Source organism: Anolis carolinensis, chromosome 1 (assembly GCF_035594765.1).
Source record: "Anolis carolinensis isolate JA03-04 chromosome 1, rAnoCar3.1.pri, whole genome shotgun sequence".
NCBI classification, from domain to species: domain Eukaryota; kingdom Metazoa; phylum Chordata; class Lepidosauria; order Squamata; family Dactyloidae; genus Anolis; species Anolis carolinensis.
In genome coordinates, this window is record NC_085841.1 from 116,601,424 (window position 1) to 116,745,602 (window position 144,179).

A 144,179-nucleotide genomic window follows, 5' to 3' on the forward strand; every position below is an offset into this window, starting at 1 on the left:
GGCATGGCTGCTCAACTGGTCTGACCCATTTGCTACCCACCTTCGATGGTGCTGCCCTATCTCCTTCGCCTACCGTTAAGAGCCTGGGTGTCGTTTTAGATTCGCAGCTGACAATGGAAGCTCAGGTCGCTGCTGCCAGCAAACAGGCCTTTTTCCACCTACGACAAGCGAGGCAACTGGCACCCTATCTATCTGATGAGGCGCTGGCAACAGTCATCCATGCCACGGTCACGTCTAGGCTGGACTATTGCAATGTCCACGACCGATGTCCACGACCCAAAAGCTCCGTATTGTTCAGAATGCGGCAGCCTGGCTACTCACAAGAATACCCATGAAATGCCACATAACACCAGTGCTGCAGCGTCTGCATTGACTTCCAACCGATTACCGTGGTCTATATAAGATGCTAGTTCTGACCTTTAAAACTCTTTACGGCCTGGGCCCATCGTACCTTAGGGACCGTCTCTCCTTCTCCCATCATCGGAGGTCGCAACGATCATCCCAACGAGACTTACTTTATGTACCAGGTCCTAGAGAAGTGCACTTGGAAAGGACCAGACACAGAGCTTTTTCTATTTCTGCCCCTGCCTTATGGAATGCCTTGCCACCTTATATGAGAGCCATGCGTGAGTTAGGGCCTTTCACCCTAGCACTCAAGACCTGGCTCTTTACTAAAGCTTTTAATCTATGTTAATTTTATCAATATTTGTATGTATGTATTTTTATCCTTTACAATTTTATCTTGTAAATCGCCTAGAGCATCGTGGATGGAGGGCGATTAATAAGTAATTAAATGATGATGATGATGATGATGATGATGATGATGATGATGAATAAATGGTAAAATTATACGGGAACAAAAGAATTGTTTAAAAATACATTTCTTTATTATTTATTATCAGTAAACATTTGATTTCATATATCCAGAATCCAGAATATATATCTAGAATCCTGTAAAAATTTATCAGGCAAAAAGAAATCATGAGTAGAAAAAGCTGAAGAAGCCCTGATCTACAGAACCAGCTTGATGTTGTGGTTTGAGCATAAGACTATGGTGGCCCTGGTTCAAAGCCCCACTCAGCCATGGTAACCCACTATGTGACCTTGGACAAGTCACTCACCCACAGCTGCAAAGGGAGGCAAAGGCAAGCCCTCTCTGGACAAATACTGCCTGCCAAGAAAATCCCAAGATAGCTTTGTACTCGGGTCACAATAAGTCAAGATTGACTTGAAGGAACACAACAATGCAGCAATTGGCTATCTATGTATCCATCTACCCACCTGCCCACCTATCCATCCATCTATCAATCTGAAAAAACTTGAAGCAGCCCAGAATCGCAAGTGCAATGCAAATGCAAAAATAGTAATGCAACTCAATTAAAAGAAAAAAATAAAGACAGAAAACCAGGAGCGGGAAATCAAAATGAAACAAAATGAAACAGTAAAGTCAGTTGTAAAATAAACAAAGCAGACACAGGATCAAAGGCAAAATGCTTTTTCCTAGAACAGAAAATCTTTGCCATTTGCCTAAAATCCAGTAAAGCGAGCGAAAGCCTCCCTTGTGAGAGAATTCTAAATGCTCAGCATGACTCTGGAGAAGACGCAATATCTCCTTCCAGAGAGATGGACAACAGGACTATCTCATAGAATATAAATAAGTTTCTCTGTTTAGACTGTGTGCTTTCCTGCCCCATTTTGCTTTAGAAGTGGCATGTATCACAGGAAGTAAACAGCCCATTTTTGCTGGTACAGTGTTCCCTCGCTACTTCTCGGTTCTCTTTTAGCTTCCTCACTGTTTTGCGGGTTTTCAATTAATATTAATGTACACATTTATCACAGTATTTTCGCTGTTTCACGGGTTTTTGTAGTTTGCAAAGGGTTTTGTAAGGGGGAAAAGGGGGAAATAAAGGGAGAGGGGAGAAGGGAGGGGAGGGTTGGAAATAAAAAAGGGTTATTTAGCTTCCATTCTTCTTCTCTGCCGGTGTACTGTATATACCGTAACTGCTAAAATACAGACTGCATTGTAGTAAGTGGTCTGTGGTTTGCTCTCCTCCACACATAGAATATAGTGTCCCTACTACGCGGATTTTCACTTATTGCAGGTGGTCCTGGAACGTAACCCCCACAATAAGTGAGGGAACACTAATTAATTACATGAAATGTGACCTGGAAATGTATTTATGTTTCACACATGCCATATACACTTAACCTGAAAGTAATTTTATATTAAATATTATTAAAAAATTGTCCATGAAATAAAGTTTTTGCACACTGAACCATAAGAAAGTAAAGGTGTTATTATCTCAGCCAACTATGTGGACAATTTGGGGGTTTTGAGTATTTCAGATTTCAGAATTCTGGATAAGGGATGCTCAAATTATTCCTTACAGTGGAGTCAAATCAGGCCACCAATAGGCCACTTAAACAACCCAGGCCCCTTCCACACAGCTGTATAAAATCCACATTGAACTGGATTATATGACAGTGTGGACTCAGATAATCCAGTTCAAAGCAGATATTGTGGATTATCTACCTTGATATTCTGGGTTATATGGCAGTGTGGAAGGGCCCTCACTCTCACTAGTGACATTGTTTTACCACAACATTCAAGGAGAAATCCCTAGACTCATGACAAAAGCATGCTTACATAAGGAAATTTGATACGAAGACATTTATGTCCATGCCAACAACTTTAATTTTATATAAAAGACAAAATTAAAAGGTCTTGATCAAATCAACATTAAAAAATCTTGATCAAAGTATATAACTAAATGATCAAATGAGATTTTGATCAAAACAAGAATCTCATTCAGTCATTTAGTTATTTACTCCTGAATGAGCCATTATAGTGAGCCTAGAAACAAAACTTTCTTTTTAATGTTTTTTTTTCCATTTTAATTTTTCCAGATCTGGCTTGTTCCCTTTTTGATATAAGTAATTATTAGGAGTGATAGACATTGTTCATGTAGTAAACCTTACTGAAAGCAATGGGAAAAGAGCCCTTATTCAAAGCAGCTCTCCTCAACCTCTTCCCTTCCCTCTCCCAGGTCACCAGCTGAAGACACAAGCCAAGTTGAGAGCCTCAGCTTGCACTGTAGAAGTCTTTCATCTATTGTGTGTCTTGGACAAATAAATTGTCTTCTCTGTAAACAGCTTTGATATCCTACTCACCCGGACCAGCTACTTTTTGCCCAGCTCATAAGAGTCTCTCAGAACAGAGATAAATTGTATGTTTCCCTTAGTTTAAAAATTGCAACAAATAACCAAATCAATTCAGTCAATTAATGAGGTCATATATATTTGGCTCTTTCTACACTACCATATAAAATCCAGATGATCTGCTTTGAACTGGATTATATGGCAACGTAGACTCATTTATTCCAGTTCAAAGCAGATAATGTGGACAATCAGTGAAAAGGTTTGTTTAGTGGTCTTTGGAAAGAGGATTATTTATAACATACACAGCTTCAGAAAGTTGAGGATTTTGTGCTACTGCTCTTAAGAAATTTGTAGCAGCAAGCAAGCAAGAATTTCACACCATGTTGACTAGGGAATGTTGTCAAAAGAACACGAGTTTCCTTAATTCTGGTAATATGCAACATATTCAAATGTCTTCTTCATTTGGCTAGGCAACATACCAGGTTTTCCATAATCTCAGTAGTTTTATCCCTTAATAGGAGAGGATCCAGGAAATGATGCTGATGGACCTTGCCATGTTATTAGGTTTGAAACCTGTTCCAGCCTCATGAGGGCATCTGATTGTTAATGCTCTTTTGCCACCCTTGGTCTTTAAGAATATAATTTGCATGGTTTCTTAATCCACATTAATGATGTCATTCTCCACGCCTGTACTCCATTGCTTGCTTTGTGATTGGTTCATCTAATTTAAAAAAGAAAACAATTGTAGCCATAATAGGAGTATGACAACACAATATTATCATGGTAGGATGTTCTAAAACATTATGATGATATAACAGAAAAGAAAAAATTTAGAAAAATAGAAGAGGAGATGTAAAAGGGTTTCAACATACAAGAAAAGTAATCTTCCTCATGGAAGTGGTCTGCGGCCTCACTGCTAGAGATTTCCTTGAGAATATTTGAGGTAGAGATAATCTGATGAAATGCACACTGTGCCCACTAGTGGGTCATTCACAGAAAAAAGTACTATGAGACATCCACACACGAACCGGTTACTGAATTGTTGCGGGAAAGAAGGGGGGTTATTGATGGATTTTTTCAGTGTAAAAAAAAACATTTAAATTTTTCCTGTCATTCAACAATGTCTGGAGAGCAACAACATTGTGAAAGAAACTGAGGCGAAAACCGAACTAATGCAGTGACATGATAGTATAACAGCATGGTATGATAAGTAAAGGTAAAGGTTTCCCCTTATCATTAAGTCTAATCGAGTCTGACTTTGGGGGTGGTGCTCATCTCCATTTCTAAGCCAGCATTATCTGTAGACACCTCCAAGATCATGTGGCCAGCATGATGGCATGGAGCGCCATTACCTTCCCAACGAAGCGGTACCTATTGATCTACTTACATTTGCATTTTTTCAAACTGCTAAGTTGGCAGAAGCTGGGCTAACAATGGGAGCTCACCCGTCCTGTGGATTCAAACTGCCGAACTATCGGTCAGCAAGTTCTGCAGCTTAGCGGTTTAATCTGCTGCACCACTGCAGCCCATATGGTGTGATAATACCCACAGAATTCCTTCACAGGGCTCTATAAATTGTATCACAGATTCTGCCTGTATTTTTACCACAGAAAATTCTGATCAGCCACAACACTTGCTATCAAATCTTGAAAATGTCACTTTTGTGTTGAATTTAGCCGCAGTTGTGTCTTTACCTTTGCAATTGTGCCTTTACCTTTAACCAGAATTAAGCAATTGCCTCAAACAACTGGAAGGTGACTTGATACTGAAGGAGAGAGATATGGTTCACACTATCTGCCCTATGTGTCCTGAGCTAACCTGCTCCTCAGATGCAGCAGAAGACACTACTGTACCTCTTCATCAGCTGGGGGGGGGGGGACGACGGACCCTGAACTGGCAGTCTTTTTGACCAGCATATACAATGTGAGTACTGCCATCTTGCCCTTTGCCGCAGGGCCCTTCCACATAGCTATATAACCCAGAATATCAAGGCAGATAATCCACAATATCTGCTTTGAACTGGGTTATCAGAGTCTACACTGCCATATCATCCAGTTCAATGTGGATTTTATATAGCTATGTGGAAGGGGCCTCGGGTAACAATTTGACTCAAGCTGGCTGTGGGTGGGAATTTCATGTGTTTAAACACAGACCCAGATCACTATCAGAAAAAATGAGTACGACCTATATTAGGATGGAGGTTGGCTTTTTAAAACATGTGATATTGTTTGCATCTATACAATCACCCATAAGTGGACATATTAGTGAATTCTAAATATCAATCTTGGGTCCCTAGAAATTGTTGTCAGAAATGACAGTAATCTATTGATCCACCAATTCATCCTTCCATGTCATTTTCACATTTGATGTGTTTCTCAGTCATCTTGGTGGGAGTTGATGTACCGGTAGCTGGAAATCCAAGACAGTGACAAGCAGGTAAGCAATGCCTGCACAAATATATTCAAGAAAACTGTAATTTAATAATTTAATATTATTTTTTCTTGCATGAACTTTGCCCAAACCCTGTGAAATTATTTACATCTTCCAAGGTCATATACAATTAAGCAGATCCTGTTTATTCATCATGGCCATTTACAAGCTAAAAGTGGGGAAATAACACATTAAAATTCCTGGAAATTATTAAAAAATGAATTATACCAAGGCTCATCTAGAGGTTTCCAGAAATGTCTTTTAAGGAACACTGCAGTTAAATTTAGGAGAATTCGTTTGGAAAATATTCTCAAAGAAAGGGGAGAATGTGACTCTTCATTTATTCCAGTAATTGAAGACCATTTGAAGTCACGATCTAATTAATTTTCTTTGGCTGGATGACTTCTTTTAGAAAGTAAAGGTCCATAGAATACACACCTCATGACATACTAGGAATCAGATAGTTTGCATGCTAGGAGTAATTATAACTATGCTAAAAATATATAGTTTTCCATGGTTTAATTTGTGTGTGCATGCAGATACACAGGGACATGGACAAATAATGGGTTAAACCGTTTTGCCTTCATGACTGCTGACTGACAGGCCCGCAGTTCGAATCCGAGGACATCGGGTGAGCTCCCTCTGTCAGCTCCAGCTCCTCATGTGGGGACATAAGAGAAGCCTCCGACAAAATGGTAAAAATATCAAACATCCAGGTATCCCCTGGGCCACTTCCTTGCAGACAGCCAATTCTCTCACACCAGAAGCGACTTGCAGTTTCTCATGTCACTCCTGACACAAAAAAAGACAAACATATTCTGATTCATTATGGTAACATCTTTTGATGAATAATATGAATGCTGAATTTGGAAAAGTTACATTTTTGGACAACAATTCCTTAAATCCCATAGGCTCGGATTCTCAATGCTTTTCCACTGAACTATGTGACAGATTCACCAAGTAAATATGCAATGTGCCCAGTGTCTATTAAGATACATTAATTTCTCCTTACTTGATTTAAAACTTAGCAGTTATCAGTGCCAGGAAAAATACTAGAGGAACAGCCCATTTTGATGACTCTGCAGATAAAATTGCTTGGATTTGTTCTGACTTGGTTTCTGTAGTTGAGAGAGGTTTAGCGGAAGTCTATTAGAAATAGCAACCACCCAAACCTTTCACTATTTGCTTGTTAATGTATATATTTGCTAACCTGTATTCTATGTGCATGTTGATTTGCCAGTTTAACTGTACCTCTTTGGTGAGAGAGGGGTTATAGACATGTGATTGTACTGAGCATGTTCAGACTCAGGACTCAGTTTTGTATTCAATATTTGATTTACACCTCAGTGGAGGTGGAGGCAAGTAGCTGTTTGGACTTCAGTAGAGAAGTATGACTTTTGGACTTCAGTGAGTACAATTATACCTAAAGACTATGGTCTATTGATTAAGAATATCATGTGTCCTCAACACAGAGAAGCTATATCCTTCAATAAGTTCAGTTACGTATGTCTGTATGGTGAACAAATACCAGATGTTTATGAGTAAACAAGATATGCTATTTTCCAAAGAAGACTTCGTTTTTATCTCTGAGTGCATATTTTAGACTAAGAAGTTTCAAGGGAGTGTATATCTTTTTGGGTAACTGAAATTTCAACTTCAAAGAAACAACCATCCTCTGCTAACCAAATATATTTTTGTAGTGGCATGTCGTTGTCCTTGGCAATTCAAAGACAAGGTTCTTCAGTTTAATAGTTGAGTTATCTGTGTGCCATTACATGAATGCTTATGAATATCACTTGTTCAAAGGGTTGACTTCTAACAAGGCCATGCTTTTCTTGACTAATGGTTTTCAAAAGATGGTCTCCACATGTTCATGGAGATTCAGATTTGCCAAACGATATAACAGCATTTTTCCTTTTCAATAAGGTTATGATTGCCATTTTTTCCAAAGGGATACATGGCCAGAGACTAGATGAAGTTATTTTCAATAATGTCATCTTAGTGCCTGCTTGTCCTGTATTATTGGATACATTTCAATTTGTACAGACTGAGGATGTGAACAAGATACCTGGCCAGGTGAGAGATTCTACAAGTATATTAGATTCTTGCCATTCTTACCTTCTGAAAGCCGCTAGATGAGGACTGGCCAATCAGGTAAGGGAAATGGTGAATACCTCACTAAAGCAAGGAAAGTTTCCACCTTTTCAGAAAAGAGGCTATCACTGAAAAAGTCCTCCTTGGACCCTGCCATTCTGAATAATTACCGTCCAGTCTCCCACATTCTGTTTTTGAACAAGGTTCTCAAGTATATGATGGCCTCCCAATTCATTCATCCATTAATTTCTTTATACCTCAACACCAGTAATGCCAAGGAGCCATTAGTTCAACTGACCTACCATTTACAAAGCAGAAAGGCTCAGGAACAAGAGGATGTTTTGGAGCTTGAGTGGAGGGTCAATAGCCACATAAAAGATTTGTTCCCGATCAAAAGTAAACTTGAGTTGGATTTCTAGTCACACAATTCATTGAGATTTATCAGATTTTCAATGCAAGGAAAGAACTAATATATTTGAACTAATCAATTATCCTTGCAGATTCTAGATAGAAACACATCAGTCAAGGAGAGACTCCATTTTAAAAAGTGTGCTGACATGGCAAAGCTACTCTACAGGCTAATGTGGAGACAATATGCTTCCTGGGCCATTATGAACAGATTAAATGGTCCCAAGTCACCATTTTCCTTCAGGCTGAAGTAGGGTATTAAAGAGACACATATTAGACCTTAGACCTTTGGGCCTTACAAATTCTAAATTCTGTTCATGATTAGTGCAACTTATGAAGACAATGCTCTGGAGAACAGTTATACCCAAGTGGAGAGCTAGTGAGATGGTTTAAAGCAGGGGTCTTCAAACCTTTAAAGCAGAGGGCCAGTTCACAGTCCCCCAAACTGTTGGGGGAGGGGAAAGCTATAGTTTGGGAAAAAAGAACTCCTATGCACAGTGCATAAAAACCCATGAAAGAACAATAAAATATTTTAAATTAAGAACAATTGTAACCAACATAAACTTATCAGCATTTCAACGGGAAATGTGGGCCTTTTGGGTGATGAGACAGTCAAATTAATTAGGATTGTTGTTGCAGTGGTGTGCCTTCAAGTCGTTTCAGACTCAGGACAACCCTATGTCTAAGGTTTAGGGCAGGGGTCGGGTAAATGATCTTGGAGGGCCACATCTGGCTTGCGAGCCTTAGTTTGGGAACCCCTGGTTTAAAGAGGACATTCTTCATAACATAAGAGGCCCAAGAAAATAATATGTGATAACCTACCTTTCACATCTCAATGTAATCTACTTCAGTCCCATCCTTCATCCACCTACAGTCTAAGTCTACTAATTTATAATAATGTATTATTCAGCTCAGGGGTGGTTCAACCATTAGGCGAACTAGGTGGTTGCCTAAGGCGCCATGAGTTGGAAGGGCGCAGCCTGCCTCCCTCCCCCTCTCTGGTTCCCCCGCCCTCTTTGCACCCTCTGACCTCCTTCCTCTTGGAATAGGCGGAGGCAGGGGGGACAAAGCATCGGAAGGAGAGGAAGGCCGCGCCTGGGCCTCCCTCCTGGTACTCCACCCACAGTGCCCTCCGTGGCCTGGGCCGCCTCTGTGGCCTGGCCTGGGCCCGCCTCTCAGCAGCAAGTAGGCAAAGGAGGGTCAGAGGAGGAGGAAGGAGGAGGGGCTGGCAGCGCCTCGCACCACCCAGGAAGCCCCTCGCCCCCTCACACTCCCTCCCTCCACTCCCTCCCCTTCCCCCTCAGCCCACCCAGGTGCCACCGAGCTTCCCAAGGCCAGCCCAAAGCCGCCACCTCTCAAGGCCAGGGACTGAGGGGGAAAGGAGGGAGTGGAGGGAGGGAGTGGGAGGGGGCGAGGGGCTTCCTGGGTGGCGTGAGGCGCTGCCAGCCCCTCCTCCTTCCTCCTCCTCCGACCCTCCTTCGCCTACCTGCTGCCAGTGCCCCCCTCTCTCTTCAGAAGCGTACCGGCCGGTGGGCTGTTGGGCGAGCACCATGGCTGAGGCAGTGAGGCTGGGACTGCTCCACCTCCTGTGCAGCCTGCCGGCGCCTGGGGGGAGCCATCCAATGCCGGACCCAGGCAAGCCCTCTCTCCTGCTGCTGCACGCCGAGCCGCTGCTTGTGTGGGTGCCCTTCAGAAAGGGGGTTGCTCTTGCCCTCCATCTCCTCCCCTTCCTCCTCCTGCTCCTGACCACTGGAGGGATATGGGGTTTTTTTCCCTTTATTGCAGTGGCTGGCTCTTTCCCTTTCTTTGCTCCAGGGCAAGCCATTCGCTTTCTGAAGTCACCCCACCGCTCTTGTGTTGGTTGGTCCCACAGGTAAGAAAGCAGCAACGATCTGGGCCCCTTCCACACAGCTGGATAAAAATCCCACGTTTTCTGCTTTGAACTCTAATATGTGGCAATGTGGACTCAGATACCCCACTTCAAAGCAGATATAACCCACAATATCTGCCATGATCTGGGTTATCTGAGTCCACACTGCCATATAATCCAGTTCAAAGCAGCTATTGTGGATTATCTGCCTTGATATTCTGGGTTATATGGCTGCGTGGAAGGACCCTCAGGGCTCTTCCACACATCCATATAACCCAGAATATCAAGGCAGAATAACCCACAATATTTGCTTTGAACTGAGTTATCTGAGTCCACACTGCCCTATATCAGAGTTCAATGTTTGGTGCTAAATTCGCAAATATAGTAATTCCTACATAACATTACCATGTATTTAACTGCTTTTTCTGTTGATTTGTTGTAAAACATGATGTTTTGGTGCTTAATTTGTAAAATCATAATGTAATTTGATGTTTAATAGGCTTTTCCTTAATCCCTCCTTATTATCCAACATTTTCGCTTATCCGACACTTTTATTTTTCAGTGATTGATTTGGTGGGGGGGGGGGGCGCAAAATTCTGTTCGCCTACACTTGAAAATTACCTAGGGCCGGCCCTGATTCAGCTTCAGAGTCCTGCTCTTTTTAAGTATGGTTCTGTTACAACATAAAGTGTATGAACTCACTTTTTGTGGCATAAATGGCTTGAAAACTGTTATTTTCCAGTATTTTGCAATGAATTGCATAGAGATGGCATAATTACCATCAATACCGTCTATAAACAGAATTATATAAGGCGGTCTCCTTTAGAACATTGGCTTGTTCAACCTAATTCAACATTTAAATCAATCTTTTTCTTAAGACATCCTTCTCCTGGTAAGGTGGCATTTTGCAATCCAATGTTAGACCTGATAGATCTTGACCTTTGCTAAACTGGTGGGTTCTTTTATCCCCTTGGCTGCACCAACTGGCTTACTTAGTTGGACATCGTTATGTCAAATAATGAACTCATGCCGCAGGTCTTTAGCTCTGAAACTCTATGTTAGATTCAATTAAATTTCTGAGAGTAGGCAAAAGGCCACTGAAACGTTGTTTTTTCCTCCAGTTTAATGGGTTTTGGCCTAGAAGGCTAGCGTTATAACAGTTTATCCAGCATAATAGAGGTCTTTAAAACACCCCCCTTGAGATCTCACTAGTTATATTCCCCATCCGAAGACGAGGGTATGATGAAAGTGCTACATATTTCTAACTCTGGACAAAAATATTGCAGTGCGAATAGGGAGATTTTTTTTCCTCTTCGTAATTAGAGTATTTTGAAGTAATGAAAAACCAGTGGATAGCCAAAACCCATAGCCAAACCTTGAGTAGTTGAGCAAAAAGACCCATTGTAATGTAATGGATAGAGCAGTGGAAAGAGGTTGGAAAAGCCCGTGTTTCAGTCCCCCTCTCCTAGAATGAAATGCTGCCATTATTTCATAGTTTAGAATAAAAGCAATGAGCTGAGAAGTGTCTCATTCAAATCACCATTCAGCCATGATCTGTTGGTTTACTTTTCTGTTTTAAACTCAAGGCAGCTAAGCAAACCAATATTGCAAAGAGCCATTATGAGGATCAGGGGAATTCTCAAACTTTCTCTTTTAATTCTTTCAAAAAAATTATGCGTAAAGTGATTTGTATTGCCGTGACTATTCTTATGAATGATAAATACTGATGGAAGACTATCACATAATTTAACTAGATCAATGAAACTTTATTTAGTATGCCGGAGTGGACAATTAATAATTAATTAAACAATATGTAAAATAACACATGTTTGTTAAGAAAAATTATTATTATTATTATGGAACAGAACATGGAGTGCAAGTTGCTTTCTCTATTCTGGAGGAAGATATTGATAGCAATAAATCCCAGATCTTAAAGATCATTTATTATAAATACCTAATTAACTTTTTCTTGAAAAATGTACTGTATTTTTCTAAGTTACCTTGTGATGGAACTGAATAAGTCCCAGTTCCTTTTGTCAGGCTGCCTCACTTACAGTTTGAGAATAGTCACTTTTCTGTTAGTTTTATGAGGGTGTAATTTAAGAAAACCCTTCCTGGTTTGTATCAGTGAGTTTGCCCACCCCTTTGCCTGGGGAAAGCAAGCCATTTTGGATTAGAGTTACTACCACCAGGGAATCTTGGAAGCAAGACGTGTCGGCAGTCGGTCCCAGTGAGATCCAGGCTTGGACAAGCCATTTCAAGTCAATAAACCAATAATTAGTTAACCAATAACTAATTAACGCCTTGGGCATTGGGTGCTCCAGAGGCCCCTATACCAGAGAAAGTGAACAAGGAAAACTTCAATCTGTTCTTCTTCTCAGGAATCATCCATGACCAACAACTTCAGGAACAACCAGTTACCTTCAAACGTTAAGTATGGACAATGTTGTGGGGAAATCAAGTTAGTGCCTGGGTAGAGATAAACCCAAGACCAATCAATAAATCGTTACCATTGCTTGAATACAATAGTGTAGACCTTGATTATGTGGGGTTCCTTGATCAAATAGGAAGGCATTCCAGCATCCCCCAAGCTGACAGAAAGTTAGGACACGTTAATGCTAAAGACATTTAAAGCAGCTTAGGTGCGATAGCACAAGCCCTATGTCTCATTTCTGATCAGAAGCAGCAGGAATGGAGAAATCAATTAATTTATTTCAAATATGTGTTTAATTGGGAAACAACATTGACACATGCTAATTATAATTACTTTTGATGTGTAAAGAAAAATGCCATATGGATACAGACAAAATTAATCCCTTGATCATGTACATCTACCATTGATGTAAGAATGGATGGATTTTTAGTCTTCATTTCAGTTAGTTTCTCCTTTTTCCAAACATGAGCTGGATCTTTTTAATTCAGACGAAAACATTGTTTGCTTTTTTACTTCATTTATCTTAAATTTCAAGACTTAAAACATGCAAGTTTGTCCAACATGCACACTTTTGTCAGCTATTTCCTGACATTTTAGTTTGTATTTTTATGTAATGCATACAATTTTCCAAGAAATAAGCAAAATTTGGAAAACGGGGAACTTTGTAGGATAACTGAGTTCATATGTTGATCTAAAGTGAGGAATGAGGTAAGAGTTCATTAAAATATGAAGAGAACCATTTTATCCCTTTCCGAGATTAAACGGAGAACAAATGTATAGTTCAGGCAGAATTGTCTTTCTTCCTGAAGATAGTCTGGAGGCGCTCCAAGGACAGCACCAACGTGTTCCTAGTTTTTGGATTGCTTTAAGAGACTTTCCATGGAAGGGATATGTGGAGGCAACAGGAAGCATTCTCTGCCAAGTGTAACATTAGGGCAGCTTTTATTTTTAAAAAATTAAAATTAAAAAATTATGCCCAAGCCAAGATGAAAAGGTACTTCTAGGCTAGACAGAGGGAGAACAGAGCTTTGTCATAGACCCATAAGGTCCTCTGGGTGGCCTTGAAACAGGTCTCCATGGCTCAGCTTAATTTATTTCATAGGATTATTGAGAAACCTCAAATGCTGCTCTGATGTCTTTAAGGAAGAGTGAGATTAAAATACTGCAAATACACAGAGGCTGAAATCCTGTTGCTGTGATACGCTAGTGATTTCACTTTTTCCAAGGTTTTGCAGTGGTGCCAAGGAAAGGCAAACTAAATCAGTTGGGTTCTGAGCTGTCGTTTTCTCCAGTCCTTTATTGCTTCCTTCATGTCTGCTTCATTCATAGCCTGTCGCTTGAGAAATGGTGCTTTCCTCTTGCCACCACCTCCTGCACCCATGTAGTTAAACTGGTGCAATGTACCAACAGGACTCCTGCCGGGGACTTTTAGGGCAGATGATTTAATATAATGTCAAAATACATCACAGCAGAAGGCACCACGCAAACTACAAGCCAACATCATTGCTGGACAAATACTCCATAGATTCTCCATGCATTTCTTGAAGACAAACAATAGGGAAATACTTCCTTAGACTGTTTTAGAATCTCTGTGATTATTTTATCTCAGAGATAAAAGTCACATCACTTGTATTTCCAAACACCTCACTATTCCTAAAGTAGTAGAATGGGCCATTTAAATCAGAGCTTCTGATTCCCCTGAGATTCCTTTTGGCATAAGAAATGTTTGCACAAACCCAAGAATATAAAATAGGCATAACAATCAAACAAAAATCAGCATTTGCAAGGCTTGCTAAACAGACTGATTTTCCTTTTTATGAAGAACAGCTGAAGCATCTTCTGTGGAGCCCACTGTAAATACTGCATATTGTTTGTTTAATGTCTACCATTGCCAATTTTTTCATGACCCCAACATTGAGCTAATTTTCTGCAGAGTCCATTGTAAACACTGCACAACACATTCATGTAAATGTCTAAAACAGCTACTAGATGACACTCAGAAAACATTTACTGTAGTCAAATTTTGCGGACCCCAACATTGAGCTAAAACAGTGGTTCCCAACCTTTGGGCCTCCAGGTGTTTTGGACTTTAACTCCCAGAAATCCCAGCCAACTTACCAGCTGTTAGGAACTATGGGAGCTGATGTCCAAAACATCTGGAGGTCCAAAGATTGGGAACCACTGAGCTAAAGGGATCCCATTTGCACTTCAGACCCACAGTTTAAGAAGCAGTGATTTAAATCACCTAAATACTATGCAGTATGGGGGTGGGGGTGGTTAAAAGATAGATCATTGTACAACATTGGCAGCTGCTCAGTAGTAAATGGTATCTGACACTTGGCATGTACATCTCCCTTCCTCATAAACAAATAAATAAATCCAATTGGGACAAAAATGTCATTAAAGATTACTGATTTTGCTTCTGTCCCAGTCTATGTTACACCGTTAGAAACCCATCAACTCCACAAAAAGCCATTTTGGAGCAAACCTTTTGGAAAAATACAAAGCGGAGAAGTGGGTGGTATTCTGTTTCAGCACATCGGGTCTGAAAGGAAGATTAATTATCTCCCTCATCAGTAAGATATTGGAAAATCACTGGGCTTAGGAAATATTCCACAATATAGAAAGTGTGTGATATTTTGTTTTATTACAAGAGATGTACCTCTGGCACATATAGATATGTGCCAAAAGTACGTATCTATCTATAGCTATGTCCTCTGGTGCTATGTCTTCTGGCACTACTCCCAGAACTCCATATTTAAGGGGCCTCATCCTATACAGTCATGTCCATATCACTGGAGAGCAGGGGAGATGAGCAAAAACACATCCAGCTATTTTCCTATGTGATAGCATACCTTGGGAGTTTATTGCAGTCGATGTTCTTGCAATACATTCTGCTATAAGAAAATATTTGGGCATATTTACCCTGATCCTCCCACTTTTCACTCACCCCCATTATTAACTCATTTGTAAATTGGATATTTGAAACTTGGAGACTGTCTGTTTACAGGCAGTCCCTGAGTTAGAAACATCAGACTTACAAATGACTCATAGTTAAAAATGAGAGTGAGGCAACAGGAAGTGACAGAAATATGCCCCTTTGTCAAGACCCAGGCTGCAGAACACCAATAACCATGCGCAGAGACCAGAAACTATCTAATATCTTTATTAAGGAAATATATAAAGTTAATAAAAACTAGTGTAGAATATAGTTCAGAAGTAGACCTTTCAGGAAAGGTCAAATATAGTCCAGGAAAACAATGTCCAATATGAGATATTAAAGTCCAAAGTTGTAATCCAATAACCGAAACACACACTTTGCCAAGCAAAGTGAGGGGAAATGACAAGGTCCTTTAGTCCATGGAACTTGATGCAAGGCTGGAGAGCAAACTAGATTCTTGGCAAACAAGGCTTGATTCAAGGCAACAAGAAACAAGGAACAAGAACAGGGTCCGTGGCGAAATCCGTGGCGAGGTCCGGGGAACAAGGCAGGGCTGGAACGAGAGCAAGGTCCTGGAAACTGGAGTAGCATAGTCCACACACAATCTACTCCCGAAGCTGACGAATTGACTCCGCAAGGATTCCTTTGCGGCCAAACATCTATATAGGATCTTGTTTTCCCGCCAAGGAACACTTTCTCTGGGGAACAAGAAACGAAACCTATACTGTCCAGATGCATGACTCCTTAAAGTTTCCCAAGGGAAGCAGACTTAATCAGCTAATTGTCTGGCAGCTATCCTGGCGCTCCGGCGAGTCGCCTCCCGAGCGCTTCTATCTTGATTATAATAAACCCGGCGAGAAAATGGGGGAGATTTCTGCTCAAGGCTTGTTTGGCTGTCTTCTTGTGGGCAAACATCTTGCAGGTGCAAGGGCTCCAATTCTGGCAGAAACGGTGGGAAACCCAAGTTTTCCTCTTCATCTGCCACAATAGTACTTGGAACAGGACTACATGGCCCATGAGTCATCACACCCTTGGATTCGAAATTCACTCCTAAGAGAGGTATCATGGGGAAAAGCTGTCTCCACTGAAGTTTTCTCAACAATCCTTGTTTCAACGGCAAGCCACATTTTTCAAAATCTAATTATGACAGGGACAGAAAGTGAAGTGAAACCTTCTGAACAAGGGGCACAGATAGCAAATCAAGCACCACAGGGGTGTTCACCCTCCCCTATGCTATCCAAAGCACTCTCTTCTCCCCCCCCCCTCTATATATATGTAGGTAAAGGTAAAGGTAAAGGGTTTCCCCTGACATTAGGTCTAGTTGTGTCTAACTCTGCGGGTTGGTACTCACCTCCATTTCTAAGCCAAAGAGCTGGCGTTGTCCATAGATGCCGGCAAGGTCATGTGGCTACCATGACAGCATGAAGCACCATTACCTTCCCGCCAGAGTGGTACTATTTATCTACTTGCATGTTTTCGAACTGCTAGGTTGGCAGAATCTGGGGCTAACAGCAGGAGCTCACCCCACTCCCCAGATTCGAATCACCAACCTTTAGGTCAGCATGTTCAGCAGCTCAGTGGTTTAATCCACTGAACTACACTTTTAAAAAGTACCTGTTCCAACTTACAAACAATTTCAACTTAAGTACAAACCTACAGAACCTATCTTGTTCATAACTTGGGGACTGCCTCTGTGTGTGTGTATGTTTTCTGGCTGTTAGTGTTTGTGGTATGGAACACTTTTGATCATGTACATACAAATCTTTCTTGAGATGAGGGACAGTTTTATATCTCACAAGACAATACAATTTTCATACAATTTTCATACAATACAATTTTTAAAAAAACAGTGTGTGTGTGTGTGTGTGTGTGTGTATTCTAGAGAGTGTGTGCAATTTATATGCAACACTGGTCACCTAAAGAGTATTGAGCTAATATATACAAGATCAATTCAAAAAAGGATACTGGCTATGAAGAATCATTCTTTCTATATTTGGAGTAGTTTGATTCCAAGCTGGATCAAACATCTCAGATTTTAAGAGAAAGAAGTGCAGTGAAGTGAAAAGAAGCAGACAACAAGATGAGGCATATGAAAAGGATCCTAGAACTCTCATCTTCTGACCCTGCAATGACTCCAAAAGTGGTAATTTTAAGTAAGCACAAAAAACATTCATGAAATATCCCATGTCCTTTTATATCAAAGCATCACAAAAATGTTCACAGTGAGGATCAGAAACCACCTCTTTCCCAGTCTTTTTTATGTAGCACTATTTCCATTGGAAGCTTAGATGACACCATCATCATGCACCAGGCAGCAAAACTCCCACGTATTTTGATGCTTTATAAGGGGGGAAAAACCGTGTATTACTGCCTGATCTAAAGGAACTCATTATTTTCATACAAACAAAGCAGTTATTGTATTTAATAGTCTGGAATGCCTTTCTTCAAAGATCAACTACGTATGTTTCCAAAATCCATGGCACACATCTAAGGGCAGAGAAGGAGTCAGTCAGACCTTTTGCTTACTCGGGTGCCCACAAAACCCTGCCAAATATTCTTTTCCTATTCTCCAGTACTGTCTTACAGAACATAAACAAAGTGCCATCTGGCTCTTCTTTAATTCTATTAGGCTTCCTTTGATCTTATGTAAACTCTGATCAGGAAACGATCTAAGGCACTCCCCCCCCCCCCCCCCCCCCGCTTTAAACATATGCATAACTTCCATCAATGTCAATGTGCCTGTGGAGAGAGAAATAGAAGCTCTGTAATGCATACTGCACTTTGGCATCTTTGCATCGGGTGACTTGGAGTAAGAGAGGAAATGTAAATAATCCCATTTAGACGCTTGCACAGTAGAGATAAGGAACCAAAGAAACTTCAGCTTTCTTTGAATGATCTGTGTGGCTTGCGCGACACTGCCACACAGTGAACTGCATTATATGGCAGTGTAGATCCAGCCTCAGGAAAGACAAGTCTGAAATCACGATCCCAGTTGCAGTAGATGAATAAACACCATCAAATAGATAGATGGATAAACCAGCGATGAGGGGAATGCAGGGAAAGACAGGGGGTTTAATGGCCCAAATTTGGTAAGGCCCAACTATGCTAAACTCATTGAATCAATTAGATTTATCCATTGTATCATCTCATCATTTAACAACTGATTCAAGGGGTTCTAGTCTAGTTGGGGCTAATAGGATTCAAAACAACAATCTTAGGGAAGAGATACAATGAAGTTATGAACATTATGTCATTTTGAAATACATTTGGGAGATGTTTTATTATTATAATTGTTGTTCTTGTTGTCTTTATACCCTGTTTTTCTCTCTTGATGAAACCACAAAACATCTCTTTTGTTTTGCTGAGCGAGATCTTTGGCTCCCTCCCCTTTAACTGCCTGGTTTACAACTACCTGCTGATCCATGTGAGATGTATCTCACTCCATCTTGTTATTAGTCTTACACTTTTGAGTGTTTTTGCTCATGTAGTACTAGCCACAGAGGCCCCATCTACACTGTCATATAATGCAGCTCAATGTAGTTAGACTGCATTATATAAGTCTACGCTGACTGTAAATCCAATCTCAAATTGCATTATATGATAGTATAGATTGGGAGGGGGGAGCTAAGACACTTTTCAAAACAGAGCCCAAATGGCAGGTCCTCATACCTACCCATCTACACATTGAAGCACCTCACCAGAGCCACATTTTTAAGGATTTTCTTCCTGTGAACTCTTCTTTGTGCCCCATGGCACCACCTGCAGGAAATTACTGCAAATCAGAGGTAACCCTGCTCAGATTAATCCCAGTTAGTTCTCACACTGCTCAGCAAACATTTCACCGGTAGTACTTAGATGAAGTAGTTGTATTGATTGTCACGGCTGCAGCTAAGGAATATTGGGAATTATAATTTGGTAAAAGCATTCCTGGGGTGCATCTATACTGTAGAGTTAATGCAGTTTGACACCACTTTAATTGCCATGGCTCAATGCTATGGAATCCCGGGATATGTTGTTTGGTGAGGCACCAGCATTCCTTGGCAGAGAAGGCTAAAGACTTTGCAAAACTACAGGTCCCATGATTCCATAGCATTGATTCCATAGCAAATTAGGCTAGCCCCCACCCTCCAATGTTTTCAGTCCAACCTGAAAACTTGGCTCTTTAACCAAGCTTTCCATTAGATATAGAGCCCAAAAGGTTTAAATTGTAGACCCATTGGTTTTCACTGAAAGCACTTTATATGACTGGTTGGTTGTTATTCATTTTATGGCTATGATTACCGTAATATTTTATCAATGTCTATTTTAGAGTTGATTGATTTTATTGTGGTATTGTTTTATGTATTGACATTGTAAATTATATTGTCCTTTGATACTGATGTATCTGTATTTATTGCACCGTATGTATTGTTACATTACAAGTTCTTGTAAGCCGCCCCGAGTCCCTTTTGGGAGATGGTGGCAGGGTAGAAATAAAATTTATTATTAAATTTATTATTATTGAACCATGACAGTGAACGTGGTGCATTATTTCTTCATTGTCGATGAACCCAGACTCTCAGTGATGTTAACATTAAGTCACCAAGATGACACAAGCCACAGGCTGAAATCTAAGCCCATTTACTAGGGAGTAAACCACACTGAATTTATGTCTGAAAAAAGTATGTAAGATTGGAAGATGATCCATTTTCAGTAATCTGCTTCTTTCTGATATGTATACATTGCATGTTTAAGCCACAGTGGAGTAGTTCTGAAAATTTCATATGCATGCTATTTTTTTTAAAGCATGGCAAAAACATGAGTGGCTTATGCAGTTTATCCCACATGAGTGCTAATAAATATCTTTATTCTGTGCCACTCTGTGTGTTCTGCACATTCCACATGTTTCAGAAATAGGAGGGGATTTTTATTGGATTTTTTTTTGTTTAAAAAAGAAGTTGCTGCACCCATAAAGCCAGGTGCTTTACTTACGACAAGCCCAACTGTTCAGGATTCAGAGGGAAAACTAACTAATAAATCCAAAACACCTTTTAAAATGACCTTAAATTGCTATTTAGTGTATTAAAATGTCACAGCTTGATAGGTGACAGTTTGAGGCTTTTCAAGGATGTGGGCATAGTTTTGTAAAGCAGGCATGTCATTATGCGTGGTGGGAGTGTATTTGCAGACAGGCTGTGAACCCCCTCACTCTTTGCCTGTTAAATTCACAAAGGCAATATTGGCATAGACACTTTTGCAGCCAGTCTCTGCCAGTCCAAACGGGCAGAGTCAGAAGTGTAAATGCTCTAGCTTCCATGAATCAATGGGGCCAACAAAAAGAAGGAGAAAATTGCCAGGAACAACTGATGTCTTCCAGGTCCACAGGGCAGTGAATCCACTCCTGGGTATAATCTTCCCTTACAAAGAGTGCTATCCAGGGAGCCAGGATGGCATAGTGGTTTGAGCACTGGACTACAACTCTGGAGATCAGCATTCAATTCTACACTCCAACATGGAAGCCTACAATATGACCTTGGGCATGCTCTCAGCTCCAGAAAGTACTGTGACCCATTCACCATAGAGTTGATGTAAGTCAGGAATTACTTAAAGGCACACAAGAACAACAATGAACTCTATCCTTAGGGGCCAATTTCCAGGGATGTAGCAAGAAAGACAAGAGAATAGCCCCCCATGTGACAGACACCATTATTGGTGAAAGAACCACAATACTTTCCCACACATCTCTTTGTGGCTCACATTTTTTGGAGTCCACACAGCCAATTACACTATGTAACATGATTTTTGGATCATGTGATTTTAATATTTATATTAGGATGTTTTTAATTCTTTGTCTTAGTGTTTACATGTTGTATATGCCTATGTGTAATGCTTTTAATTATTTTAATTTTTAGTTATATGTCAGTGTTTAGTTATTATGATTTTTTAAATCATATGTATGTTAGTATTGAATTCTTTCCATTTATATGTTGTAAACCACCTTGAGTCCCCACAGGGGTGAGAAAGGCGGTATATAAATACACTAAATAAATAAATAATTTTTGTTCCTAAGTTATAAATGTCATCTCCTAATTGATTCTGTCATAAAAACATGGCAAAAGTTGATTAAACTGCAAAAACTTTGTTTTGGTGAGACATCCTGCAACACATTTTGCTCTAGTTTTTCAATGAATATCTCATAGAGTCTCAACCAAGTCAACATAGTTTGTGGCAGCCACAAAAATGAAGTTTCTAGAGTATAGCAACTACTTTCAAAGTAAGGACCACACTATTAAACAGAAAATAACACTTTTAAACCCAAGAACAGAAAATCTCACATTTTGTTACATAGTATTATTTGTGAGTAAGCCTCATGGTCTATCATGACAGGAACAAATCAGAATTGAGACGCAAATGAAGATTAATTGGTCATTTGGATTTGGAGGAACTATGGGTAACAGATACAGATGATTATCAACTTTGAATTAAAATTATTACCTGCATAATTGCGATACTGCCAAATGTGTAATCAGGGTGCATCTATACTGTAGAATCAGTGCAGTTTGACACTAGTTTAACTGCCATGTCTCAATGCTATAGAAACCTGGAAGTTATAGTTTGATAAAGCACCAGTAGTCTTTGGCAGAGAAGGCAAAAGTCCTTGTAAAACTCCAGTTTCCATGATTCTATACCAGTGGTTCTCAACCTGTGGCCAGTTTACCAGCTGTTAGGATTTCTGGGAGTTGAAGTTCAAAACATCTGGGGACCCACAGTTTGAGAACCACTGCTCTATACAGTTGAATTATAGCAGAGTACCAGGAGTACCTCACAACCTCTGAGGATGCCTGTCATAGATGTGGGCGAAACGTCAGGAGATAATACTTCTGGAACATGGCCACACAGCCCGAAAGACATACAACAACCATGCATAGAAATGTGTGTGTGTGTGGGGGGGGGGGAGGAATCCCTCAGCTCATACTTATTGAGGACTAGAAACTTGATGGCACAAAAACTTGTGCAGGCCAGAGATGAAACCCAACACCCCGCAAGTGCATTCTTACTGCTTTTTTCTAAGGACAAGGATTTAAGCACTTGTTTATGGAGGAATCTGTTGGACCTGGGAATTTTTCTTATTAGCGCCTGGTTTAGAAGGTGCTCATATCTGTCTTCTTCCCCTTTGGTGTCTGTTGAGCAGTAGACAACAACAACACTTCTGAAATTGTTTTCCATTTATGCCAACACCTTTTGCATTTAGGACAAATCTGTGGTGGCCGAAATCCTCTAAAAGCACCAGATCTGATCTTGGATGGTAAGCAGGGTCAGACTGAGTCACTTACTCCCTCTCTCACACAAACACACATCTATGAGGTAAGTGTGTCCAGGGCTGCAAAACGTCTTACAACTATTCTTCTGAAACTTGGCAGGCTTCAGCCTGTTAAGAAAGGAGAAAACCATTACAAATTTCAACCAGTTCTACCAGGAAATTAAAAAGTTACTAGCGATTCCGATTTTTTATAAAAGGAAAATTAATATTTAAAAACATACATCACTACCAATGTAAACTATCCATCTGTTTGCAAACATGTGTGCAAATTTCATTTAATTGTTGCTGTTGAGGCCAAAAAGATAACTGTGTGTTAATTCACAACTAAACAATTTTCTTTCTTAGTGTCTTGGTTTTTAGGCCTGTTCCTGGGGTTACTTGGGGTGGCGATTCAGATAATTGCATTGGATATATTGCACCAGCTCTGTTTCTTAGATATAGCTATCATGACTTTCTATGGGTGAGCAGATGGTGACTGGTAGATGGCATATGTTCTGTATCTCAAAAACTAGAGCTGGTGGGGATGGGGGCAGGGACAGGTGCTGTTTTTGGAATCAGCAAGTCAAACATATCCAGAAACAGGGTTAACATTTGAGGCACCAAAAGGTCTGTTGGGCATTGGAGTCTGGTTCCTCTGTGTAGGGATTTGGAGAAGAGGAGAAGGAAAAAAGGAGGAAGAGAAGAAGAGGAGGAGATGGTGGAAGAGGAGGAGAAGGAAGAAGAGGAAGGGGAAGAAGAAGAGGAGAATAGAAGAAGAGGGAGAAGAGGATGAGAAGAACAGGAGGATGAAGAGGAATAATAATAATAATAATAATAATAATAATAATAATAATAATAATAATAATACACTTTATTTATATTCCACCTTTCTTCCCATGGGACTCAGGGCGGATTACAGTATCATAGAGCAGACAAAGGCAAACATTCCATGCCTTATTTACAAACATACCATGAGACATACAACACTGACAAAGGCAAAAACTTCTTTCATTTCTGGCTTTGGAGGCAGGGTCATCTCTGGCTCTGGGAAGTGCTCTTTCTCCATTTTCAAGCCAAGGAGCCTGCAATGTTACTTCCTGGTCATGTGGCCACAAGTCTCTTTGCTTTTTCCAGCTGTAGCAGCACTTATTTATCTACTCACATTTGCATGTTTTCAGATTGCTAGGATGGCAAGAAGCTTCAACTGACAGGGAGAAGAATAGGAGAAGAAAAGGAGGGGCAAGGGAGGAGGGGGAAGAGAAGAGAAAGAGCAGAAGAAGAAAAGGAAGAGGAAGAAGAGGAGGAGGAAGAAGGGGAGGAGGAGGTGAACCAGGAGGAAGAAGAGGAAAAGGATAAAAAGAGGAGCAGAAGAATGAGGAGGAAGAAGAGGAAGAGAAGAACAAAAAGAGGAGGAGGAGAGGAGGTGCAGGAGAAAGAGGAAGAAGAGAGAACAAAAAGAAGAGGAGGAGGAGGAGAAAACACAGAGTGGCTTCCAACCAGTGCAAATAGTACCCATCTATTTTCTGAATCACTAAACCAGGGCCCCAATCCAAAAGTGGAGAAGACAAAATGTGCTTGGAAATCTGATGGAGGGAACGGTGAGATCTCGATGCGACCAAAGTAAAAAGCAGCCCTGGGCGTGTGTGCGACTCTCTCCTGGATGGGACCGGGCTGTCCTTCAGCGCGATGGCACACGGGGTTGCATTTCCTCACGCGTGCAGCCGCCCTTCCTCGTCTTCTGGCTCTTGGTTTTCCGAAGCAGGACGGGAGCCCTCTGGGAAATTGGTCCGGCTGATTGCAGAGGAATGTCAGTTTTGGCAGGCCTTACCGGGAGGAAAGAAAAAGAAAGAAAGAATGCTTTCGTCCAGATGATAAGAGAAAATTAGACTCCGTGCCTTCAGCTCCAGATCGGAGGGCGGAGGCGGCGAAGAGAAAGGAGAAAAAAACAATAAGAACTGGCGCGGCGCGGTGAAAAGAAATGCGGCCCATCTCCCGAGCCTGGCGACCAGATGGCCTTGAGGTCCCTTTCCCTTGCGCCCACGCCTCCCTCGAGGGATATTATGCAGCATGCCCTGCGTGTCAGGTGTGGACTGGAGACCAAGGGGCCTTTGGAATGACAGCGAATGGGAGTCAGACCTCGGGAGCATCCAAAGAGTGCTGGGGCCTCAACAAACTACAAACCCCAGGATCCCATAGCATTGCGCCTTGGCAGTGAAAGTGATGCCAAATTGCATTCATTCTTTGGTTGCTGTGAGTTCTCCGGGCTGTATGGCCATGTTCCAAAAGCATTCCCTCCTGACGTTTCACCCACATCTATGGCAGGCATTCTCAGAGGTTGTTGAGGTCTGTTGGAAACTAAGCAAGTGAGATTTCTATATCTGTGGAAGGTCCAGGGTGGGGGAAAGAATTATTGTCTGTTGGAGGCCATTGTGAATGTTGCAATTAATCACCTTGATTAGCATTGAAAAGTCTTACAGCTTCAACGCCTGGCTGCTTCCTGACTGGGGGAATCCATTGTTAGGAGGTGTTAGCTGGCCCTGATTGTTTCTTGTCTAGACTTCCCCTGTTTTTTTAGTGTTGTTCTTTATTTACTGTCCTGATTTTAGAGATTTTTAAATGTTGGTGGCCAGATTTTGTTCATTTTCATGGTTTCCTCTTCCTTTCTCTTGAAATTGTCCTCATGCTTGTGGATTTCAATGGCTTCTCTGTGTAGTCTGACATGGTGGTTGTGAGAGTGGTCCAGCATTTCTGTGTTCTCAAATAATATCCCGTGTCCACCAAATGCTTTGCTATGGCTCACTTCTCTGGCTGAGTGAGTCTAGTGCCCTTCATCTTCCTTGATTCGTGTTTGGGAAATGCTGCGTTCGGTAGTCCCTTGTTCATTTTCATGTTTGGGCAGAAACTATGAAAATGAACAAAATCTAGCTACCAGTATTTTTTTTTAAAAAAAACTCTAAACTCGGGACAGTGAATAAAGAACAACACTCTGAAGACAGGGGAATTCCAGACATGAATCAATCAGGGCCAGCTAACACCTACCAACGAAAGATTCCCCTAGACAAGAAGCAGCCAGGCTTTGAAGCTGCAAGGCTATTCATTGCTAATCAAGGAGGTCAGTTGCCACATTCACCCATGCCTCAAGCAGGCAAGAGTTGTTTCTCCCACCCTGGACCTTCCACAGATATATAAACCCCACTGGCCTAGTTTTCAAGAGAACTCACAACCTCTGAGGATGCCTGCCATAGATGTGGATGAAACGTCAGGAAAGAATGATTCTAGAGCATGGCCATACAGCCCGGAAAACTCACAGCAACCTTTAAAGTATTGGCCTTCCCCGCCTGCAGTTCGCCTCTCCTTGGCCCACCACGTCTAGAGGCTGAATCCACGTTGCCGTATAACGCGGTTCCAAACTGCATCAGATGGCAGGCCTTCTGCCAGCCTTCGAGCCAGCCCAGGTATCTCTCAAGGAAAGTTATATTGCAGAAATTAACAGTATAGATGTCCTACGCGCTGCGAAGCCTATAAAAACGCGTTTACAGTGGTTATTTAAAAAAAAAAACCCAGAAATTTATAACTTTCATATGGCCCTTTTCTGGGGCGATGGACGCCCTCCATGTGTTTCCGAGTTCCATAATTCGGTTCTTTCCTTTCTTTTTTCTTTGAAGCCCCCTCCCTCCCTCCCTCTCTCCCTGGACAGCTGGAGCAGGTAGGACTTCGAGGGGGAAAGTGTGTTTCATGTAACACGAGAACCCGCTTTGGCTCCAGGGAGGCTTCCCATTAAACACACACCCAACACAGGCACACACAGGTTGGGCAGGAGGACTTGCAGGTCCCTGGACTCCGCATGCCTCACGGATGGCTGGTAGAGAGAGGGCAACTACCGGTGGACTTCATGCCATTTGGCCCTACTTTTGGACTGCCATCGCTCAGTTCTATGGAATCATGGGAGTTGTATTGGTTTGCTGTGAGTTTTCCGGGCTGTATGGCCATGTTCCAGAAGCATTCTCTCCTGATGTTTCGCCCGCATCTATGGCAGACATCCTCAGAGGTTGTGAAGTATTTTAAGAACTATATATAATTTATATATAAACCACCCTTGCTCAGTTTCCAGTATACCACAGAACCCCGAAAGAACCAATTTTTTCAGGGCTGAAATTCAGGGCTTGTGCTACTCATATACTTACATATGCTATCAAGGCTTTTATATATAGACAGCAAAACAAACACCACAGGGGTGTTAGCTCCTCCCTATGCTATCCAGTGATTTACGCTAAAACCTTTATTTACTCTAAAAACTCTAAAATTAGGCCAGTAAATAAAATCAGGCCAGTAAATAAAGCACAACACTCAGAAGACAGGGGAATCCCAGACAAAAAAACAATCAGGGCCAGCTAACACCTCCTAACAAAGGATTCCCCCCAGGCAAGAAGCGTCCAGGCTTTGAAGCTGCAAAACTATTCCATGCTAATCAATTGCAACATTCACACTTGCCTAAAGCAAAGGAGCGTTCTTTCTCTCACCCTGGACGTTCCACAGATCTATAAACCCCACTTGCCTAGTTTTCAACAGACCTCACAGCCTCTGAGGAGGACTGCCATAGATGTGGGTGAAACATCAGGAGAAAATGCTTCTGGAACATGGCCTGGAAAATTCACAGCAACGCAATAATTCCGGCCATGAAAGCCTTTGACAACACACTAAGAAATGATGTTTTCATGTTTAGTGAGCCGCCTTAAATCCCAACTCTGGAAAAAGTATCACACTATTAATAATAATAATAATAATAATAATAATAATAATAATAATAATAATAATAATAATAATAATGTTTATCCTACTTTTCTCCCCATAGGGATTTAAGGTGACTAACAGTGTCATGACATACGATGATGAAGATGCTGCCTGTCATGGAGAATGGAATAATTCGCCCTTTACAGGGTATTGGCCGTCTGCAAGGAGGTTGCCCAGGGTGTTTTATGTTTAACCATTCTGTGGGGGGCTTCTCTTGTGTCAGTCTATACCAGTGGTTCTCAGAGGGCTGAGATTTCTGCGAGTTGTAGGCCAAAAAACCTGGGGATCCACAGGTTGAGAACCACCGGTCAAGACGGTGATATTATGCCAGTCAGCGGCAAGGTAATCACTCTTCTTTTTCCAACACGGCTGCGCTTTAGGCGTCACGTCGGATTCCAGCCTTTCCCCTCCTCTTCGCAGTTCTGGTTTATTCTGTTCCCTCGGATAGAAGTTTGGACTGAGCTCCTTGGGGTTTATTTTTGAGGACGCGCGTTCAAGCACAGCACCTTTCCTTCCTTCACTGCAGAACAGAAACAGAAACGGATTTCCTGGTCACAACCCCGTTCCCACGTCACGGCACCGCTTGGCAGGTGTGGAAACACCTTCAGTTGTGGATTTCCGAGGCTGGGATAGATCCGCCGCACGAACGGCGCTCTGTGCGCCAGATTCCCATGGATTTCATTCCATGAGAATCGCCTTCGCTGGCACTCAACGGGAGTTTGACTCTAAAATAATGTAAAGGAGGCTCTCTACGGGAATGAATGAGAAAGGAGGTGAAGCCACACCAGGCGTGGGCAAACTTGGGCCTCCCTCCAGATGTTTTGGGCTCAGAGACGGTGAGGTCTGTTGGAAACTAGGCAAGTGGGGTTTCTGTATCTGCGGAAGGCCCAGCGTGGGAGAAAGAACTCTTGCCTATTGGAGGCAGGTGTGAATGTTTCAATTGACCGCCTTGATTAGCACTGAATAGCCTTTCAGCTTCAAGGACTGGCTCATTCCTGCCTGGGGGAATCCTTTGTTGGGAGGTGTTAGCTGGCCCTGATTGATTCCTGTCTGGAATTCCTCTGGTTTCTGAGTGTTGTTCTTTCTTTACTGTCCTGATTTTAAAGCTTTTTAAAAAATACTGCATTGATTCTACAGAGTGGATGTACTTTCAGTGGTCTTTTCAGTAGTGCAGTGGTTCTCAACTTGTGGGTCCCCAGATGTTTTTGTTGGGAATCTCTGAGAGGTTAGACTCAAAATAACCCCCTCTAGGGGTGGGTGATTCCACTTAAAATACAGCAGGGTGCTGGAAGCACACTTCACAAACAGCAGAAACCTACTGTGTGATGAGCTGGGATAAACTTCTGTTCCTTAGGATGGCAAGGGATGGCAGAGTCACAATTATAGGTTCAAAATATTTATTGTGGTAAAAATAAATCCATTCCAGATATAGAAAAGCACACTAAGCTATCTTCTAAGGAAGGTAAAAAGTAAAAATATCAAGAAAAGATCCATGCTGTTACATCTTGCCTGGAGAATGGCAAGATCCTACTCACAGGGCGAGACAAAAGGCAGAATAGGAAAGTAATGGAGGCTGAGCAAGTGGTCAAAGCCTGGGGACAATCAAAATACCAATAAAGAGGGAATTCCCTCATACCTCAAAGAGATCACCTTGCTACATCTTCAAATGGGGGAGGAGACAATAAACAAACAGGAAGAGTAGGGACAAGAAAGCTCCTTCTAGGAAGGCATGCATGGGATTAGAGAAAGGAATCCCTCATTGTAATCCTGTTTTCTTAGTCTAGCTACTCATTAGGGACTGGATACTTGTGGAGTCCAGGATGGCACAGAACAGTTTTGGCCTTCAACTCCTAACAGTTGGTAAACTGGCTGGGATTTTGGGAGTTGCGGGCCAAAACACCTGGGGACACACAGCAAGTAGTGAGAGCCCTCCCATAGCAGAGGAGGATGAAAATATAAATGTCCTGACAAAGCATGAGGAAACAGCGATTAGAAGGATAATAAAATAAAGTCAATGAGGATTAACATGTATTTAAGTGTGCGGGATGGAGGAAGTAGACAGTGACCAGCAGTTACATCCAAGTTCTAACTCCAGATCAGACCCGCGAGAGAAGGGAGATGAAGAGGGGAAAGGATGAAGGCAAGGGGTGAAGTCAGAAACCCACCCCCTGCCTTGAGGGGCAGGAAATGTCCCCCCCCCCCGAGGAAGGGGGCGTTTGCTCTGGGCCGCCCCTGGATCAGGCTGCCTGGGCCTCTCTTGGGAAGGGGGCCGTGCTGCGACTGAAGCCAAAGGACTGGGGCCAACTGGGGCTTCCTGCTGAGCCAAGCAGCAACTGAAGAGCGCGGGGGATGCGAATTAAAACTCATGCTGAGTGCATGGGTCCAAGGCCCCTGTTGGCAGCCGAGGAAGCCCGGGCTCTGGGGCGTCTGTCCTGGCGCCTGGGAGGGCCATAGGGCTTGGCCATCAGAGGGAGACATGGTCCAAACCAGGATGGAAGGGAGCTCCTGCCAAGGGTGACTCATAGCGAGAGGCCTGTACAGCCTTGGGGCGCCTCTATATTGGGCATGGGCAAACTTCGGCCTCCTCTTGCTCTACACCGTGGAATGAGTACAGTTTGGCCCCACTTTAAGTACCGTGCTTCAGTGCTATGGCATCTTGGGAGTTGCAGTTTGACGAGGCAGAGAAGGCTACAGACTGCCTTGAAGGCCACAGCCTTCAGCCGTGGCAGTGAAGCCCCCCTGGCGAGATGGGTTAAACTAGTGGTTCTCAACCTGTGGGTCCCCAGATGTTTTTGGCCTACAACTCCCAGAAATCCCAGCCAGTTTACCAGCTGTTAGGATTTCTGGGAGTTGAAGACCATAACGTCTGGGGACCCACAGGTTGAGAACCACTGGGTTAAACCCTTGTGTCGCCAGGACTGCCGTCGGCGGTTCAAATCCGGGGAGAGCGGGGTGAGCTCCCGTCTGTCAGCTCCAGCTTCCCATGCGGGGATATGAGAGAAGCCTCCCACGGGATGGTAAAACATCAAACAACCCAGACGTCCCCTGGGCAACATCCTTGCAGACGGCCAATTCTCTCACACCAGAATTAATTCTCTCACACCACCAGAAGCGACTTGCAGTTTCTCAAGCCGCTCCTGACAGAGGGGGAAAAGCCATGGCAGTAAAAGTGGGGTCAAGCTGTACTAATTTTGCAGTATCGATGCAGCCTGAGTTCAACCAGCATTACCTTTCACACAGAAATTCTTGTCACGGCCGGGGCAGAGAAGCTCACCAGCGCCTCTTCCTGAAAGCAAAGATACAAGCCAGGCTGTCATTTGAGAATGCTAAAAAGCCGGCAGTTCTTAGGAGAGACCTATATTGAGACTCTCTTTTTAATAACCCGGTGCCTTTTGATTCCGTGCAGTGGTAAGGGGCGTGGAAACTTACTGAGCATAATTGTTAAAATATTTGTTGTTGTTGTTGTTGTTGTTGTTGTTGTTGTTGTTGTTGTTGTTTGTATTCTAATCATTTCTGACTTCTAATTACAAGATGTGCTTGGCAGGATTTATTCAGAGGGGGTTTCCTTGGCCTTCCTCTGAGGCTGAGAGAGAGTGACTTGCCCACGGTCACCCGGTGAGTTTCCATGGGCAAAAAGAGGCTTCAGTCCTGGTCCTGAAATACACACCAGGTGTGACGAGCTAGGCAGAACCAGCAGGGCCTGACTTAAATCACATGCTCTCGGCCTCCGACAAGCAACGGTTGCACTGGGATGGAATAAACACACAAAAAAGGGGAAATTAAAAAAAATGTATTAACATCTAGCTGACTCTGTGCTCCAGGGTTACATCATTGAAAATAAAAAATAAGTATATAAACAAACAGATATCATATGGGGAACTGGATCTTGAATTGGAAATTATTGACAGCCAAAGTGAAGGGGAAAACGAAATATAAGGAACTAAATCAAACTATACCCATGATCCAGCAATTAGAAAAAACAGGGGAATTCCAGACAAGAAACAATCAAAGCCAGTTAACACCCCTCAGCAAAGGATTCCCCCAGGCAGGAAGCAGCCAGACCTTGAAGCTGAAAGGTTATTCAATGCTAACCAAGGTGTCCAATTGAAACATTTACACCTGCCTCAAACAGACAAGAGTTCTTTCTTTCTCCCACCCTGGACCTTCCACAGATATAGAAACCCCACTTGCCTACTTTCCAACAAACCTCACAACCGCTAATGATGCCTGCCATAGGTGCAGGCGAAACGTCAAAAGAGTGATTCTGAAATATGGTCATACAGCCCGGAAAACTCACGACAACCCAGAATAAAATTCAATTTGATCCCACTTTAATTGCCACGGCTCAATGCACTGGGATCATGGGACTTGTCGTTTTACAGAGTGCTATTGTCTCACCGAACTACAATGGCAGAGAAGGCGAAACACATTGTGAAACTACAATTCCCAGCATTCCATAGCACTGAGCCATGCCATAAATCCTTAGCACAAAGGGGGAATTTCCTTTGGTAAAATACAAACATTCAGAGAGACCAATGGCTGGATCTATACTGTCGAAGTGTGGAGCTTGAACTGCGTTATTCGGTCAGTATAGAACTGTGGAAAATGCAGTTCCAACTGCACTATAATGGAGTTTAAATGTATTTGTTTGGCAGTCTCGATGCACCCCAACCTTCCCCTCGCCCCACGGCCTGTTGCGCTTTACCTCCGCTTCAGTCCCGCTATCCATTCCGGCAGAAGGCGTGGGATTCCCTGCAAGATCCCCAAAACCACGAAGTCGGAGGGAGAAAGGAAGGGCGCGGCTCTCCCGCTATAGTATACCTCCACTGCCTCTCCTTCCTTCCTTCCTTCCTTCCTTCCTTCCTTCCTTCCTTCTCTTTCCGCCACCTTCCCTCCTTCGCCACCCGCCCGTTTGAACGCCGAGCCTTAGAAACCGGTTCCAGGCTCTTACTCCCGAGGAAGCGGCCGCAAGACCCCCAAAGATGCTGGGAGTGGAGCCAGTTCGGGCGCCGGGTGTCTTATTAGTCCCTCTCCCTGAAATCAGCCGCAGAGAGGCAGCCCTCCGCCTTCTCCAGTTCGAAAGAGTCAGCGTAGAACCAGCCTGAGTTCACAACGACTCCTTGGCAAGTCTCAAGAAGGAGGAGAAATTGCCTTCAAAAAATGGAAGCCTAGAGATAAAATAAATTAATATCAAGGTCACATTATTTTCCAGACCGGACTGGTTTGCTGCATCAAGCAGATGTTTTGCCGGGAGACCCTCTTCCATCAATGAAAAGATGGCTTTGAAAATCCATTCCTGATTCCCTTCCTTTAAGTTTGAACTATTTGAATCCATCACCCCTCTCCCCCTTTTCTTGCAGTCTACATAAGCGAGGGCTACAAGCACCAAGCCTTTGGTTCTAGATAGGTCCTGGCAGAATTAATTTTCTCCCTCTGGTGTAGGAACAAAGAGAAGATGGGGGGGGGGAGGGCCGGGGAAATCCATTGGCCCCCTTGCGGATGTCACCTGGCGCCCTTTTTTTTCGTGTCAGGAGCAACCGGAGTTGCTTCTGGAGTGAGAGAATTGGCCGTCTGCAAGGACGTTGCCCAGGGGACGCCCGAATGTTTCGATGTTTTACCATCCTTGTGGGAGGTGTCTCTCATGTCCCTGCATGGCGCTGGAGCTGATAGAGGGAGCTCATCCTCGCTCTCCCCGGGTGGGATTCGAACCTGGCAGCCTTCAGGTCAGCAACCCAACCTTCAAGTCACAAGGCTTTTATCCCCTAGGCCATCGGAGGCTCCTTACCTGGTGCCCATGAACCTGGAGTACATCTACACTCTAGATAATCCATATTACCTGCTTTGAACTGGATTATATGAGGTTGCTGTGAGTTTTCCGGGCTGTATGGCCATGTTCCATTAGCATTTCCTCCTGACGTTTCGCCCACATCTATGGCAGGCATCCTCAGAGATTGCAAGATCTGTTGGAAACTAGGCAAGTGGGGTTAATATATCCGTGGAAGGTCCAGGGTGAGAGAAAAAACTCATGTCTGTTGGAGGCAAGTGAAATTGTTGCAATGGCCACCTTGATTAGCAATGAATGACCTTACATATTCAAAGCCTGGCTGCTTCCTGCCTGGGGGAATCCTTTCTTTGGAGGTGTTAGATGGCCCTGATTGTGTCTTGTCTGGAATTCCCCTATCTTCTGAGTGTTGTTCTTTATTTACTGTCCTGAATTTAGAGTTTTTAAATACTGGTGGCCAGATTTTGTTCATTTTCATGGTTTCCTCCTTTCTGTTGAAATTGTCCACATACTTGTGGATTTCAATGGCTTCTCTGTGTAGTCTGACATGGTGGTTGTTGGAGTGGTCCAGCATTTCTGTGTTCTTATATAATAGTCTATGTCCACTTGGTTCATCAAGAGTTCTAAAAAAAAACTCTGGAAAGATCACTGAAAGTACACCCACTATGTAGAATGAATGCAGTATTTTCCAAAAGCCTTAAAATCAGGACAATAAATAAAGAACAACACTCAGAAGACAGGGGAATTCCAGACAAGACACAATCAGGGCCAGCTATCACCTCCAGGTCCAGGGTGGGAGAAAGAACTCTTGTCTGTTGGAGGCAAGTGTAAATGTTGCAATGAAATGTTGAAATGTAGATGTTGCATTGATTAGCATTGAAAAGCCTTACAGCTTCAAAGCCTGGCTGCTTCCTGCCTGGGGGGATCCTTTTTTGGGTGGTGTTAACTGGCCTTGAATGTCTCACGTTTGGAATTCCTCTGTTTTCTGAGTCTACACTGCCATATAATAAAGTTCAAAGCAGATAATCTGGATTGTATATGGTAGTATAAGTCTAGTTCAAAGGAGATGATCTGAGATCAGATCTTGAGATACAGGGCAGTGTAGAGCCAGTCAAAGATTCTTTTAAAACTATCTTAATCTTCTCTGCCCTCCCGGTTAAGTACCGCTAGATGAAAATTGTGCGATAATCCGGAACAAGGAGTATAATTTAAGAAGTTTTTTATCCTCCGATATATTTCTCAGCCATTTCCCGAAAGGGATGAGAATGAAAGATTGCAGAGCGAGTTCATCAAGGGAGAAAAGAAGAAGAAGAAGAAGCATTAAATTCAAGGAACGAAATGCAGTTTCTTCCCAAAGCAGAGGAAAGAGAAGCGGGGATTGGGAGATTACACTCGGTTCCTACTTCCTCCCCTCTCCTCATTCATTCCTTCTTTCTTTCCTTCCCAAGCTTTTTCTTCAACGTCTCCAATCTCCACGTTGCTCCTAAACTTTGAGATCACAATTGATCCATCTCCCTCAAAATAGAAACTACCAAATTGACGCCTAATTTCAGTTGAACGTGTGCTATAAAACGCCTTGATTCCTGCAAAATGAGGAAATAATTCGGCAGAAAGTGTTCTCCGGCAGACAGCTGTCAGGCAGAGACAATAAGGCAGTGAATAAGAAAGGAAAACAATTCAAGCATTATAGCTGGATCGACTATTAGGGTGCATGTACACTGTAGAATTGATGCAATTTGACACTATTTTAATGGTTATGGGATCCTGGAATATGTAGTTGCCCAAGGTCGTCAGCCTTCTCTGCTGCCAAACAGTGCTGGAGCCCAACAACCTAAAAACCGGGTTGTTGTATGTCTTTCGGGCTGTATGGCCATGTTCCAGAAGTATTCTCTCCTGACGTTTCACCCACATCTATGGCAGGCATCCTCAGAGGTTGTGAGGTATGGAACATGGCCACACAGCCCGAAAGACATACAACAATCCTGTGATCCCGACCATGAAAGCCTTCGACAACAAACCTAAAAACCCCTTGACTCCATAGCATTGAGCCAGGGCAGGGAAAGGGCTGTCAAACTTCATTCATTCTACAGTGAAGATGCCCCTTTCTAGACCCAGCACCCTTTTCAGCAAAGCTAAGGATTATGTAAAGCTATATAGGCACGGAGCCATAGCAGTTGAAGTGGGGTCGAGCGCGATGTGTCGATGATGCACCCCAAACGGGCTGTTCTTCTTCAAGAGTCGAGTGATCCCGGCTATCTACACCCCGCCCTGTCTGCCGCGTATGTATCGAATTAAAAGTGACTGATGTATGGAGGAGATTGGGGGCTATTTCCGGTCATTTTTCTCTTCCTGGCAGCGGAAGCCCTATGAAACATCATCATGAATTTCGCATTCACCGCTAAAGTTGCAGCCTATGGGATCTTGAGATTTGCAGGTGAGCAAAGGGCTCCGAGAAATCTCAGCTCTGGAGCTGCACCAAACTATACATCCCAGGATTCCATAGCAATCAAGGTGGAATCAGAGCCTAGAGCTGGGGATGCCCCAACAGGGTGGAATGAACGCAGACTGACACCCCTTTACCTGCCATGGCTCAATGCTATAGAATCCTGGGAGTGGTAGTTTTCCAAGCTCTTTAGAAAAGCCGATATAGATAGATAGATGATAGATAGATAGATAGATAGATAGATAGATAGATAGATAGATAGATAGATAGATAGCCTTCTTCGCCAAAGAGGGCTGGTGCCTCATCAAACGGGAGAGGATCTGAAAATTTAAAAAAATGGATCTGAAAAGGTAAACATTCCCAAATAATGTTTCCTCCCTTTCGATTTTAGCGTGAGTGGAACGATGGTTTCTTTCCGATTAATGCTCCGGATCAGACCGGATTTATAATATATAATAGTAATAATAATAGTAATAGTAATAATAATAATAATAATAATAATAATAATAATAATAATAATAATAATAATAATTTTATTTGTATTCCGCCCTATCTCCCCAAGGGGACTCAGGGCGGATAGATTGCCTTCAATGCGCTGCTCTGTCCTGATCCACAAGGGCTGGATCTACACTGACACATAATGCCGTGTGAATTACATTATATGGTCAGTGTAAGCCCATATAGTGCAGTTGGAACCGCTTTATATGGGTTTACGCTGGCCATATAATGCAGTTCAAACCGCACCATTTGGCAGTATAGATCCAGCCAAGGTTTTCGCAGCATTCCCTCTTCAATATCCTAACCTTTGTGTTTCTTTCTTGTGCTAGAGAAAACCTCCAGGAAGTCCCTTTATTCATATTTGCCTCCGTTCCGTATAAAGAATTCTGAATCCCTGATCCACGAGGGAAGGCCTTTCTAAACCTGACACCCAACATTTTTGGACGCATCTACGGTGTAGAATCCATGCAGTTTGACACCGCCATGGCTCAATGTTATGTAACCCTAGGATTTGTAATTTATGGAGGCAGAGAAGGCTAAAGACATATTGTCAAATGACAATTCCCGCGATTCTACAACATTGAGCCATGGCAGTGAAAATGGTATCAAAGCGCATTGTTTCTACAGTGAAGGCGCACCCTTCGGTGGGCCAAAGACTCCTTTAAACACACACACACACACACACACACACACACACACACACACGGGGACTCATTTCTGAGGATGTGCAGATTGGGGTGTGAATATTTTCCTTTGCGCCCCCTTTGAAAGAAAAACACCGCTGAGACAGAGAGTCTGCCTCCGAAGCGTTTGAACGTCCAGATTTTTGTCTCGTTCAAGGCGCCTCTGAAACGACACATGGATTTATATTTTGGTGACAAGTTCGAGCATCCCACTCCGCGTCAGTTTTTCCAGGAGCCCAAGCCGAAAGGGGACGGACACACCGCAGACCCATTCTCTGGCTCAAAAGCTCGATGGGGAAAGGGATTACTCGTTCGGATCAAGCAGAATGAAACAATAATTCAAGGCACCGGGTGTAAGGATCACGGTGCGGGGGCCTTGAAGCAGCCACTCCCGTCTTAAAACCGAGAATAAAGTTTGACACCTCTCACGCACGATTATTGCGCATTTACAGGGTCCAAAGTTTGGCACCCTCTGCGTTCAGTTCTGAAAAGAGAGCGGATTGGAAAATCTGGCTGTTCAAACTGAGGGTTGGGTGGCAGAAGGCGGCGGATCTCGAAGTAATCTGGAGGAGATCAGCCAGGATTTTTCTGATCCCAAATGTTTCCCGTGAGTTGCAAAGAACCCGCGCGCGCCTCCAAACGCACACGACGCTCGGGGAGGAAGCGAATGAATGCAGTTTGACATCACAGAAAGAATCATCATCATCATCATCAGGTTGTTGTGAGTTTTCGGGGCTATATGGCCACGTTCCAGAAGCATTCTCTCTTGAGGTTTCGCCTACATTTATGACAGATATCCTCAAAGATTGTGAGCCCTGTTGGAAACTAGACAAGTGGGGTTTATATATCTGTGGAATGATGTCCAGGGTGGGAGAAAGAACTCTTGCCTGTTTCACGCGAGTGTGGATGTTGAAATTCGCCACCTTGATTGGCATTGAATAGCCTTTCAGCTTCAAGGTCTGGCTGCTTCCTGCCTGGGGGAATCCTTTGTTGGGAGGTGTTAGCTGGCCCTGGTGATTCATGTTTGAAATTACCCTGTTTTTGAGTGTTGTTCTTTATTTACTGTCCTGAGTTTAGAGTTTTTTTTAAAATACTGGTAGCCAGATTTTGTTCCTTTTCATAGTTTCGTTCTTTCTGTTGAAATTGTCCACATGTTTGTGGATTTCAGCAGCTTCTCTGTGCAGTCTGAGACAGAAATGCTGGACCACTCTAACAACCACTATGTCAGACTACACAGAGAAGCCACTGAAATCCACAACATGTGGACAATTCCAACAGAAAAGAGGAAATGAAAAGGAACAAAATCTGGCTACCAGTATTTTTTTTTTTAAAACTAAAATCAGGACAGTAAATGAAGAAAAACACTCTGAAGACAGGGGAATTCCAGACATGAATTAATCAGGGCCAGCTAACACCTACCAACAAAGGATTCCCTTAGACAGGAAGCAGCCGGGCTTTGAAGCTACAAGGTTTTTCAATGCTAATCAAGGTGAATTAATTGCAACATTCACACTGGCCTCCAACAGACAAGAGTTCTTTTTCCCACCCTGGACCTTCCACAAATATGTAAACCTCATTTGCTTAGTTTCCAATATACAATACCTCACAACCTCTGAGGATGTCTGCCATAGATGTGGGCAAAAGGTCAGGAGAATATGCTTCTGGAATATGGCCATACAGCCCGGAAAACTCACAGCAACCCAGTGATTCTGGCCATGAAAGCCTTCGACAACTCATCATTATCATTATTTTAACTGCCCTGGCTTAATGCTATGGCATCATAGGCGTTGTTGTTTGGTGAGGCACTCAAGAGCTCAAGACCTTGCAAACTATAACTGCCAGGATTTCATAGCATGGTCTCACCCGAAGTGTCCAGTCACCAGGAGCAGTTTTCTATGCACAAACAAACACTATTAGAGGTCTAGGATTCTCATTCCTAGAATTAGGATTTTGCAATTCTCTCTGGTGTGTATTAATTCGAATGGAATGATGGACAATCTGTGAATGAAGCTCACAAGGTTTTCTTAAGCAAGGAAGTGTTTTTGCCGGTTCCTTCCTCTTCAAAAAAAAATATAGGAGTGCGTCTATATTGCAGAATTAGCCTACTTTAAATTCCTCGTTTTTAGAGTTTCCTCCAGAAACCGCGCCGGCATTCCTGCCCTTAGGGGAAAGCACTAATGCGAATGTAGCCTGGCATCCCTTGAACTGCCAAGGCTCTGTGCTTTGGAATCCTGGGAGCTGCAGTTTTCCAAAGCCTTTATCCTTCTCTGCCAAACTGGCAGAATTCAAGTGGTGTTAGACTGCATCGTTTCTACAATGTAGCTCTTCATACAAAACTCCAGATTCTAGTTCGTTTTTTAAAAACCTAATCTTCAAATCTGATTGCCCATAAATTAAACTACTCATCCATTTATTTGGGTAGGTAGGGATTTCTCTAAATAATTTAGTTAAATCCGATTTGCCCTTTAAATAACGATTTTGCACAGAGAATCCCAAAATATAGCCACGTTAGTCCCTTTGCACACAGTTTTGTATATAGCTTACTCCAAAGCCCCTTATGTGGCTTTCTCAGCAGGAGGGGTTTGCCACTGCTTTCCTTTGAGGTTGAGAGAGTGTGACTCGCCCAAGGCTAGCCGGTGGGTCCCCAAAAGGGAGCGGGATTCGAGCTGGGACCTTCCAGACCTCTACTCCAACCACTGCACCAAGTCAAGGACGCTCATATTTTTCCACCTTTCCCGTCGAACTGTAATACAATGCTAAGCGAAGGAAAATGCTTATCATGTTTGCATGTGACCACTGAGGGAAATTATAATACAGCACGCCTATGCATTATTGACCAGAAATAAGTCTTGAGGGGGGCGAAGGCGAAATTTCTGACCAGGAAAACATCATCGCTTTCCTCCTTCTCTTACAGAAGTGAATAATACTAGTGAATGGGATCCCCGAACAAAAAAAAAATCAGAAGAAATCGGTGGGTTTTACTTCCAAGTTTACTGGAGGTTTATTTTTCTGGATAGGGAGGGAAGGAGGGAAGGAAAGAAAAGAGGGAGAGGGAGAAGGAGAGAGGGAAGGAAGGAAGGAGAGAGAGAGAAAAAGAGAGAGGAAGGAAGGAAGGAAGTAAATAAAATTTCAATGTGTAGTCGAAGGCTTTCATGGCCGGAATCATTGGATTGCTGTGAGTTTTCAGGGCTGAATAACCATGTTCCAAAAGCATTCTCTCCTGACGTTTCACCCACATCTATGGAAGGCATCCTCAGTGGTTGTGAGGTATATTGGAAACTAGGCCAGTGGGGTTTATATATCTGTGGAATGTCCAGGGTGGGAGAAAAAACTCTTGTCTGCCTGAATATTTCAATTGGCCACCTTGATTACTAGCATTGAATGGCCTTGCAGCTTCAAAGCCTGGCTGCTTCCTGCCTGAGGAAATCCTTTGTTGGGAGGTGTTTGCTGGTCCTGATTGTTTCATGTCTGCAATTCCCCTGTTTTCAGAGTGATGTTCTTTATTTACTGCTCTTTATTTTATTTACTAGGAAAATGAACAAAATCTGGCTACCAGTATTACAAAACTCTAAAATTAGGACAGTAAATAAAGAACAACATTCAGAAAACAGGAGGATTCCATACAGGAAAAAATCAGGGCCAGTTAACACCTCCCAACAAAGGATTCCCCCAGGTAGTTAGCAGCCAGGCTTTGAATCTGCAAGGCCATTAAATGCTAAACAAGCTGGCCATTTGCAATATTCACACTTGCCTCCAACAGGCAAGAGTTCTTTCTCCCACCCTGGACCTGCCACAGATATATAAACCTCACTTGCTTAGTTTCCAACAAACCTCCCAGCCTCTGAGAATGCCTGTCATAGATGTCGGTGTAACGTCAGGAGAGAATGCTTCTGGAACATGGCCATACAGTCCGGAAAACTCGCAACAACCCAGTGATTCCGGCCGTGAAAACACAAGAAAATTTCAGTTGAGACCAATAGGTTTTACTTCCAGGTTTACAAAAGGAGGTTAAGTAATCGAGAACCAAAGCGAGAAGAAGGAAGGAAACAAAACAAATGTGGGAAGAGAGAGAAGAAAGAAGGAAGGAAAAAGGAAGGAAAAGACAGGTCAAGGAAAGAAAAGAAGGGAGAGTGGATTTGACACCACCTCCGGTTTTTGAAAAGCAGCCGGGTGGTGCTTTCTTGAAACGGAGCTCTTCGAGGGTTGTTTATTGATCGAAAATATGTATTATTTGGTGCTGCAAACCACCTCTTGCCCCTGTGGATGCGCCATGGAGATATTTGATAGCGATTGGGAAGAGGATTTGACCGGCTGGAAAAATCTCCCCAGAATCAATCGATTAATGCAGTTAGTGAAATAAAAACAAACAGGCGCGACACCCACTCACTGAAGATACTTATCTGCTGAGAATATTTCTAAACATCTCGAGCCTACTTTTGAACCAATGCAGCCCTTGCATAGCCGGATCCACAATTGAATTATATCTATAGTGTTTATAATGTAATTCCTTCCAACCACTCGCCTTGGTTTTGCAGGCTCATCCTTTCAGAAATTATCATGCAATGCTTTGCTAAAAGGGAATACCAAAAATAAATGGTACGATCAGCAGGACAGAATTCGCAATCGATTCAGATGGAATAGTTTCGGTTACTTTTGTTATAATAATGGTTATGAATTTCAATGCATTCAGTCTGTTCACTGACGGGGGGGGGGGTCCTATGAATGGATTCAAGCTTTCCAACCCCGGCTTATTGGTTTGGCTCTCCAGAGTGAAATGGGCAGAGTGTGAGGTTGTATACACATGGACATATGGCCCCCAGGTTTCCAAAACCGGCACCAAAAGGTAATACCTAGAGATATATATGGATAAGAGGAGAATGTTCCGCCCTCGACCTATAAAAATAAAGCTCAGAGCTTGTTTTCGATGTTCCTGTGCAGGAGAATTTCTCAGCCGTTTTATCTTAGCTCTTCAATGTTTTAACCCCAGAAATCCTCCCTTCAAGGCGCAGTTTAAGCACAGCTCTGGACATGAAAGGCACTGCAGGCTAACCCAACCAGAGAAGTCAGTCATAGCAGAGCCCTTTGGTGAACCAACCTGGACACAGCAAATTATTTGAGAACACAGAAATGCTGAATCACTCTCACAACCACCACGTCAGACTACGCAGAGAAGCCACTGAAATCCACAAGCATGGGGACCATTTCAACAGAAAGGAAGAAAGCATAAAAAATGAATCTAGCTACCAATATTACAAAACTCTAAAATCAGGACAGTAAATAAAGAACAACTCCCAGAAGACAGGAGAATTCCAGACAAGAATCAATCAGGGCCAGTTAACACCTCCGAACAAAGGATTCCCCCAGGCAGGAAGCAGCCAGACCTTGAAGCTGAAAGGCTATTCAATGCTAATCAAGGTGTCCAATTGAAACAATTACACCTGCCTCAAACAGACAAGAGTTCTTTCTCCCTCCCTGGACATTCCACAGATATATAAACCCCACTTGCCTACTTTCCAACAAACCTCACAACCTCTGGGGATGCCTGCCATAGATGTGGATGAAACGTCAAGAGAGAATGCTTCACGAACATGGCCATATAGCCTGGAAAACTCCCAGCAACCCAGTGATTCCGGCCATGAAAGCCTTCGACAACACATAGCTCTAATTTTCCATATTGATGAAACACGCAGCCAGAAAGCTTCATGGAAACGTATATATGACTGTATTGTTTTTGAAAAGCTCAAACCCTCATCCACAGGAGACATTTTGAGCAGTATAAAATATTCTCTCTTATTTCTTTGCCACAAGTAAAACTCAGAGTTACAAATAGGAATCGGTAACTTTTACTTCCAGACAGAAAGAAAGTAAGTTACCAGTACACACAATCGCTGCATCTAGATTCATATGCTGTTTTCTTTTAAGTATGAGAGGCAAAACGAAACAACACTGGGATCCATATTTATTTAGTTAGTAAAATGGGTGTGTGTGTATGTGTTTTTTTTTTCTAACCATCAGATCCCGCCTAAGCATGGCCACCTCTAGTTCGCATTTGGATGGGAGACAGACAGGGAATCCCAGCCTATATTTCAGAGGATGGAACTGACAAAACAATATCTGATTTCTTGCCTAAGCAAATCCCGTGCAATCCATGGTATAGCCTTCATAAACTTGCACTGGGAGTGACTGTTCCTCTAATTTTTGTAAGTGAAAAAATTGAAAAATTCTACTGAAAGTGAACTTATTTGCTTGAAAGACTAATCCAGCTCCCTAGCCAACTAGGGGTGCATCTTCACTGCAGAATGAATGCAGTTTGACCCCACTTTAACTGCCAACACCTCCCAGGCCTTTCCTCCCGGCCTTCAGAAAGAAAACAAAGACATGGTTATGGTACCAAGCTTTTGGCCAGAAAGGTGATGCAGTACAAGAAATAAATATGGAATATGTGCCATTGGCAATTGGAAAGGCCCCAGGGCTACAATTTTGGAACATGTAATTTTAATGTTTATATTAGGTGGTTTTGATTTTATGTCCTCATGTCTAAATATTGTTTTATCTTATGTTTAATCGTCTTGTTGATTTTAATGCATAGCTATATGTGTCTTGTTTAGATTTTATATGTATTTTAGGCATTGAACTTTGCCATTATTGTGTTGCAAACCGCTTTGAGTCCCCCCGGGGTGAGAAAAAGCGGTACAGTAGAGTCTCACTTATCCAACATAAACGGGCCGGCAGAATGTTGGATAAGTGAATATGTTGGATAATAAGGAGAGATTAAGGAAAAGCCTATTAAACATCAAATTAGGTTATGATTTTACAAATTAAGCAGCCAAACATCATGTTATACAACAAATTTGACAGAAAAAGTAGTTCAATAGGCAGTAATGCTATGTAGTAATTACTGTATTTACAAATTTAGCACCAAAATATCACGATGTATTGAAAACATTGACTACAAAAATGCGTTGGATAATCCAGAACGTTGGATAAGTGAGACTCTACTGTATATAAATACAACAAATAAATAGGAAATAAATAAATCTCGAGACTTGTCATTTCATAAGGTCTCCAGCCTTCCCTGCCAAAGAGCGCTGGTGTCTCACCAAATCGTAAAATAGTAATAAACTTCATTTATAGACCGCCCTATCTTTCCGAAGGGACTCAGGGCGGCTTCCAAACATATGGCGACCACTCAATGCTCCAAAGAAAACCATTCAAAACGGGATACATGAAGACAAAGCACTTTAGATAATATAAACAACCTAAGTAAACAACCTAACTAGATTCGATAACCTTGCGCCATGAGGACAGTTACAGCGGTGTCAGAGACTGCATTCATACCATAACGCAGACGCACCCTATATTTATACGTATCGGTTGCAAACTGAATATATTGATCACCTCTGCCCAAACGTTGGAGAAAGGTAACCCTGAAGGAGATGGGGGTCCCCTCCCCATTCACTTTTATACCCTTCTAAGGAAGAAGCGCCTGGTTGGAAAAGGGTGGGTGGGGGGATCCGTCCTTTGTGATTGGCTGACGCCCCTTCTTGATTGGCAGCCACTCTCCCTGGGGCCCCTCCCAGCCACTGTATGGCCACTAATGAGCGCTCTCTCCCCCCGTCCTCCCCCCCACCCCCCCGCGCAAACCGGTCTCCTGCTTAGAAGTGCTGACAGATCAAGGCAACCAATTTCAATTACAAGCCCTAATTGTGTGTCCGCAGAGCGCTGGTTCCCCATGTCAGGATGGTTTAGCCCTTCAGACGGGGCTGAGCTCGGAGGAGGAAGAGGAAGAGGAGGGGAAGGAGAAGAGGAAGGAGAAAGAGAAGAAGAGGAAGGATAAGGAAAAGAAGAAGGAGAGGAGGAAGGAGAGGGAGGCGAGAAGAGCCGCTTTGGGGGGAAAGGACTTCTAGGCTGATTTTGGGACGAAAGGAGGGAGGGGGGAGAGGAAGGGGGCGGCTAGGAGCAAAGGGGGAGGCGTTTGGGAGGGAGTCGAAGCGAAGGCCTCGGGAAGAAGAAGAAGAAGAAGAAGAAGAAGTGAGGAAAGGAAAGAGGAGAGGAAGGCCGCGCTCTCTCTCTGGCTGGGGCCATGGCCGAGAAAAGGCGAGCCTCGCCTTGCACCATGCTGAGCCTCAAGGCGCACGCCTTTTCCGTGGAGGCGCTCATCGGGGCCGAGAAGCAGCAGCAGCAGCAGCAGCAAAAGCGTCGGAAGCTGGCCTCCGGGGCGGAGGAGGCGATGATGGCTGCCGAGGGGGAGCCCGGCCTCTGCTCCGAGAGGACACCGGGCGGAGAAGGGGACGCCGAGGGGGACGCAGGCGGAGGAGGAGGAGCGGGACCCGCCGAGCCTCCCGGTAAGTGGCAGGGCACAGCCGTCCGCGTTCAGACCGGCATTGAAGCTCTGCGGCGGGTGGCCGAGGAACCAGTTTGAGAGTACAAACCACAGGGCACTGGGTGGCACTTCAGGGCTTGCTTTTCTCCCCTGGCGGTGTGGAGCCAGCTTCCATGTTGCAGAATTATTTCCGAATTGCACTCAGGACTTTTTTTTTTGAATTTTGGAAGAGCCTATACTTCTCTTATATATTATTTTGAGGCAATGCACTAAATCAGTGGGACCACCAATACCAAATCCACAGCATCGGCTGAGAGTATGAAAATTGTTCCCAACTATAAGGCCTCAGGGAGGGCCCTTCCACACAGCCCTATATCCCAGAATAGCAAGGCAGAAAATGCCACATTATCTGCATTGAACTGGAATATATGGCAGTGTGGACCAGGACCATAGCCAGAAAAAATGCGGGGGGGGGGGTGGAGGGGTTTGAAACTTTTTTTAGGGAATCATGAAGACTAGTTCTCTAGCAGGGTCCATCGATAAGCTTCAGTAGAAACTTAAGACAGATAAACTTCAATGGACACTCATGGGGATTTGGTTAGCCAGTTAAAATTCATGAGTAAACTAAGTTTAAAAAACCTGAAAAATTTCGGGAGGCGGGTTTGAACTCTTAACCCCCCCCCCCCCCCCTTCAGCCCTGGTGTGAACTCAAATAACTCGGTTCAAAGCAGATATTGTGGGATTTTCTGCCTTGATATTCTGGGATATAGGGCTGTGTGGAAGGGCCCTTCGGAAAGACAGGTTGGTCTAAAATTCTCAGACCTGTTAGATGACAAGATCCTATTGGTCGCCCCAACTCTGATGAATTTTGAGACATCACGTCCTGTCATATGTTCACCTCGCAGGCGCGTCTCGGGATGAATGCGCTTTGTAGTTTTGCATTTTGGGAATTGTAGTTTTGCAATATGTTTGTTTGGCCTTCTCTGCTAAACAGCAAGTAGTGCTGGTGCCTCCCCAAAGGACCAAAGAGGAGCCGCGGTGGCGCAATGGGTTAAACCCTTGTGCTGACTGGACTGCTGACCTGGAGATTGGGTTGCTAACCCGCAGGTCGCCGGTTCGAATCCACGAGACGGGGTGAGCTCCCTCCTGTCAGCTCTAGCTTGCGAGGACAAGAGAAAAGTCTCCCAGCAGGATGGTAACACATCCGGGTGTCCCCTGGGTAACGTCTCTGTAGACTGCCAATTCTCTCACACCAGAAGCGACTTGCCGTATGTTCTCAAGTCGCTTCTGACACGATTAAAAAAAAATATCAAAGTACCAATTCCCTAGCATTGAGCCATGGCAGTTAAAGCGGTGCCATACTGCATTCATGCTATAGTACAGATGCACCCTTCTGACGGCAAAAGTGGTAGAAAGGAAAAGAAGCAGCAGCAGCCAGGCTTTGAATCTGCCAGGCCATTAAATCTTAATCAAGGTGTTCAATTGCGACATTCACACTTGCCTCAAACAGACAAGAGTTCTTTCTCCCAACCTGGACTTTCCATAGATATAGAAACTTCCCTTGCCTAGTTTCCAACAGACCTCACAACCTCTGAGGATGCCTGCCCTAGATGTGGGCGAAACGTCAGGAGAGAATGCTTTTGGAACGTGGCCATACAGCCCGGAAAAACTCACAGCGATCCAAGAAGAAGATAGCAGAATTACTCCCATTTTAAATACTTCGAGGCCGCCCCTTTTGGTTCGTTATTTGAGGAATGAATAACCATTAATATCTTCACTTTGCAGTCGCATCCCAGTTTGGTTTTCTTCAAGTGATTTCCAGTGAGTTCACAAACCCAACGGAGGGTGCATCTACACTGCAGTTTGACGCCACTTGAACCGCCGCGGCTTAATGTTATGAAGTGCTGGGAATTGTAGTTTGGCGAGGCTCCAGTATTCTCCAGTAGAGAAGGCTAATAATGGCTTTGTAAAAACCCCAACTCCCAGGATTCCATAGTATTTAGCCATAGTAGTTAAACCAGGCATGAGCAAACTTGAGCTCTCCCTCCAGGTGTTTTGGACTTCAACTCCCACCATTCCTAACAGCCTCAGGCCCTTTCCTTTCCCCCCTCAGCCTCTTAAGCGTCTGAGGGGGAAAGGGAAGGGGCCTGAGGCTGTTAGGAATGGTGGGAGTTGAAGTCCAAAACACCTGGAGTTAGGGCTTAAGTTTGCCCATGCCTGCCTTAAACAGCACAGACTTATCTTTCTTTTACTCTTTGCCTCTCTCCCTCTATATTCACTCAGGGTGGCGAAATCGTAAACTCAACCCTAGTTACTTTTATTTAAACCTGTGCCAGGTTGGGGCCGAAACCTGCCCCTTTGATTCACTTCATGGACACAACCAATTCATGGGGTCTAAATACTCAAGTTTAATTTTTTTTATCATGGCTTGGTTGCAGTTACGATCTTGAAACATTCACAACTTTTTGTAGAGAAATAGAGCTAGGAGAGCTGATTTAGTCAACCAAATTTCCCCACAATTTTATTATAGTATTTTATAGTTAATAATCTGTTTCCCATTTATTCATGAGTTGTAGTCACTTATCATGATCAATATTTTTAGTCATCACTGCCTTATGTTCTTAATGTTATAACTGTATAATAACAAGAGAGAGGTTTCTGATATCCCATCACTTTTGACATTTTAATATTAGTATTAAGTACATTTAGGGCCCTTTCACATAGCCATATCACCCAGAATATCAAGGGAGAAAATCCCACAATATCTGCTTTGTGTATCAAGGCAGAAAATACCACATTTTCTGCTTTGAATTAGGATATATGGCTGTGTGGACTCAGGGCCCTTCCACACAAACATATAACCCAGAATATAAAGGCAGAAAATCCCACAATATCTGCTTTGAACTGGGCTACCTGGGTCCACACTGCCTTATATTCTAGTTGAAAGCAGATAATGTAGTATTTTATTCAGCTGTGTGGAAGGGGCCTTAGTTGCAGCTCTTTCTTTCTTTGTCCAACTTAGGCTAAAAGTGGGAAACTTTCCTTAGTAACAGATGGGGGTGATTCCCCCCATCCCCCCCTCTCTCTATATATGCCTATTAACACTATATTGAGTTTTAATTTGCGCTTTTATAAGGAGGAAATTAAGAAGAGGGATGCCTTTTATTAAATGCATTAATATGCAGGAATCAGAGGAGGCTGTGAAATAATAGATAGACAGAAAGATTTGTTTACAGTTACTGCTTCTGAGGGCCCTTCCACACAGCCGTATAACCCGGAACATCAAGACAGAAAATCCCACAATATTTGTTTTGAACTGGGTTATCTGAGTCCACACTGCCATATATTCCAGTTCAAAGCAGAAAATGTGGGATTTTATTCAGCTATGTGGGGGCCCTTCCACACAGCCCTATATGCCAGAACATCAAGACAGAAAATCCCACATTATCTGAGTGTGGGCTCAGATAACCCAGTTCAAAGCAGATATTGTGGGATTTTCTGCCTTGATATTCTGGGATATAGGGCTGTGTGGATGGGGCCTGAGATTACTTTGACCCTTTCTTTCCAAAATCGATTATTTTAGGAATCTGTTTAAAGACTTAGATGTCCTTCTTAACGCGTTTCCCCGATTTGTTTACTCTTTCTATTTATTTCCTATTCCTCAGGTTCCACTGGGGCAGAGCTGGCATGATGTGCCCATATATATTTTAGTCTAAATACTAGTGTTTTAATAGGCCTGCCTGAGAGTCATGATAGTCCCCTCAGCAAACCTTTCCACACAGCTGAATAAAATCCCACATTATCTGCTTTGAACTGGAATATATGGCAGTGTGGACTCAGATAACCTTCTGCCTTGATGTTCTGAGTTATAGGGCTGTGTGGAAGGTCCCCCAGTTTATCAAGCATCGATCACTATTCATTAACAACTTCCTGGGAGAGTTAGGGCGCTTTCACACAGCCCTATATCCCAGAATATCAAGGCAGAAAATCCCACATCTGAGTGTGGACTCGGATAACCCAGTTCAAAGCAGGGATTTTCTGCCTTGATATTCTGAGTTATAGGGCTGTGCGGAAGGGCCTTGAGTCCACACTGGCATATATTCCAGTTAAAAGCAGATAATGTGGGATTTTATTCAGCTGTGTGGAAGGGCCCTCAGTAGCTAACAAGAAGTTAGCTTTCATCGACTGCTTTTACTACAATAGGCGACAGTTAGAAAGGCTTGTGGAGCCCGCTGTGGAAAAGCGAAACCCCCAAAACAAGGCCTGCGTGACCTCTGCTCCGTGGCTGAAAAATACGTGCAGTAATAATACGTGCCCTTAAAAATGGCCCTTAAAACGAGAGTCTCGACGAGGTTTTCCATTCCATGGAAAGCCGCGGGACTTCGTTGGAGGCCCGCCTTGATTGCCAGGCAAAACCGGGGCTTTTTGCTCTCCGACCTCCGCTTTTGGGGCGTTTTCCTTCGAGGAACGAAAGAAAGAAAACGGCTTTCCTAAATCCTCCACCAAAGCAACCCGCCCAACTCTTCTTGGCGCCCTCCTCTTGATTCCCCCCCCCCCCCCCCAGTTTGAAAGCCGTGAAGCAAAGCAGGGCAAGGAAAAAGCCGTTTCCCGTTTTTGGGCCTTCCCCTGAGGGAAAGGTTCTGCCCCTCAGCCCCGCGACTTTAGCATCTCCCCGGTGTGTGGTTTCGCCACAAATACGGCTAAACGGGATTGTTTGACTTGGGTTGTATCCGCACTGCCAGATAATCCAGTTCAAAACTGATAATCTGGATTCAGCAACTGGACTATATGTTAGTATCGATGGGGTCTCAGAGATATTCACTGAACAACCAAGGGCCCTTCGACACAGCCCTAGATTCCATAATATCAAGGCCAAAAAAAAAATCCCACATTATCTGAGTGTGGACTGAGATAACTCAGCTCGAAGCAGATATTGTGGGATTTTCTGCCTTGATATTCTAGGATACAGGGCTATGTGAAAGGCCCCCCGAACTTCCAAACTGATTTAGTCCAAAAGCAAATAGTCACAAATAGTTTTCTCGAAGATGGTACCATGCAACCTTTTGCGATGCTTTAAATAAAATTACACCAGCCTCAAGCGAAAGGATGAGTCAGGGCGCATCCACACTGTTGAATAAATGGAGTTTGACACCACTTTTAACTGCCATGGCTCAGTGCCATAGGATCTTGGGAGTCGTAGGCCCCATCTACACTGTTATATAAAATCCAGATTATTACTTTGAACTGGATTATATGGCAGTAGAGAACCTGGATTATCTGATTTGAGGACTATATGGCAGTGTAGATCCAGCCATAGTTTGGTGAGGCACCCGCACTCTTTGCCAGAGAAGGCTGAAGGCCTGGTTCTACGAAGGGTGTAAATTGTAAAGTATTTAAAAACACAAAGTTTTAAAAAACTTGGCATTATACTAGATTGCCTTTGACCAGAAGCCGGCCACTTGGAGTGTCTCTAGTGTTGCTATAAGAAGGTCCCCCTTTGTGCATGTGGCAGGGCTCAGGCTGCATTGTAATAGGTGGTCTGTGGTTTGCTCTTCTCCACACTCGCATGGTGTGGACTCCACTTTGTGGCCCCATTTCTTCAGGCTGGCTGTTCATCTCTCTCCTTGTGCCAGAGGGCAGTCTATTCAGCGCCTTCCAAGTCGCCCAGCCTTCTGTGTGCCCAGGAGGGAGTCTCTCATCCGGGAAGGCCTGGTAAAGCTACAACTCCCACGGCTCCGTTGCAGGGAGGCATGGCAGTTAAAGTGGTGTCAAACTTTATTCATTGCATAGGGTAGATGCACCCCTTGTTATCTCCCCCCCAACAAAATAGCCTGGGGGGAGCCGTAGGCCCCTTCTACAGTGCCGTATAATCCGGATTATCAAAGCAGATAATGCACACAGGGCCATAGCAAAAAAAAAAAAAAAATGTCGGGGGGGGGGGGGGGGTTGAAACCTTTTTTTTTTAAGCGAATAATGAAGAGTAGTTCTATAACGCAAAATAATTTAGAAATCAGGCTCCATCGATAAGTTTCAGTGAACACTCAAGACTGATAAATTTCAATAGACTCTCATGGCGATTTGGTTTACCAGTTAAAATTCACGTGTAAACTAAGGGTTTTTTTTAAAACCTGAAAAATCCCTAACCCTCCTTTGGTTACAGCCCTGAATCCACTATCCCTGCTTTGGATGGAATTGTAGGCGTCTACACTGCCATATAATCCAGTTCAAAGTACATAACCTGGATTTTATATGGCGGTGTCGCAGCTGAGGCGCCTTTAGGCTTTCTGCCTAAAAGCTGAAGACTTGGGGAGGCGGCAGTCGGAGTCTGGCTTGTCTTCTTCGCTGCGGCTGCTTGGGTTTTTTTTTTTTGTCCTCTAACCCGAGGAGGGAGGAGCCCCGGTGGCGAAGTGTGTTAAAGCACTGAGCTGCTGAACTTGCAGACCGAAAGGTCCCAGGTTCAAACCCTGGAGCGGAGTGAGCGCCCGCTGTTGCTCCAGCTTCTGCCAACCTAGTAGTTAGAAAACATGACAATGTGAGTAGATCAATAGGTACTGCTCCGACGGGAAGGTAACGCGCTCCATGCAGTCATGCCGGCCACATGACCTTGGAGGTGTCTACGGACAACTTCGGCTCTTCGGCTTAGAAATGGAGATGAGCACCAACCCCCAGTGTCAGACATGACTGGACTTAACGTCAGGGGAAACCTTTACCTTAACCCGAGGGGGGCATCTACATTATTGAATGGCACCGCTTTAATCGCCGTGGCTCTTTGCTGTGGAATCATGGGATGTGTAACCTGGTGAGGCCGCAGCCCGCTTTGGGAGGGAAGGCAAAAGACCGTGTGATTTTACAAAGTCTTGAGCTTCCTCCCCCGAAGAACGCGGGGTTTTCCCCAAACGACACTCCCTTGATTCCATAACATTGGGCCCTGGCGCCAAACTGCGGTAGTTCTCCAGTGGAGACGCTTCCAAGGTGACTGAGCGTCTCCCTCACGGCTTTCCCCTTCCTTCCCCCCAGGCAGCTGCGAGGAGGGCTTCCTGAGAGGGCCCGCCACGCCGCCTCCTCCTCCCCCCGTGGGCTGCCCACCCAAGGCCGTGTCCTCCCGCCCGGCCTCCCCGCTCCTGGCCCCGCAGGCGCCCCGCGTGGATCTCCAGGGCGCCGAGCTCTGGAAGCGCTTCCACGAGATTGGCACCGAGATGATCATCACCAAGGCCGGCAGGTAACGCAAAGGAGGCGCGCTTCGTTTGAACTCGGAGTTGGGCCCCACTTGGACGGCCAGGGCTCCAGGGAAGGGGTTGTTTTGTTTTGAGATTTCAGCTCACTTTCTGAGCTGCTGAACTTGCTGACGGATTTGAAAACATGCAAATGTGAGTAGATCAATAGGTACCGCTCCAAAGGTAATGACAATCCATGTAGTCATGACGGTGGGCTTAGTAATGGGGACGAGCACCAACCCCCAGCGTCCCACACGACTAATGTCAGGGAAAAACCTTTGACTTTACTTACTCACTTTCTGTCCCTGTGGGAACTGAATTTTGAAAAAATCGGCTTGTTGTAGAAATAAGGTTTGGTGAGAAAGTTTCAGTAAAGCAAAGCCTTTCTGTATATATTTCAGATTACAATATTAATGTCAAAAATACCTAATATGATTTTACATGGGATTTGTGCTACATTAGAACAGTAAAAACAAATATCACTTAAGTCAAATAAACATTAAATATTAAACTTTCCCCATAATAACTCTTCCAGGAGTGAATTTCCCAAGGGAGGGGTAGATTTCTCTCACTTCCTGTTGTCTCACCCCTGTTTGTAACTATGAGTTGTTTGCAACCCCACCTGCCTGCATTTCCCTTTAATAATAATAATAATAATAACAACAAAAACTTTATTCTTTTACCCCTCCGCCATCTCTTCAAGGGACTCCGGGCGGCTTACATATAATAATAATGTTAAACTTTATTTATATTCCATTCTATCTCCCTGGAGGGACTCAGGGCAGATTCCAAATATAAAAGGCAAACAATCAGTGCCCAAACACAACAACAATACATCCATAACAACAAAAATTGACAACCCAAGGTATGAAAATAAATTACGACTTGACAACTAAAATTAAATTAAAAATGCAACCTGTTATATCAGATATAAAACAAAATATCAAGAACATCAAACATGGCACAAAGTGCCTAAAACCAAGCATAAAATAAACACAACAGTACAATGCAATAAAGTAAAAAAAAGGCATATAAAACAACAATTAAAACTCACAGCAACCCCCAAAACCTATGATGACAACTATCATAGGACATGGCCAGACTGTAGACAAGACAAAGGAATGGGAAAGTGCAAATTGTAGCTAAAGGCACAAGGGCATGGGGTGACAGTGCAGTGGTTTCGTCTTTGGCCTTATATTTAAACTAGTGCAAATGCGGGTTTTGCTGCCTTCCAAATGTCCATCACGAAGTTAAGCACAATTTGATTCCATCTTCCATCAGAAAATGTGATGTCTTAAAAAACATCACCATTCTTCTTCACCCAAGTGCTTTTGGTTAATCTAATTGTCACCCTGACCTTTTTATTCTTCTCTCTCCCTCCCTCGAAATGGAAATCTTTTTTATGTAAGCAAAATACACTTTCAAGGGGATCCAAACTGGTTGCAAACAAATCAATTCCCAGAAATGGAATTTGTACTATGATTTCATCCATTTCTTGAAATTGATGGCGCAATGGGTTAAATCCTTGAGCTGGCAGGACTGCTGACCGAAAGGTCAGCGGTTTGAATCCAGGGAGTGGGGTGAGCTCCCATCAGTCAGCTCCAGCTTCTCATGTGGGGACATGAGAGAAGCCTCCCACAGGATGGTAAAACATCAAATATCTGGGCAACCCCTGGGCAACAAGGGCCAATTCTCTCATATCAGAAGCAACTTGCAGTTTCTCAGTCACTCCTGACATGAAAAAAACAAACAAATAATTTCTTAACGTTCGCTATAGTTGTACCATATGTTCAATTTTAAATTAGGCAGCACTGATTTTACTGATACTTCCAGGAAAGTCTGTTTCTTTTCATTATCTAATGTCCTGAAATGAAATTAATAACTTGGAAGGAAATTTATTGAATTGGACATGCTTTTTTCCTATCTAATTTAAGATGAGAATAACTGATCTGTTTCTAAGGAGTCAACATTAAATATAATTTGGGTCACTTCTCTCTCTAAAGTCTGCTAAATAATACTTAATAGTTTATATCAATTTTATTTTTTATTTATTTACTGTATTTATATACCTCTTTTCTCACCCCAGGCGGGACTCAAAGCGGTTTACAACGTAATACTGTATTGGCAAAATTAAATGCCTAACATACGTATAAAAGCAAATCATAAAATCTAAACAAGAAACATATAGCTGTGCATTAAAATCAATAAGACATTAAACATAAGATAAAACAACATTTAGACCTGAGGACATAGAATTAAAACCATCTAATATAAACATTAAAATCACATGATCCGAAATCGTAGACCAGGGTCATTCCAATTGTCAATTGCACATATTCCACAGTTATGTCTTGTACTTCATTACTTTACTGGCCATATTGTTCTATCATTCCTGATAGTTTTACACATGACTCAATTTTTTCAAAAATGTAAGGGGTTAATTACAGAGGATCAAGCCAGACGCAAAATATTAAAAGCACACGTTTATTTCAGATTTTTATAAATTAAGTTTTGCTTTTGAGGCATAGTAGCAATTGGCACCATATTCTTTCATGACACAGTTTTATCGGTCATTTAAATTCCATACAAAATATTGTGTTGCTGAATGTGACTTTTTAAATAACATGTAATTTCTAGCAATACTTAAAGATGGTAAATAAAGTCACAAGTGATTTAAACACATCGATTAATAAAGCCGGATAGGCGGCAAAAATTGTAAATGATATAGAAATAACATGTGGAATTCTAGGTTTCCTGTTCATTATGTTAAGGGATATGAATGCTACTTTCTTCTAAAGAGAACTTTTTGCTTTCCTTCCAAGGATACACATGGTAAAAAAACCCTGCATAGTATAAAAGTATCTGAATGTATTAGAAATTACAGAAACATATTTTATTGAATCCATATGCTACCTTCTACATTTTCAGAGGGGCTTTACTAATGATTGAAGTGCAGTCTTAAACAGCACAAGGCCACATTTGTCTTAAGAGTTGTCCTGTCAAAGATTTTCTTTTTTTATCTTACAGGTGCACTGAAATAACAGCAAGAACTAGTTAGTTGCAGCTAGTTTTGCTCTCTTCTTTAGTTAGCTGTGATGTCAATAAGTTTGATATTATGAGTACAGAGCAACATCAAAAACCTGCGTAAATAAGAAATGCATGTTCCCTTCTATAAAAGGAAAATGATACTATGCCATTTATACAAATCTGTTGAAAGGAAATTAATAGAGACAGAGATTGTGCATACATTAGTTGAAAAATAAACCAGACTTTCAGTTCCCTTAAACTGAAACTGCTTTGGTTAGATCCTAGCAAGAATTGCTACAAATGCCCTTGTATGTAGCTTTGAATTTGTTTTTTTCCTCATGAGTAAATGAGTGTGATAATATCTATAATGAAGTTCTTTAGCATGAAGTTCCAACTAGAGTAGACCCATTAAATCAACAGAAACTTAGTAAGTCAGTACTTTTGAATGTTCCATTGATTAACTTGAAACTAAAACATAAATGTAGGCATAATTTTAATTGTAGAGCAGCAACTTTAGGATGAGCCTGCTAGAGCAGAGTGTGATCTTTGAGTACACTTTGTGTATGTTGATGTGTGTAGGATTGTTTCATAATACAGTAGAGTCTCACTTATCCAACACTCGCTTATCCAACGTTCTGGATTATCCAACACATTTTTTAGTCAATTTTTTCAATACATCATGATATTTTGGTGCTAAATTTGTAAATACAGTAATTACTACATAGCATTACTGTATATTGAACTACTTTTTCTGTCAAATTTGTTGTTAAACATGATGTTTTGGTGCTTAATTAGTAAAATCATAACCTAATTTGATGTTTAATAGGCTTTTCCTTATTCCCTCCTTATTATCCAACATATTCGCTTATCCAACATTCTGCCGGCCCGTTTATGTTGGATAAGTGAGACTCTACTGTAGTTCAGTTATAAAAGTTGTAGTCCTGACTTTACGTAAGGAGATTTACTCATGAGTAGACATCTCTAGGAGTGCACTATATGTTGCTAATGTTGCCTGTTGTCTTAACAACAAAAGGCTTTGATTTTCTTTACAACCCCATTTAAACTTCATTTATGCATAAATAAATTCCATTTGTTTTTATATGTTTTGGTTCTAAATATGCATGTCTAGTGTTTCCCCCCATCTTCATGGTGAATTCTTTAATATATACTCAGAAAGTGGTAGATGGCATATGTGTGAAAAAGAACACATTGTAGGCCATGCCACCGTCTCTTGATTCAGATCTGTGACCTACAAGAACGTATCTTGGATTCTGATGGGACTTGCTTTTGTATCAAATTGCCACCATGTGAATATTCTTGTTTTTTATGATGAATATCTATGGCTATCTAAAAACCTCAAAATTAATAATGCGTTTAAAACTGCTAAAATAAAATGTCAGAATGGAAATGGTTTTCTGATCAACATCTATACTAAAATTATGTGGACGTATTTGTACTTTGGAAGACTTTTATATATATGAAGTATGGTTTACTAAAGGAAAGGAATAATAATGTGCATGTAAAATCTGGATATACAGAATAACATTATCTAGTTAATAGTGTTTTGTGAGCTAGCCATATAGATCGGGGAGAGGGGGAGGAATGTCCTTCAGACAATTTTAAGCAAAGAAAGGGTTGAGTATGATTCCAGAAATGCTCCTGCTTCTGTATTCAAACCTGTTTTTTATTAAATGCCTTTTTCTGTGTTCAGACGGATGTTTCCTGCAATGAGAGTGAAAATTTCAGGCTTGGACCCCCATCAGCAGTATTACATTGCCATGGATATTGTCCCTGTGGACAATAAAAGATACAGGTATAGTATCTAAATTATATAAAATTTGGGGTACTGTGGGAAAGACTGTCTAGTTTGGAAATTAACAGAAGCTTGTGCTTAACTCCCTTTCAAATTCCTATCTTCATCCCATTAACATTAGAAAACATGTGCTTTGTGCCAAGCACGTGAGAACAATCAAGAGTTTTTCTTTTAAAAAAACTGCTTTGTACATTTGGCTCATATAACTGAATCTATTCTATGTTGTTCAAATTATTATTCCCCATCATATAAACAGCAGTCCTCTATCCACTTACTTTTTAACAGATTCACTAAAGCTAGTAAGAAGAGCTTCTACTATGTTAGCCGTTATTCACAAGGTCAAAGGGTAGCACTGTGCATGAATATTGCCCTTATTCTGTGAATATTCTTTGAGTGAATATTATGCCTGTTCCACAAGGTCTTTGTATGAGATGGTTATACAGCTACATGTAAACATACAATTTCTGTGCTGACAATGTAACTCTAATGAATAGTTTTGAATTATTTCAAGATGAATCTGGTGTTCTGTAGATTTTACTCCAAGAGAGATGTGCCTTTGGAGATGGATTCAATAGATAGGTTACGTCACCCTTCCACATTTGTGGTTTTGCATGTGCAGATTTGATTATTTATGGATTTGATTTAAAATGTTACTTCTAGAAATCTCAAAGTCCTCCAATGGGATCTTGAGGTTGGCTTCCTGCAGTTTAACAGTTCCACTGCTTGGGGACACTGGATGATATGGCAGTGTCAGTTAACACTGAATCCCAACTCTATTTTTGCCCTTTATGGAGACCATCTGTCCACTAATGGGACCCTGAGTTCCCCTGGTTCGTTCTAGATTCTATTGTTGAATGCTAGATCACCTAATGTAAAATTCACATCTGGGACTTGATCCTATATAAAAAGTGCATCCTGGTTGTATTTTAGAGGCTTAATAGGATGTTAAGAAGCAAGTAAACCAGAGTTGCAGTAAAGACTATGTGCTCTATCAAGTACCACATGTGCCCAGTTTTGAGTGTATCTTTCTGAATTATGTGCCTGAGAAAGAATACTATGCCAGTGCTCAGCATTTTATCCTCCTGAACTACATGGGTATTTTTGACTATGATACTGAAGTTTTCCAGACTTAGGTCATTAGGGGACTTACAATACTGTATCCACTGTTGTCCTACCTGGCTAAAGTGCAGGTTTTCATGGCCTCTGTGGCAATTATGAGTCTGTAAGAAATTACTTCTGGCCCAACAATGTAAAAGTAGCATACTTTTTTGTTTTGTTTTTTGCACTGGGTAGATGATGAGTTCAGTGGTGCTTTCAGCAGTTTTGTTGTCACTGATTTATAGAACAGAAAAATGGCCTAAGCAATTGACATACTCGCTCCCAAGTGTCCTTTCTTAGTTCATAGAGCACATGAGATGTCTGTCTTTCTAAGGACATTGGGGTAATGAATGAAGCCTGGCCTAATTTTGACTAAAATCCATTTTAAAGGCCTGCTCCATGGTGGTGTTGGTACTAAAGGACAGTTTATTTCCAGCTGTTATAATTGTACAGACTGTTTGAACAAGGGTCTATAGCATCATGATCCACAAACTGAGTAACGAGGACTTCTTGAAAGCATGTTAGGATCAGTTTGTTTGCAAGATAGTTTACAAACAAAGCCACATTCATATATAGTCTAATTGGGATACATACCATACCATACTCAGTAGTAGTTTGTGTGGCTTATGTTCTTGTTTATCCAGTTGTGAGCAATATTTCTCAAATTATAGAGTCCAAGGAGGTAGATAGAATTCGTGAGGAGGTGAAATTGTTGCCTGACTCTTTTCCTTCTTGGCTTAGAAAACCTACAAGAGGGAGGCTAGCTCAGTTGGTGAGGAGAGTGATTAATGCCTCTGTACAAGTGGCAAGTGGCTCTACTGGATCCAAAAAAGAGGTGATGGGGATGTTATTGTTCTTTTTAAAAAAAATCTTTCCTTGAATGAGTTTACTGTGTTCAGCATTTTTTGACTGTTCTTAGGCAAAGTGCCTGTGTGATGGGCTTCCAAATCTGTTTATTATGGATGAGATGAACCTGTAGACCAGGGGTCCCCAAACTAAGGCCCGAGGGCCACATGCAGCCCATCGAAGCCATTTATCCCGCCCCTGCAGTGGCGGCTCCCTCCTCCACCGAGGAAGGTACTTGTAGCACCTGGGAGGAGGGAAAGGCAGATGCATTTCCCACCTCCTCTCTTGCCTGGTGCACGCCTTCCAAAGGTTTGCTTATCTATAATGGTATTTTAATTATTATTTATTTAATTATTAATTATTAAGGGGTGTTTTGCTAGTGCTGTTGGTACACAAAGGCAGGAGGGGGTTGGACTAAATGGCCCAAGGGTCTCTTCCAACCCTCTTTTATTATTATTATTATTATTATTATTATTGACAGAAGTACACAGTATAACACAGCAAACGAGATATATATGCTGGATTTTGTATCACAAAATCTCAAGTCGAACACTTCCCAAGTATTTAGGATTGTGTGATTTATTATTATTATTATTATTATTATTATTATTATTATTGTCATTAACAACATTGAGGCTGGGTGGCCATCTGTCAGGGGTGCTTTGCTTGTGCTTTTAGTGCACAAAGGTAGAAGGGGGTTGGACTAAATGGCTCAAGCCTCTTTATTATTCTTATTATGATTATTATTCACATTGAGGCTGTATTTGTTCCTGTTTGTTTTTTTACTTCAAAATAAGATATGTGCAGTGTGCATGGGAATTTGTTCATAGTTTTTTTAAAAAAACTATAGTCCGGCCCTCCAACGGTCTGAGGGACTATGAACTGGCCCCCTGTTTAAAAAGTTTGGGGACCTCTACTCTAGAATTTGTTATGTGAAAGAAACCCCTTTAGTCATCCCTATGGATGGCCTTTGCTAGACGCTGGGCAGAAAATAGCCCACTTCTTTCAGTTTTATTGCATTTCTCATTGGCTTTTGGTATTATTAATCTGGAGTACCTAGCTGGGATGGCACTACATGGAATTCATTAGCAGTGGTTCTTATACTTTTGAGTTTTGATTCTAGGAGGTGATGTTAAAGGGCCAACATTTAATATTTTGGCCATTAGCATATGACATTCCTTATACCTCTACTTTGCTCTGCTTGTTACTTATCATTTATATCAGGGGTGAGAAACTTGTGGCAGTGTGGATAGTATTGAATTTATCAGTCTATTTTTGTCAGTGCTAGCCAGCCTGACAAATGGGGTAACATTTAATCAGCACCTGGAATGCCAATTATTTTCTGATTGTGCGTGTGCTATTTTATCAGGCACATAGTCCTTCCTGCAACTCCAGCATACATACCTGTACTTATGCTAGACTTAAGTGCTAGTGCTAGAGCTGAGAGACACACTCAGTCTTCCAGCTCCAACTTATTAAGGCCCCTTCTACACTGCCCCTATATCCCAGGATCTGATCCCAGATTATCTGGCAGTGGGGACTCATATAATTCAGTTTAAAGCAGATAATCTGAGATCAGATCCTGGGATATAGGGCAGTGTAGAAGGGGCCTAAATCTCTAAAATAAACCAGAATGCTTATCCTATACAGGATTAAATCCCAAATGGACAGGGAGCTCTGGCGTGGAATGGTCCATGAGGTCATGAAGAGTCAGAAATGACTATGCGACTGAGCAGCAGCAGCAGGACATTATTTGTATATTTGGAGTTTTGTGCCATCCATTTCTTACTCTCCATAACAGTCCATGGAAACTGTAATTAGTTGCTTGAGGGTTAACAAGTGGACATTTCATGTAGATAAAATAAATAGAAAGCCAATTCAGGAAAATAAGATTCAGACTTCTTTAGACAGAGTATAGCCCACTAAAAAATCAGTTTCATAGTTGGGGGGGGGGGGGGCGGTGGTGGTGGGGTATTCAAGATAATTAGGATTTACTCCGGCAGCTGGATGACAGTGTTTCAGTGGTTACTAGGAGTTCTTTCTGCTCAGCAAAGCCTGGTGTGCCAATTCTGTCCATTATTGAGCTGTCCAATATGGTCATAGTGGCACACATCTTAATTTCCATTTGCTTGAATTACTGCAGCATGTTATAGGGAGAGATGCCTTTGAAATCTGTTCAGAAACTTCAGCTGTTTCAAAATGTTATAGACAGGCTGTTGATTTTAGAGGGAGCATGTAACTATAACTGCTGTTGCATCTCTGGCACAGTGAAAGGTTCTGGTCGTGATCCATGAAACCATAAACAATTTCAGTTCAGTACCTGCTCAGATTCTTGACTGAACTCTCACCTGAAGACGTCGGTGGTGCAGTGGGTTAAATGCTGAGTTGCTGAAATTGCTGACCGAAAGGTCAGCGGTTTGATTCCGGGGAGCAGGGTGAGCTCTGGTGGGAAAGTAATGGCGCTCTGTGCAGTCATGCCGGCCACATGACCTTGGAGGTGTTTATGAACAATGTCAGCTCTTCAGCTTAAAAATGGAGATGAGCACCAACCCCCAGAGTTGGACACGACTAGACTTAATGTCAGAGGAAAACCTTTACCTTACCTTCTCAGATATTGATAGCTTGCAAGAGGCCTTGCACTCTGTCCTATTGACATTTGATGGGGATTGGGCAGCAACTTGAGAAAGAGACCTCTCAGACCTGGGAAGTCTCTACTTTTGCCGTCGCATTGATGGATCCAAACCTACATGCAAAAAGTCTTTCAATTTACATCAGACCTTTAGCATATATGGCCAGATATATTTTTGTATGATGTTGTTTAGATTTTAGAGCAATTCATATTATTTGTTAAGTTAATGTTTAACTGTAGATTTTATTGTTAGTTATTTTGGTCATATTTTTAATTGAATGTAAGATAGAAATGTAGTGAAATAAATATATTCACAAATATAAAATAATGGGTTTGGTGGCTTTGCTTTTAGTTATTTATTGTATTATGTATGGGTTTTTTTTTACCTAGTCACTTTCAGTTACTGACCAAGAGTTGTAAAAAATCACTCTTTTAAATATTGTAGCATAAGATATTGCTCATACAGAATCTGACTGGGGCTATGTGGATTCTAAGCATGTATTTCCACAAGAACTCCTGGCATGAATTTGTAGGAATGGGAAGACAGTGGCTGCTCTCAGCAACTTAAGACCCTACATCTCTTTCCCAAGAATATTTATTGTGGTGTTAAAGAACACTTGGGCAAATGGTTGTGTGAGGAAAGCTCCATATTATTGTATATTAGTAGGCTATTAAATTCATCATTAGAACAATTTTGTAATACATTTGTTAAGAAAACTGAGCAGCAGAATATATAAGATAGAACATACTTATCCTATCTCCTATCTTGTTTCTATACAGAAACACGTTCTACAATTGATGTATCCCGAAGGTTACATCTGCTGAATTATAGTGCAGGGAAGCTATTATATATATTTGTGTATAAGGCAAATTTATGTCTAGGTCAAGGGCAGGATTTGGGGCTCAAAGTATGAGTTTTGATATGACAGATATAAGTGAAGGCTCCTTCCTGAGAGATGGGAAAATACCGGCACTGCCTTCAGAAGGCCAGCTTCCCCTGGCCATCTCTGCCATTTTTTTTCATCTAGGCATTCAAAAAGGCATTAAGATACTGTGATAGAGAGTAGAGGAAGTTGGTGCTTCTTTTCATTCTCTCAGGATGGACCAAAATGCCACCTTTTGCCATTCAGAGGAAGTGTATGTTTCACTTTAAAAAAAGAAAAATGTTACATTACAGTACTTGCATTGACCCTGTGGATACTTTGTCCCAAGTTTTTTGGGTAGACTTTTTTGACTAAAATTTCTAGATTTATGCATAAATATGTGCAGTAATTAAAATGTATTCTCTTAAATCCAAACAGGACACCAGTTCTCTGAGTTTAAAGATTCAGCCCTATATAGATATGGAGGAAAGTAGTAAGCATGAGAAAATATGTTTAAAGGTGTTTAGCCCATCATGAATATTTTGCACATATGTTCTGTAATAAGTGCTGTACTTTTGAACTTAATAATATATTTCTTTAACACTAATAATAACTTTGAAATGCTGTAAGAGTTTTGCCTAGTTTATTGGCTTCAGTAAATTACATATTCATGATTAATGCACACAGTTTTCGTCACACGTTTCTATACAGATGGATAGCAAACATTTTATTCATTTCCTTCTCCCAAATTATTCTCACTCCTTGAGATGTGGGACAGAGCTTTCCAAATATTGGAAGTAATCCTTTTAAGTCTTTTTGAAACAAATATGACTTACATGAGACCTGGGCTTTGTATTTTATGTTAATTGAACTGGACCTTGAATTCCATGAATGGAATTCTATAATTCTCATACAAAATCTGCTGTGAAAAAATAATGTTATATTTTCACTGAAATTATAGAATTTGTACTTGGTAGGGCTCCTAGTGGGACAAAGCTATGTTACTTAGGAAATAGACATATTTGTGAAGCTCACGATACATTCAGTGCTCACAAAATCATGCATACTTTTAAAATAATAGAAACCACTGAAAGATGTGTAGTTGAAAAATGTATGTAAATAAATGCACATATTACAAAAAGTGAGTACAAATTTCCATGTGAAAACAAAAAAGAAAAGAAACTAAAACAGATCTTGCAACCTGATGGTTAGAATGGAAATGCCGGAGAAACTCAACAAAATTCTTTTTTTTTTCACATCCCTATCTGGCTGTGGAAGGAAGGGGAAGAGGATGTAGCTGATTAATCCCTCGCTTTGTGCCTCCTAGAAATCTATGGGGGGTGGGGGTGGTTTGCAGGACTCTTCAGAACAGCTGTGTGTGTAAGAGAGAATGAAATGTGTAGAGAAGGGGGAAATAATTGAAAACTGCCTCCTTTCCCCCCTTCACCAGTGGAAGCTTTAGAACCTTTCCTTTGAATCGAAGGAGCTTTTCTATTGTGAAAAGGATTTTCAGATTGCAGTCCAAGATACACTTCCCTGAGCCTAAGGCAGGATCTACACTAGCATGTAACAGTTTCGAACTGCATTATATGATCAGTGTAGACCTATATAATGCAGTTCAGTGCAGTTAAACTGCATTATATGAGTCTACACTGACCATACAATATAATTCCAAACTTCATTATATGGTAACATAGATCCAGACTCCCAAGTCCCATTGACTTACTTCTGAGGAGACATGCATAAGATTGGATTGCTAGATTCTGAGCCAGCAATGTCGATTTTCCTTTGGTCAGTATTGAGAACAAAGCTTTTGTTGTTTCAGATGATAATATTTGACATGATTTAATATTGTGGCTATTCCAAAATAAATTTTTACTACAATAATTGAATACAGCATGCAAATAGAAAAAAAGATAAATGATTTACTTAGTACTAAAACATGGTTAGATTTAAAGAGGTTAGATTTTAATAGTGAATGAGATTGCAGTAATTTTGATGTATGCATGAAGTTCCTCTGCACCAGTGGTCTTCAACATCTTCTGACTAAAGCAGGCACTTCAATACTGCATCTATTTTTAGGAGCTCCGTATTGGCAGTGGCACATAAAGAGGACTGAGACCTGAGGCATATAAATTTTTAAAGTGAGATCATTAATTTTGTGTACTTCCTGTGTCATCTTATAGGAAAACAAGTTTTATTATACATTTAAATGCTTGTAGCACTGATGACTTTTCAGCTCCTTTTAGACCTAGGTTAACTAAAATTGTAATAAAAATATTTGACAGCTATTTTAAAATCTCTCTCTCTCTCTCTCTCTCCCCTCCCTTTCCTAAATATATCAGTTGGATCAATTTTTGTAGTGTTTTGAATAGAAAATGGAATGATCTATTGTATTTACACAGGAAGCATTGTGAGATAAAATCAATTTGACAAGTGTCCTTTTAGAATCTTCACAGAATTTGGTTTTCTGTTCAAATAATTCTTTAGCGATTTTAAGCATTCCATTATATTTTTTACTGATTTTCTTTTAATATTTAATCCAGCATTTAGTTAATTTTCCGACATACTATTTATTTGAGGAAACACTGGGCTAAATCAGATACTTTGTATCAAATTGGAACTGTGCTTTTTATTTTGAAATAGGGAAGCTACTTTGTCAGGAAGGGACTAATTCTTTCTTGCTTTCATACGAATTAAATAATCTATTTTTGTTTTTCTGCAGTTACTAAACAACGTTAGTAAATTATTTCTAATATGACTCTTATCCTCCTTGGGCTTGTCCCTATAGGTATGTTTATCACAGCTCCAAATGGATGGTAGCTGGCAATGCTGACTCACCTGTGCCTCCCCGGGTATACATTCATCCAGATTCACCTGCCTCAGGAGAGACTTGGATGAGACAAGTGATTAGCTTTGACAAACTGAAACTTACAAACAATGAACTGGATGACCAGGGCCATGTGAGTATCATGTTTTATACATTACTATTGTAATGCACATTTTTAAAAACAAGACTTGTAGTATCTAACCTTTTCCAGCATTGTATTATTTGGAAATAAATAGCTATCAACATAGGAAAATAAGTTTAGAAAATGTACACAGCTACAACCTCTCTGAGTTGAATTCTGCCTTGGACATGGATAAGAGGCAATTACGGGACTGACTATTTTGGACTGATTCAAGAAGGGATCTGCAATCAGGAATAGATTTTCCTCATGGTTCCCTTTGTTGAAATCCAAATATTTTAGAGCCAGATATTTAACAAAACTGAAGCCATCCTCATTAAGAATTGCCTTCACTGAACTGCAGTTCCAAGTAATGGCCACGGCAGTTATATGGTCGTCACCATAATGTGCCATTGGAAAACAGACTTCGCATCTGTAGTCAGTGTCAGGTGGAAGACATTGTGCACTACATGCTAAACTGCTCTTTGTATAGTGACCTGAGAGAAAGATATTTGAAATCCCTGCTGATAAAAGACAATGGGAGCTCTCTTGTAGAAATGGTTCGGTTTTTGCTAATTGACTCAAATGATTATGTAACATATAAAGTTATTCTCTTTGCTTTGTCTGCAAAAAAATCAGAAAGAGAGAACTAGATAAAATTGCTATCAACTGCTATGAAGACTCAGGGGGTTAATTTAACCCTTCCCCAGTAAATATCGATAATCCATAGTATTTGTTGCTCTTTGTGTGAGCATGAAGCTTGCCTGTGTTTGTTATCTTTTGTTTCCTGTTCACTTTGAGGGTACTATTCTGTGCACCCTGCATCTGTACTTTTTGACATGGTCTTTGGCTAGTACAATAAACTATTTGATTGATTGATATGTAATCTCACATTAGCAAAAATTAATTCATTTGCAAAATGCATGGCAGTTAGACATAGCCATGTGTTAATATTTCCCTGTAGGTATTCATTTGTAGTGGGGTACCATTTTATTTCTCCTAATAGATACTTTGGACTCCAAAGATAAGGAGAACTAAGGAACTCTATTAAATTGAAAGTATAAAGGCTACTTGTACATTTAGGATTGCATATGTAGACTTCACTTCTAAAATATAATGAAAATAACATGTCTATTATTAAAACACACTTCTTTGGCATATAGGAATCTATGAGAAATATAACTAATGATTTTGTAAAATAATTTGTGCAAAAAGCCCCTTGAGGTGTTAAGAACAGTACTCAAAAAGAACAACATGAGAGCAGTGTTTACCCTGATAATGATTTATTACGTACCTCATGGAGCAAAACCTTTTCACAGCTGAAGCTCATTACGTCTGCAAAGCTGGCAGGGGATTTTGTGGTTTAAATGCTCTGTTTGCAAGTTCTGAATTGTTTAGTTATGACACCACCTCATATGACAAAATATGCTATACTAGTATTTCCTGTTCTCTTCAAAACACAGGGAAGGGGAGAAAAGAGGACACGACACGCAAACCCTTTTTTTTTTTGCTTTCAGAAACAGTTTTTACATCTTAATAAATAATTCCAAAAATGGTATATAATACAGGGTTTCTTGACGGCTTATTTTTAAAGGTTAGTAGTAAATAACCCATTAGTTTTTTAAAACAACAGCACTATGTTGTATGTCAGAGATATGTGAGGGCTGTCTTAGGACTATATCACACGGGTGAACTGACACAAGAGCAAAACTGTCTGATGGTCCGTATTGCAAATGTCATGCAATACCTGTTATTCGTCCACCATCTTTCCATGATAAAGTAGCAGTCAGGGGCTATTGGGCAAAGCTGGTCAATAGTCCCTGATTGAGCCACAGTTGCAGGACTTATGCAGTGATTCTAGGTGCTCCTATGCTGGCACCCTCCATATTCCCCTCACTGGAAAAACATTTAAAAAGTTAATCTATAGATTTATTCATTTGTTTCAGAAATATCAGTGTTGTTATACAATTGGTAAAGACAGTAATTTCCCTACATATAACTTAGATCACTATGTACACCAATTAAAACAAGCAGAGCGGTCCAACATTAAGGCAAATTAAGTGGTCGCTTGTAGCACAGCCCATGCAGGGGCGCTGTCGAGGCAGCGGCGGCGGAAGGCCTAGCCACCCATCCGGACAGCCACCCTCCTGCTCTTCCTCACTGTCGCCCGCCACCCGCCCGTCAATGGGCCTGTGCTTGTGCGCAGGCCTTTCAATCGACCGGAGGGCGCTGTCTTACTTGAGGGCAGCCAAGCCAGAACCCGCTAGGGAAGCCTACAGGGGAATGGCGGCACCATCTTATTTGAGGGCAACCAGCTTAATAAGCTTTTTCCATGTTTTTATGATAGATTCAACTAGGAAATGACATTTATAACCCAGGAATAAAAATTGTGTTACATAGTGTTATCAACAATTCTCATATACGTGTGTAACTTTGCCAATTTAGGCAAGATAAATCATAGCTAACAGTAAATGTTGCTACTTGTAATGTCAACATAAAATTTTAAATGAAAAATAATATGCGTGTATGACAACTGATACCAGGGCTTGGAGTGCCAACTAGAATTGGACTTTTTGTACAATTTGACGCTGCTTGATTCAGAAAACCTTAGCTGAATCAAGGGGACTTAATAAAGTTGAAGTTGAGAAAAAATAGAAATAAATGGTCTGTAGCTAATATCCAAAGCATTAATGTGATGACAGCATTGTTCAAAATAACAGAGGGTGTTATCTTATCAAGCACTGTTCTAATGCCATTGTTTCAAATGAATTTGGCTGGAAACAGCATTTGGGAGATAGTGCTGAAACCAAGGGTTATTCACGAACGATTATAAAGTGTGGAACTGGCCACCGTTGAATTGATCACTTATAAACATTATTTTTATTTTGCACAGCAAGTAGAGCAACCTCTGTGTGTTAGATAATGGCAGTCTACAAATACATTCCCAAGATGGGTAGAGAGAGTTTCCACATTGTATAATCATGGGGTTTAACTTATTTCCCATCTGAATTGAAAACTACATAACTTTCTGTAAAGCTATTATTCATTGTGTGGAATTGAGCAGTCCACTTTAATGAGTACTTCACTTTGGAGGGGAACCAAGTTGTGTTCTCCTAGAACAATTCAAAACTACACATTGAACTGATTCAGAACTAAAATGTGCCTTGAAAAATGGAATATAGGGTTTGGAGACAAAAGATTCTATAAGAAATTCATCTTTCTAAAATTGGAGAGATTGCAAAGAATGTCCTTTATTGTTACCAGAAATATAAAACAGAGAGATGACTGTTCCAAAGTATATACTTTTATTCTTTGGCCATTATGACAAAATGAAAAAGTGTTTGAGATTGCTGAATTATTACACATGTAGAATAAATCACAAGGCAAACGTTTCTTGTATAAATGCTTAGCTGAAGGTTAGGGATAGCATTATTTGAAGCAGTATTCAAACTATTGTAGTCTTGTGAAGTACATCGTTAATTGTATTTAAGAATTCAGTAATTCTTAACATACTGAAATGAGAATTAAGGATGTGCAAGGAGCAACCAAGTAGTGTGCTCATTTTGCACAAGAAAGGAATGCCATTATCTGCATTGCCATCACATTTTTTATGATCAGGAGATACAGTTAGGTATTTGCGAATCTGAGAACACAATAAGAGTCTACCTGTATCAGACATAAGACCTATATAATCTACTAGCTGTGCCCGGCCACGCGTTGCTGTGGTGAAGAATGGTGGTATGGGAAATAAAGTATTGAGGAATTGGTGGTAGTTAAGGTAAAGGGTAAACGTTTTCCCCTGACGTTAAGTCCAGTGATGTCTGACTCTGGGGGTTGGTGCTCATTTCCATTTCTAAGCCGAAGAGCCGGCGTTGTCCGTAGACACCTCCAAGGTCATGTGGCCATAGGCATGACTGCATGGAGCGGCGTTACCTTCCCGCCGGAGCAGTACCTATTGATGCACTCACATTTACATGTTTTTGAACTTCTGGGTTGGCAGAAGCTGGGGCTAACAGTGGGGGCTCTGTCCGCTCCCCCAATTCAAACCTGCGGCCTTTCAGTCCAGAAGTTCAGCAGCTCAGCGCTTTAACATGCTGTGCCATCAGGGGATATTATTTCCTAAAGGTTGTGAATATACAATATTTCTGATTGTTTTGGTTTTTTTTTGTCTGTTGGAGGCAAGTATGAATGCTGCAATTAGGAAAAATGATTAGGATGTAATGGCCTTGCAGATTTAAAGCCTAGCTGTTTCCTCCCTGAGTGATTTTTTTGTTGGGAGGTGTTAGCTGGCCCTGATTGTTTCCTGTCTGGAATTACCTTGTTTTCAGAGTGGTGTTGTTTGCGATATTTTATGTGCTTCTACTGTCTGTGGCCCTGAGAAAACAGAGGATTTGCCAGACTTTGATGATGGGAATCCTTTGTTGGGAGGTGTTAGCTGGCCCTGATTGTTTTCTGTGTGGAATTCCCCTATTTTCAGAGTGTTGTTCTTTATTTAGTGTTCTGATTTTAGAGATTGTATTGTTCTGTTTTATTATACCACAGTAATTTTTATATATTCTGATTTTAGTGTTTTTGAATACTTGGAGCCAGATTGTATTCATTTTCACGGTTGACCGCAACACAATAATAATAATAATAATAATAATAATAATAATAATAATAATAGTAATGATAGTAATAATAATGACTTTGGTAATACATAGTGCTTCACTGCCTTCTCAGCTTCCTTTCTGGGAGAATCCTTTCTTGGGAGGTGTTAGCTGGCCCTGATTGTTTCCTTTGTGGAATTTCCAATTTCCTTGCTTTATTTACTTTCTTTATTTCTTTATTACTGTCCTGGTTTTAGAGATTATATTGTTCTGCATTATTCTATCCTAGAAATTATTTCATATCAAAGTAGAATCTCACTTATCCAACATTCGCTTATACAATGTTCTGGATTATCCAACACAGTCTGCCTTTTCATAATGTTTTTGTAGTCAGTGTTTTAAATTCATTGTGATATTTTACTGGTAAATTTGTAAATACAGTACAGTAAAGTCTCACTTATCCAACATAAGTGGGCTGGCAAAATGTTGGATAAGCGAATATGTTGGGTAATAAGGAGGCGTTAAGGAAAAGCCTATTAAATATCAAATTAGGTTATGATTTTACAAATGAAACACCAAAACATCATGTTAGACAACAAATTTGGCAGAAAAAGTAGTTCAATACGCAGTAATGCTATGTAGTAGTTACTGTATTTATGAATTTAGCACCAAAATATCACGTTATATTGAAAACATTGACTACAAAAATGCATTGGATAATCCAGAACGTTGAATAAGCGAGTGTTGGATAAGTGAGACTCTACTGTAATTACTACATAGCATTACTGCGCGTGGAACTACCTTTTCTGTCAAATTTGTTGTATAATATGATGTTTTGGTACTTAATTTGTATAATGATTACCTAATTTGATGTTTAATCAGCTTTTCCTGAATCCCTTCTTATTATCCAATATATTCACTTATCCTGCCGGCCTGTTTATGTTAGATAAGTGAGACTCTACTGTATATTGATAATCTTATATTATCTGCTTGGAACTGGATTATTTGAGGCCCCTTCTTCACAGCTGTATAAAATGCCCACTGAAGTGGATTACATGGCAGTGTGGAGTCAAGATAATCTAGTGCAAAGCAGATAATATAAGATTATAAATGGGTTATATAGCTGTGTGGAAGGGCCTTGAGTCTACACTGCCATATAATCCAGTGCAAATTAGATAATCTGTGGAAGAAGCCTAAATGAGGCCTAAGGCTGCCTGTCCCCTAACTGAAACCTGGCTGTCCCTTGGTTGCTAGGCATCGAAGTGGGCAGAGATTAGCCCTCTAAACTGGCAGCAATTGGATAAAAACAATTATTGCTCTCCCTCTAATTAGGACTTTATTTTTCTTTTCTTTTTGTTGTATCAACCCTGAGGCATGGGTGATGGGTTGTGTTGTCAAATTTCGAGGTTGGGGGGCCTGTACTTTTGTTGTTTTGTGGGTTGCCGTGATGCCATCACTCTTTTATATATATAGAAGGATTGAAAAATCTGATAATTTTGCTTTCTCCAATTCCCATACTTTGAAAAAATCTCAAATCGTTCCCATCAAAGTTTTTTTTTAATGAATCGTTTTTAAACATATGCCTAAACTAAGCCAGTATCATATTCCCCAAGAGATAAGTCAGATATCTGTGAGAAACCAAAAACAAAACCAGCCTTATCTGCTGCCGCTTCCAAGCAACTCATATTCAGAGATATGGAGGTAGAAAACATGTGTATCAGTCCCACACATACGGTGGGTATACCGTACACCCACAGATCCTGTTCTGCATGTTAATGTGCAAGCCTTTACATTTTAAAAAAAATACACAATTAAACCTAGGTGGAGCTATGTGAGCAGTATTTGGTTTTTTGCACTGAGTCACCTGAATCTCATTACTGTTATATAGTTAATGTTATCTGATTGGGACTATTCTAGATTACATTTTGCCAGACTTCTGTAATAATCTGTGTAACCAGTTGCCAGGTTAGCTAGGTTTAGTTAATTTAGACTGTACACTGTAAACCTATAGTTACGTACTTTATTTCCAGAGAACTTAGTGTATCTGATTTATAAATAGATATGTAGACTATTTTACCCTTCGTTTCACTGACTTCAAAATTTTACAGTAAATCTATTACAAACATAAAAAAATCAAGATAAATGTCAAAATGGGCACTGTACAATTTTTGCAAGTATATTTTGAATCTAAAATTTGTGTTCTGGTGTTGAAGGGGACTTTCCTTTCCCTGTAGTTCTAAGAGAAATTAGAAAACCATGCCTGGTGGAACAAGGACACACCCTTATTTATGGAATAAACACGTTTCTGTTCTGACAGACTAGAAATTGAGGACAATAGGTGCACTGAGCCACGAGAGCTTACATTATAATATCATTTGTCAAGGTTGCAAAGTCACAATTATAAAACAAATGTGCTGAGAAAATTTTGTGAAGCTAATGCATATGATAGAAGTTTAACTTATATGCACCAGTTGATTATGTATTACCTCCAGTTAACGTAAACAACCATTTTCTAGTTTTTGCTACATAACCCATTGCTCAGTTTCTTAGCATTGTAGAGAATAAAATATATTATGCAATCTTCACAGTATTAGGTTGTTCCTTTGAAAGAATTTTCCTAGCAACAGGATACATAAATAATAGATATGCAAACATTAAACATTTTAATACTTGCAAAGCCGTTTGTTTCCCCTTCATTTCCATGTCTCAGTTCAAAGAAATGAAATGTTGCCTGTCTTAACTGATTTATTTTAGTTATTGTCAAAAGTTAATTGCTTTAAGGGTTTTGTTAACTATTCAACAATAATTTTATCCATAGTTTTTTATTTCGAAGGCATACATTAATATTCTCATATAATACCACTATAACAATTAGGCATATAATAAGACATTTTACTAGATTTAATGGCACCACCCCCTTTAATTAATCTGTAATTTGTAAATAGTGGCAAAATGTAGTATCATGAAAATACTGATTACCCAGTTTCGTGTTACACAAGGTGCTTTACAAGGAGTTGACTTTTTCCCCACTTCTGAATCATGTCATCAATATCATGGATTACTCTTAGCAAGTTAGTCAGTTTTTATCTCCTGTGGAGGCATTGTAATATGGAAATGGAATGGCTAACATCTAAATTGCTGCTATTTCAACATAAGGACGGATACAATATCTGCTAATGCCTTCATCCACCTGCAGTCCAGCAGATCATATCAAACACTATTATGACAGGTTAACTTTCGTTAGAGAGTAATAGGGTGATTTGAAAGTCCAGTCCTATGAATGTGGATTGTGTTTCTGTCACCAAAGATTAATTATGATTAATTATGTATTGAGGAATAGTCTTGTGTTTTTCATACTTTTTTTTAAATGACAGTTTGGAACCCAAATTATTCTTTCATTATAATCTGAATTTTGTTTTGTTTATGAAAGGAAATCACCTGGTGGCTGTCATTCTAGAAAGCTGATAATAAAATAATACAAATGTAGTTTTTTGGATTTGGGAATATTTCCACACACACACACACACACATGAATGAGATGGGACCCAAGTCTAAACACAACATTCTGTTTCCTATACATCTTATACATATAGCGTGAAAGCAATTTTGTATACAGTATTTTTAAATAATTTGTGCATCAAACAAAGTTTGTTACATTAAATCAGTAGAAAGCAAAGGTATTATCTCAGCCACGCATGAGGATGATTTTGGATTTTTGAGCATTTCACAATTTGCATTTCTGGATAAGGGTTGTTCAACCTCTAATTCCAGGTTTTAAAAAGCAGTTTGTAATGTATTGCAAATGAGCCTTTGGTTAAAAACAAGTAAGCTGGACCCAATATTTTGTTTACATAGTGCAAATATACAGAAGCATAATGGACTGGATGTATGTGTTCAATATCGTAATTTCTTCTTTTTCAGTCATTTTAACAAAGCAAAACAAAAAGATCAGAGATGCAAGAAATATTGTTTAAATGTTTAATTCAGCAGAACACTTTCTGGCAGCCTTCTCTGTGTGATGATGCAGGCATCGAGAAATTATATTGTGGGGGAAGATGATCTAAGCATGATTTTTGTGAGCTTCTGATGTAATTGTCAAAAGCCTGACTTCAGTCTATTGCAAGTTCAAATATCCAGAAAGTTGCTTATCCAAAACAATATTATGTCCCCCAGTGTGAGGTGAATTCATAGAAAATCATCCAGCCTAGCCAAGGCCTCATTTTGTTCAAATGTAAAGCTCATCCTTTTATTTGGACAATTAATTTCATGGTATTTGGTATTCCATTTGATGCCAAAAAAGGGGAGGGCAGGAGAAGGAATGACATGAGAGGTTGAATTTAATATTCTGTGGCCAATAATGAAACAGGAAATTAAAAAATTTCCTCTATTTAATTAGATTTTCTATCGGCTAGTGGCCATTAAACCCTCTTTTATATCTCTTTGTAGGCTTCCAAAAGCAATAGTTATGTTTTTGATTTTGAACTATTAAATGTAAATTCATATGCAATGTAAAATGAATGTGAACATTTATCTGAGTATGCTTGGAAATCATGATTAATGCAGCATTATAAAAATATTTATACATATGCTTCATAGGTTTCCACTGTACCGATTTTGAAGTGGGGAAAGAGGAGACATCAGACATCCACTGGGAATATTTAGGTCAATGTATTTCAGGTCTTACTCCTCCTCTTTAGGGATATTGGTAAAATAAAAGCACTGTTCTATACTGTCTCAATATAAACACTTTTAATTTCCCTTTCCTCTCTTTTTGTACTTTCAGTTTTAAATAGCATTGTCAATCTCTCCTTTTTTGGCAATGTTTTGGCCATTTCACAGGCTTTTGTTCTGTTCAGCCTGTATTCATCATTGGTGTATATGAGTGGATTACTCCTCAATCAGTGGTTCTCAAACTGGGGTCCCCAGATGTTTTTGGCCTACAACTCTCAGAAATCCCAGCCAGTTTACCAGCTGTTAGGATTTCTGGGAGTTGAAGGCCAAAAACATCTGGAGAGCCCAGGTTGAGAACCACTGCTTTAAAGGAAGGAAGATAAACAGCTGTCTTATGCCCTTGGTTCATCTTAGTCCAGTATTGTCAACTCTGATTGGCAGTGGTTCTCTGTGTTGTAGGCTGGATTCTTTTCTAGCCCTACTTAGAGATCCCTCCCATCCAAATACTAACCTGGCATGAAATCAGATGAGATTCAGCCAGATTAGATAGTACTTGAAATCAAATGAGATGTATTCCTAGGGTGAACAACATGGTGTCATTATCTCTGCTGTGTCTTGTGTAGGTAGTTAATATTTTGGCTAGAGAAGCTGGGAATATTTTTGTGAGTTTTTAAAAATATACAATTTGAAGGGGGGAAATGAAATGAACATATATGTTTCATATTTGATTTTATGCTGGCCAGTGGTCTATTTTTTATTTTTTTCATGATTCAACAAAGATTATTCAGAGGACTTGTGAAAATATGGAGAGATCTGGAGAAGATCCAACTACCTGATCCCCTTTTAGACCATGCTTACTGCCTTTACATGGTTACAAAACCATTCCTCTGGGGCACTTAATTGAACTGAAACCTAGCCAATTTTGAGATGCATAGCAGTACACTTGGCATGCACCAAAAATAAAATGAAGCAAGATAGGCAATACATTTCAGTGTGTTTAAAATGCTGATGCAGAAGAAACAAAAAGAAAGCTAGTTAGCTTTGTGTCTCTTTCTTTCCCTGTCTCTCTTTCATGTAGATTATTCTCCATTCTATGCACAAATACCAACCACGTGTCCATGTCATTCGGAAAGACTGTGGGGATGATCTCTCTCCTGTTAAGCCCGTTCCTTCAGGAGAAGGAGTGAAGGCGTTCTCCTTTCCTGAAACTGTTTTTACAACTGTAACAGCATACCAAAACCAACAGGTAATTTTATTGTGTTTTAATTTTTAATTAATTGGTTTCCCCCTGAATTCTAAACAAACAGAAGAGAAGGAATATACAAGGTAAATGACACTATGTAAAAAGAAGATGATCAAATGTTTTTTACTTTATTTAATACAACATATTACTATATGTAGAGTTCCATCTACATTTACTTGAGATTGGAAAGCCTCACAGATTATGTAAAGTAGGCCCTCCACTTTTGAAGTAGTTAGGAGTACAGAGCTCTGCAAAAGTGGAAAATAACACAAATAAAAACAGACTTTTTAACATCTTAAGAATCATCTAAGAATCTCTAAGCCATAAGGCATAAACTTTTACCTGTGTAGACTGAGAACATTGGGCACACCAAACCTTACCTTCGAGCCTAGATATTCCTAGAGAGATGATATTAACCAAATCCATAATTGATCAAATCCACAAAAGTTCAACCTCCAAATGTGGAAGGTTTACAGTATTTGCTTTCTTCTCCTTCAGAGGCTAAATTGTCAGTTGGATGTGAAACAGAAAAGAAAGGGGACCTTTATCCATCAAGAGTTCTCTTTTGAGTTTAACAGAATTCTTGAGCAGTCTTAACCATAACAGTCCATTCTGTTTTACATAGGCCACATTATTACCCATAGTTTAATATACCATGATTTATGGCACCATGCAGAGACATGGTAGCTATGAACTCAACTTTTGGACAGCTTCCCCCCCCCTCCCCATCATGTCAGCTTTAACATACAGAGCTTGTTGAAGTCATACTTGGCTGTTTTCTCTGAATGAAGCAAATATGGTGTAATGTTAAGCAACATGAGAAAATGTGAGGGAAGCATCAGGATGCCATTTTGGGAGAAAGAATTGGTTACAGAATTTAGTGATTGGAGACTTAGGCTCTTTTGAAAGGGTCCAGTGTTATCAATTCCAGCAATTAGTTACAACAAACAAGACTCCGATAACTGTTGGTAGTTTTCCCAGTAACTTCTTTATGTCAGTCACACCGACAACTCAAATCCAATGGAGCCCCTCCTTCTTCTCCCCCTCTCCTTCTTATATCTCTGTCTTCACTCCCCCCTCCCTCCTTCCAATTACTCCACATCTGTCTCTGTGCTTGCATTGATTCAGCGTCCTAGGATCTTGCTGGTGTTTTAAAGGAAGAGCTTCTTTCTAACTCCAGGGCGGGACCCTCCACTGTCTCCCCCTTACAGGCCCCTTCTATACTGCCAAATAAAATCCATGTATCTTAGATGCTAGCTTGCATTTCCCCTTACCTTCATGGCATTCCTGTCTTGTGTATAGAAGACACACACCATGGTTCAAAATTTAGATTTATTTAAAAATGTTTTGATTTTCTGTAGTTACAATGTAACTGTCATAATACAGTGCAATACCTTTTATATGTCTTAGAAGCTCTCAGGATGCTTTCAATGAATAACATTATTCATGGAGAAATGCCTATTAAGACAGAGATATAGAAAAGTGGTTATTAATCAGCTTGTCCAACTTCATACAGTCAATGTCATTTTAAAAAAAATGTCCACTGTAATTTTATTTGACACACTGGAAATTATTTAGTTCTCATATTTTGGAATGGTGTGAAATGTACGTATGTGATTTTGCTATCGTGTCATTAAATTCTTCTGAAGTTAAAACAATGTGCAAGGTAATCCTATACATGTTCTCTCAGAAGTAAGCACCATTGAGTTCAGTGAGATTAACTCCCAAATAAGTGTAGATAGAATTACAACCTAAATGACCATGGAGAAAAATGTATCATCATAACTACCATATTATGGCTAGGATCCAAAGAGCAACTCAGTTAATTCTGCATACCAATGGAGGCTTTGGGATTGTATTTCTCGAACATGAGCTTTAGATAACAGATGGCTAGATAGTTTTGAAACAGTGAATTTCCTGAAGTAGTTTGCAGTATCTAACTGCAGAGGAAAAATTATTTGTGTATGTCTTTGGATCCTGGCCTATATTATCCAGTTGTGATTGATGCCAGTTATCACATGTACTATTTATTATTTATTTATTTACAGTATTTATATTCCGCCCTTCTCACCCCGAAGCAGTGAAACTCACTAACTCAAGCAGTGAAAAAAGATGTATAATCACAACTGTGTTGATAAATGTTGTTTGTAGAAAGTGCTCCTGCTGCAGCAATTGGACATTTTTGTCTAGTGCAAAATCTCTTCAATCAGTTCAGGGATCTGGAAGTACACTCTCTGCACTTTGTGTTGGTTAAACCATTGGACCAGTTCCTTTTTGGAACTAGACGGGGCTGTTCACATGGCCATCCCAATTTCCCCGGACTCAGGCAGCCTAGGGCCAGGGGAGGGCACTAACTGTCCTCTTCTTGTCTTTCGCTTAATGATGACCACTGTGTGTGAAACTGCTGGTGGATGTTGCTCATTGCACCCACTGACATTAGCTAGAGTGGTTCATAGAATCATAGAATCATAGAATAGTAGAGTTGGAAGAGACCACATGGGCCATCTAGTCCAACCCCCTGCTAAGAAGCAGGAAATCGCTTCTTTGGTTGCCCAAATCTTGCCAAAAAACCCCCATGATAGATTTTTCTTATGGTTGTCATATGTCAGAAATGGCTTGAAGGTATACAACAATGACAAAGCTAGTGGATATTGATAGTGAAATAGGCCATTAAAATTACTCTAGGGATTTTTAAATTTTTAACTATGTACTTTATTTCCATCAATTCAAACATGATTTAATCCGCCAGTGGGTTGCATCCAATAACTTTGCTCACTTGGCAGTGACCCCTTTAATATGCACAGTTTTCTTGTCATGTCTTTGCCAAATATGAATAATTATACCATAGTGGTGTTTTCACTTTTTATATGTTTACATCATTTATTATAGAGTTTTTCATCATATGCTTTAACTTAAAATGATGGAATGGGCTCTCCCCTATAGGAAAACAGCCATGCATAATAAATAAAACTGTGTTAATTTTTCTTATTTTTACATTTTCCACTACTGATTTTAATAGTCTTAGCCACAGTGGAGTGAATTCCATTCCTAGATCCATACTTCCAACTGAGTGTTGAATTTGTTTCTTAGCTTACCTAGTGCCATTGGATGAACAAGTATGTGGACATAATGTGTCTGTATCCACAGATTTATGTAACTGTGAATGGTTTCAATACATTTTAACATGTTGTGTTATCTTTATAGATCACCCGACTCAAGATTGACAGGAATCCATTTGCCAAAGGATTTCGAGATTCAGGACGCAATAGGTAAGATTTCAAATGTTTGTAATTTATACAATTCTTGCCTTTAGTTAAAGAGTATGGGTGTTTTAGAGATACTAGGGAAGCTTCATCAAATACTCAGCACTTTCTCTGGTGAAAGAGTATAGATTATTTATGCCATGTATATTGCCATGTACTGTTGCCATGTATATTTGCTGTGTGATTTTAAAAATATTTTATGTTTACAGAATATTTCATATACACTAAATTTTCCATTAGTTTTATAGTAGTTCGGCTATTATAGATGCCTTTCCCCATTAATCTTGGCAATTATAGTTTGTTAATTTTTTCAGCATACTCTGTTGGAAAATCCTTAATCATTTGCATAGAACTGAGGTGCTAAGGAGAATCAAGTGTTTCAGGCGCTTAAGACCACTGTCCTATAGACATTAGAACTTAACACAGTAGAACTTAACTTTTGGGGAAATGTGCAAAGAAAGAGCTAGTAGCTAAATAGACTGTGGGTTGAGGAAGCATAGGTCAGTGCTACTAAGTGGTGGATAGGTTCTGTTCTTTAAACCATCTATTTTCAGTCCCTGGGAAACTTTCTGGAAGGGGAAAAATAGTTTATAATCAATGAATGCAAATATGGTACCAATCTGTATACAGTGCGGAAGAAAATAGTTGGTCTTTCAATAGATAAATACATTTAGCTTTGGCATTCTCTATACTAGTCTGAAAAACTAATGGAAAATTAATAGCATTTCACAAAATAATAGATGTGACTTGAAACAACAAAACAGTAGACACTATGAATCATAAGAGGACAGTTTTAACATCCCAAGTTTAGCTTATCTTGAAAAAATAGATAAGGAACAGGCATACTCTGTGTTTGGACTATGAGCGATTCCTGTTGTCATGAATAAACAGATGTACAGGCGGCCCCCAAATTACAATCAAGATGGGTTCTATAGAGTTGTTCTAAAGTTGAATATGTTTGTACGTTGGAATAGATACATTTCTTAACTCCAGCCAAAAATAGTTGTTTTTTAGTTTTGGATAGCCTAGAAAGGGTGAACACCCCTGTGATGTTTGTTTTGCTGTCTGTGCCCCTGTTCAGAAGATTTCGTGTCACTTTCTGTCTCCGTGAGGATTTAAAAGATTTTGGCTTATTGTGGAAACAAGGATTGGTGAAAAAGCTTCAGCAGAGATACCTTTTTTTCATGATAACCCTTTCAAGAATGATTTTTCCTTCGGAGAGATAGATTTTTTCCACTTTCTTTTGTCTCACCCCTTTTCTTAACTGTGAGTCATTTATAACTTGGATGTTTGTAATTTGTAGACAGCCTTATATGGAATAGGTAGGGAAGGATGGTATATGAAAGCACTATTCAGAGTGCTAGTTAATGGATGTTAAATTTCCCATAAATTCATTCATTAAGCCATTGAGACAAAGAACCGACTTTTAAATAAATAAATAAATAAATCAGAAGTTTTCATTAATTTAGTGTATGATCAACTTCAAAAGCCAGTGTGGTGTAGTGCAGTGTGGCCCAACCTTTAGTTACCCGAGAGCCAATCAAACTTTAATATAGGAATGTGAGGGCCAGAGACATTCTAGAAAAAAACATTTCTTAAAAACTTAAAGCAATAAAAAGGATAAACAATTTTTTCCCAAATGTTAAATTAAAATATTTTTCCAGTAAGAAGGGCAAGGGCCAACAAAAATGAATTGGACCACACTGGTGTAGTGGACTAAGCATTGCATAATGACCTTGGAGACCAGGATTTGAATCCTTGCTTGGCCATGAAAACCCATTGGGTGACCCTGGGCAAGTTGTCCACTCTCAGCCCCAGAAAACCCTGTGATAAGTTTTGGAAGCAAGTAGAAGACACGCAACAACAACAATGTCCAACAGCAATACATTGGTAAAAGCCGGTAGAACAAGCTGTACGTTTAGGGTGATGAGTGATTATTTGGCCCATGAAACATTTTGAGTATATGCTAGTTGAGAGAGTGAGGGATACTGAAGGGACCATCCATTGTCTTCTACTCATGAGACCAATACGTATTTTTTTAAATTTATGTACTGTAATTTTATACTATATTTAATAGTTTTTAACTGATTTTATGTATTGTTGATTGATTTTGTATAGGCATCTAATTGTGCCAATGTTGTAAGCCGCCCTGAGTCCCTTCGGGTGAGAAGGGCGGGATATAAATATTGGAAATAAATAAATAAATAAATTCTGTGTGGAGTCACAGGAAAGGCCCTTCTCAGCTATATGGCTCCTGTTGTGGAATTCATGGTGGGGTTGGCGGTACCATTGACTGCATTCTGGTGCCAAATAAAAACATGGCCTTTTATTGACAATATTGATATCTTGTTGATTTATCCCGAAACATTTATGTACACAGTTATGCTTTTAGATCTGTTTTAAATTGTACAGCCACCAGTAATTTCGCTTATAGTCCTCACTGCTAAGCCAAGGATGAGAAGGGGACAGTAACTACTATCCCTTGTCCCTGGGTTACCCAAGCCTAGCAAAAGCTTGGGGGGGGGGGGGATGGAGCGATGTGAACAGCTGTCTACTCATTTCCCCTACAACATGCTTAGAGATGTAAGTGCTATTTGGTTCAGTTAAGATTGGGGACAGGAAGGTCTTACACATCACATGGATGCCCAAGAGCAACGTCTTGTCCACATTTAGACAGGTCCTAGGTTCACAGGTGGACCTCAGTCTGATTTCAGAAGCCCTCTACAAGCAATCAGTTCAGGCCTCTGGCAAAAATAATCATTTCCTTACCTGGCAGACCATGAGTGTTAAAAAACAGGGGAAAGGAAAAGTGAATATTAGTGTATTGGCATGAGTGTTGGGTTATGGCTCTGGAAACCAGAATTCAAATCCCTACTTGGCCATGGAAACCAACTGGGTGATCTTGGGCAAGTCACACAGCCTCAGCTTCAGAGGAAGCCAAAGGCAAAAATACTTTCTGAAATGTTGCCAAGAAAACCCACATGATAGGATTGCCTTAGGTTCATCATAAATGGGAAAGGACTTGAAGACACACAACAACAAAGAATAGAAATTAGAAATAGTCCATTAAAAATAGTATCTCAGAATATTTGTGACAGTGTTCTCAACATTTTCTGTTTTAATTTTTACATACTAATTTATTATTTTTTAGTTATGATTAGTGTGTCCTTTTTAAATTATTCCTTACTAAGTATGCTAGTCATTTTAATACATTTTAAAATAAAAATTCTGATATTTATAGCATTATTACTTAATTTTTAAATGGCTTAATGCTAATGCCTATACATTAAGTGCTAACTCTACTGTTTTCGAATTCTGAGAACAAAGAAGTTTTGTGTGTGCGTGTATGTGTTGTGATTTAGCAGCCCTGGATTCTGCGTATTGTTGATTCTGGCTTCGTCTATACTTGGCTTCAGCCCTATTAACCACCACTGTGCGATTCCTGACCATTATTCCTGAAAGAATAGTCCCTTGGTAGAGAGTGTTGAATTGTTATCATAATATAGCCATTATACTGATCTGTAATCCTTTTCTAGGGCACTTGTAGACAAATCCATTTAATGAAAAGTCCCCCCCCCCTTCTTTTTGTTAATATAATTTACATTCTCTCACACCATTTGTAGTAACCCGTGGGTTTGTGTCTTGGAAGTAAGGTTTTTCCTGGAAAACTTGCAAAACGGAACATAATTTATAAGTTGAGGTTCTTTATGCAGGCCTTAGAAAGTGTTCCCATCTTCACTTGGGGAAGTATGAAAATGCCCTTTCTTAAGTAGTTTAGGTGAACATTCCATAGCTTAGTTAAATAAAACTGGCCATTGGAAGTATAAATTAAGATGGTGATAAAACACAGAAATTGTTTGAAAGCATCTTGTATAAATTATCACTTCGGCTACACTCCTCCAGGAGGTGGGCTTTTATCTCTACTTTGACTACAAACAAAAAGTCTCAATTACCACAGGGAGAGCAAAATGAAAGCCATTTTTAAAGTTCACATTTAGTTAATATTTTATAAGTTTTCCCTGCAACAATTCTGAATCTTTCTGGCACCATTAACTTGGAAATGAAATATGATGGGAAAATACTGGTTCCCTGATATTGTATGCTGAAGTGCAATTGTAGTTTGATTTTTGTCTCCAAAGAATCTGAATTCCATATGTTAATTGTGTACTGCATAAAGAAGTACTTTGTCTTGTCCAACCTGCGTATACTGCCAGTTATTTTAATTGTGTGACCCGAAGCTCCTGCAGAAGGAAAGAAACTGAGAAATGACTGTTTATGCCCATCATTTTAGAAACTGTATCATGCTGTTCTTCATTTTTTTTCTAAACAAAAGAGCTCCAAGCATTTTAGCCTTTTCTGTTACAGAAAATCATTGTTGCCATTTTCAGCATTTTTATCTAGTTCTGTGATAATAAAAAAAACACTCGAGTTGCAGACTTGTAATTGCATGAGGGCTTAAGTATTGTGTTTCAGAGAAATGTGTAGTCCAAGAGAAAAAGTTTGTAATGAATTTCTTAAGAACGTGTCTAATAATTCTCACTAGGCTCCGTAATCTCAACAAAGTTTCTTGTCCTATTCATTTCCAAGAGTAGGACAAGATCTAAATGGCTGGATCTATACTGCCATGTAATGCAACCTGAATCTTCATTATATGGCCAGTGTTGACCTATATAATTGAACTGTATTATATGGGCGTACGCTAACCATATAATGCAGATTCAAACTGTATTATATGACAATGTAAATACTGCCTGAATTGTATAAACAATTTTGCCTCTGAACAAAAGATGAAACATTTAAATTCTAGATGTTTCAACAAGTTATTGCATGGCAAAGCAATATTAGATCAATGTATAATGATAAACTAGGTTTTAAGAAAATAAAGTTGTATCATTGTGTGGTCATCGTTTGACCATGTAGGTCAGCGGGAGAAAAGAGTACTAAGGTTTGAGGTTTTGCTTCAGACTTACAGAGTTATCGTCCTCATAGTATTTCATGTCAGGGAAAGAACACAGTGATAAAGTACTGCAAAACATAAGCAATTTTTGGAATATTCTTCTCGTAAATTGTCCTTTTCTTTTGCCTAGGATGGGACTGGAAGCTTTAGTAGAATCTTATGCATTCTGGAGACCTTCACTGAGGACACTTACATTTGAAGATATACCTGGGATTGCGAAACAAGGTACGAATCACATTTTAGAATTTCAAAGGAACAAAAATAAACTATTCAGTGTTCAAGTAATTGTATTCCATTTGGATCAAAGGTAAAACTGATATAAATAGATGGGGTGTTGGGTCCTGTATTTTTCCCCCCTAAAAATTAGATTCATGGTCTGTACTAACATTACCTTACAGGAGGGCAAAATGTCAGTTCACAGTTTCAACAGGTGCTCATATAAAAAGTAGTTAAGGATAACAGCAGTGCTGATTTCACATTGCTGATATCTACATTTAACCATCCTACACATCCAAGTTTTGTTAAATTAGAGGACAAACACAGAGTCAGCCAGGATGAGAAAATTCTCAATTTTTAGACACAGGCTGAGACACACCGATATTTCTTGTAGTCTTTTACCTATGTTTTTAGCCAACATTTTTTACCCATTTCTGTGTTGTCAATCTCATTATTATGCATACCATGTACACCTATGGTGCAATAAGGGTCTTTGGAGTATAATAAAATGATGTTGTTATTGTTGGGAAAAAACAAATTAAAGTGCATATCAGCTTTAAAATCAAGTATTATTTTGATAAAGAGAGAGCTTTCTGCTGTGTTTTGATGCAGTCATGCTTTACTTCAGGAGTATGATTTAAGCATTTTTGAATCTCAGTGAGTTCCATAAACTAGGTTTAGGTAAAGTGCAGTCAGCCACAAACAGCCCTCATGAACTTTAGGTACATAGCCAATTAGGGGGCCATTTTTATCCCAAAATGCCCACGAGTATCCTGCAAGTCTCTATTGCAGGGGTCCTCAAACTTTTAAAGTGGAGGCCCGGTTCATGGTCCCTCAGATTGTTGAGGGGCCGAATTGTCATTTGAAAAAAAACAACGAACAAATTCCTATGTACACTGCACATGTCTTATTTGTAGTACAAAAAACCCCCAACAACAATCATTTATTTATTTCCTGCTTCTTGCAGGGGGTTGGACTGGATGCCCCGCGAGGTCTCTTTCAACTCTAGGATTCTATGATTTATTTATTTATTTGCTACATTTATACTCCACCCTTTCTCACCCCGAAGGGGACTCAGCGGCTTACAAGTTGTATGTACATACAATATATTATATTATTAGCATAGAACAATATTAGCATTATATATTACTATTTTGTACTATACCACATTATTATTAGTAATATTACATTTAATATATAATATATAATTAATATTATTATATTATACAATATTATTACATTGTATTATTATTATTAGCCGCCCTGAGTGCCATACTGGGTGAGAAGGGCGGGGTAGAAATACTGTAATAAATAAATAAATAAATAAGTATTATATTGTATTACATTATAATATTATTATCAATATTATATGTATACACAATATATTATATTATTACCATAGCACAATATTAGTAAATGAATGAACAATACAATATTTAAAAATAAAAACAATTTTAACCAACATAAACCTATCAGGATTTCAATGGGAAGTGTGGGCTTGCTTCTGCCCAATGAGATAGTCAAGTTAAGTAGGATTGTTGTTGTGTTCCTTCAAGACATTTCAGACTTTGGGCTAGCCTAAATCTAAAACTGAGGGTGGGGGCCAGGTAAATGACCTTGGAGGGCCGCATCTGGCCCCCGGGCCTTAGTTTGGGGACCCCTGCTCTATTGGGTATTTTGCTAAAATTGGGAACACAGGGGATCACTTTTTAAAATTGGGAACATTGGGGATCACTTTTTCTGGGCCTCTAGTCAAAACAGTGACTGGATTTTCACTTTCTGTTTTCAAAATAAAAAGCCCTATAAGGGCCTAAAAGATGTGTGCGGGGAGTATATGTGTCAAATTATCCTTCAGATTCAGCCAAATAAATGTGGAAGCTTGGGAGGTGCTGCTGGATATTTGGAGGCATTATCCTACAAAATTTGGGAGGAGATGGAGTGAAATGGGAGTGAAGATATGGAAGGGTGTACTAGGATCCCATGAGAGCCAACATGGCTCCAGTTGCTAGCACTTACTTACTTTTGCGATAAATTACATTTAACAATGCCATCTTGTATGTGTCTACACAAAAGTAATTCCATTGTGTTCAGTGTGACTTCCTTTCAATTAATTGAATGTAGGTTTAGAGCTCAAACCTCTCTCATCTAAATTTAATGGGATTTAAACATTATTAAGTTTGGGTGTAACACACATGAGGCATTTGTGTCAGTAGCTGTCATTCCAAGATCTTGCCAAACAAAGTAATTTGTCGTGTAATAAACACCCTCTACGCCTGTTAGACACATATTTTTAGAAACTGTTTACTGACATAACTAAAATACCAATTTTCCCCCTTGCCAAGCTGTTTCAGAGTTGCACACAACTATGAAAAGATTAGAAAGCTATGTGAAAAGATGTACCAACTTATTCTGAAATCTACATCTATTTCTATTGCTTCAGAATGTAAGGGGGAAAATTGTACTGGAATAAGAATACAGGCCACAAAAGCAAAATCCAAAATTGTTTTAACTTTGGCAAAGTAACAGAAAAATGTGCATGTCAGAAATAATTTTGATGGAGAGTTAACTTTGGATCTGAACTTTGCATTACGAAGATGCTAGAGAGTGTACAGATCCCTTAGGACTGTTTGATATTAATTGCCGAGGATTATGCGGTGTAAAATATCCCTCCTGGATATGCCTTAGTTTAGAAAAGAGAGGTCATGTTAATGAGTTTTCCTTTAACTATGTATGCCTTCTTGAAAAAGAATGCTCTCCCTTCCCTTTGCTGCTTTGGGGCCACACAAGCTGTGGAAGATATTGTTGGTGTTAGCAGGTGTTTAGCATTAGAGAGGGGGAAGAGAGAAGGGCCAAGCAAACTCTTCCATATGATAGCATTTCCCATCTCTTTGCCTAGAGATGGCTTTTAGAGAGTATATTTGTGCCCTGTGACTTAAAAAAAACAAACTTAGAATTTATTCAGGGATTTTGGAGCTGGGAAAGGACCTTTGACTTCTGAATCTGAGACACACTGATTCTGATCCTTATATTTAATGTCAAAAGTGGTTATGTAATTGGCTTGAAATGTTATATGTCATTTTGAATGGCTGATACAAAAAGTAGGCTAAGGCAGAGGCAGACAGGCTGACCAGAAAAACTTAAAATTTTTGAGAGTGGACATAATGCAGTGAAATCCAATACTCTTATGTGTTACATGCACTAGCTTCTAAGTAAAAAGGGTTAGAAACGTTTTTGTGTTGTTTTTGTGTTTTGTTGTTTATTTGTTCAGTCGCTTCGACTCTTCGTGACCTCATGGACTAGCCCACGCCAGAGCTCCCTGTCGGCCATTGCCACCCCCAGCTCCCCCAAAGAGCTGTAACACAGCTAAAAAGCTGGCCAAGAGAACCGTGCATAGGAAACAAATGAGTAAATCTGAGGGAGATGGATACTCTTTGGGGGCAGCTATATAAAAAAATTAAGTGAATCAGAAATCTTTCCAGATTACCTTCCAATCTAACATATAACATCACAGCCATCACACCGAAAGCAGATTCAAGGATGAGGCAAAGTTACAAGTACAAAAAGATTTACAGTAAACCCTCAGTATCCATTGGGGTTTGCTCCAGGGCCCCTGTGGATACTCAATCCCATTAAATACAGTTGTATAGTAAAAAGATGTCCCTTATGTAAAATGGCAAAATTAAGGTTTGCATTTTGGAATCTTTTAAAAAACATTTTCAGGCTGTGGATTGTTGAATCTATGGATAAAGAGGACTGACTGTACTTTTGTTTCTCAGATTTAGCTATCATTTTACAAAGAAAGCCCATATTACATTTTGCCCCAACAACCACCACCACAAATGAAAGGGATGACCTTAGAAGTGCAGTCTCTTTGTGGGCCAAGAGAAGACTAATAGTGTGGTCAAGCAAGTTTGTGTACAGTGTATGAAACGTTTAATGAGGAATGCTGTGCTGCTCCTCTCCTCCTCTCCGTTGTGGAGACTCCAAGTCTGGAAAAGCTAAGCAGCTATGGCAGAATTTCTCCCTTGTGTCATCTCATAGCCAGGTTGAATGATGGCCATCTAGGAACATTAAGTTCTTGATGGGAACACTGTGAACTCAGGTCTTTTTGTCTAGTGAAATGCCATACTGAATAAGCAGTTCAGTGTGCCCTTACTCCATCATTGTGTGTTCTAAGTACCTCTTCATTCTTGTTTTGAACTATGCCGTAATGTTATGTGCCCAGGGCATGTGTTCACGATGGATTCTTTTGTTAAGAAGGACCATGGTCCCTACCACAGCCAACAATACACAATGATCCATCAGCAGACCCCATTCTTTTTATTCCACCTGAGCGTAAGGGCTAATACAGTGAAAATGAGCCACCAATTCAGCATTTTTTATTGTGTCAGAAGCGACTTGAGAACATACTGCAAGTCACTTCTGGTGTGAGAGAATTGGCCGTCTACAAAGTTGTTGCCCAGGGAACACACAGATACCATCCTGCTGGGAGGCTTCTCTCATGTCCCTGCAAGCTAGAGCTGACAGGCGTCTTGCATATTTGAACTGGCAACCTTCAAGTCAGCTATCCAACCTTCAGGTCAGCAGTCCAGCCGGTATAAGGGTTTAACTCATTGCGCCACTGCAGCAATGGAAGGATATCGTCATATCTACATTTTTGAACAACCTAGTGTGCTTATCTGTTTTTTAAAAAACAATATGTATGTCTTGTCATTACCATATGCTGCACTTAGGTCGCAAGAGCTAGTTGCTTCAGTTGCTGAGAAATAATGGCAGAATTTCTTGACTGTCCTAGGTAACGGCTCAATGAACTCTTTAGTCTGTTTTTGTGTCCCTTAAGCTATCCTGGTGCTCTGTCATAATGTCAAGGCAGAATTTGATTCCCAATCTAGTTTGCTTTTGCTGATGGATGGGATGAATAACTTCTTTTCCTTTGCTTCATTTTGGGCCTGATCTAACCTCATTTATGCCATCCTGATTTTAGTAGTGCATAAATGTGGTGGATAGATATGATAATTTAATGAGGAAAATGAGCCTATTTTATTGAATGCAATATTTTAACATTCTCTTTCAGGAAATGCTGGGTCTTCAACTTTGCTCCAGGGGTCTGGAAACGGAGTACCAACCACTCATTCCCACATCCTCCCTGGATCTCCATGCTCTTCTCCAGCCTTTCACCTTCCTCCCAACACCAGCCAGCTCTGTAGCCTCACCCCAGCTGACTACACAGCTTGCGCTCGCTCAGGTCTAGCCCTTAACCGATACAGTACTTCCTTGGCTGAAACATATAACAGACTTACAAACCAAACCAACGAGACCTTCGCAACTCCAAGGACTCCCTCATATGTTGGTGTGTCAAGTGGTTCAGCAGTGAATATGCCTGTGGCAGGCAGTGATGGCGACGGATTCGGCTGTTCCCAGGCAGGCTTATCGATGCAGATTTCAGGGATGTCTCCCCAGCTCCAATATATTATGCCTTCCCCGTCCAGCAATGCCTTTGCTACAAATCAGACCCACCAGAACTCCTACAACACGTTCAGGTTGCACAGCCCTTGTGCTCTTTATGGATACAACTTCTCCACATCCCCCAAACTGGCTGCCAGTCCTGAGAAAATTGTTTCTTCCCAAGGAAGTTTCTTGGGGTCGTCACCAAGTGGAACCATGACCGATCGGCAGATGTTGCCCCCTGTAGAAGGAGTGCACTTACTTAGCAACGGGGGGCAGCAGAATTTCTTTGACTCTAGGACCCTCGGAAGCCTCTCGCTGTCATCATCTCAAGTATCTGCACATATGGTTTGATAAAGACTTTTAAAAATAAAAAATAGAGAGTGTGGGTTCCTACAATGTGCTCCTTTGGGAGATAATGCTAAATGGGATTGATGTACCTTATAAGGTGTTTATGGAAGTAGTTGTTATTTTTTTTAAAAATTTAATCACCAGAGGAAGTTGGACTGAATATATTAAGTTACCTATGGTCAGATATTTGGATATGCTTTTATCTTCTGGGTAAAGCCACATTTGTTTGCAGAGCTGCCAATTTAGTCTCCTGGTAGTGTACAATTCATTTTATAGCATGTTTGGCCATATGCAACAAATTAAGCGGGACTTCCTCTAGCATTCTTTTCTCCACATCTTTCCTTCTTTAAAGAGAAAAAACAACACTCAGGTCTGATTTAGATGAAACAAAAGGAAAGTAGTTTTAAAATATATAGGAATACGTCATTTTATAACAACTCTCCCTAAAGTGTTCTTACTACACTGAGCTGATGCCAACATGCATGCACTTCTTCTCTGTTGTAAGAGAGATAATAAACACTTGCGCTTCCATTAGGCTTATAGTTCAGACATGTAGCTGTGATTTTCCTTCTCAAGCTTTTATGATATATCTGGCTTCTCAGAGCCTTGCCTTTGTTATTATGATATATTATGAGCATAGGAATACTTACTAGCAAACTACAGATGCAATGGTAAGAATCTAAATTAAGCTGTGTTGAGGGCAAGATGGCTAACTTCTCTGTACAGAATGAATTTGAAGTGGGCTTGCTCCATTTGAAGAGAGTATAAACTATTTTCTATAGAGATTTTATATTTTAAAATATTATATTATTTTCAAAAAACATTTGAACCGCCTTTTCAATCTTGCTTACAAATTTAGGGGAACATTAGCATCTGATATTGGAGTGGCGGCTATAGTGAAAAACCCAGATACGTCTCACTAGGTGTACAGAAGTGACAGATCTGCATTGGAAAAAAAACAGACTGTGTTTGCAAATCTATTTGATTTTATACTTGGTTTTCAGTCAAGCATTGATTGTTTTGGCCACAGAGTGTAAGAAAAAAGAAATCATCACAAACACAAACACAGAACTGCTACACAAAATAGTGGATAGTAGCTTTAAAAATAATAGGAATAGCCATATACAAATACTCAAGTTTTCATTTTAGCAATCTGTTACCTAAATGCAACAATGAATTGAGATCAGAAGCATTCTTTATTGATTTAAGATCACAAATGCACTATCTGGCTATTTTGATTGATATATCAACATCTTAGATTAGCCAGAGCTATCAGATATCTAATAATTTCTGGCACATACTTCTTATTTTTCTCATCCTAATTTTCAGAATTTGGTCTTAAATGTTTAAGTGTTTTGAGGTGTTTAGATGCCAAATGTAAGCTTTTTGGCCACACTCCAATTTGTGATCGGGAAAGTCCTGTATAAGCAAACAGTGTTCCCTACGTGTGAGGATTGTCTCTGATTTTCGCTTTCAACAGTATTATCTGACATCACTTTGATTTCCACTCAGGAGGGCACATCGACTTTCAAGAGTGGGATGTTTGCTTTTTTCTAGTGGCTATTTTTGGAAGGCTATAATGGGAGTGGAAGGGAAATGTGCAACACTGCACACATGGTCCTCAGGTTCTCTGTCAATATTGGGTGTCCCCTTGAAACCATTTAAAGTTAGGCCTAAACACAATTCCTTTGTGAAGGATATTTGTTGTACTGACTGCATGCCTTGAAAAAAGGCACTGCAAGTGTTTCTCAACACTAGAATTAATGCAGTTTGACACCACTTTAAGGACCATGAAATTATGGGAGGTAGTTTGGTGAGGCACTAACAGAGAAGGCTAAAGATCATGCAAGTAAGAAGGAAAAAGCAGTAAGAAAATATGAAAGGGTTAGAAATAGTATATATGTGGGCTAATCTGCTCAGCCCCCAAATTCCATGTATGAAACAGGACAAAGGGCTTCCTTTGGAACACCCTGAGTTAACACTGGCATAAAATAACATTTTATTTGCGGTTCTGACTCTCCTTACTGCAGCCATATTATTTCAGTGTGACTTCCCCAAAGAAACAACTGTTCTTATAAAACGTATGATTCAAAAAGAAAGGTTTATGCCAAAGACAAAAAGCAAATATGGCAACCCAAAGTCAAATTTTTTTCCCCCTTCAGTTAAAGATGTCTCCAAATTGCAATGAAATTTATTGAGGGAGACCTCATGCACTTTGAGGGCTTTGTTTCATGAAAGTATTGGATAGTTATTTCCAACAAGACAGTATTTATTTGGTTATGCTAGTAACAAAAATAGTCAATTGTCAAATCTATCCAAAAGATATTCAATAAAATTTACACAAAATTAAGAGCATATGAGATATTGCTGTAATGAAAAATTATTCATTTACACATAATGCAATAGTTAATTCAACGTATATAATTAAATAAGTTTTAAGTTGCATGTTAACATCTAAAGGGGGATTTGATAAGGAAATACCCACTGCTGAGGCAAAGCTTTTGATGTTTTACAGGATAAAATTCAACACAACAGAACCTGTCAAATGAGTGTCAACAGGCTATAAAGATATCTGCAGTGTAATTTCAACTAGAGTTCCATTATCCTATTTTCTAGCAATATTTATTTGATATTATAAAGCCATCACATTGCAGTTGTAACAGTTTTTCCCCCCTAAAATGCAGTTTCTGTTGTACATAGTAAAGGGTGTGTGATTACAAAGTCCAGCTTTTCATGGAATATAATGAATGCCAAATAAGCATTATATCTATAATTATATATAGCTGTATTTTGTTTTTTAAAATCACAGAAATGATATTAAAGCGTGTATCTAAAAACACTTTTTATTAAATTTTGAAAATAAAAAAGCTTCAAAAAACAACAAAATTCACAGCACCCTTTTCAGAAAAATGTCATAAATCATGTTTACCTCTTGTTTTTTTCCTCAAAGGATTCTCACTAAGTGATAGAGCTGCCTGTGGCTTTCTTTTTTCTGACATTGTTAATATTCTAATATGGCAGAACTTACATTTTAATTGAGAAACAAGGAGCTGCATGTCATTGGATTGCAACTTCTAGCATCCCTTCTGTCTGTCCTAATGACCCTGTGGTCATAAGTTGGAGTCTGGCAACATTTATTTTCTCCAGTCGTTTTATATGCTCAAGAGAGGTTTTCCCCGGAAATTACCACTCTTTTCACTCTTTTCTCCATTATGGTCCCAGTGAAATCGCACTAAAACAAGGAAACCCCCAAGCACAGCTTAATGGTATATGACAAACAAAAGGCATCAGAAACATACCTGAACAACTATGGTTCTTTAGACCTGGATGGGTAGTGGGAAACACATAAAGATAGTCAACAAACCATTGAAGAAAATGTGAAGATCTATATCTGGTTTCAATATGTTGCTAAAATTAGGGTATAAATGCAACCAGCTGCATCTTAGTGAAATGGTGAAGCGGAGGGGAAAAATACAGTCCCACAAATAGGGAAAATAGCTCTTCAGTACAGTGTGGATGTAAGGACTGTTTTTTTTCTTCAAAAATTATTTGAAAAAGCCTGCTTTTTAGTCTATTTGTTTCCAGTGCCTAAAATCTCTGGTGTTAACAGATAAGGAAATAAGTACCACTTGCATGTCATTTGTAGGCTATAACATCTGCAGCCCAGGGAGAGCGTTGGAAAGGTATGAAAAGCATGTGGCTTTCCTTACATGTTTAAATTTAAACCTGTTGCTATCTGTCCCTCTCTGTCATTTGAAGGTGAAGGTCGTGATGAATTTTGAGCACATGAAGAGCCGAATGCTGACAGCTAACCGGCCAGGTTTTTATTTTGGAACAGGAATGAGTGACTTGCGGAGCTGAACTAACCCCTGACAGGCCACTGCTATTTGCCACATGTCTGAATTCATTCCAAAAGATGTGATGATGAGATGAGAGCCATTTATCAGCTACATCTAGAAAATTAACACTTAGTGTGTGCACATTTCACTTGGCCTTGAGCCTTTCCCAGAGTTTTCCCTGGAAGTGTGTGGTCCCCATCACCACCAATAATTTGTATGGTAAGAATATTGATTTCTAGTAAATGGAGCAACTACTAAACAGCACAGTGGTGGGCAGCACTATATGGTTGCTCTCAATATAACATGGAACATGGGAGTCTAGAAAATTACAGGCCATGCTGTCTTAGGAATTCTTAGAATTTCAGTACAAAATCTGATTTAATCTAGGGTGCTTCCAGGCAGTACCAAATCACAGGTTATAGTCAGGGGCAAAAAAACACAAAAACAAAACAAAAACCAGGACCTGAGAAAAGGTCTACTTACAGACCTGCTGGGATTTCTACCTCCGTTGTCCACACTTACTGCTTTGTCCTGGGATTTTGCAGTCCCCAAGATGGCTGCGGCAGGATGTCAGTCGGAAATTTCAGCATTTAAAAAAAAAACTTAAGATGCTAATTTGTGAATCATTGTATAAGTTCTGTTTCTGGGTTATAGAGGCTACTTGGCCATCTGTGCAGACAAGTTTGGCCATGTACTTGTGCCTGGTAACTGCGGGGCACTGTTCCTGGGTTATACATATCTGTTCCTGATTGCTTTTATTGTGAAAAGATGTACAACGTTGACTACAGGGTGACTATTCTGTCCTGACAAGAGAAACTTTGCTATCCACACGTTTAATGAAGTTTCTGGCACACAAAGTTTATGGAGTAGTATCACTACTTTCAAAGGCAGTACTACAAAATCAAGCAGGAGCACACACTTTCAAGCCAGGAACAGAACTTAGTTGTTATTACCACTTTTTAGAGGCTACTTGGCCATCTATGCAAACAGGTTTTATGGTGTACTTGTGGCATGAAAGAACTGGGTGATGTTCCTGGGTTATACATGTCTGTTCCTCATTGCTTTTATCATAAAAACATGTGTGCCACAAACTTCATTAAAGGTGTGAAGGACAAAGTTTCTCTTGCCAGGATAAAGTTTTCGCCCTCTAGTCAACTGTTGTTATGTTCTTAGAATCCAACCAATCAGGGACCAACATGTACAACTCAAGAACAAACCAACATAAAAAATCCCATATTTTCTGGGTGTAGGGACATACAGAGATTTGCATTTTCTGGCCAGAACCGGGATATTCCTGCAACTGAAAATCTCTTTTTTTGGCAATTGCTCCTGCATTTTCAGATGACGTCATTTGGTCACCCTCCATTTTGAACCAGCAGTTCCTGTGATAAAGGTATTGTCTGGACAGGCCCCAAGTCTGGGCCGTATGGGGCTATGCTTCAAACCTTCATGTTTGTACAGAAAATCTTCAATAATCATTTTGAGAAAATAGGAACTTTGAAGGGGAGTTGGCAAATTGTATTTTGCAGATTTATTTGGCTTTGGTGTGCTGTGGGATTTGGAAGGGAGGGATTGCCTTTTAAATTTATAATTATTTTGGTGCAGAATTACTGAAATTCCTAATCTCGCCTCCCTGAATTTAGTGAGACTCAAGGAAATAAAATCTGTGCAAGTTGTTTTGCCACTGGAAATTCTCATTTTTGAGAAAGATTAAGCGTTTACTAATCCAAACAGTGAGAACCAACATGGTCAAGTATTGGATGAAGAGCTGGACTCAGGTCCTTGTTTGACCATGGAAATGACTAGGGGACCTTGGACAAGACACAAATTCAAAGAAAGGCAAATGGACCCTTCTCAGAACAATTCTGCGCAGAAAACCCAAAGACAGCCTTAGCCTTCAGGTTGTCAAAGGTCAGAAATGACTTGAAGGTACACAACAATAAACATTATTGTAATCTAATACATTAAAGGCACCAGAGCTCATCTGATCTTGGAAGCTAACCCAAGAAAGAGTTAGTGCTTGGATGGGGCACATTAGATGTTGGACACTTGCAGAAAGGCAATGACAATCTACCTCTATATGAAATGGGGTCTCTGTAAATCTACAGGTGACTTAAAGGCACACAAACACTCATAATATACAATAATTGCTATTTAGTAGTTATGTCTTCTAAATGTAATTCAGTCTTCTGGATGTTCTATGCATTACTTGAGCAATCTGAATTACAAAGGGATCACTGCAACTGGAGAAAGCTGGGGACTATTGCAAGCAAGGATACATAGGAAATAGTATCTCTGCTCTGGATATGCCTTTTTCTTATCTCGGCTACCACCTCAACTTTCCTTGTTCATCAATCATGACAGTCCTGCAGATTCTACACCAGTTAGCGAAGAAGGTCCTCCACCAATTGACACTGTGCCTCCATTAGGTCTATCATTTCTTTTAGATTTCATTTGATCTGAAATCAGTGGAGTTATGTTTGCCATATGACTTGACCTAGTATTATTCAACCATCAAAGTTATGCCCAGTCTTCTATTCCAATTATTTTTTAGCAATAAAATGATTCATCATCCCCGTTTTTCTTTTAATTGGGGTTATAACCTCAACTAAGATATATTTGAATAATTTTCATCTGCTGTTCTTTCCCTTTGTGTTTTTACTATAAAACTGTCAAAGATTAGTTTCACAGTCACTTTTCTGTGGTATCTATATTGTCTGTTTATTTGTATTAGCTGGCTCTGTTGCTTCTGCTGTAGGGCATTCTATTTGTTCTGCAATTTTTTACAAATTCCAATCTCTTGCAACACTTCGTTCTCTTGCTGTGTTCCTTTAATTGACCCTTTCATATAAGTATGAATTATTATCTGACACAGTGTTTGAGTGGAACAGTTTGTAATGTTTTTCTTTCAATAATTGGCTTCCACCCACAGAATTATTTCCTTCTGCTCTTTTTACTTTTCCTCTCCTTTCATTGGGTTTCTCTTTTTCTCCATTCTCTCCACTATCTGGTAATGGTGAGCAGTTCTCTCCTCCCTTCCTCCCGCATTTTCAAATGCATCTGTATTATTTTCAAATGCTTTTCAAATCTCTGGGGAAGGGTTATTACTCAATTGTTAGTCCTACCCATTAGAGACTGAATGAATCGATAGGATTGATGTAAGCCCTGTCTTACTGTTCAGTGACTGACTGAATGGCTAAATCTAGTTACAAAGCCATACTTTGCAGGAAACAGCTTCTAGGTTCAGATTATGGCCTATAAATGTAGGACTAAGAAAGAATCCGGGAGCCCCGGTGGTGAAGTGTGTTAAAGCACTGAGCTGCTGAACTTACAGACCGAAAGGTCCCAGGTTCAAATCCCGGGAGCGGAGTGAGCGCCCACTGTTAGCTCCAGCTTCTGCCAACCTAGCAGTTAAAAAACATGCCAACGTGAGTAGATCAATAGGTACCACTCCGGCGGGAAGGTAAGGGCGCTCCATGCAGTCATGCCGGCCACATGACCTTGGAGGTGTCTACAGGCAACACCGGCTCTTTGGCTTAGAAATGGAGACCCCCAGAGTCAGACATAATTGGACTTAACGTCAGGGGAAACCTTTACCTTTACCTTAAGAAAGAATCCTGTCAAACTCTGGAGAGCTACAGCCAGCCAGTATAGATCAGGTGTGAGCTTCATTTGACCTTCCAGAGGTTGCAGAACTACAGTCCCCAGCATTCTGCACTGTCAACTATTCTGGCCAGTGCTGCTTGGACGCAGAGTCCAAAAATATTTGAAAAGTTGCATGATTCCTTTGGGGTTAATAGCAATGGAACCAGATGGACATGGTCTAATATCTTTTCTTTATCTTTTAGTTGTGGTTACACAATCCATTTTCACATTTTGTTTGTTTTTATTTTTTCCCCCAAAGGGATTTTTTATTAATCATTATTATTTTATAATACATAATCATAGTTTTCCTTTTCCATTTTCCTTTTCCATTCCCTTCTCCCTCCCCACCCCCACCCCACCCCCTTCCCTGTTGACAACTTAAACCTTATTTTCTTGTTACATGAGCCTTCTTTCCATTCTTTCCAATTTTTTCTTCCAGCTTTCGTCATATGGTTTAACAATCTGTAGCCATCTGCTAAATGGAGTCCATAATTCTTTAATTTTCTTCTGTTTGTCTGACCATGTTTTTTTGCTTCTTATAATGTCCAGTTGTATTTGATCCCACATATATTCATACCATTTTGCAAATGTCCATTTTTTTTTATCCTTCCACCCCACGCTATTACTGCGTGTGCGGCTCTAAACATTATCATCATTAATTCTTGGTCTTGGTCCTTAATTCTTCTATCCCTATTAACAGAATTTGCATATTTATATCAAATTTGGTTTTAGTATGTATTTCAACCTGGGTTAGAATTTGGTTCCAATTTTTTTTATCTCTTCACATTCCCACCATAGATGTGAGTACCCTGCCTCCCTACTCCCACAATGCCAACATTTGGGATTTAATCCTTGAATCATGTGTGCCAGCTGAATTGGTGTTCTGTACCATTTCGTAACAGCGCTCCATGCAGTCATGCCAGCCACATGACCTTGGAGGTGTCTACGGACAACGCCGGCTCTTTGACTTAGAAATGGAGATGAGCACCAACCCCCAGAGTCAGTCATGACTGGACTTAACGTCAGGGGGAAACCTTTACCTTTACCCTTACCATTTCGTAATTATTTTCAGTTCTAATTCCTTATATTTGTCTATTTTTATTTTATTTAAACCATTGACTATCTTTTCTATATTTTCTTTTCCTAGGCCCCCTTCCTTTTCCCACTTGTTTTCCATTATTCTATACATTGACTCCTTATCTTCTATCATTCTTCCATATATTTTATTTAATCATTTTTTACCACCAAGTCTCTTTTTTAATATCTTGTCTATTATATTTTCTCGATCATTACTTTCTTCCTTCTTGTTTTGTTGGCGAGATGGATGGATGGAATCCCTGAAGTGATTGGCTTGACCCTGAAGGAACTGGGGGCAGCGACAGTCGACAGGGAGCTCTGGCATGGACTGGTCCATGAGGTCACAAAAAGTCGGAAACAACTATGTGACTGAGCAGCAATTCTCATTGAAATTCTTAAGTTCTTATCCTTCCAATTAATTATTTGTAGCTGTATCCTATTCCATGTCTTCTTATAGTTATAATCCCAGATCCTTGTTGGCTTATTGGTTAAATAAATTCCCAAATATTTAATTTTTTTTTACAATCTGTATATCTTTTCTTTTCCAGATCTCTTCTAAAATTCCTTTCCCCAGGCTAAACCCCAACAGCTCTGATTTTGTCATATTCATCCGTAAACCTGAGATTTTATAATAATCTTCCAATATTACTTCCAGTTCTTTCAAGGCGTCCAGTGGATTTTCTGTGATTATTAAAAATTCGTCCACAAACAGATTCACTTTCACTTCCTCCTTTCCTGTCCTATATCCTGTTATTCTACCATTGTTTTTAATTCTATCTGCTAAATATTCTATGGCCATTGTGAATAACATTGGTGATATAGGGCACGCCTGTTTAACACCTCTTTCAATGTTTATTTTTCTGGAATATCCTTCATTAACTTTCAATTTTGCTACTCCTTTTTTATACATTTCTCTTATAACCTCTATGAATTCTTGCCCCAATCCCAAATTCTCCATCCTTTTAAATAAAAAGTTATGATTCACTGTGTTGAATGCTTTGTATACATCCAATTTAATAAATGCTATTTTTTCTTACTTTTCTGTGCAATAATATTAAGCAAATTCCTAATTGGATGGCTGATATTTCTTCCCTTTATAAATCCATATTGGTCTTCCCCTATCACTTTTTCACATTTTGTAACCCTTTTCATGACACTTTTGCAGCCTTTATACTAGACAATTCTTCATTGCATTTGAAAAACAATTCTAATTGTTCCACTTAAAATGACTGCCTCCTTTTGGTTTGCACTGTCTGTAAATTACTTCCAGTGCTTACTGTAATAAACCAAGTATCAATTCCCTTTTTCTGCACCCTGTTTACTGAAGATGATGTTTTAGAAATCTTCTATCTCTCCATCCTGTGTTTTCTTCCTCTAGATCTGAACTGCTCCAATGAGATTTGGTATGGTTTTCTCTTCCCTTTAATCCCTGTTGCGGATTGGAAAAATCTAGAATTTCCCCCTTAGTGGAAAGTTGCCTTCTCCATATGTTAAAAACATCATCTATAATTTTCTACAACAGCTATGAATACACAATTCATGATCCCTACAAACCCTCTAGGAACAATGAAAATGCCCTCCACAATCCCTACTTACTGGGTGGCAACCACAGTGATTGATGTGGGTCTATTCCCCTGTTGATCAGGGATAAATGGGCTCATGTTGCTTCTTTGCTAAGTGATCTCTGCCGCAATGAGAAAATTGCAACAGGGCGTCGACTTCTGCCTGTTGTACCTAGGATCACTCACATAAGGGTGGAAATGTCACCTGATTTCCAAACCACAGGGGAATAGACCCCTGTCTATCACAGCAGCTGCATCCCAGGCCCCATTTGCACTGCCATATAATGGAACTGTATTATATGGCAGTGTAAATTCATATAATCCATACTCATATAATTCCAATCCAATTCATATAATTAGTTTAATTGCATTCTGAAACTGCATTATATGGCAGTATAGATGGGATCCCAGTAAGGGGGATAGGGTTGGGGTGGTGTTTTATCCTTACAGGATTACAGTCATCTTCCATTTCTTTGAGAGTATCAGGAAACAATATACTTGCCAGTACCAGTTGCTGGGGAACATGAACATGACAAGATTCAATCATGTCCATGTCTTGTTTCTGGGTTTTCCATGAACATCTGGTTGGCCACTGTGAGACCAGAATGTTGGACTAGATTGGACTTTGCTGGAATAGTTTCTTTTGGTTTTTCATACATTTCCCTTCTTTGTGCATTATCCTGTTTTCCTTCTCTTATTCTCCATGTCCAGTGATACATTTGCAGGAAGGACCATTTCTGTCATTCTTCTTTCAAACTGCATACTATCATATAGTTTATATTCTTAATATATATTATGTGAATACCACTACCACATGATGACAACAGCAAAACTTTACATTGAAAGCTATTATAGCTATTACTTCAAAGGTCCCCACTGTTGAAATGTCCCTAAGCAATGGGAAGGATTAATAAACAACCTTACTTCCTGCACTATTTTTTCCTAATCCAGGTTTGGGGAATATATGGTCCTCAGGATTCAGACCCTCCACCATGTCACAGATTAACAATATGTCTGGCCAAGCAACTTCAGAATGTGGTCAAAATTTAAGAAGTTTTTAATGAGGAAGAACACACAGACTAGGAGACGCTGAAGCACTTTGCTTTTCCTCTAACCTACTGGAAAGGGCAAAAGCCCATAATTTCTCTCCTCTTTCCCTGCTGGGTTAATTGAATGCAAACCACTTTTGTACCCTAGACTCTGACTGTAGCAGCTGAAGCAAGATGAGGACAAAGAGGGAAAACTGGAACATGTTTAAAGCAGCTGAAAAGTAGGATGATAGAGAATTAATGAAGACTGTTTCTGTCTTCTGGTGGGGAAGGGGTTTTATTTTGTGTGGGATAGGGGTTTTGGGTGCGTGTAGGGTCTGTTGTGTGTAACACGTTTGTCTTTGTTTGAATGTTAGGGTGAATTCTTATATTTAATTTTTTTTTAAAAATGAGTAGAAATCTAGATTGAAAATAGTGGATAACATGTAGAAAGAGCAATTCTATATGTTTTGAATTACTGATAATAATATGTACTTAATGTTAGAATTAACCGGTTGATTGACTAATGTAGATATGCATGTACATTTCAAGAGGATTGTTATTTGACTTGATCTGCTATAATTTGCTGTTTTGTTATGTAACATATCATTAATAAATAGTTTACCCACCCAAAAAAAATCAGAACAGTTGAATGGAGGGTTATGCACAGCACAAACATGATCTTAGCTCCTTTAATCAATACTTTGCCATCCTTTTACTCCCCTAAACTTACTTTTCTGAGTCACTTCTTCCTTTTCCCTAACAAACTTGAAAATAGATAGATTTGTTTATTGATTAGTCCTCTGACCATATCAACAGTAAAAGACAAAGGACAAGTATACAAAGACATTTTTATCGTGTCAGAAGCGACTTGAGAACATACTGGAAGCCGCTTCTGGTGTGAGAGAATCGGCCATCTACAAAGATGTTGCCCAGGGGACATCTGGATGTGTTACCATCCTTTGGGAGGCTTCTTTCATATCCTCACATGGGAAGCTGCGGCTGACAGACAGTAGCTCACTCCATCTCGCAGATTCAAACTATTGACCTCCAGGTCAGCAGGCACAAGGGTTTAACCCATTGTGCTACTGTGGCTCCTACAAAGACATAATAAGCACAAATCCCTAACTCCTGTAATAGTTAGTGTTGTATTCCAGCCTGCATCTGAACTGCCAGGTGAGCCTGAGGTTGGGCCTGTTCAGCCTGTGATTGTACCTGCACCTGACCTGTCAGATGAATCTGGAATGGGACCTAGGATTCCCATGCAACCAGATATAGATGATTCTATACAGCCATAGTTAGATGAGTCTGCTGTTCCTGAGGATTCTGGGAGCAGGCATATAATGGTTTCAAGCAAGTAGCTTGAACCGCATTCCTTGGGACAGTCAAGGTCGAGTTATCGTTTGGCAGATGGGCATTCCAGACTTGATAAGAGTAAGGAGGTTGACAGAAAGAAAGCAATATATAAACAGAGAAAAGAAAAGAAGGTTTTGAGAAGGAGCAAATGGTTACTAATGAGAAAGGGCTTTGAAGAAACTTCCCATGGAAAGGGGCCTTGATTCTAGCTATAAGAGGAACCGCTTCTGAGAGTGAGCTCAGAGGTGGTAACTTTGCTCATCAAGAGTTTTGATCCTGCTTCATGGACTCTTGTTTCATGTTTCTTTTGGACTTCCATGCCTTGTTCCTGTAGATTTTCATGCTTTGTACCTTTGAATTTTCATGCCAAGTTCCTGTAAGCCTTGTACCTTGAGCCTTGGTCCAGTACTTGTTCCTGTTCCTGGGTATTTTGGATTATCATGTCATGTTCCTAAAAGCCTTGCATTTTGAATCTCCTGATCCAGTTCATGCTCCTTAAATTAAATTACAAAATGATTTTAAATAAGTTCATTGCCATGACAAGATACCCAGTTTTGTGAGAGAAAGAGATCTCACAGGTGGGCAGCTATGCAACGGGCTGTGTGTAGATTCTCCCCAGAACGAAAGTAGGACATCCCAGTTTGTTGTTCTAACCAGAAGCGGTTCTACCTTGGCATATAAACAACCTAATGTTTTCTATGGCTGGAGTGCCACAGATTTTTTTCCATAAGGATTTTTTGAAATCCTTCTGTTCTTCCCATAGAATTAAGTTGCTCAAAGCTCTTCTCTGGCCCTGTGTGAGGTTCATCCGAAGATAATTTTATGTGCCAAATATTATTTTATTTTTGGCTAACTAGTTTAGGAAATCTCCCTGGGTTCATTTAGAGAATCTTCATTCTTCTTCATTCACACATTGTTTCCGATTCTTTGTGACCTCATGGGACCAGTCCACACCAGAGCTTCCTGTCATCTGTCGCCACCCCCAGTTCCTTCAAAGTCAAGCCAGTCACTTCAAGGATACCATCCATCCATTTCGCCCTTGGTTGGCCCCTCTTCCTTTTTCCTTCCATTTTCCCCAGCATCACGATCTTTTCCTGTCTTCTCATGATGTGGCCAAAATACTTTGCCCCTAATATCCTTCCTTCCAGTGAGCAGCTGGGCATTATTTCCTGGAGGATGGACTGGTTGGATCTTCTTGCGGTCCAAGGCACTCTCAGGATTTTCCTCCAGCACCAAAGTTCAAAAGCGTCTATCTTCCTTCGCTCAGCCTTCCTTATGGTCCAGCTCTCGCAACCATAGGTTGTTGCCATTTTGATGTCTCTGCTTTTCACTATTTTATCGAGGTTGGCCATTGCTCTTCTCCCAAGAAGTAGACGTCTTCTGATTTCCTGGCTGCAGTTTGCATCTGCAGTGATCTTCGCGCCTAGAAATATAAAGTCTGTCACTGCCTCCATGTTTTCTCCCTCTATTTGCCAGTTATCAATTGGTCTGGTTGCCATAATCTTGGTTTTCTTGATGTTTAACTGTAGCCTGACTTTTGCACTTTCTTTTTTCATCTTGGTGATAAGGCTCCTCAGCTCCTCCTCAATTTCAGTCTTCAGAGTGGTATCATCTGCATACCTAAGGTTGTTAATGTTTCTTCCAGCAATTTAGAGAATCCTCCTTAGCCAGTAATTAAAGACGTTTATCAAAACCTGACACTGGACAGAATGGGCCTCAAGTTCTGCTTTCACTACTTGGGCTGGGGCATTTTTGACTGTTCCAAATATTTTCCTTAGGAAATAGCTCTGTGCTTGTTCCAGAAGGGGTACTTTCATTTGACCCCACAGTTCTTCCCCATAAGATAATATAGGCATGATTTTGGCCTTGTATACTTTTAAAACAAGGGATATGCTGGTGGGGTGGTTGTAGTTTCACAGTTTATCAAGTACACTGGAATTGGCTATAGCTCTCTGTTTGTTTCTACTGAGTTGGTTTGACCATGTCCCTGTATTTGAGGAAAGTACTCCTAGATATAAATAGGATTTAACTTGCTCAATTGGGACCCCATCCAGGTCCCAATTGAATTTTTGTGCCTTTTCCTGAATACCACCCCCCTGGACTTGTCCTTGTTAATGACTAGTGTGTTAAGGGAAGAGTAGATAACTAGATTATGTAAGAGCCATCTCAGGCACACCAGGGAGTGAGCGATCAGCACCATATCATGGGCATAAAGAATTACATTACAAAATGTACTGCCTATCTTAAGCATATGGGCCATTGGTGAGAAGATGAAAAGCTTGAAAATATGATAACACATAGACCTGAATCCTATTTTAGTTTTGTCCAGAGTTGGTTCATTAGATTTACCTATGTGTTGAATAATTCAACCATTGACCTCCTCTAGTTGGGACTAATCAACAAGATGTCAACCATATTCTGAAAATAGGGGTGGCAGAACCAGGAAAATGCTCATTATTTTAGTCAGGCCTTCCTAGTGTTGTGTGACTGCAGCTCCTATCAGCCAGCACCATTGATTGTGCTGATGATGGCTGTAACCCAACCATGTCTGGAAGAGACATGTTGCTCCATCCTAATTGAAATAAATTTTAAGAAGTGACCAGTTGTTCATTACAAGCAAGTCATCAGGACCTTCTTGGGCTTAAATGTCTGTATATATTGCTTGCGTGAAGCTGTCACCCTAAACACAAATCACTTTCTGGGCCTTTTTGACCTCAGTTTCTCACCAATAACTCTTTGCATGCTAGCTGTTTAGATAGGTATTAGATAGGTATTAGTCCATCAAGATAACTGGTTTATTTGCATGTAAATTCAGTCTGAAGCTGAGGAATCTCTTCTACTGTTTCTTCTAAGAAACCTAATTTATGTTCTTGTGTGTCCACAGCCATTCCTGGCATTGTTTCCCATGTTTGGTTCACATTTATTTATTATTTATTATTTACAGTATTTATATTCCGCCCTTCTCACCCCGAAGGGGACTCAGGGCGGATCACATTATAACACACATAGGGCAAACATTCAATGCCCATAAACACATCAAACAGAGACTGAGAGACACACGCAGAGGCAAGTTAACCTTCTTCTGAGGGGATGTTCGATTCTGGCCACAGGGGGGAGCAGCTGCTTCATCATCCACACTGACGGCACTTCCTCATTCCAGGTCGTAAATTAGTTAATCTTGCCTCCCCACTTTATAAGTGGTACCTTATCTCCTACTTGATAGATGCAACTATCTTTCGGGTTGCTAGGTCAGCAACGAGCAGGGGCTATTTTTAATTTTTAATTGACGGGTGCTCACCCCGCCACGGGCTGGCCTCGAACTCATGACCTCATGGTCAGAGTGATTTAAGGCAGCTGCTCAACAGCTGCGCCACAGCCCAGCCCCCTTCAAATCATTGGCCCCCTTCAAATGACAAATCATTAGCCCCCTTCAAATAGGGACTTTCTGCAGAGGCTTGCTCGTCATCCTGATCATTCCTCCTGGCTTCTGAAATGGCTCTTCTTCAGAAGCCCAATTCAAGGTGCTGACTTTCTTCTTACAACTTTGCAAAGCCTGGGAAATTAATAGCTGCAAGACTGTTTCTTCCCAGTGGTGCCTTCAATGACACATTATTTTTTCCATTATTTTTTCCTGACTTTCCCTGTTTCCTCCCCTTACAGCTGAGGTATATTGTTTATTAGATTATGTGATGGCACACCCGAGCCTTTGGGAAAAACTATCGTGTCTGGCTTTACTTGGGGGCTAACTGTACACCTATTAAGAACAAGACCCTTAACATACAGAGGCACTTTAGGTAAGGTGAAAAGATAACCAACATGAGCTTACTGAAAACAAGATTAATAAAGGGTTAACTCCACTATTATAAAACAATACATTACAAAAAGAGATTTTGCTGGTTGCAGTCATCTCTCTGGCATTCTTGAAAGTCTTTTGCCTCTGATGCAAAGCAATGGTTTATAAGCTGGTGCCTATAAGCTGTCTCAATTGTCTTTCTTAAGAAGCTTAAGCTGGTCAAAAGCTTCTGTTGTCTCTGGGTCTGGTGGTATATAAATACTGCAGGTGCTAAGGATGCCTGCTTTGGATTGCCTGGGCCTAGGGTTACCAGACAATGACCAGGCCTCAAGTGTCTGTAGCTCTTCTGCAGAAAAAAGGAGGAGTCTAGCAAGAGAGCTCTATGCAGGCAAATGGAACAGACTAACTAAAACTGGCCTCTAGGGAGATTTTATGCTACACCCAAAAATAATACACAGTGAACACTATTGGGGAAACCTAAACAGAGGAAACCAAAGCCAAGGAGAGAAAAGGCAGAGTCAACACTTCACAGATTATGAGCTTTAAACAGTATTTTTAAAAATTGGAAATTGTTTAGAACTGTAAACATTTTAATGAATAAACTTGAGAAAGCAAAAGTAGGCTTCTTAGAAGTGCATGTATTCATATGACTAAGCAACTCATCTCCTCAAACACTCCTTGATTATGGTAAATTTCCCTCAATCCTTTCACTGTTGATTATTGTTTCTGATATATTCAATATTCTTGTACTTAGCACTTGTATTTTATGTTTGGTCTTCTGAATGCTACATCTTTTGTGTGTTGAGCTGTAAGTGGCAGTAAATAAATTTTACCTAGCTTTAAGCTCCGCAGTAGCTGCCTAGAAAAGCTTCAATTTTAAGTCCATTCATTATGATCTATCCTGCTAGGAAAATAGTACAGGTTTTTCCAATATGACACTCTCCAAATGTATGTGACTCCAGCCGGCTCTCCACATTCACTGAGGTTAGGGACATAGGATCCCTGTGAAAGTTTTAAATGGTGAATAAAGAAATAGACTTATGCCCACTGTATCACTACTGTGGCAATGTTATATCACTACTAGGATATTTTCTGGGGAAGACTGTCTGATAACAGTGTCTGCAGTCTGCTATGGACGTTTCTAAAATATCTTCATGCATGACTCTATGGTCAACTTTCACTGGAAACTGATAATAGAATCATGTTGGAATACCTAGAAATTCCTAGAAAGCTCTTCCCTCTAGAAATCTCTAGTTCCTCTGGCATGACTAGGCATAGGACCTAGAGATTCCTATAGAGTATTTATCAAATCTGTGAATAATCAAATCCACAAAAATAAGTAAAACCAATGCGGAGAGACAATTGTACTAACTTATTATGCAGTTAGCATGGACAATATAATCGAAGTTATTGGGAAGATGTTGAATTGGGAAAAGTTGCCACATCAGCTACTTTATCTAGCAGAAGCCCAGGCCTACAGTGGTGTGGAGTGGAATTATGAACACGGATGTAAGAAAGAAGACTTGAGAAGAGCAGAACTGGAAAAGAGACTGAACATTGCAATCACACAGTCTCTTTTCTGCCATGAATATTATAACTATTTCACAGCCTTGTGTGCTCCAACAGGCTGTGGACCTTACAAGTTCGCTTAAAGGCAATGGGATCCAACTGCCTGGCTTTTCCACAGTTAGAGAACTCAAAGCTAATGATGAGAAACACAATGCAAGCCATTGGACTGAATCCGGTTGCTGCTGTTAATTATCTGTGAACATTTGCGGAACCTTTTCCTGTACTGTTGACTGTTGCAATGACTTAGGTGAACGTAGCAAGAAGGGCACCAGGACTGTGAACGGTAGACAACTTTCCTGACCTGTTAATGGTTGGCAGAGTATTTGATGACAGTTGCAAGAATCTGATGCACAGCAGTATCCTTTACAGCAGTTTAATCTTTGTCATCAAATCCTCCGGCAGCCGTGATTAATAGCAGCACTTGAGCCGGTTTCGAAAGTTGTATATTTGGCAGCTATGAACTTTGATCTATGGTTTCACTTTAAAGAATCATTACGACACAAACGTCTCCTGTGATCCTTCCATCTAATTAAACCACACACAAATACAACATGGAGAAATCTGATGCTATTGATATAAGCTCTGTGTTTATTACAATATTTTAGGCACTTTATTAAAGTGGACTATCATTCCAAGAGAGATAGGAGATAAGCTCCCTAAGAACAATAATATCAAGCAGGAATATTAGGATGGAGAATTTCCCAAGGCCAGAGTTGGAGAGAAATTGACTTTGTTGATTTACACAGCACCCTAATTTCAGTTGAGGGCTCAGATGTTTTAACCCAAGCTAAAATTACATTAATCTGCTGAATCCAACCCAGTGCATACTTTGCCACCAACCATTCAGTTTTGTTTCCATAGCACAACAGCTGCTCACACAGAGAGGATGTACATTAACTGCCCATAGAAATGTACAACGTTGACTAAGAGCAGGAGCAGTTATATCAACACGAAGTATAGCTGCTCACACAAAGATCCAGAGGTCCGTAAAATATGCAAATACGTATATTTTCCAGACTATATATACAGTTGACCATGCTGAATTACTGCAAACAAAACACAATTGTTTCATGATCAGACTTTGTCTCAGATTTATGGCTACCATATATCTCATAACTGTGGTGGTGGGGAGGACTTGACTAGAGCTTAGTTTTATTCTGGTTTGCCCTATGCTATATCACTACTGCAGTGGTTCTCAACCTGTGGCTTCCTAGATGCTTTGGCCTTCAGCTCCCAGAAATCCTAACAGCTGGTAAACTAGATAAAAGACTGCTAGGGCTGTTTTAATATTTCTCCCCAAATTTTGAGAGGTCTGGAAAAAGAAGTTGAAATCCAACTGCAAATATAGTCAGCTCCCTGTATCCACAAATTCTTTATCCACTTAGTCGATCATCCATGGCTTGAAAATATTTTTTATTTTGAAATTTTATATAAAGGGCATCATTTTATTGAGCAATTATATATAAGGCGATGTGTTATTGAAACTAAACTCCAGCAGATATCAAGGGCCCACTTCTTTTGGTTTGGCACTTTTCCAATGTGTGGGAATCCATGTTCTGCATGCAAACATACATTCCACCAGCAATAAAAAAAATAGCAGCATTGGACAATGCATGACTGAATATACCATTGGGCAATGCCCATTGTGCACTGTGAAACATTGCTGTACGTACAACTCTACTTTGTTTCTGTCAGCATAATACATCTGTTGCACTATGGCAAATAATTCAACTTGCATATGTAGAGCAACATAGTGTCAGCCATAGTCTAATATCTAAAGGCCACAGGTCATCTTCTCCATTTCTCAAGTCTCTGTAAGATCCCTTTCTTACTGCATGTTGAATATATCTTCTCCAAAATGCTTGGGACCATAAGTGTTTTGGACTTCTGGGTTTTTATTATTTTGGAATACCTACATTTGCAAAAATGTACATAATGGAGATGGGACTCAAATCCAAACATGAGATTAATGTTTCACGCCCATCTTATATGCATAGCCTGAGGGAAATTGTATACAATATTTTTAAATGCTCATGAAACAAGGTTTGCATAACTTGTTTCATGTGGCCAATTTTGGATCTTGGAGTATTTTGCATTTCAGAATAAGGAATGCTTAACCTGTACACAGTAATCATCCTGTGATTCCAGTGTAACTGTCATAGTTCCATCCTGAGATTTGGAAAGGGACGAAAGATTTAACAACCTATGCACTTTTCCCTAAACCCCTAATTAAATACCCCTGAATAAAACAGAAAATGTGAAATGGCCCCGCTTTGATGGCACTTGATAGTGACTGTTTCTACAGTACCCTCCACTGCCTTCTTCCAGTGTTGGATCTCTGAATACAGAAGAATGGCTTGGCCAACACATTTTGTTGTCTGAGGCAAAGAAGAGGATACTGCTCCTTTGCTTTCCACCAGAGTTTGGAAATTTTTGGAGAATTCAATCTTTAGAATCCTTTAGCTAGGATGGTCGAAGAATTGCAGAAACTAATGTTTCCAATATATGGTTAGATCCTCAATGTATCTATTTTACAAGATTGTGAATTATTTTCATAGCACATGCATTATACCTTTTTCTCCCACATATCTTTAATTTGGAAGGGAGGTGACATATGCAAGCCTATATTATATTCCATTATTGAAATAATATTTAGCAAAACATATTGGATTCCAGAAAAGAAGCTGTAATTTTATCCTATATACGAGTTGCCAATCATTCCAAAAAAAGGAGACTGTAACTTCATTCTATGTATGAGTCACCAGTCTTCTTCTTCCAGGGGTGTAGCTATGAGGAGGAGGAGGAGGAGGGCAAAATGAGGCACCCCTTCCCCTATAAACATTCTGCCCACATAAATGAATTTTCCTTCAGTGCCCAGAAGGAAAATGTCTTTGGCGAGGAGAAATTTTTGGAGAGGACAATACTCTCTTATGCCATTCCTTTTGCAATGAAACCCCTTGTCTTATCGTTCTACTCCCCCCCCCCCCCGGGATTTCAACTACAGCCATCACCATCTTCACATTGTCTGGAGAAGGTTGTGCTGTATGTTTGGGACAGAACCAATCATATCAATGGATTTTCTCTACTGGCTTCAATGACAGCTGAATAAATCATGTTCTCTCCATGGATTTGTGATGAGGTTCAGCCATGTTTCTAACTTTGATTTGTGCAGAGGAACAGGTGAGGCCTCTCCAATCACCAAAATGCCAACAGATGCTGAGTCTGAATGCAGCGCTACTCTCTCTTCCTGCACCTTCTGTGGAAATCAAAGTTGCTGGAGCTCTTTTCAACTATCCTGGCTCCTATGCTGTGAGCCATATGTTGCCCTATCACTGGAACACCCAACTCTTATAATTGGAGGAGTACTCACACTGTTTGCTGTGTAGTCTGTTTTCTCTTTGGCTTTGATTGACACGCTTTGGTAATTGTTACAGATGCCAGAATTCATTTCTTTGAAGTTGTGTGCATTAGTATGGGTGATATGGGGGCTGGGGGGAGAGTACTTCAAAGATGTGGCCCAAATTTCTGTTTTGAATAAGGGGATGTTGTGTAACATCTGTCACACCCACCACTGGCACTCCTGCTTTTGCTATGGTTTCCATTTTAGATTGAAATCTTTCTGGTTACATTGAAACCAGTAGCAGTGATGGACACTGTGGATAGACATCCAGCCCTTATGTGTACAGAAGGCTTAACATGCAATAGGTTCATCTAATAGAGGAGAAGATATAAAAATATTGCATCTACATGGGCAAAAGCCTGTGTGTTCTTTATTAATTTTTGCCATCTTGACCATACTCTGATGTTGCTCGGCCACATCTGTCTAAATTTTCATATGTGAAATGTTGGTGTTACAGTCTCAGGGCCCTATCACATCATACTGTAATTACATTGTTATTCCACTAACTGCAATAGAATCATCCAGTGGAATTCTGGGTTTTGCAGTTGAATGAGGCCTAAGAGCTCCCCAATAAGATTTCTAAAATACCCCTTCCCAAGCTATAAAATCCCAGTTAAAATGATACACAATAACAGGATAGTGTGATAGGACCTTTAGGCTAGAGCGTGGAAAGTTCCTTTTTGAATCATAGCTTCCAAACACCACACATATCAGTGGTTCTCAACCTGTGGGTCCCCAGGTGTTTTGGCCTACAACTCCCAGAAATCCCAGCCAGTTTACCAGATGTTAGGATTTCTGTGAGTTGACAGCCAAAACACCTGGGGACCCACAGGTTGAGAACCACTTATCTATATCTATGGTAAGTGTGGGATTCTGTATTCGAAAAAAAAAAATAACTTTTCCAAACTCTGGCTAGGGCTAAATTGGATTCAACATTGGAGACACATTAGCATCTTGCATTAATATGGAGAACGTACTGTCCAATCATAGCACCGACGATCCTAGCCTAGTGATTGACTGGCTTGGATTTGTAGGAAATGAAACTCGGTCAAGTATCACCTGGCAGTGATCCAGAGTTCATAACAAAAGGGAATGACAACACACCATTTCATCTGACAGGAGTAAGAAAGCAGAGCTGTTGAAATGACAGACATGATTGCTGGAGTCTGCTAAAGAGATAACATTTCCATATGAGAAGAAGGGTGGGGATGGAATGTGTGAAACAGAAGGAAAGGGAACAGTGCAACAGTTTGTCTCAAAGAGATTTCTGGTAGTGAATGCGATAAAGGAGTTCTGAGCAGACAAATACAGTAATTAGTTAGTATGCCAGCACCTCTAGTTGTACAACACTATATTATACATCGTGAAAATAAAGACAGCCTAGGTAGAACCTCTTCATAGTTAAACAGGTTTGTTATCATCCAATTTGTGCTAGCTATTCGGCACAGCAGACTTGCTATGGTTGCATATGCACACGTTTTGGTTACAGAATTGTATGTGTTACTCATAGCCATGTACACAATTCTTTCTAGGTACATAGAATGTCTAAAATTGTGTGCGCATTTGCATGCTACATAACAAGAATTAGTACTCCATTACACATGTGTAGGGTTGGGAATCCAAAGACCTGTAGAATTATTGCATTGCAAGGATTTACTGCTTCTTTAGAACACATGTGTTTCCTGAAGGAACTTGTTGTCTTTCAAAACCTATCAGGCATTTGAAGGGAGAGAAAACAGGGAAGAAAGAGATCCACAAGGCCAGCCCTGCCATACCTGCTACTCTGTGGATGAGTTGAACTATGATCTCTCTTCCTCATTATCTCTAGCAGTAGCCTCTGTATCCCAATGAAAGCTTCATTAGACAAACTAGAAGTGATACATCTGCACTGTAGAATGAACTCAGATTGACCCCATTTTAACTGCCATGGCTCAATGTTCAAGGATTCCTGGGATTTGCAGTTTCACAACACACCAGCACTATTTGGCTGAGAAGGCCAACAACCTTGTAAAACTACAACTCCCATCATTTCATAGCACTGAGCTATGGCAGTTGAAGTGGTGTATACAATTTAGATGCATCTTGAAATAAATGCAACCAAAGCATATTTGCACGCATATTTGAAGTGTGCAAGTCTCACTTGAACATTTTTTAAAATTTATTTATTTATTTATTTACAGTATTTATATTCTGCCCTTCTCACCCCGAAGGGGACTCAGGGCGGATCACATTATATACATATAGGGCAAACATTCAATGCCCATATACACGTAGAACCGAGACAGAGACAGACGCAGAAGCAATTTAACCTTCTCCTGAGGGGATGTTCGATTCTGGCCACAGGGGGGAGCAGCTGCTTCATCATTCACTGTGATGGCACTTCCTCATTCCAACGTTGTAACTTAGTTAAATTTGCCTCCCCATTTTATAAGTGGTACCTTATTTCCTACTTGATAGATGCAACTATCTTTTGGGTTGCTAGGTCAGCAACGAGCAGGGGCTATTTTTTAATTTTTTAATTGATAGGCGCTCACCCCGCCAAGGGCTGGCCTCGAACTCATGACCTCATGAACTCATATTAGTATTTATACTCTGATTTTTTCTGCCAAAGGAAACTCAAAGCAGCTAACATTAAAAACCATAAAAATGTGTGAATTAAAACACAACACATATAAACATTAAAATAGAATTAAATATAGAAATATAAAAAATACATAGTTAAAATCAATAAAACCATCAAGCAAACCTACATAAAACACAGCACCCCCAGCTCAGTCTTAAGAACTTTCATCTTTAAAATCCTGCCTGAAAAGAAAGATTTTAAACTTCTGCTTTGATCTTTTTTTAAGGACTTGCGGTTTTACTGTTACCATAACATATAATTATACTATTAATATTTATATTTTAAAATGTGCAAACTTTAGATCTTTTTTTTTAAAGCCCTCTGCTTTCTGTGTGCCTTTATAGCTGGTCGCTCTCTTTCTTGTGTGAAACATGGCTGCTAACATATGCCTTTGCTAACATCTCGTGAACATTGTGGGGGGTGGGGGTGGGAAGGGGGGGGAGAGATCATGTTCATACTGAGATTAGGATTAGGTGCCTGCCTGGAATGTCATTTGATAGGTCCTGGCAAGGTTGTTCCCTGCCACCCTTCAAGCACTCTTTGACATTTGCTGATGACTCAGTGGATAACTGGCCTAATTTGTGATGGGCTTTTTCGCAAGCTGAGCAGCCGAGCTCCCTAGCTTGGAGGGACTTGTTACCAGAATTAGAAACTTCTGCAAGGTTTCCCCCTCTCCTGCTCAGTCCTCTTGACTCTATATTTGATCTGACTGAACAGGCGTTTGGTAAATGAGCGGAGAGAGAATGTGAAGATTTTTAATGCAGTTTTTGCCAGTGCTGTGCAATAGGATTATAGCATTGTCTTATCTCCCAAAATTTAATAGATGAAAACAGATAGGTAAGAATATCTATCCAGACAGTAATATACTAGCATCACTGGCTGCCAATCAGTAATTTATCGAATCTAAGTTAAGTTATACCGATTCTCCACCATTTCACTTCTGATAACTAGGACATGCGAAGCCACCAATATCAGAGTGCGGTCAAGAAAGCAAAAATTATTCATGGGAAAAATCTTACAAATTAGCCACAGTTTGCTTGGCCTAAGCCTACTAAGAAGAGCAAGATTTATCTTCTTGCCCGATAGGTGCAAACTATTTTTGTACTTTGAACTCAGTTTGCAGCAATGGAAGGAAAATCATGGCAAAGAGAAAAGGTGGGAGGGGCACTTTAAGGACATTTGACAGTTGAGGCTGTCCTTGCCAAATCAGTAAGATGACAGTAAAAGGATACTACTCTGTATGTTTCCCTGATTTCTTTCCTGGATCCAATAATCTTTTCACATCTTTTTGTTTTTAGGCATTTAGACCATCCAGAGATAATGTAACTTGTTATAAATTGCCATCAGGGCTGGTCACTGAAGCGCCGCTTCGGGCACACGGTCCCCGGGGGTGCCGTCGAGGTTCCCCTCCCCGGTGGGGACCATGGGCTTGCTTACCGCCGAACAGGAAGGCCTGTTCGGCGGCGAGCAAGCTCTCCCGCTGCAGCCTGGCTGGCTGGGCAAGGCCAGCCGGGCCAGGGCGAGCGGCATGGGAAGTGGGGCCATGTCTGGGCGGTGCCCCGCCTCCCACGTCACGTGGCCATGCCATGCACCCTGGCTCCGCCTCCCATGCTGCGCAAGAGGCGAGGTCAGGGGACGCTGAGTGGGAGGCGGGGCCAGGGTTGGCCCCGCCTCCCACACCACTTGCCCTGGCCTGGCTGGCCTTGCCCAGCATCTCGCATTGCACAGCCACGGCAAGCATCTCATGCTGCGCGAGAGGCGGGGTCAGGGCGCAGGAGGAGGGGCCAGGTCTGGCCATGCCCCACCTCCCACGGCGCATGGCCACGCCTCCTGTGGCACGGGGGGGCACATTTTTTCCCCCCTGCTTAACACTTAAAATTACCTTGGGCCGGTTCTGATTGCCATGGGAGAAAGGCAGGACATATTGTTTATTCGTTCAGCCGCTTCTGACTCTTTGTGATCTCCTGGACCAGCCAAGCCAGAGCTCCCTGTCGGCCATCGCCACCCCCAGCTCAGTTACTTCAAGGATACTATTCATCCATTTCACCCTTGGTCGGCCCCTCGGCATTTTTCTTCCATTTTCCCCAGCATCATTATTTTCTCCAAGCTTTCCTGTCTTCTCATTATGTGGCCCAAGTACCTCATCTTTGCCTCTAATATCCTTCCCTCCGGTGAGCAGTTCAGCATTATTTCCTGGAGGATGGACTGGTTGGATCTTCTTGCGGTCCAAGGGACTCTCAGAATTTTCCTCCAAAACCACAGTTCAAATCTTCAGTCTATCCTCCTTAGTTCAGCCTTTCTTAAAGTGCAGCTCTCGCATTCATAGGTTACTATGGGGAATACCATTGCTTTAACTATTCAGAACGGCGCTCCATGCAGTCATGCTGGCCACATGACCTTGGAGGTGTCTATGGACAACGCTGGCTCTTTGGCTTAGAAATGGAGATGAGCACCAACCCCCAGAGTCAGACATGACTGGACTTAACATCAAGGGAAACCTTTAGCTTTACTAACCATTCAGACCTTCATTGCCAGTGTGATGTCTCTACTCTTCACTATTTTATCGAGATTGGTCATTGCTCTCCTCCCAAGAAGTAAACGTCTTCTGATTTCCTGGCTGCAGGACATTAAAAAAAATAATCTGGTTTTGAATGTTCTGTGAAAGTGACAATAGATGAAACAACAATGGCATGTTTTTAATCCTCCAGGAAAAACTGAGATTGCTATATCTAACAACAAGGTGGCAAATGGTCTTGTTAAGCACTGTGGTAGATTCCAGCATCAGCATAAAACAGATTCTAGGTACAGTTCCTGACATCTCCAGGTAAAGACGGGAATTATTCTTATCTAAAAATCCTAGACAGCAGCTGGTCATCAGTACAGACAATACTGATCTTAGATGTAAAAATAATAATATAATAATAAAACTCTATTTGTATTCTGCCCTATCTCCCCTGAGGGGACTCAGGGCAGATGTACAACTAGTCTGCCTTTTTTTTTTAACCAAAACGTCTTCAGATATTCATATGTATTTGCTTCCCTGTGGTGAAATGCACATTCTCCAATACAAGAACAGGATGCATTGCGGCAGTCTGATGCATATCTCTCCCCTTGCACTGTTCAGGAAGACTGAAGGCAGTTAAAGAAGTACACGGTGAAAGTTTCCAAAGTAGAACAATGATGGTAGTGGTGGTGGTGAAAATGACTAAAATCATCTATTCTATTTTAGAAATAAAAATATCAGATGAACCAAGTACTGTAGTCTCATACTATGTCTACATAGATACTTTGTACGTTAATTGGTTTATCAAATGTCAAGAATTTTGTTCATTTAGCAACATTCAAATTGCAGGAAAAAGATTCCACCTAAACATTAGGAAAAACTTTTTGACAGTAAGAATTGTTTGACAGTAGAATATGCTACCTCTGAGTGGAGTGGAGTCTCCTCTAGAGATTTTTAAGCAGAGGCTGGATGGCCATTTGTTGGGGGAGTTTTGTGTGCACATATTTTTGCATGGCAGAATGAGGTTGGACTGGATGACCTTTCTGGTTTCTAAATCTGGGATTCTATGAAATGTTTTATGAATTGTCATGTTAATTACTCAGTTTTCTCATTTTCCTCTGACTTCACTGTCTACAATTTCCATATGCCCCATCCATACAGATTTGGTAACCTAGTTTATAGAAATGTAAGCTCATATACATTATATGTTATATATGGTGTGTGTGTGTGTGTGTGTGTGTGTGTGTGTTTGTATCCAATTGAATTATTAAAATCTTAAAAGCATTTAAGATACACAATTTTTGTTTAAAACCATATTTCTGTGCTAGGCATTTCTTTTAAGAAAATTGTTTTGCAAGCACATTGCATCTGGGTTTTGTAAAATTGGGTGAGTTTTCTGGTTGGAATCAACACATTCTATTCTTGTGGAAGCCTGGAATTAAAATATGAATGCAATATTTTCTGAATGAGTACTTCATGTGTGCTTTTAAAGAAGTAGAAATGGGAGCTCTAGCAGATTTTACTGGCCTTGAACTCTTACAAGCAATGTGCTAATAGGTATTGCAAGAACTTTGATTGCGGAGTAGGTTTATTTCTCTCTGCCTCCTGCCCCCATCCCTGAGTGTCAGACGCACAATCATGTCTTGCTTACAGAAAATGCTGCAGAATCCCAGCCCCAAATCCCTTTTTTCCCAATGTCCAAAGGTACAGAAATTCTTTGCCACCCACATAGACAGCTGCTGCGCTTGCCTGCCAATCAGAGACATAAAATCTGAGCCCAAAAGGGGCAGAAATCCTTCACAGTTTGGACACTTGTGTGGAGACAACTAATTTTAGCCTCAGGATGATGTGAAGAATGATTGAGACAGGCACTTGTCCAAAGCACAGCGAGGGTTATGGCAGTCTTATGGCCAGCAACTGCACAAATACGAGGCAGGCCAAGGTTGTGAGAAGAGTTGCCACCGCTTATTTGAAGTGAGAGGCTACCTCCACTCTCTATTTATTATTTCAGCCCTTGGGTCTAACCGTTCTGAAAAGCAGAATTTGCCTTCCTTTGTTTTGACTCCAGGAGTGAGTGTACAAGAATTTCTGCTTTATTCCCATTTTTTTTTGAAAGCACCAAAATAAAGATGACAAGGTCCCAACATTTCACAGGGACCCTGCGACAGGGTTACTCTTTTTAGCAAAATATGCACAAGGCACCTGTTTACCTTTGAACCTGCTTAAGCCTCACCCAAATGCCAGAGTGTCATAATGGCAATATTGAGATAATTTTATGTATTTGGTTTACTTCCATTTTATCCCACCTTTTTCCTAAAATAGGAACTCAAGGCAGCTAACAATAAATATAAAACAATGCTAGTCAAAAACAATGTGGATATACATAAGTATGAAAATAACAAAAACAGCTATTTGTTTTATTAAAACCATTAAAGAACTAGGGAACCCATGTTCTTTAACTCCTGTTTCTCTCAGCCCTAGTCAGTTGATTCAATTTTAAAGGATGATGAGAAAAGTAATGCATCAGCATCTGGAGGGCCACAAGTTCTCCAACCTTGTGCTTAAAATTTGCACAGTGTTTTCAAATGTTCAAAGCATTCAAATGTTCAAACTTACATTATATAGTCATCAATTTCATTACAACCTTCCGAAAACCCCCAGTCCCTATTATTACTCCCCTGTGGTATAGTGGTTTGAGTACTGGATTACAATACTGGAGACCAGAGTTCCCCATTTGGCCCTGGAAACCTATTAGGTGAGCTTGGAAAAGTCACAACTCTCAGCCTCAGAAAACCTTCATGGTAGGTTCACCTTAGAGTTGCCGTAAGTCAGAAACAACTTGAACGCACACAACTACTAGAACTATTGTGTATGGGCAGTGGGAGACTGAAGTTGACCAAAAGTGGTACATCTAAGTTCATGATGAATTTTTAAAAAGCATTCTAATTGTAATTCTAAATCTTATTTTGCCCCCCCCCCCCCTTTTTTTTTGCCTGGACGATTCAGGTCCAGGATATTTGGCCAAATGCATCCCCTTGTACGACTCTGTCCAGGCCCTGAAATCTTCAGGAGAGGCCCTTCTCCTGGTCCCGCCTCCATCGCAACTCGGTTGATGGGAACAAGAGGGGGGGGGGCTTCCTTCTCGGTGGCTGCCCTCCGACTCAGGAACTCCTTTCTTCCCAGGGAAGCCAGAATGGCCCACTCCCTGCTGTCCTTCTGGTGGCAGGCTAATTTTTTTATTCAGGCAGGCTTTTAAAGATGAAGGTGTTTAAGATCAATTAAGGGGATGCTGTGGTTTTTAACTTTGAATGTGTTTTAATGGTTTTTAACTGAGAATTTTTAAATACTAATTATATTTAATCCTGTTTTAATGTTCATATATTTATACAGTGTTCCCTCACTTATCGCGGGGGTTACTTTCCAGGACCAGCTGCGATAAGTGAAAAACCGCAAAGTAGGGACACTATATTTATTTTAATATTTATACATTATTTTAGCAGTTATACACTATTTTAAGTCTTTATCAACCAATCATGTGTTGATAAATCGCCTCCTTCTCCTCCCATTGCCGCTTGGACTCCTTTCCTCTCCCTTTGGCTTCTCCTCCCTCCCTCCCTTAGGCTGTAAATTGTAATTTTTTATGATTTATAATAGTCTTTTAGAGATTATTGAAAAACCGTGAAACAGTGAATCCACGAAAAGTGAACTGCGAAGTAGAGCGGGAATACTGTATATTTTTAAATTGTTATGCTGATGCTTTTATGTGAAGCTGCTTTGAGTCCTCTTCGAAGGAGATAAAGTGGGATATAAATAAATATAATAATAATAATAATAATAATAATAATAATAATAATAATAATAATAATAAATATCCAAGGCTAGAAAATTGTTGTTTTAGATATACCCAATACTGCACATGCATGCACACATACCTCCAGCAATACTCCCATGTTCAGTTAAACTACTGTTCATAAGTTTCCCCATTTTATTCCAGCAGCTGAAGTGTTCAAATGTTCCCACCAACAAATGAATATCAGCTCTTTGATATCTTTCTTATCCCCATACCTCAACAGATAGTTACAGAGGGTTTTTTTTTAAGTCCTTGGTTGATCAGAAGGAAAGACTATGGATACTGATCTTAGGCAACCACATAGATCCCCATTCAATCAAGAAAAGAAACACAAAAGCCTCACTCAGAATACAGCATGCAGCTAATACCTGTCCATCTGTCTGTCTGTCTATCTATCACATCTATTATATCTATCTATCTGGTCTGTCTCAGAGTTTTATGCTGAGCTGGTATGCCATAATGATGGACATCTACTACAAAAACAATGTGACCGCATAAGCTGATTTGCTTCTCACTCATCACTTCCTTCCCTCCCCTCTGACAGGTGCAAGGACATTTCTGCTAGCAACAGCGCAACAGGACCTACGGAACATGCTTAGGCTCCTGGAAGGAGGCAGCAGGGTGAAGAGCTTCCTCATTAAGGTTTGGCAGCTGGATTCCCAGGAGAGGTCAGCACTTTTGTAACTATCCGGAAAGGGACAGGTTAAGTAGAACGAATGATGTTGTAACACAAGTGGTTAGGGTGGGCCAAAAGTCATGAAGAGGTTTCAATATTTAATAACTCCTTTATTTAGTTTTTTTTTAATTTACAGTATTATGGCATCATATACGGTATATATAGGGAATAAATTTACATTATGTGTGAAAAACCAAATCTCATAAATGGCATCTAATATCAGTATATATCAGATCCCTTTATGACTTTTGGTCAACCCTATATTATACTGAGCCTGATATTTTTGCCATGTGGTCATTTGCCTTGGATTGATCTATCTTGAACCACAGAGTAAATACAATCTTATAAACAGACAATGAAGTAAGTCCCTTTTACAATAGGAAGTCACTGTTAGTGGCCAGAGTACAATCTGTACATGCAGTGGAATCACAAGGTAGAGCTTTCCTGGCTTCTACCACTTCAGATGACAGACAGAAATCAACAATAACTACAGTATAAATTACATACCAATGTGGTATAGTAATCTGAATGCTGTACCTAGAAGAGGGTTCAAATCCCTGTTTGGCCATGAAAACACACCGGGAGACCTTGGACAAATCACACTTCCTCAGCCTCAGAGTAAGGCAATACAAACATAATCGGAACAAATTCTGTCAAAAATCACCCAATAGGTTTTCTTCTGGGTCACCATACGTAAGACATTACTTGAAAGCACAGAATAACAACAATTTTTTTTCATGTCAGGAGCGACTTGAGAAACTGCAAGTCACTTCTAGTGTGAGAGAAATGGTTGCCTGCAAGGACGTTGCCCAGGGGTGACATGGATGTTTATCACCCTGTGGGAGGTTTCTCTCATGTCCCCACATGGGGAGCTGGTGCTGAGAGAGGGAGCTCACCCACTCTCCCAGGATTCGAACCACCGACCTATCAGTCAGCAGTCCTGCCAGCACAATGCTTTAACTCATTGCGCTACATATCATATGATATTGTGCCTCATATCATGCTATGAGAAGAGGAAACGCTGAAGAACAAGATAACAGAAAAAGAGGGGGGGAAAGAAGATGAGTGGGAGAAAATAGGAAAAACAGAAAGAGAAAGAGCACCAGGGATTAAGAGATGGATGCATGGAACTGGAGCTGACAGAGGGAGCTCCCTCACTTCCCCTGGATTCGAACTGCCAATCTATCAGTCAGCAGTCTTGCCGGCACAAGGATTTAACTGATTGCGCCACATATCATATGATATTATGCCACATATTATGCTATGAGCAGAGGAAATGCTGAAGAAGAAAAAGAAAAAGATAACAGAAAAAAAGGGGGGGAAAGAAGATGAGTGGGAGAGAATAGGAAAAACAGAAAGAGAATGTGAAAGAGCACCAAGAATGTAGAGATGGAAGCATCAGCTGGGCTGGTGGATGAATGAGGAGTAAGAACATATGTAAATATGGGATGAAAAAGAGTACATGGATAAGAAAGGATAAAAAGCACCCGAATAGGTGTATGGGTGAGGAAAGCCTTGCAGTGTATGTGGTAGGAATGTCATTTTCTCACAATGTTTTTCTTAAAAGAAGCAACAAACAATTGTGCAGTTTAGAACTTACTTTGTATATGGTTCTTTTGCCCAAAAAAGAGGACTTTCTGCCATTTTTTTTTAAAAATGCTGTTTTCTATGCAAATCAACCACATGTGAATTTTGTACAGAATAAGCCCTGAACTACAATTATTCTCAACAGTCTAGGATTCTTCTTGTCAGAATTTCTTGATTTTTAAAACCTGTTTTTTAAAATCATTGTTTTGATTTTATTAAAAAAAACCCTTTCCATTCCCAGTGTGAGGTGGTGGTGACAAGAAGGAATGCTTAAGTAGGTAGGTAGGTAGGTGGGAAAGAACCACACATGGGATGGGGATCATGGTTTATCTAAGCCAGTGGTTCTCAACCTGTGGGTCCCCAGGTGTTTTGGCCTTTAACTCCTGGTAAACTGGCTGGGGTTTCTGGGAGTTGTAGGCCAAAACGCCTGGGGACCCTCAGGTTGAAAACCACTGGTCTAAGCCATGCCAAGCTCGGCATATCTGTTTGGAAATAAAGTAAGTTGCTTTATAGCCTCCTGCCCTTTCCATTGGACATTCTGTCCCAAAGTACAACAGAAATACTGTTGAGCTGCTGAGAGTAGCCAGTTGGCATAACAGCTTAGCTTGATTTTACTTCAATGTTACAAAAAATTACAACAGTCAGCCATTGTGTCTTTGAGGGATCCCACTCCATTCTCAAACTTCCCTAGATCTCATCAACTTCTAAAGATTAATCCAAACTCCAGGGTGCATTTAGTGCTAATCAACTAATATTATGCAATATGTTTCCATGGGATACATAAAGCACCCAAATACAGGACAATATTTTTTCCACTGACTAGGGTGGTGAAAGGAATGCTATCATTCTTCATAGCTGTCATCAAAATAGGACAACCTGTCCCCACAAAACTGGGTGTCCACATACTCTCTGATGCGGTCCATTAAGCTTGTTTTTCTTAGCCCCATGGCTGGAGGCTGACTGATTCCTAAATGCAGATAACATCACAGCCGACCCATATATGATATTCTTTTGTGTGAGATCAGAACCAGATATCCTTTCTCTTCCCTTGCTTACAGAGCTGAACAGAGCACTGAAAATGTATGAAATTAAAAAAATATTTAGAGCTCTCAATGGGCATTTTCCCTCCTGCCATCATATTTGACATGCATGAAATTTGGGAAGTGGGCCTAAAAGTAGCACAATGGACGTTTTTGTCTGACAATCCCTTTGTGAAAGATTACAGGTTTAAGTGCTTACTTTCATTTCATGCAATACTGGCAACAGATGGAAATATACAAAGAAACCAATTTAGGCTCACTTGCTCCAGTTATTTGGATATATTCCCAGCTTGCAGCTATGGACCGGAAGCCTGTGTAAAGTAGGCCCAAAGGTATTACTGGCTTACTCTCCCGATGTGCTGCCTTAGTTCTTGGTAACCAGCATTCTGCTTGTTAGCACCAGCAACATTAGACTCGGTGCATTTAATTTAGAAACCAGCAGCTGAATGATTATATGACATCACCTCTCAGCATTGGCTCAAACTTGCCAAGACAACCAAGAGAACTTTTTTCTCAATTTCTCTTTCATTTTTTTTTTACTTTGCACCAAGCTCACCTGACATTTAAATCTAAAACAGTTCCTCTGTTGAGTCCAATGTGCAGTTCAGCCAACATGAGACTCCTAATGGAAAAGGTCACGAGAAAAATTTGTTAACCCTTAAAAAAAAAATGAGGAACAGCAAATAGCACAGTACTATATTTTCTATCATCTGAGGGAACCGTTCCAAAAAGCCTTGTGGGTGTGCTAGAAATAGTGTACATCAATTCCATGCACAGCGGGATAGCTGGGTTCAAGCTGTTACTGGGAAAGCGCAACTTCTCCAGTGTAATTATAGCCTGCCAGAAGAGACATGCATTGGAATTTTTGGGAAACCCTCTGGAGGTAAAGAATAGGGAAAATACTGCTGGTCGATATCTACTGTATTCATGGTACATACAGGAGTAAACTCAAAAGCCCATCTTTGCATCTCTAGCTTCTAGGCTTGTAACAGAGAAGATAAAATACTAATACTAAAATTCCAGAAACCGATCTCTGCAGGTAGACATTCCAGTGGTCAGGGGGTGGTCTTGTTTTTGTGAGCTCCCTTTCCTTTCCACTCTTCTCAGCACTCCTTCCTTGGCCACAACCACTAAGTGCTTGCTTTTCTATGCCTGCCCATTTACTATTCTGAAGGAGGTTAAAATGGCAGTCAGGTTTAGAGATGGAAAAGAAGTTTGTTTGGTTTGCATTTTAAAATGAAAGTATCACATTTCATGGATTAATGTGCGGATTAAAAAAATGTTTTTCTGTTGGATTGCACACTTCAGTTTTACAGTGTAGTATCTCAATTCACAAATTGTATCCAGTAATATATACATTAAGGAAAGTTGCCAACAAAAATGAATGTATATTTTATGAAAAGATGTGTATGATATAAATATAAATTATGATTTAAAATGCATACTGATATGCAGTGAGGTGGAACAGACTTAGGATTGATGTGAGGCTGAGACGGACTGAACATAGATTGTTTTGTCCACCACTAGCCACTAGCGGTTCTCAACCTGGAGGGTCGTGAGAAGGTGTCAGAGGGGTCGTCAAAGACCATCAGAAAACATATATTTCTGATGTTCTTAGGAACCCCTTTGACAGAGAAAGCTGAAGATCTCTCCACCTGTCCTTCTCTTCCTTTTTGGAAACAGGCGACAAATCCTCCCACCAAAAGTATTCAAATTTGGGCGTATCGGATATTTGTGCCAAATATTTACATTATGATTCATCACAGTAGCAAAATTACAGTTATGGATTAACAAAAAAATTATTTTATGGTTCAGGGTCATCACAATATGAGGAACTCTATTAAGGGGTCACAGCATTAGGAAGGTTGAGAACCACTGGGGAAGGGGGTCCTGGTTCTTGTTTCCAACTTTTCAGCACCATGATGTTATTCCTACCGTTAGACTTCAGCTATGAGAAGAGTAAAAAGACAAACATGGATGGACTATCTTTGGAATCTGAAGGACATTATTTTGGGACCCAGGACTTTCATGTGACTCACCAGCACTTCTAAGCATAAGTTCAAATGACTGGACAATTATGGCTGGTTTTTTAAAAGTTCTGGTTTCAGATAACACAAATATTATTGCTACTATTATTATTCATTTATAGCCCGCTTTTTCCTCATGGGTGGGATTCAAAGTGGTGTACATAAAACAAAAATATGTATACATCAATACATAAAGTACATAATCAACTAAAAACATCATATGCCAATTTAAAGAGAAAACTCAATTTGAAACACTCTATATACAATTAGTAATTTATGACAAATACAATTAAATGCCCATTCAGCCTTTGAAATAATAATAATAATAATAATAATAATAATAATAATAATAATAATAATAATAGCAATAACAATAATAGGAAACCTACTAGGTAAATTTTGGAGTTACGGCCTCTCAACTTTGCCTACCTTTCAACTCCCAGCAATCCCCATTTATCTTGAAATCTCTTTAGAGAATGAACACAAGTTTTCCCCCACCAAAACTTTCAGGGGAAGGAGGGGGAGGCACAAGGCGGTGAGCAGAATTCTTCGTATGTATGAATCTTACGAAATAGATACAACAAACAAATTACAAACAAAGTTTTGCACAGCCCTAGTAGAGAGGGCCTGAGATAGGGTTTGAAGCTGAAGGTGACAATGTGTTGAGCTGACATAGACAGAATTTGGAGTTAACAGAAACAGGGTTTTGGATTTGAAGAAGGCAGAAGAACTACTGATGTTGCTGGAAGTTGCTGGTTATCGACTGTAATAAATAATATATTTATATGTTGCTGGAGAGTAATATATTGATATATTGTTCTGTTGTGTTCAACACAGTCAAGGCCACATTTAAAAGAGTCACTCCGAGGTCCAGTAACCCACTCCAAAAAGAGATTAAAGTGGAGAAACAAGGACAGGATGAGTGGCAGGATTCCTAGAGTTTCGTGTTTTCGAATGCACTTGGATAAAGAGATCTGTCACAGTGACTTTGGACAAGCAGACTCTCTCAGCCTCAGAGGGAGGCTGTGGCAAATTGGAAATGACCTGAAGGCATGAAAGGCCAGAACAAAACAATTAAAAGAAGAGGGGAAATACATATTGAATAGAAATCAGGTTTCGGGGTTGCTCACACTCTTTTCAATGGCTGTAATAATTTCATACACAGATTAATTTAGAGAGGGTTGTAAGCGCTGTCCTCCAAGAAAGGGAAATAGCCTCTCAACAACATGGTGGAGTTGCCCTTTGGTGCAGTGCTGGGTATCATACATTCTCTGCCCGGACTGAAAATAATCTAAAAATCAGACTCTGTTCCTAGGGACACTGATGGATAGTAGATCTTCTTCTGGTTAGCCATGAACTCTAACCTTACAATGGTGAGAAAGCATGAAAGCAGGCGTAGGCATTTGCTTGAGACATACTTAAGTATTTGAAACGCAAGGTGTTTCTCCTTAAGCCTGTACTTTTTCCTTTCTTGATCTTATTGTTCATATATGTCTAGGTTTTTCAGGCATGAACTGCCCTCCACTTCATATAGAAAGGAGCTGATTTCTGGCAGTCATTATATCTGTGATTTACAAGGAACACACAAATCTATAATATCAGTGTCAAAGTCCAATAGCATTAAAAAAAACAGCAAATTGGGTATTTTATCTTTCAGCACTGTGAGTAGTATATGTATATGATAAATTTCTTGGTCTGCATATAATCAATCTAATGTAAACCATTATCTTCAAAACAGGAGACTACACTTAAAACCACTTTCACATGGGCCCATATCTTAAATATGTTTGACAGTCACCATTCCCATGGTCTCTTGCAAACTGTGTGACTGCTGCAAGATGTTCATCCCTCTGTAGCATGAAACAAATTCCCAGTGTGAAGAAAAAGGTCAGGGATAGTATTTCCAATGGGTGTGCTGACAGGCCAAAGAGTGAACACTTAGCAAATATCAAAGTGGCCCCTTAACTTTCATTTCAAGTGGTTTCAGAACTTTTCAAAGATGAGAACAATATGTGCAGAACCAAGTCACCCAGGTTTATTGCATTTGTTTTAAAAAAATATCATTTACAATACCTTTCATGGTAGGGGGATCGTCAAAGAATTTGCAAGGAAAACATTAAAAATATATGAAATGGAACTAACAAAATCCAACTGAATATAATAGCAATGGCATTGTAAAATAAAATGTTGTCTTCCATTTGCTGAAAAATAAACTGGTATAAGAGTGAAGTATTATCGAGCCACAGAGAATATCAAAAATTACTGGTTTTGTGTAATCATATCAGTCCCGTCCCCACTTTGGAAATAGGATTTTAGTAGGTCCCTGATCCTTCCTAAACATTTTTGAAAGAAAAATTATTTCTATTTGTGTAGAACAAAAACAATACTTTCTTTTCAGCAATTCTGAAAATTTCCCCAGATGAAATTTTTATGAGAAGTCAGTTAAAGGAAAATTCTTTCAAAGCATCTTGCAGATGCACCCTTCTAAAAAGCTTTTCTAGGAGAATCAGACCTTTACACCTGCAAATCTATTTTCCCAAGCACAAAATGGTAGCACAGAACAAGAAATGTTTGGAATGGAACATCAGATGAAGAGGAAGATTAAACTCATGAAAGCTGTTTTTTTAAATGCAGCTCTTGAAATGCACTCCTCCATATTTACAGTAGAGTCTTGCTTATCCAACCTTCACTTATCCAACGTTCTGTATTATGCAACGCAGTCTGCCTTTAGTAGCCAATGTTTTTGTAGTCAATGTTTGCAATACATTGTGATGTTTTGGTGTTAAATTTGTAAATACAGTAATTACTACATAACGTTACCGTATATTGAACTTATTTTCTGTCGATTTGTTGTAAAACATGATGTTTTATTATTTATGTAATGAGGCATGAATTCTACAGATAAAACCTCTTTGTTTTTTATTGGTTTTGTCAGTTATGTTCACTTCAGTGTTCACTTCTTGATTTATTAGCTCTGCAATAGGAGTCTTCCTAACATGTTTTTAAATTGCGACATGGTTTGCTGATGTAATCCTATAGTTCAGTGGTTTTCAACCTGTGGGTCCCCAGATGTTTTGGCCTACATCTCCCAGAAATCCCAGCCAGTTTACCAGCTGTTAGGACTTCTGGAAATAGAAGGCCAAAACATCTGGGGACCCACAGGTTGAGAACCACTGCTATACAGTGTTGCCTCACTACTTCACGGTTCACTTTTCGCGGATTCGCTGTTTCGCGGTTTTTCAATAAACTCTAAAAGACTATTATAAATCATAAAAAATTACAATTTACAGCCTAAGGAAGGGAGGAAGTAAAAGCTGAATTGAGAGAAAAGGAGCCCAAGCAGCAACAAGGGAGGAGGAGGAGGAGGAGATTTATCAACACACTTGATAAAGACTTAAAATAGTGTATAACTACTAAAATAATGTATAAATATTAAAATAAATATAGTGTCCCTACTTCGCAGATTTTCACTTATTGCGGGTGGTCCTGGAACCTAAACCCCGCGATAAGTGAGGCAACACTGTAGTCTGTAAGGACTCTTTCCCTCCCTCCCTCCCTCCCTTCCGAGTTATAGCACAAAGTGTCATTTCACTGATGTATTATAATATTATTAACTCTTAAAGTAAAAATAAAAGAGAAGAAATGACTATTGTCCAACCTCATTTTCCCCCTAAAGGAAAGAAGTGAAAACTCTGCTGGCTTTTATCTAGAGACACATTGCACTCTCTATCCAGGGCAAGAAGAATTAGTGTTGTGTTTGTGCCATCATCATGAGTTATGCTCTCTTGCCAATGTCTGATGAGATGACAAAGTGTGTGCTTAATGTGAATGATAGGTCAGCAGTCATCTCTCACTCACCATTTTTGCAACATACAAGGCCCTCTGAGATGTTTATGAGTTCACCTTTGACCCAGGTAATAAATACACAACTATCAAGATTATGGGGTGCATGCCTTGGGTTATATCAGCCCTAATGCTTTAAAAGAAGTTGAGGAGAATATATGGTTACGTAGCTTGTGAATCTGCCAAGTTCTTAGATCGACCATAGGGACAAAAAGATACTGCTAGAATGACAAAATCAGAACTTTGTAGTAAACAGAGCAAGAGTTAGTATCAGGAATGGAAAAATCCTTTGAAAGGCATCCAATAACTACAGCCTGAAATCATAAACAAACCATCTGGGAATAAGTGTCTCTGGACACAGAGAGACTTACTTCTGAGTAAGCACGCATAGGCTAAGCTGCATGGATATCTGTTGAGAGGAAGCATAGAATTTGATTAACATCACACAAAAAGTTGGACACAGTCACCTCTTCCTCATTGAGTTTAGTGCTATTGTTTATGTCTTTGATGGCAAAAAACACATTTAAGCTTCTTTCTGTGGCACACTCAGGATTCATCCAGGAGGAAAAAAAGTATCTGGATGCACTGAGGGTTCTTTTTTGTTTTGATATTACTTGCATATTCCCTGGTCTGCATCCAATTATTTCTTGAAATATCCCAAGCTTCCCACACTCCCCTGTTTCTTGTGTTTTTTCTTCGTGTACTCTGTGAATGCACACTAATGGAGAAGCTGCGCCTGCGCAGGTTCCAACGGAAACTCTTCCAAGCTGAAGTTCAAATTTTGGCGGTAACCACGCCCCCCTTCCCAAGGGGCATATAAGGCAGCCCCAGGCGCGCGCTCCCCAGTTCCTTTTTTTCCGCCGCAAGGTTCACTTCGGACTCTTCGTATGTCTACTACTCGCTTCAAGCGTTGCACGCAGTGTGCTGCTAAGATTCCTGACTCGGACGGCCACGCCAAGTGCCTCTTCTGTCTTGGCGAGGCTCATGTGGTCAGTACCTGCCGTTTCTGCCTAGCTCTCACAGCTCAGGCCAGAAAGAACAGAGCCGCTAGGCTTAGAGCGGCACTTTACGAGAAATCTCTCGCGCCAGAACCGGCCCCGTCGACGTCGGGTGCGTCGTCGTCTTCAGCTTTAAGAGCCATGTCGGCGCCGCCAGCTAAGCCTCCGTCAGCTAAAGCCTCCTCGGTCTCGTCCAGAGCGTCCAAAACCTCCAGGGCCGCTAAGCCGGTCAAGCCACCGTGTACGGTGACGACGGCTACCGTATCGACCCGCTCCGGAAAGGTGGGGCCTTCCTCGACGTCGAGCTCTTTGGCTTCGGTGACCTCGATCCGTTCGCGTATCGGCTCCCCTCCGTCCTCCTCTGCTATCAAGATAGCCTTTAAGAGGGCTCACGAGGAGTCTCGTCGAGCGCAATCTGACTCAGCTGTGGTTCCTCCCACACCTGGCAAGTCCTTGAGGGTTGCATCCAAACAACCGCCGACAAAGAAACGGCTGACTCAGCGCTCCTCTTCCTCGGCCTCCTCAAGGAGAGGCCAGCCATCTTCCTCGGCAACCTCCTCGAGAAGATCCTCTCCAATTGTACCAGCACAGAGGCCTAGAGATGTTTCTCAATCTCCATTGCACCCCCTGTCTGACGGGGAGCTGCAGGACTCACCCCACCACTCTACCCAAACGGTGGTCAGGGTGCCGCTGCCGGAGCCCCTTGCGCCGCCTCACTCGTCGCGCCAACAGCTTTTCCCTCCCACCTCGACACCGGAGCGTGGCAGACAAACGGCTCGCCTGGCTCGAGCAGCTCAGGCCTCAGCCTCCAAGGATCCTCGGCTCCCGACCCTCTCTTCCCGTGAGGCCATGCCTCCTCCCGAGACTGTGCTTTCTTCTCCCCCTCAGTCCCCCCAAGGGGCTGAGGAGGAAGATGTTGATGTTGACCGCCCAGACTCTGTCCTCTCGGCCTCGGTGGTCTCTCTCGGTCTCGACCTCTCTCCTCCCCACGACGCGTATGAGGCGGACCCGCCTTCTCCTACTGACAATATTCGTGCTTTCTCTGATCAAATGGTCAGAATGGCCGACGCCCTGGGTTTGGAGATCAAGCAGACTTCCAAAGCAGTGTCTGATCCAGTTTTCAAAAGGGTACAGGCCCAAGCTCCGCCGGCCACGCTACTCCCTTTTCTGCCTTATCTCTTGGACGTTATCCAGGCCTCCTGGAAAACCCCTTCCTCCATTCCTCCGACCTCGAAGAGGATCGAGACTTGGTACCGTACCGACGATGATACCTTGGAATGGCTCAAACACCACCCCGACCCCAACTCCCTGGTCGTTAAGGCCTCTCAATCCTCAGGTCGTCAGTCGAACACTCCGGCCGACAGAGAGGGGAAGCGCTTCGACGCCGTGGGTCGAAAACTTTACTCCGGAGCCCTTTTGCTTTGCCGCATGGCGAACTATGGAGCCTGCATGGGTGCCTACCAGCAGATTATCTGGGAGAAGGCACAGCCCTTCTTCGCTAAGATGTCGGACGAAGACCGCTCCGTCCTCACTACCCTCCAACAGGAAGCAGACTCGCTTGCTCACCACCAAATACAAATGGCGAAGCATACAGGTGATACTGCGGGCAAGATGATTGCCCACGCGATATCCATCCGCCGCCACGCCTGGCTCAGGTCTTCGGGCCTCTCCTCATCTTCCAGACAGGTCATTGAAGACCTTCCCTTTGACGCGCTCGGACTATTTAACTCCGGTACCGATGACAAACTCAAGTCTAATCATGACTTTAAAATTCTTGCGTCTAAATGTGGCGACCAACCGCAACCTCAGCGCACCCGCTGGTTCCCGCACCGCTCCCGCCGCTTCCCGCCGCAATCTTTCAGACACCACTCTTTCAGGCGGCCATCGGGCTCGAATAATCAAACCCATCACCAACCTCGTCGGGGACCTCATCCGCAAAAGCAACGCGGTCGAACCACCCCCGCTCCTCCGCAGGCTAACCGGCGTACCTGACGCCAACCCCTGCCAAGACTCCTCGCCCGCTACCGATGCAGAGCCCACGCTGCCTCGACCCTCCGGCGCCTTTGCAGACCGCCTAGCCCCCTTCTACAATCACTGGGACTCTATTACTTCAGATGCATGGGTTCTTCGCATTGTCCAAGACGGCTACGCCTTAGAGTTCGCGGACCTCCCACCTACAGGTCGCATTCTCCACTCAACTCCTTCCCCAGAGATACTGGCCGAAGTCGAGGCGTTACTAGCCAAGGGCGCCATCCGTCCCTCCCCTCCCGAACTGGACCCTTTAAGTTTTTTCTCCAGATACTTTACAGTCCCGAAGAGAGGAGGCGGGCTACGCCCCATTCTGGACTTAAGGGCCCTCAATATATTCATTCGCCCTTCCAAATTCAGGATGGTCTCTATTGCCTCTATCCTCCCGATGCTGCAGTGGGGAGACTACTTTGCCTCCATAGACTTACGAGACGCCTACTTCCACGTGGCGATACGGGAGGCGCACAGACGCTTCCTCTGTTTCAAAGTGCTCAACCAAACCTACCAATTTACCGTTTTACCCTTCGGGCTCGTTACGGCCCCGAGGGTCTTTACCAAGGTCGTCGCCACCGTAGCGGCCCACCTAAGGCTACATGGCATCACGGTCTTTCCTTATCTGGACGATTGGCTTCTCGTCGGGCCAGATCCGGTTCTTCTCAAAAACCACGTCTCCTTCACGCTGCGTCTTCTAAAATCTCTCGGCCTCCAACTCAACTCCGAGAAGTCAAATCTCTCCCCGTCGACCCGAATCCGGTTCATCGGGGCCCTCTTCGACTCCGTCACAGAGACTGTTTCACTTCCGCTCGACAGATTCCTAGCTCTCCGCCACCACATCGCCCTTTGTCGATCTGCCCGGAGAGTCAAAGCCCGTGCCATCCAAGTCCTTCTGGGCCACATGGCCTCCACGGTCCTCACGACCCCGTTTGCCAGGCTGCGCCTTCGGGTCCTACAAAGGTGGTTTATAGACACTTTCAAGCCGTCCTACCACCACAACTCCAGATACCTGTCGATACCGATGTTCGTCCGCCGGTCCCTCTCCTGGTGGACGTCTCACCAAAACGTGTGCAGGGGCCTCCCATTTCATCCAGCCCCGCCGTCGCTAACCATAACCACGGACTCCTCCACTTACGCTTGGGGAGCCCACATGAACGGTCTAACGGTTCAAGATCTTTGGTCCCCATCAGAGAGGGCCAACCACATAAACTTTCTCGAGCTTCTCGCCATTCTCAAAGCCCTGAAAGCATTCTCCCGCCTCATCCGTCACAAGTCCATTCTCATTCAATCGGACAACCTCGTAGCAGTATTCTACATCAACAAACAGGGCGGTACGGGTTCGAGGAAACTGATGCTCCTCTCCTCCCGTCTCTGGGTTTGGTGCATAGCCCACGATGTACAGATCTCGGCAATCCACCTGCCGGGCGCCCAAAACGACCTAGCAGATGCCCTCAGCAGGATGACATCTTCCTCCCACGAGTGGAAGCTCGATCCCGAGATCCTCGACGGTCTGTTCCTCCACTGGGGACGCCCTACTCTGGATCTCTTCGCGTCTCCCCACAACGCTCAGCTACCCCGCTACGGGGCGAGACTTCCCCCGAACTCCTTCCCCGGCTGTCTGGGAGATGCCTTTCTGCTGGACTGGTCAGCGGAGATGCTTTATCTTTTTCCACCGATTCCTCTCATACCGAAAGTCCTCGAAAGACTTCTCTCGATCTCGGTCACAGCGATTCTCATAGCTCCGGCCTGGCCCCGCCAACCGTGGTATCCGGCCCTTCTTCGTCTCTCCAGAGGAACGTTTCGCCCTCTGCCTCCCTCGCCGCACCTTCTCTCAAGGGAGGACGGCAAAATTCTTCACCCGGACCTCCCTTCCCTTCATCTCACTGCATGGAGGATTCTTACCTAGCCTCCCTTCCGCAGAGCCTGCAAGACGTCCTTCGGGCAGCCCATAAGCCGTCTACTACCAAGGCTTATTCATATAAACTCTCTCGCTTTCACGCTTTTCTTCGATCCCGTGGCGTCGACACCTTTCCGACCTCGGTATCGGTGGTCCTCGACTTCCTGATGACTCTCGTCGAGAAGAAACTCTCTCTCGCCTCTATTAAAGCCTATCTCGCAGCTCTTTCCTGGTCGTTTCAACGCCACGGTCAGCCATCTCTCTTTTCTCATCACTTGATCAAAACCTTTCTCCGAGGCTACAATAACATCTGCCCGCCGTCGCTACCACCTACGCCGGGTTGGAATCTCGAACTCGTACTTTCTCAACTCACTTCGGCTCCCTTCGAACCGCTTGCCTCGACCGATCTCCGTCTGCTCTCCTGGAAGTTGGCCTTTCTAGTGGCGATCACGTCGGCACGACGGCCATCCGAGCTTGCTGCTCTCAGGGTCGACGAGCCTTATCTACGCTTTCACCATGACCGCGCTGTTCTTCGCCCGGACATTACCTTTCTTCCTAAGGTGGTGTCAGCTTTCCACCTCAATCAAGACATTGTCCTACCAGCTTTCTTCTCTAACCCCTCCTCTCCTCTAGAACAAAAACTGCACCTTCTTGATGTTCGAAGGGCACTTCTCTTCTACAGGGACCGTACCAAAGACATCCGTAAGACACAAAGACTCTTTGTCGCTTATGCCCAGGACAAGTTGGGGAATCCCATTTCTTCCCAAAGACTGTCCCACTGGATTGCTCAGGCCATTGAGTTGGCCTACGAACTAGCCAAGCGACCTCCTCCTCCATCCATCCGCCCGAGGTCGACTAGGGGCCTCTCGGCTTCGACCGCCTTTCTTCGGGGTATTCCGCTTGACTCCATATGTAAAGCGGCTATCTGGTCAAACCCTCTTACGTTTGTTTCTCACTACAGACTGGACAATAAAGCCTTAAAGGACTCGGCCTTTGCAAGATCAGTACTCTCATCTTGCCTCTCCTGACTCTCGAACGTTTTTTCTCCTTATATTCACCCGCAGGTGACTCTCTATACCTCTCCTTCAAGTTTTCGGCCGGTCATTTTTTCCCCATACCTACCTCTAGGGATGTGTTTTTCCCTGATTGTGTTGAGCAGTCGCTCTATTACCTGATACCGCCTTATTTATCCAGGCGGATATGATGTGTTTGTCCCTCTCCCCCCTGGGAGAGCGTTATATGCACTATGCAATTGAATGGTTTTTTTTTTTTTCTACCATGTTTATTGGAAAATTCTCTATGTTATGTTTTCCTCTTCTACTATGCTCATGTTTGCATTGCACTGGTCCTTTCGGACAATTGATTGCACTGGTCTCTTGAGACTGTTGTCTCATTATGTCCTAATAAATATGTGTTTGGACATTTACTAAGTTGTTGAGTTTTGCCTTGTCCCACCATCCGGGACCTTAGCGTGTCAGTCTCCATTAGTGTGCATTCACAGAGTACACGAAGAAAAAGGACAGGTTGCTCACCTGTAACCATGTTTCTTCGAGTGTACTCTGTGAATTCACACAAACCCGCCCTTCCTTCCCCTCTGGCAAACCTCTCCCTTTCTCGTTGCCTTGGCGGCGTAGGAACTGGGGAGCGCGCGCCTGGGGCTGCCTTATATGCCCCTTGGGAAGGGGGGCGTGGTTACCGCCAAAATTTGAACTTCAGCTTGGAAGAGTTTCCGTTGGAACCTGCGCAGGCGCAGCTTCTCCATTAGTGTGAATTCACAGAGTACACTCGAAGAAACATGGTTACAGGTGAGCAACCTGTCCTTTTCCTCCACTCCTTTCCTCTTATGGTGTGCCACATCTGGACTCATCCAACACTTTGGAAATTGATTGTCAACAATTTACACTGAGTTGTCAAAGACTTTCATGGCCAGAATCACTGGGTTGTTGTGCATTTTCTGGGCTGTATGGTCATGTTCCAGAAGCATTCTCTCCTGATGTTTCGCCCATATCTATGGCAGGCATCCTCAGAAGTTGTGAGATTATTGTGAGGTTCTACTTCACAACCTCTGAGGATGCCTGCCATAGATGTGGGCAAAGTGTCAGGAGAGAATGCTTCTGCAACATGGCCATACAGCCCGGAAAACTCACAACAACCCAATTTACACTAAGCCTTCTGTTTGAGTTATAATCAAAGTACTAAAGTATTTTAGCAATATCGCACTATTTAAACATTATGGTAAATTTGTTTTGGTGGCAATAGTGCTCTATCTTTCACCTAGGACCTCATGACATGAAGTGTTTACCCTGTTGTAGGACACTTCATCTCCATTTCAAGGATGGAACCCATTATATGACATTTGCCTACTTCCAGCAGTTATCTGTTGCCCTTTGTTCTTGAAATGGAGATGAAATGTACTAAATGGAGGGAGCTCAGAACATGGTTGAGTAATCGTGTTCTGAGCCTCTGGTCTATGCCAGAACCATCTCTAATGCCAAAAAACACAAGTGATGGGATCTGACAGATTTGCCCATGTTGAATACTTTCAGTCATGTGGAGGAATGAACATTCCTCCCCACTTTGCTGTCACTGTATTTTCTCCTTGATAGTAATCTAGGCTCAAAATTGTGCTCTTGCCAGGGCCGGCCCCACTATGGAGGCCCGTGAGGCTACCGCCTCGGGCGCAGGTCCAGGGGGGCGCCGTCAGGCCGGGCGGGAGGCGGGGCACCGCCCTGACGGTGCCCCACCTCCCGCCCAGTGTGCCCTGGCCTGGCTGGCCTTGCCCGGCTGGCTGCCGGCTGGGTAAGGCCAGCCAGGCCACAAGGCTTGCCCGGCCAGCTGCCACAAGGCCAGGGCTCACTGGGCGCAAGGCGGGGCACCGTCAGGGCAGTGCCCCGCCCCCCCTGCCCAGCGTGCCCTGGCCCCACCTCCCACGCTGCGTGGGAGGCGAGGCCAGGGCGAATAGCGCGGGAGGCGGGGCCAGAGTTGGCCCCGCCTCCCGCGCTATTCGCCCTCGCCCGTCTGGCCTTTTCTAGCTGGCCAGACTGCAGCGGAGGTCCCTCCACGCTGCTCCGCCTCCCACCGGCGCCGCCTCCCGCGCCCTGGCCCCGCCTCCCATGCTGCGTGGGAGGCGGGGCCAGGGCACGCTGGGCGGGGGGGCAGGGCCAACTCTGGCCCCGCCTCCCACGCAGCGTGGGAGGCGGGGCCAGGGCGCAGGAGGCGGCGCCGGTGGGGGGGGCGCTTTTCAGCACCCCCGCTTAACATTAAAATTTATCTCCGGCCGGCCCTGGCTCTTGCTAGCATTTTAACATAACACTGGTCTAATGGAGGGAAGGAAAACCTAGCAGGAGGGGATCGTGGCAAAGTGGAACTTTTAAAGAGCTATCCAAAGAGGTGAAGATATTTTGTGGAAGAGGACTCAGCAGCTTGCTCCCTCCATGTCTGTGGGACACTAAAACCATCAGGTGTTAGTCCACACTTTAGGTCAAGAGGCTAAGGTTTATCCCCAAAATAGATTCAGTATCTTGGATAGTTTCATTAAGGTTCGAATTAACACCCAGAGCAAACTCAGACCTATTTACAGTGCCATACAATCCAGTTTGAACTGCATTATAATGATCACTGTAAACTCATATAATGCAGATTAAACCACATTGAACTGGATTATATGAGTGTACACTGCTATATAATCCATTTCAATGTAGTTACTCTGCATTCTGAAACAGGATTACATGACAGCGTAGATGGGGCCTCAGTATCCCATTGAAGTGGAGGCCATTTCAATATCCACAATCCCCATTCTGTGAATTCAGTCTTTTTGATGTCGAGTAGCAAAACCTCAGAAAGAGGTTACTTCCTTAACTATTTACTTAAATATGAGTAGACTTTTTCACTATAATTGTGAAACTATCTTTATCTCAAGAGAGCAGAACCACCATACATTGAGACATGAGAGATGGGGCTAGTGCCTTCAGGATCCCTTGTTCTGGCTGAATATCCCAAAAAGGCCTTTTGATTGATGGTGATCATGATGTTTCTCCTTAGACTGGGACTCAAGTTGACTTATTTATTTATTTGTATTTACAGTAGAGTCTCACTTATCCAACGTAAACGGGCCGGCAGAACGTTGGATAAGCGAATATGTTGGATAATAAGGAGAGATTAAGGAAAAGCCTATTAAACATCAAATTAGGTTATGATTTTACAAATTAAGCACCAAAACATCATGTTATACAACAAATTTGACAGAAAAAGTAATTCAATACGCAGTAATACTATATAGTAATTACTGTATTTACGAATTTAGCACCAAAATATCACGATATATTGAAAACATCAACTACAAAAATGCGTTGGATAATCCAGAACGTTGGATAAGCGAGTGTTGGATAAGTGAGACTCTACTGTAATTTAAACCCAATCTTTCCCATGACAAGAGACTTAAAGCAGCTTACAAGAAAAATAGAAACAAAATCTAGTTAAAATCAGATTTACAATTAAAATGGTTATATCTTAATTAATAAACACTGAAATAGAATTGAGCAATTAACAATGTTAAATGAGTTTTAACCATACACTTAAAATTATAACAAAATGATACAGTAGCTACCAACAACCACACCAAGAGATGGAGATCTGTTCTGCTGCTAATCAGGGTATCGCAGAATGATGTTTCTAGGATGACCATCTAGTGTGTGATGAGGAATTGTGATGGGGTCCCCAGATGTTTTTGACCTACAACTCCCAGAAATCCCAGCCTGTTTACCAGCTGTTAGGATTTCTGGGAGTTGAAGGTCAAAAACATCTGGAGACACCAGGTTGAGAACCACTGTCCTACAGTTTATGCTGGAATGGAGATGTGTGTGTGTGTGTTGCAATTGTGCCAATAGAGATACAATCGCGTATATGTAGTATAACTGGATAGAGAGCAGCTTCTAATGCATAACTTTAGATTATGTATCTATAACTGCAAGACAGGTTGGCAGCCAATAAGCAAAGGTAAAGGATTCCCCCTGACATCAAGTCCAGTTGTGTCTGATTCTGAGGTGTGGTGCTCATCTCCATTTCTAAGCCGATGGAGTGCCGTTACCTTCTTACTGAAATGGTACCTATTGATCTACTCATATTTGCATGTTTCTGAACTGCTGTGTTGGCGGAAGCTGGAGCTAACAGCAAGAGCTTACCCCACTCCCCAGAACCGGCAACCTTTCGGAGAGCAAGTTCAGCAGTTCAGCGGTTTAACCCACTGCACCACCGGAGGCTCTTTAGACAGTATGATTTAATGCAATAAAAGCTCTTTTCTCAAAATTCTTCACTTCTAAAAGCCCAGGAGCAGCCACTGATAAGGTCCTATGTCATGTACTCACTAACAATTCCTGTGAAGGTTGTGGGGCAAAAAGGAGCACATCTCCTGAGGACATCAGGCTCTAGGCAGTTTCATATACATCTCAATGCAAAAGTAAATCCTATAGAATTCAATTGGGCTTTCCCCCAGAGAAATGAGTATAGGATAGTACATTTTGCTCATCATGGAATAACCTTAGGGGTGCATAACATTAAGAGTGCATCTATATTGTAGAACTGACACAGTTTGAATCAATTTTACCTGCCATGGCTCAATGCTATGGAATCATGGATCTTATAGTTTAGTCTTCTTTACCAAAGAATGCTGGTGCCTCAACAAACTACAGCTCCCAGGATTTCATAGCATTGAGCCATGGCAGTTAAAGTGGTATCAAACTGCATTAATTTCACAATGAAGATGCATCCTAAATCTATTCTCTCATCACCTGTTAAGTATGTACAGATGGCCAGATAGACAGAAGAGGACCGGTGGACTACTTGCTTTCAGTGGCACAAGCCAAGAATCCTACAAAAGTTCATGCCAGGAAATAAAAATGGTTGGGAAAAGGGATTTATAATCTTCTGACATATATATTTTCAAAAAACAGAATATTGCCAAAAAAAATAAAGCTTTCAGTATAGAATGTGGGGATCACACAACCTTTGCTGGAGAGCACCCCCCCTGGTCTATGGCCATTCTTCCCGGTCCCAGAGCAAAAGGACAACCTTCAAAGAGGGAAACTAATGGGCCCAAGTCAGGCAGCCCTTCAGTCACCTGCCTATCAATCAAATTGTGAAAGGCCAGAGGTTCAATGAATTGATGACACCTTTGAGGTCTCGCTTAGCAATTAACAAGTCAGCAAGAGAGAGGGGGAAAACAAGCATTCTTTTTTTCTTTTCTTGAATGAAAACAAAACTGCCCGGTCTAGAGATGTGTTGAAAATTTCCCCTCCTTGTCTTTTCATTTCTGCCTAAGACTCATGGTTGTGTAACACTGATCATCTTTTAAAGGCATGGGTCTTTTTTAGCATGAAATGTGACTGATTGGAACCAGTTTGTGGCCAATTAAAATGTCTGCTTTGTGTAGAGAAAAGAATAGTAACTGCTGTTTTAGAAACTCATTGCAGTGAATAGGACTGGACCCTCAGCCTTAAATCTTGAACCAGTCTTCCATCCTGATGCATTGTACTACAAATTTATTTATTTATTTATTTATTTATTTATTTATTTATATTCCGCCTTTCTCACCCCGAAGGGGACTCAGGGCGGATCACATTGCACATATAAGGCAAACATTCAATGCCATAACATAGAACAGAGACAGAGACAGACACAGGGCGGGCCTTGAACTCATGACCTCTTGGTCAGAGTGATTTGTTGTAGCTGGCTGCTAACCAGCCTGCCCCACAGCCCAGCTATAAAACTCCACCAGCACAGCCCAAGTCAGCAGGAACAGGAGTACTGTTGAATGTTGTGTTCATCTTCTGAACAACCCTTATAAAAGGAACAAACACTGTCTGAAACCTGTGAATGCTGACAGTAGCACAAATTAGACTAGGCACACTGATTCAATGGGATATCCATAAGTGTTGACTTAACCTTCAGCAATTGATTGATGGGTCTAATTTATCAGGGACTACCAATAGGTTTCAGGCCTAAATAAATGTTAAGAGAGATTACCTTTTTATATATCTTTTTCATGTTTACTTTGTGTGTGTTGGAGTGGCTTGTGTGTGTGTGCGTGCTTTCGTAGAGACTTCTTAGATAAGAAATACTCAGAGGTATTTTTGCCAGTTCCTTCCTCTGAAATATAGCCTACAGTACTGGTAGTGGGTAGCACATTGCAAGTCTAAATCCTTTCAAACCCGGAAAACAACAATTAGGATACAAGTCTTTTTTAAATCAAGAGTCTGATTTCAAGCTGACTGCTGAGATATTTGGGTGGCACTTACCTACATTCATTATTATTGGAAACCTGCTTCTTACATGAAGAACAATAATGTCAAAAGGGAAAGTAATTTATCTAGGCATGTGACATGTAAGTATTTCTACTGAAAGAATACAGTATGGTGTAGCAATGAACATAATAGCAGATGTACGATTATAATAGAATTGATGTAGTTGGCTGCAGACAGTCTCTGAGTCTCCTTTAACCATACATGTTGTCTGTCCTACCCTAAAGCATTATGAGTTCAGAAATGTGTGGGAGAGTAATGGCTCTCTCAAGCAGTGATCTTTTTTTTATATCAGGAGTGACTTGAGAAAAATGAAGTCACTTCTGGTGTGAGAAAATTGGCCGTCTGCAATGATGTTGCCCAGGGGGCACCCAGATGTTTTGATGTTTTACCATCCTTGTGGGAGGCTTCTCTCATGTCCCCACATGGGGAGCGGGAGCTGACAGGCATCCACACTCTCCCTGGATTTGAACTGGCAACCTTCAGGTCAGCAACCTAACCTTCAGGACAGTAGTCCTGCTGGCACAAGGGTTTAACCCATTGCGCCACCGGGGGCTCCTCTTAGCAGTGTGATCAAATGGCAAGAGAAAAACTAAAGAATAACCAGCTCCATAGACATTCATACATAGAAAAGGCAGAAGCTTTGCCTTCATTGCAAATCATTAAGCAGCTTTACCTACTTGTTCATAGCCAAATACATGGTCCAATGGAAATGTGAAAAGGAAGAATAAGGGCCCTTCCACACAGCCATATAACCCAGAATATCAAGGCAGATAATCCACAATAACCACTTTGAACTGGATTATCTGAATCCACACTGCCATATAATCCAGTTCAATGTGGATTTTATATAGCTGTGTGGAAGGGACCTAAAATGGTTGTACGTTAGGAAGAGGCAGGAAGAGAGACATTATAATAAAAGCTGACAAACTGGATATCAGCATAACACAAACCATCAATTAGTGAGTATAGACATATAAAACTTGCTAACTCTAAAATTATGGGGGAAATATGGGTACCCATGAGATTGCCACATGGGATTGCCACATGGAGAGCATCTGGATTTGTGAACACATAGAAGTTTCAGTATTGGGGAATGGCTCAAGGAAACCAAAGTTTAGCCATTGAAATCCACTGGGTAAATTTGGGCAAGTCACAATCTCTCAGTCTGAGATAGAGGCAATGACAAAACTCTTCTGAAGAAACCTGCATTATATATTTGCCCTAGAGTTGCCAAAGATGGAACTGACTTGAAGACACACAACAACCAGTGTGAATGTGTACTGTGTGTGTTAAGCCTGAAAACGGATGTGCACTTATGTGATAATGATCAAGTTGTGTTATGTGCACATGATACAAAGAAGCCTTCTCAGTTGCACACACTCATCTCTGATGTAGAGTCCCTTCATTAGAAAATCCAAAATGGAATCTGATACCAGGCAGAAAAAACATCCCCTACCTCCTTATGAATGATTACTCCTTATGTATCAACCATAATATCATTAAAAACCAAGACATTGCCTTCAGTTATAATCATTTATATTAAAAACAAACAGCTTAGAAAGCTAAGAGCATATTTGACCACACAGCATCATTGAGCATATTGTTTGAATTTCGAACATCTGCATTTGACACATGATGATGTATGATTTAAATCTCACAGTTCCCAGAGCTTGTTGGTTGACATGCTGACATGTGACATGATCATGGCCAAGTTGGCCTTTTTCATTTCAGCAAATACTGTACTTTTATATGAATTTAGCTGATGAGTGCTGTCAGCCACAGAAACCCAGACTTCAGATCTGGAACATGTGGCTCTTTAGAAGGTTCTTTCATTGCAACTCCCATCATCCCTCACTATTGCCTAAATTGATGATGGCAGTCACAGCACACCCACATCTGGATTGCAGATGTTGGGTCCAGGTGTTCACCCTCATCTTTGATCAAAAAGGGCATGACTGGTCCTCACCATTACCCACTATGAGAGTAAGAATGCACCCTTTAACAACTGGCTTTCAGCCTTTGGTCCTGTTTATGTTTTGGCCTTAATCTCCTAAAATCCATGACAATTATTTTTGCTGGGTGATTTTCTTTGGGGCTGAAGATCCCAAAATTTGGAGATCCAAAGGTTGAATCCCACTCTTCCAAAATTCGCTCTGTGACTGAACAACTCCTTTCCCATTTACTTGAGGAACCCCTGGTAAGAATCCAAAGAAAGATGCTACAGAAGATGATTTGAAA

At 41.1% G+C, this 144,179-nt stretch overlaps 1 protein-coding gene across 1 annotated transcript; it reads left to right on the plus strand.

Annotated features, from left to right (window-relative positions):
- The first annotated feature begins 44,498 nt into the window (after positions 1–44,498).
- On the plus strand, positions 44,499–93,203 carry tbx18 (T-box transcription factor 18). Its single transcript, XM_016998140.2, has 8 exons — positions 44,499–45,157; positions 52,153–52,354; positions 57,088–57,189; positions 65,417–65,588; positions 75,912–76,079; positions 79,281–79,345; positions 84,427–84,521; positions 89,587–93,203. The coding sequence occupies exons 1-8, from the start codon at positions 44,896–44,898 to the stop codon at positions 90,309–90,311; spliced, it is 1,791 nt and encodes a 596-aa protein (XP_016853629.2). The 5' UTR covers positions 44,499–44,895; the 3' UTR covers positions 90,312–93,203.
- Positions 93,204–144,179: the final 50,976 nt, after the last annotated feature.

What these genes read in the sequence shown, in the direction of transcription:
- tbx18 (XM_016998140.2), top strand. Translation starts at nt 44,896, where the DNA reads ATGGCCGAGAAAAGGCGAGCCTCGCCTTGCACCATGCTGAGCCTCAAG. An exon ending in CGAGATTCAGGACGCAATAG is followed by an intron (nt 79,346 to 84,426) that starts GTAAGATTTCAA and finishes TCTTTTGCCTAG; the next exon opens with GATGGGACTGGAAGCTTTAG. An exon ending in ACCTGGGATTGCGAAACAAG is followed by an intron (nt 84,522 to 89,586) that starts GTACGAATCACA and finishes ATTCTCTTTCAG; the next exon opens with GAAATGCTGGGTCTTCAACT.